At 42.0% G+C, this 131,744-nt stretch overlaps 3 protein-coding genes and 1 pseudogene across 6 annotated transcripts in view; 2 read left to right on the top strand and 2 right to left on the bottom strand.

Moving 5' to 3' along the window:
* Positions 1–4,559, top strand: part of Gmnn (geminin, DNA replication inhibitor) — a 9,934-nt gene extending 5,375 nt beyond the window's left edge. For both annotated transcript variants that reach the window (XM_013035230.1, XM_013035231.1), the window contains exons 3-7: positions 520–597; positions 1,399–1,537; positions 2,103–2,185; positions 2,463–2,573; positions 4,138–4,559. In XM_013035230.1, the coding sequence (XP_012890684.1) occupies positions 520–597; positions 1,399–1,537; positions 2,103–2,185; positions 2,463–2,573; positions 4,138–4,299 (573 nt within the window). In that variant the 3' untranslated portion in view covers positions 4,300–4,559. The remainder of the gene's footprint in view (positions 1–519; positions 598–1,398; positions 1,538–2,102; positions 2,186–2,462; positions 2,574–4,137) is intronic.
* A 1,448-nt stretch (positions 4,560–6,007) lies between these two features.
* Positions 6,008–8,780, bottom strand: LOC106000004 (chromosome unknown open reading frame, human C6orf229). The gene is made up of 3 exons (XM_013035188.1): positions 8,733–8,780; positions 8,342–8,672; positions 6,008–6,435 (listed from the first exon to the last, which is right to left on the bottom strand). The coding sequence occupies exons 1-3, from the start codon at positions 8,778–8,780 to the stop codon at positions 6,008–6,010; spliced, it is 807 nt and encodes a 268-aa protein (XP_012890642.1).
* A 1,667-nt stretch (positions 8,781–10,447) lies between these two features.
* On the bottom strand, positions 10,448–116,061 carry Fam65b (family with sequence similarity 65, member B). 3 transcript variants are annotated; one of them, XM_013035247.1, is made up of 22 exons: positions 115,823–116,059; positions 64,669–64,795; positions 63,302–63,457; positions 62,118–62,196; positions 60,740–60,763; positions 59,067–59,120; positions 55,510–55,659; positions 53,758–53,821; positions 45,594–45,637; positions 43,906–44,031; positions 43,578–43,726; positions 41,933–42,062; positions 37,568–38,236; positions 33,321–33,505; positions 30,348–30,516; positions 27,631–27,766; positions 25,303–25,464; positions 23,587–23,745; positions 19,403–19,605; positions 18,206–18,289; positions 16,389–16,479; positions 10,448–11,134 (listed from the first exon to the last, which is right to left on the bottom strand). In XM_013035247.1, the coding sequence occupies exons 1-22, from the start codon at positions 115,881–115,883 to the stop codon at positions 11,034–11,036; spliced, it is 3,123 nt and encodes a 1,040-aa protein (XP_012890701.1). In that variant the 5' UTR covers positions 115,884–116,059; the 3' UTR covers positions 10,448–11,033. The 3 variants fall into 3 exon arrangements, with proteins under 3 accessions (XP_012890701.1, XP_012890703.1, XP_012890704.1); XM_013035249.1 differs by lacking the exon at positions 115,823–116,059 and adding an exon at positions 93,688–93,946; XM_013035250.1 differs by lacking the exons at positions 10,448–11,134; positions 16,389–16,479; positions 18,206–18,289; ... (4 more) ...; positions 30,348–30,516; positions 33,321–33,505 and adding an exon at positions 34,378–35,148 and having other exon boundaries at positions 115,823–116,061.
* On the top strand, positions 22,299–22,634 carry LOC106000057 (annotated as a pseudogene).
* Positions 116,062–131,744: the final 15,683 nt, after the last annotated feature.

Here is a 131,744-nt window from a genome sequence, read left to right as displayed (position 1 = left end):
AAAAAAAAAAAAAAACAACTTTGTTATAAATAGAGCCCCCTAATTAACCATTTTTATGAGATCATACTATAAATGTTTTGAGGTTTCCTTGTATAAAAATAGGGTGTTTCTAATTTGTGTGGAAAATACATTTTTTAAGTCTCACTGGAATTTTGTCACATATAATTGAGAGTGTTACTAAGGACATAGAAATTGTGTGTTTTAATTAGTTAATGATTAGCTGTCAATGGTTATGGTACACATTGAAATGAGTGATTTATGTCTAGTTTGGATAATAAACATTCTTAAGAATTTCTTCAAATTTTATCATACTCTTAAGGCTATACATTTGTGAGTAGTTGATTAAACTAGTGTGTTCAGATTGGCATTATAAAATTACATTGCAGGCCTATTAGTTTTCTTATTGAATCCCCCCTCCCCCCCCAATTACAGTAGGACTAAGTCTAGCCATATAGAGATTTAGTAACTAAAAAACCATAGAAACTAAGTAACCAGGTAATGAACTATCTTGACTTTTAGAATAGTCCCTTCTCAAGAAGAACTCTGAAGATGATTCAGCCGTCTGCAGCTGGACCTCTTGTTGGAAGAGAAAATGAGGTATGAATTATAGAGCCAGGCTGGATTAACAGGCAATACTACCAACACATTGAAAACATTTCCAAGCCAGGTGCCAGTGTCTCAAACCTGTAATCCTAGCTACTCAGGAGGCTGAGATCTGAGGGTCACAGTTCAAAGCCAGCCTGGGCTTATCTCCAGTAAACCACCAGAAAACTGGAAGTGGCACTGTGGCTCAAGTGGTAGAGTACTCTCCTTGAGCTGAAGAGCTGAGGGATAGCGCCCAGGCACAGAGTTCAAATCCCACTACTGACAAAACAAACAAAATTTCCAAGATTCTTTTAATCTGAAATATCTTAAGTTGTAGAAATGTGGAAATAATGTAACAATATCTTTCCCAAAGAAGAGAGTTTGTGTGTTTTCATTTTTGTGAGTTTTGTTTAATTTCTCAATTTGGGAAGTTCAGGATTGCTAATAATACCTTTTATAGTACTAGGATGATATAATAAGTTATGAGTTACTTTAGAAGAGTAATGTTTGGTCTCTTGAGAATAAATAGATTATTGTTTTACCCCTGTATATAAATGAAGAAATCATGGGTGAGCATATTGGGAATACTGTCTTTCCCTGGTACTGAATTTAAATGTGACATTAAACAGTAAAAAAAAAATTCAGCTGGGCCTTATACCAAATTGATTCCAAAATAGCTGTTCCAAATAACATTCCTAAACCATCACTACCTTTTTTTGGTAGTTTTGTAAAAAGCTATTTTGATATATGACAAAATTACCTAGTTTTTTATTTTGTTCATTAAATCAAAGTAACCAGATGTTCCCATTATAGTTACCTAAAGACTTATCCAAAAAGAAACACTGGAATGACCAGTTAACATCTAAGACTTCCAGCTCCAGAGTCCCAGAATCTAGTGAAAATAAAAACACTGAAGGAGTCACTCAAGAAGCATTTGATCTTATGATTAAAGGTATGAAAAAATTACCAATTTTAAATTGTGCTATAATTAAATGTCACAAATGGTATTTATCAATATTGTATGAATCTTTCCCCAGCCTCTCAATCTCAGAATACTATGAGATACTGGACTTCCATGCTTTTGTTTATTGGTTTGAATTCTGGGCCTTATGCTTGCTAGACAGGCACTATTACTGCTGAGCCTTAACTGTAGCCTTGTTTTCTGTAGTGTTTTTCTTTTTGTCCTTTGTCAGTTATAGGGGTTGAACTCAGGGCCTGGGAGGTGGTCCCTTAGCTTTTTCACTCAAGGCTGGTGCTCTCTACCCCTTGAGCCACAGCTCCACAGCTGGCTTTTTGCTACTTACTTGCAGATAAGGGTCTCAAAGCTAGGATTATAGGCATGAGTCACAGGTATGTTGCCTTTTTTTTTTTTTGGATACAATCTTGCTGTGCCTAGGCTGGGCTTTTGAAATATCATTTCTCCTGCCTCAGCGCCCTGAATGCCCACATTATAGGCATATTTATGATCACTCCAGGGTTATAGCAATTTTTAAAGGTTAATATAACATTTATTTCAGAAAATCCGTCCTCTCAATATTGGAAAGAAGTGGCAGAAAAACGGAGGAAAGCTCTCTATGAAGCACTTAAGGAAAATGAGAAAGTATGTACTATGTATTAATTTTTCTAATATTTAAAGAAATTCTAGTATTCTACTTTTGCTGCATTAATAGCATAGTTAGACCAATAAACTAACTTTTATATTAGACTAAGAAAGTTTTGAGAAGAAAGTCAACTGTTACTAAATTACCATACAAAATCCTATTATGTTAGAGCTAACTTTATGCAACATGTGTTTGTCAATTATGCACTTGGAGGCATATAATTTGATTAAAGCATAGCATATCTATGAAATAGTGAATTTTATTTGTATTACATAGCTTCATAAAGAAATTGAACAAAAGGACAATGAAATTGCCCGCCTGAAAAAGGAGAATAAAGAATTGGCGGAAGTAGCAGAACACGTACAGTATATGGCAGAGGTAATAGAGGTAGGTAATTTCATGTTTACCTAATTCAGATGCATGTGTTTTCCTACAAAACTGAAGCAGTAGTGTGATCTAGTAGGCGTTTGGGCTCTGTAGTCAGATTTTCTAGGTTTGAGTCTTTGCTCTTGAATTGAGTTGGATTCATTTTCCTTAGCCAGAAAATGGTAGTGACAATGCTTACATATGAAAAAGTTAAGGAAGATTATTATATTTCATAGTGTGTGACATTGCTGTCATATATAAAACTGTTCATTAGTACTCTAATTGAATTTGGCAGTTATAACTGACTTTTAAACATTGGAAGTAGCTAAAGTTGGCCTGGGCCCTGAAATCCTACCTACTCAGGAGGATGAGATCTGACAATCACAGTTTGAAGCCAGCCTGGACAGGAAAGACCTCATGAGACTTTTTATTTCCAATTAACCACTCAAAAACTGGAAGTGGCACTGTGCAAAATTGCTCAGAGACAGCACCCAAGTCCTGAGTTCAAGCCCCATATGACCAGGAGGGGGAAAAAAAAAAAACAAAAAACAAACCTTGGAAGTAGCTAATGTGGGGCTGGGAAGGTGGCTCAGTGGTAGAGCGCTTGCCTTGCATGCCTGAGGCCCTGGGTTCCATTCCTCAGCACCACATAAGCAAAAAAGAAAAAAGCTGGAAGTGGCGCTGTGGCTCAAGTGGTAGAGCACTAGCCTTGAGCTGAAGAGCTGAGGGACAGTGCCCAGGCCCAGGGTTCAGGCCCCACGACCGGACCCCAAAAAAAAAAAGGAAGTAGTTAATGTGTTTGTGAAAATTATCCTGATGACTGTGATTTTACCAGGATTGACCTGAAACAGGTTTAAAACGTAACTCATGTTTGGAAAAGAAAACTGATGGGAAGTTTTAAAATAAAAACTTCTGTGTTGAATTGTAGTATATTTTACAGTTGTGACAAAACATTAAATTTTAAAGTGCTGTAGTAGCTCTCCTAAGTGCCTTAAAAATTTTTTTCTGCAGCTGATTAAAATGTAGATAAGAATCCAATGTGTAGCCTACAAAATTAAGAGTAGTAAGGGAAAGTAGTAGATAGGAGAGGGATGAGTGAGAAGAATGTTGACAAGAGTGACCGATCAAGTTATAGTCATAAACTGCTTTGTTAAATGACAATACCTTTGTTCAACTACTTAAAGATAATAAAAGAGGTTGGAGGTGTGGCTCAGTTGGTAGAGTACCCGCCAATGAGCAGAGTCAGGTATCAAGTTTGAGTCCCGGTGTCACATATAAAAAATAATAATTGAAAAAATTGAAAAAAAATTAAGAGCACCAAGTTCTCATTTCAATTTTCTAGAGAAAGATCATTTGGGCTTTGAAATCAGTTCTATGCTTTAAAGAATTGAGAAATTATTAAGCATTGATTTGACTTATGTAATCTAGCATGATGGAGATTTTGATATAACTTACTGCTTAAAAGTGAATTGGGAGGCAAGAGGAAAAACAATCCATTGCAATATTGAGGGTCAACAGTATCAGCATACTGATAATGGGGTTCAGTTTTAAGATTTCACAATGACTTTGGTTTATTCTTTAAAAGAGGCTGAGTAATGAACCTCTGGAGAGCTTTGAATCACCAGATAGTCAGGAGTTTGACTCTGAAGAGGAAACTGTTGAGGATTCTGAAGTGGAAAACTCAGAAGCTGGTACAGGTGCTGAAGAAACTGTATCTTCCTCTACAGATACAAAACCATGTATATGAAATTCATTAATATTTGACTCTTGACATACTACCAAGGTTTACTTCCACTCTCATTCTTTGTAGCAGAGTAAAGAACTACATAATGCAAATGCAACCATCAAATTTCCTCATTTGGATCCTGGGACACTATTTTGTATTAAAATACAACTAGCATGTATTTTTAATCTGTTGTTTTACGTAAATAGCATTTTCATTTTCTCAGTTGTCAGAAATAACTTGTATATTTGATTAAATAAACTTTGTTTTCCTATTGCTTATTATTTGTATGTCTTGGAAGAATGAATATAAAGGGTCTTTATAGAAAATGTGGCTCACGTATGTAATCCTAGCTACTCAGGAGGCTGAGATCTGAGGATCACAGTTAGGCCAGCCTGGGCAGGAAAGTCTGTGAGACTCGTGTTTCCAGCAAACCACCAAAACACTGGAAGTGGCGCAGTGGCTCAAGTGGTAGAGTGTTAGCCTTGAGTTGAAGAGCTTAAGGGACAATGCCCAGGCCCAGAATTCAAGCCCCACAACCTACCAAAAGAAAAAAAATGTATATTTCTGTGCTGATACATTGTTTGCTTTCCCTTTTATTTTTTCTCTTCTGTCTTAGAGGAAACAGGAAAATGAGCTGATCCTTGTACAGATGAGAGTTGGTTGAGGCTTTTTTAACTCCCAAACCTGCTTGTACCTCAAGCTCACTGGAAGCACTATTACTTTTTAGACTTGTGCACAGGATTATAGGCATGAGCCACCTGTGCCCAGCCATCTATTATGTCTCACAATTATAGTCAGTACATCTTCTAGTGAATTTCTATTTCATGAACTTAATTTTTAAAAAAATTTAGCAAGGATTTTATTTTTTATTTATTTTTATTTATTTATTTGAACAGGGTTAAAGTGGAGAGAAATGAAGATAGATTTTTTCTTGCATCCCGTGTAGGAAATGGGAGTTGATTCTGAACTTAGTTTTTAAGAAGCACTTTTAAACTTTCAAAAGTACATTGCTTAAAGAATATGGTATTATGAGATGATATAGGTTTTTCTTATTTTTTATTTATTTTTTCCTGTAGTGCTGTAGTTCAAGTGGTAGAGAGCTCCCCCTGAGCTGAGGAGCCCAGGGACAGTGCCCAGGCCCAGAGTACAAGCCCTACAACTGACAAAAGTTTCATTGTGATCTTCCCATTAGTAATGAAGTGCATGTTCTTAGTCTGCTTCAAATAGCTACTAGAAAATAGTTTTATGATTTTATGGTAAACAGTTGAGATAAACAGTCTGGATTTTATAGAATAACAGGCAAAAATTAGTATTCTAGCTCTACAGTTTTATAACCATGTATATTTCCCATTATATCTACCTGCAGGCTTTCACTTTATATAGATTTGGTTCTTGCTATGTTGCACAGGTTGGCTTTGAACTTGTGATTCTCTTGCCTCAGCCTCTAATGCAGCTAGGATTACAAGCCTGGGCTACTGCACTCTCTGTGCATAAACAAGTTAGAGGGCATGAGAGTATTATACCCATAAACAAGTTCAGAGGGCGTAGATAAGAGGTCATCTTAAACAGCAATGCCTTTTCAGATGTTTTGTTACTGCAGTTCACTAACGACATGAAAATGACAGCTCTTTTAACAAAAAGATGACATGGAAACAATACATTGATTTTATTGTTCGTTTCCAGGGTAATACAATCATAGAGCTGGGTCATGTAAATGGATTTAGAGAAATTAATTCCTGTGAAAACCAATTAGGAAATACAACACTTCTGCAAAATTCTCAGGCCATCCAGACCAATTCTCGGAAGCCAACATTTGTAAATGATATTTTAGTTTAGGGCACTCTCTGAGCTCCTTCATGAGAGTTAAGTTGTTACATGTCATGACAGAGAGGGCATAACAAGTCCAAAATCGAACGTGGAGGTTGCTGTCTAATTCACTGTTGATAGTTGACTCAAAACTGCTTTCAAAAAAGGTAATGAGAATAGGAATAATCTGCAGGTGTTGGGCTCTTTTCTGGCTGACAGGGTCTAAGTAACACCAACTTGCTACACTCTGGAGCAGCAGAATCTGTATTTTTGGTGCAAAGCTTTGGTTTTGCAACAAGGAAATGACTTCTTTCATGTATTCAGTTGCGTATTTCGCAGCAGTTGGTCCTCCTGTAAAACAGGTATTTGCACTGCCAGAATTATTTGCTACATTTAGTAGTTAGTCACATTTTGGAGTCTTCTGTATTTTCATATTATTTTTAATGCTGCTAGGAATTGAACCTATGGCCTTGCTATATCCCTAGATCCTATACTCCTCTTTTTGTTATATAGGTGACAGATTGGATCCTCTGAAATTTCCACATGCTCTGAATACAAGCATAGAGAGTAATATGATAAGTGTGGGAAGGTTACTGCCTAAGTCTCCTTTCCTGGTACTTTTGTGCCGGTACTAGGCCCTGAACTCAGGGCCTGGGTGCTGTCCCTTAAACTTTCTCATTCAAGCTCTGCCACTTGAGCCACAGCTCTACTTCTAACTTTTTGGTGGTTAATTGGAGATAAGAGTTGCATGGACTTTCCTACCCAGGCTAGTTTCAAACCTTGATCCTTTGATTTTTGACTCCTGATTCCTTTAATCAAGCATAGAGAAACATTTCAAGATAAAACCTGGCTATGTTCACTTAGCAGATCTCCTTCATGATCTCTGACTAATACATTGGGGAAAAAAACAAAACAAAAAACCCAACATGGATACCAGAGCATTGGAACAAAGTAAAAGAACTGAGCCCAAAGCCAGGAGCCAGGTTTTCACTTGTTTGTAGCTATTGTTTTCTTTTGTTTTTGATGTTGGTCTTGGGGTATGAACTCTGGTCCTTGGCGCTGTCCCTGAGCTCTTCACCTCAAGGCAAACACTATCATTTGAGCCATAGCGTCACTTCTGGTTTTCTGGTGGTTAATTGGAAATAAGAGTCTCATGGACTTTCCTGCCAGGACTAGCTTTGAACCATGATCCTCAGATCTCAGCCTCCTAAGTAGCTAGGACTACAGGTGTGAGCCACCGGCGCCCAGCTATTTTGTTCTTATAGACATTTCTCACCCATTTCTTCCACAAATCTCAGATTAACATAAAATTACAAGGTTTTTCTTTCTTTAGCTACTGACTCAGCCTGGTTCTAGATTCTACTTTCATCATACACTTGAACCCCATATCCTACTTCAATTTTGGATTACAGCAAGGTACTGGCCAAGAAGGCTCTGGATGAAGAATACTTGAATAGATGTTTTTTATTTAGACTAGGCACCAGTGGCTCATGCTGTAATCCTAGCAATTCAGGAAGCTGAGATCTGCGGATTGTGGTTTGAAACCAGCCCTGGTTGACAAAATTGTGAGACTTTTCTCCAGTTAACCAGAAAGCCAGAAGTGGAGGCATGGTTCAGTGACAGCATGTAACCCTGAATTCAAGGCTCTGAGGTGTGGCAGTTTGAAGCTGGCCTGGCATATGTCTCTAGTTAATCAGGAAAAGAAAAAAAAAATCTGGATTGGAGGGATTATGCAAATGGTAGAACCACTAGCTGTTAGTGAAAAAGCTGAGTGGGAGTGGTGGTTAGGTCCTGTGTTCAAGCTCCAGTGCCCCAGTGCCAGCACACACATATATAAAATATAAGGTACATTTATTATGCACTGGAATCATATCACTATTAGAATAAAGTCAACTCCAATTATAGAGTGATTTTTATGTTAATAAAAGCATTTACTTATTGTTTTGAGGTGGTGTTTCACCATCTTGCCCAGGCTAGCCTTGAACTCCTGAGCTTAAGCAGTCCTCCCACCTTAGCCTCCCAAATAGCTGGAACTGTGTCACTGTTCCTGCCAATAAAAACTTTGATAGGCAAATTCAATAAATATAATAAAAATGAATATTCTGATTAGTATTTGATAGGTATATTTTAAAAACAGTATCTTATAGTTACAAGTACAAGCTAGTAAATCAAAGGAAATGTTACTAGAGTCTTAATCATCAAATTCAGTGTTTCAACATGTGCAGATTATGAAACAGTTATCTTAGCATAATGATACCTGTGAATGCCAATAGTCCAATTTTCTGGGCTGCTTTAGCTCTCTCTTCAATGGGTAGAGCATTGTTCTTCAATATACGGCCAAGTACTGTAATTTTTTCTTTATGAAAAATGCCATCACCTGTAAAAACGTATTCTTCATTCTCCCTCGCAATACATTTCTTAATGTTACTCCAGAATTTTTGAAAGCGCTGACGTACCCCTGCAAAACAATTGTTCATCCGAGCCCAATAGCTCATATTTACTGTGCAGAAAGGCCTGAAGTACTTCAGGGACCCACAGGCATTGACAATCTCACAGCCAAGAACTCTGGAATGGATTGCTTGGCAACACTAGAATGGAATAATACAAGTCCAGAGAAAATAGCATGCGCCTAAATTCCTAAACCTTACCTCAAACTTGTTTTCCCTAATATACACCAGACTCATTCCTGTCTTCATGTTTGCTTATGTAGGGGTTTATTTTGAACTTGCTCCATTCTTTGACTATCCTAACAAGTACTGAGCTGATTTTCACTGTTTTTGTTTTTTTTTTTTCTGTCCCAGGACTTGAACACATAGTTCAAGGAATTGAACTCTCACTTGGCTTTAGTACTTTTATCTCTTGAGCCACACATTCATTCTAGCTGGTGTTTCCTTGTCCTCTTCCTCCTTTTATCAATTTATTATCTTCATTTATAGATGGAAGAATTTCAAGATAAACTGAGGTGAAGGATGTTGTGTAAGTAACCAATTCAGAAAGGACACGCATGAGATACATCAAACTGCATGAGACTAGTAATTAAAAAATAATTTTATTTTAACTTTATGATTGGAAGAATGATGAATACAAATGTCACAAAACTAAAAGCACCCTCAACCAAAAGTAAAATAAGGTACAAAAGATAATGGAATTAATTACTCATGCAATATTCAAAAAAATTAAAAACCCAGGAACAAAGCCATGTAATATCTGTGATTTGACTTTATAAAAAGCACTCCAATCATTTAATGTAAGACTGTTAACAATACTAACTATAGACTGTACAATGCTCCTTTAAAGTGATGAATATATGCATATGTAATATTTATAAATTTACAAATAATGTACATTAGAACTTCACAGTCAAAAGAACTTTTTTTTTTTTTTGCCAGAAGCCTGGCAAACAATTTTCACTTTAAAGTGGTATCGATCCTTTTTTAAAAGTCTTGCTAAAATGAAAATATTGAAAATACATCTAAGTGAGACTTTATATACACACATCCAGCATACATTTGATATTCCACAGTTTACACTTATATATGTTGTTTTTGATACCTTGGCATACCCCATCTTTTAGAGGAAGAAACGAGCTACTGAATGGTCTTGTACTTTTTTGAATGGACCTGCTATCTTGCTACCGAAGCAATAAATGGGTGTTGCTCTTTTAACTCTGGCCAGAGAATCTCAACTGCAGTTGAATGGCTTCTCTAGGGACAGTTTCCATCCCACAAGACACCCTTCTCAATCTCATGGTCATTTGGACAGAAGCAGAAACCCTGTTTCCATGCCTCTTCATCCCTATCCATCCCAGATTTCTACTTCAAGACTATCACAGATGTCTAAATCCATGGCTTTTGGTTTTATTTGTCTTAGCAGCAAAGTACCTTTATGTAAGAGTATCATAAAATGGCTTTTGTGAAATATTTTTTAAAAAATTTAAGCATAAAGCTGGGCACTGGTGGCACACACCTATAATTTTCACTACTCAGGAGGCTGAGATCTGAGGATCACAGTTCAAAGCCAGTTTGGGCAGGAAAGTTTGTGAGACACTTATCTCCAACTACCTACCAGAAAACCAGAAGTGGCTCAGTGGCTCAAAGTGGTAAGAGTGCTAGCTTTGAATAGAAGAGTTTAGGATAGCGCTCAAGCCTCAAGTTCAAGCCCCATGACTGATTTAAAAAAAAAAAAAAGTTTAAGCATAAGTTTTAGTTTTTGGAGCCTTGCATAGTGGCACACATTTCTAGCACTCACAGGACCAAGGCAAGAGGATTGTGCGTTTGAGGCCAGCCTACCTACAGAGACAGTCTCGAAGATGTAGATTCCATCTGGAAAAAAGTTTTTCATTACTATTTTTCCTTTTTTTTAAAACCATAATGGAAAGATTACTAGGGAATTTTTAAGGATGGGAGGCAAAAAGTAGTGGAGCTTACACAAGTAAAAATTAAAAAAAATTACTCTTAACAATGGTTTATCTTGCTGAGATTGGTAGACAAACTTTACTTGAAGAAATTCTTTCTTTGTGCTTTGTATTTAAAGTGAAGTTAAGTAGCTAAAAGGGCACTCAACCCTGGAAACAACAGAGAAGACCTGCAAGGAATATGACATTTATTGAAATCTCACATGATGGTTTTCAAACTTAAGAGTAGTACTTCCCCCAAATGTACAAAGATGGCTATTTTCAAATTCCAATTGTATTCAGACACAAAATAGATTTAAGTACTGTCAGACAATAATGATATAATCTACTTTATTATACATAGCCCTGTGCTAATGGCCAAAGAGAAAAAACAGGTACTGTGGAACCGGACTGAATTCTTTCTATAACACATCACATTTCCAGACCAACTCAGCAGAACATGAGGTTCTAGTTAACAGTCCAGCAAAACCACACCACCTTCAAAACAAAAAGGGCTAGAAATTTGGGCAGTGGTTATAATGGAGTTAACGTGTAATTAAAAGGCTGTGGCAACTTCAGTTCCATGACGACCTCCAACTTTAACACAGTCTCGAGGAAATCTGTCCAGCTGTTCATATGCCAGTCGCCCATCTTCTCCTGGAATACAGCATTAATTAGGAATACTACTTCAAACTTTTAAACATTTTTATTTATCATGCAAAACAAATTTATATCAATGGCATCCATATGAATTGCTACTTCAGTGGTTTTTCTTTTTTTGTCTTTTTTGGTACTGGGGACTGAACTTAGAACCTTGTATTGGCTAGGCAAGCACTTTGCTGCTGAGCTACATCCCAGCCCTTTAGTGGTTTTTCATGGTGCCTAGGAATCAACCCAGGGCTTGGGTAAGCTAGGCTAGCACCTACTACTGAGCTATATTCCAAAACTTGCATTACTATTATAAGCATTTGCTCTGTTTAAGAAAAGCCATCCTGTATTATTATTTCCATTATTAGTTTTGGTGCCAGTACTGGGGCTTGAATTCAGGTCCTGGGTGCTATGCTTTGGCTTTTTGCTCAAGGGTACAGCTTTATCACTTGCCACAGCTCCACTTCTGGCTTTTTTGTGTTTAATTGGAGATATCAGTCTCATGTACTTTTCTGCCTGGGCTGGCTTGAGATGCTCAGATCTCAGCCTCCTGAGTAGCTCAGATTGGCTGGTGACATGAACCACCAGCACCCGGCCATCCTGTATTATGCTAATCATGTTATTGATTCCTAGACAATATTTAGAACACCAAGAACCTCAGAGCTAAGACCAGAGATCAAAAGAATGCCAAGTTATGTAACAAAGTAGAAGTCTTATAGCCATCTGATGCTGGTAATTTATATATCTAGATTATATTTTAAGTGCATTTGGGATTTCAATATGGCTTTTTTTTTTGCCTGTTGTAGGGCTTGAACTCTGGGCCTGGGCACTATCTCTGAGCTCTTCAACTCAAGACTAGCCCTCTACCACTTGAGCCACAGTACCATTTCTGGTTTTCTGGTGGTGAATTGGAGATTAAGAGTCTCATGGACTTTCCTGCCTGGGCTGGCTTTGACCTGTGATCCTCAGATCTCAGCCTCCTGAGTAGCTAGGATTACAGGTGTGAGCCACTGGCGCCCGGCTATATGGCTTATTCTTGACTTCAGTGAGCTGACCTTTGACACAAAGTTTATTACAAGCACTATATATCTATACATTTAAATAATCATTGGTAACTTCAAATGTAGGCCTTCAAGCATAAGTGAAGATGACTCTGCCTTATAAACATACAGTAAAGCAGCTGTCTTTTGTAAGACAACAGCTAATTTGGTTTAATTCACAGCAATCTCATGGCCAGCTAACATGCTATTTTCAAGACTTTTTTGTTGTTCTCATCCTACTTTACAGAGAAAAATGAGGGTTAGAGATATAGCTCAGAGGTAAAGGGTATGCTTAGCATATGTGAAGGACAGAGACATGATAATATGCAAGGTTTCATTTAGTTCCAGAGAGACAAAACTGTTAAAAGTTATGCTTAAGCAGAGGAAAACAACAGAGAAACCAGTGTGTGTGTGTGTGTGTGTGTGATTTAAATTCAGGGTCTTGTGTTCTCACTTGGCTTTTGTCACTCAGGGCTGGTACTCTCCCACCTGAGCCATACCTCCACTTCCTAAAAGGGATTCTTGATATGCAAGTTTTAGGAAAGGGGTGTAATAATTTTTATAATGGGATGTGGGAAAAAAGCCCTTCAAATATCTAAAGTCTGATGTAGATTTAAAAAAAGTCAATGTAAGAGCTTGTTTTTTTGGAGGTAGTTTTCAAGTTCTGGTTATTTTGGAGTAGAACTCTGATTTTTTTTTTTTTTTTTTTGCTGGTCCTGGGGCTTAAACTCTGGACCTGAGTGCTGTCCCTGAGTTTCTTTTGCTCAAGGTGAGTGCTCTACCACTTAAGCCACAGTGCCATTTCCAGCTTTTTTGAGTAGTTTACTGGAGATAAGACTCACATGTGAACCACTGGTGCCTGACTTGGAGTAGAACTCTTGATGCAAATGTTTATGTAAGAGTTCAATATTTAAAGCAAGCTAAAAATAAGACCTTCCCGGCTAATAGCAGGAAATGAAGAGACAAACCCCTCCCCTCCTCCTGTAACTGCCCCTTCCCCAGAAACAAGTGTTATTTGAAGAATTACTGATAAATACCAGGCCAGCTTCTGGTTTAATTAAGAATAGTTTAGAGATATTTGCTTTTGCCCTAGAATCTGACTCTAGTGGTAAAAGGTTTTTTTTTTTCTTTTTTTTTGGGGGGGGGTCCAGTCGTGGGCCTCAACTTTGGGCCTAGGCACTGTCCCTCAGCTCTTCAGCTCAAGGCTAGTGCTCTACCACTTGAGCCACAGCGCCACTTCCGGCTTTTTTCTTTTTGCTTATGTGGTGCTGAGGAATTGAACCCAGGGCTTCTGGCATGCAAGGCAAGCGCTCTACCACTGAGCCACTTTCCCAGCCCCGGTAAAAGGGTTTTTAGTGCCTGGCTGGGTCTGAGTGTCAGCTGGGAAGTTATTCAACCTCCATGCTATTGACTGGAACTTTTGTTTGGGTATTATTGTTTTAGTGTTTTTTTTTATTTTTTATTGTAAAGATACTATATAGAGGGTTACAGTTACATGAGTGAGGTAATGAGTACACTTCCTCTTGAACATTGTTACCCCCTCCATTGTTTTCCCCCTACCATCCCCTCCCTCCCTCCCTTCCCCAGGTTCTTTTTTTTTTTTTGATTGTGATTAAGTGATTACATAATTTCCGAAATTCACAGTATTGTGGAATAATGATGCTCATTTAAAGTCACAAGTTCATTCTAACTTTCCTGGAGCAAATTGTCTATCACAGTCTGTAATATATAACGGTGTTCACATGTTATATACCATATATGTGATCAGCAGCATGGGGATATTTAGTAGTGGTTCGACCAGATGAGTGAGAGTTCTTTGTTTCTTAAGTCCTGTTAGTTTTGTCATATCACCTAACATTTTGGATTTAGCATCCACTTATCAGGGAGACCATGTACTGTTTGTCTCTTCGTTCTTGGCTTACCTCGCTCAACATGATTCCTTCTAGCTCCATCCATAATAATGGCAAATGCCATTATTTTGTCATTTCTAATGGCTGCATAATATTCCATTGTGTTTTAGTGTTTTTGAGATAGGGTTTTTTATATAGCCCAGGCTGTTCTCAAACTCTGAAACACTTTTGGACCCAAGCAATTCCCCTCACCCCCACTACTGGGGACTGAACTCAGGCAGAAATTTTATTATTTAAGCCACACATTTAAGTCCCTTTCTGCATTTTTTCAAGGTAGAGTCTTGCTTTATGCCCAGGCATAAAGCAGTGGCAAGTGTATGCACAGTCAATGTGGCTAGCCCTGAACTGATGGTGTAGAGTACACGGTGCTGGGGTGAGAATGGAGGCAGGAAAGCTGATAATTCCTAGAGATATTGCTGTTTGTGCAGCTCCATGGAATCTTGGGGTGCATTCCATGGGTATACATTTCTTAGCTTAAGAGTGGGCAGAGGGTCAAACCTGTTGGTGCATGCCCATGAGCCCAACTACTTGAGAAATGGAAAGAAGAGCAATTCTAGTTTGAAGCAAAATTAATGAAACCTTACTTCAGAAACAAAATTCCAATACAAAAGGGCTGGGGGATGCCTCAAGAGGTAGAGCTGTGTTTTTTAGTTTTTTGGTTTTGCTTAGCAAAAAAAAGGGAGGGGAAGAGGGAGAAAGGGAGAAGGAGACGGGGAGAGGGGAGGGAGAGGGAGAGAAGGAGGGAGAAGGGGGAGAGAGAAAGAAAAAGAATAAAAAAGAAAGAGAACATCATTAGCTATACTTTACAAATATCTGTTCTGTTTATTTAAAACTTTTCACAACACTAAGGGATAAGTGAGTATAAACTAATAGTGCATTTCGGAGCATTAAATAACTTTTATACCTAAAACTATATAAGTAATAACTGTTTTATCCTTTGAACAAACATATGCTGGCTAAGTTTCCTGAACAATGAATGATGGATTCAATAGCAGAACAAAGTCGTCTTAATCCTGTAACTGTAAGAAAGAAGGCCTAAAAGTGAATGGGATTTTCATGGTGATTATAAAGATATGAGTCTCCTTTACATGATTAAGATACTAGAGTCCAACTAGGGAGTTTTATTTTCAGATTATATTATATTTTATATATATATTCAGAAGATAGTTTTAAGACTGTAAGAGTATTTTGTTATAATACAATTATTTGTAACAACTACGTACACTTCTCTTTCCTAAATTCCTTTATAAGAATAAAAGTATGGCTGGGCATCAGTGGCTCATGCCTGTAATCCTATCTACTTGGGAAGCTGAGTTCTAAGGCTGACAGTTTGAAGCCAGACTGGTCAGAAAAGTCCGTGAGACTTTTCAATGAATCACCAAATGCTGGAAGTGGAGTGTCTCAAGTAGTAAAGCATCAGCCTTGAGCAGAAAAGCTAAGGATCAGAGCCCAATCACTCAGGCCTGTAATTCTAGCTAATGGAGATCTGGAGGATTACCATTAGAGGTCAGCCTCAGGCAAAAAAACAGTGGAAATTCAATCCAATCAATAGCTAGGTCCACTGGCAGGTGTCTGTCATCCTAGCTACTTGGGAAGTGTAAATAGGAGGATCTCAGTCCAGGCCACTTCAGGTGAACTCTGTTCAGAAAAATGAGGAAAGCAAAAAGGGCTGGGGGCATCACTCAGCAGTACAACACCTGCCTAGCAAGCCAAGTTCTAAATTCAAATTCCAGTATCACATATATATACTTACGATGAATGTGTGTATATTTATCTATCCATGTATGTACATATATACATAAACATTTATATGTATGTATAGGAAATGCAAGGCATGAGTCTTTTTAAAAGTAAAGAGGGGAGATTTATCTGAATATTACAAAATAAAATAACCATCTTTGGTTGTTTTCTTTGGTGGCAGGGCTCAGGTAAGCAGTGCAGTCACCCCAGGGACAGGGTGAGGGTTGGTGCTGAGGTGCACAATATCCCCTGGGAAGACATCCCAGTTTCCTTAGTCAATCACTGTCTTCTGATGTGTGCCATTTGGAGTGGCAATCCAACTGGGATATCTAATGCCTCTGCTTTATGCTTGACTTCTATGTTCCTTGTTCCAAGTAGGGCACAGATGAACAAAACTCTATAAGACTGGAGAATAACGCTGGCTCTTAATGTCCAGTGAGGTGCGTGCGTGGGTGCGTGCGTGCGTGTGTGTTTTACAGCCTAGGGTGGAGAAACTGCTAAAACAATGGACATGAAACTTCCTTAACATTTCTTTTGGAAATAAACAATTATGTAAAAACAAACAACACTCACCCAGAGACAAGAGGGTTTCTGAGGCCACATTTCTGATTTCTTCTGTATCAGACTGACACAATGTCACCAGCATTTTAATACATTCAGTAGCCTATTGAGGAGAACACAGTTTAAATAGCACTCTGACATCCAGGACTAGGGTTTTATGACACTTAGAATTTCACCACTGGCAGGAACTTTAAAAAACTTTTACTTAGGGGTTTGTAACCCTAGTCGAGTATCCTAGGATCAGTTACGAAGCATCTTAAAAATATAGATTCTACTTGGTGCTGGTGGCTCACACCTGTAATCCTAGCTATTTAGGAAGCTGAGAAACTAGCCTATGTATGCAATGAAGTCTGTGAGACTCTTATCTTCATTTAACCACCAAAAATCCAGAAGTGAAGCTGTGGTTCAAGTGGTAGAGCATGAACTTGAGCAAAAAAGCTCTGAATTCAAGGCAAGATCCCTGTGTTTTTATTTCTATGAAATCTAACAAAGATATCAGCCCTATTTTGTCACTCTTTTGGCTACCTAGAGGTAATTTTTTGACCAACTAACAAGGAAGGAAAAATTTCCCACGGTTGTTTTTCTTCACAGGTCATTAACTTTTTCTTTTGAGGCATTAATCCCTTTCATGTCCTACCAGGCCTACAGGTCCCTGCCCCTCGTCCACAGTGCCCATCCAAGGTTTTAGCAAGCTCTAAGGTGTGGACTTCTTTTTCTTTTCTCAAAGCCTCCCCATTTAAAAGGGAGGTCAAACATTAAAAAGTAAACTCTTTCATGTTGGGAATTCTCAGCCCTTACTGTTCTTCCACTGACATTTTAGTTTTCTTCCCTGGCTCCCTAACACCTCCCCTGACACAGTTAAGATTGGTTAGCTGCTTCATAGACAATGTTTCATGAAAAGGGTCTGGGAATTTAGTGGCTCATTAAATTTTCATACTTCTTTGCAAATTTCATTTTTCTATGCTATTTGCTATACATGTGTAAATATTGGTGAAATCACCTTATTATCTCTTTTGGGGTTTCCTTCCTTCCTTCCTTCCCTCCCTTCCTTTCTCCCTTTTTCTGTGCCAATACCAGGACTTGAACTCAGGGCCTGGTCTTTGTCCCTTAGCTTTATCTCTTAAGGCAAGTGCTCTATCACTTGAGCCACAGCTCCATCTCTGGCTTTCTGGTGGTTAACTGTACAGAAGAGTCTCATCAACTTTTCTGCCTGAGCTGGCTTTGCCTGGAGATCCTCAGATCTAGCCTCCTGAGTAGCTAGGATTACAGGCATGTGTTTCAAGTACTTGGCTTAAATACTTCTCTAATACTTATGCAAGGGCAGACTGATTCCTGTGGTCTGTTGCAAAACATTACCATTTCCTGTTACTTGTTGTTGCACCAATCTTATGCAGTTACCACTGAGGGACCTCACATCTACATAGATGAAAGGAGGTAAAATATACCACTAGAAGAGGAACTTTCCAATATGGAGGGAAAGCTGCTGTGTCTACTTGACTTAGCCTGGCTCTAATGGAAAAATGGTATGTGTGTGTGTGTGTATTTATGTATGTGTGTATGCATGCACAAGTGCATGGTAGGGGGTGGTTCTGAGTCAGTTCTTTTTTTTTTTTTTGAGTCCGGTTGTGGGGCCTGAACTCTGGGCCTAGGCGCTGTCCCTCAGCTCTTCAGCTCAAGGCTAGTGCTCTACCACTTGAGCCACAGCGCCACTCCCGGCTTTTTTTTTTCCTGCTTATGTGGTGCTGAGGAATCGAACCCAGGGCCTCAGGCATGCAAGGCAAGTGTTCTACCACTGAGTCACCTTCCCAGCCCCTGAGTCAGTTCTTTACCTCAAGGCTTCTCAGGGCCAGGCAAGCTGCCTTCTGGAGTTGGAGGTTAGTTTTTGTTAGTGCTTCACAGTAGTAGAGCAAGGCCTGAAAAAGGAGGAGAGATACACTGAGACACTATGAATTGCTTGACAATGAAAAAGGCAGTAACGGATAGGTGCCAGTGGATCATACCACAGCTACTTGAACATCTGAGGATGTCAGTTCGAAACCAGCCTGGGAAGATAACTCTGAGAGAATAGATTCTATCCCTAACACTACAAAAAGACCAGACCAAACCAAACCAAATCTTCAAAAAACCAACTACATAAAAATAATTTTTCTTAAACTGGGCGTTGGAGGAAAAAGCTACAAGACTCTTATCCCCAATAAGCTAAACAGAAAAAGCTAGACATAGCTGGGTGTTTCAGTGCCTCACGCCTGTAATCCTAGCTACTCAGGAGGCTGAGATCTGAGGATGGTGGTTCAAAGTCAGCCTGCACAGGAAAGGTTGTAAGACTCTTTTCGCCAATAAAACCACCAGAAAGTAGGAAGTGGTGCTGTAGCTTAAGTGGTAGCACACTAGTTTTGAGCTGAAGAGCTGAAGGATAGCGCCCAGGCCCAGAGTTCAAGCCCCACGACCGACCAAAAAAAAAAAAAGGCCAGACATGGTGCTGTGGCTCAAGTGGTAGAATGCTAGCCTTGAGCAAAAGGAGTTCAGGGATGGCACCCAGGCCCTGAGTTCAAGTCCTAGAACTGGAACACACACAAAATAAATATATAATTACAAGGTTGGGAAGGGGGCTCAGGTGGTAGAGTGCTTGCCTTGCATGCATAAAGCCCTGGGTTCGAACCTTAGCACCACATAAGCAGAAAGAGCCGGAAGTGACGCTGTGGCTCAAGTGGTAGGGTGCTAGCCTTGAGCTGAAGAGCTGAGGGACAGCGCCCAGACCCCACAACCGACCAAAATAAATAAATAAATAAAAATATATAATTACATATGCTAGCATATTTAGATGAAATCTCCAGGAACAGACAATTATTAATGATTTTCTCTGGAAGCTGGACTTACAAGGGCACTCTACTATATTTCTGTAGTGTTGTTTTACAGAGTACACATTACTAATAAGACATTTATTTATTTATCAGAGAATGAGTGTCATAGTAAATGATAGAAATGTAAACAAGCTGTGACTGGGTGGCCATGAGTTGGCTTCTTACCTTTTCCCTGAAGTGCTGGTTTTTGGAGGCAGCTGTCAAGTACCGTGTCACAGCCTCGCTGACTTCATTGTTATCTCGGGTTAGCAGCAAGGCCAGAGTCCTGAGCACTTCCTGCTGGGCTGGGAGGTTGCTGGCAACAAGATCGCTAACCATCTGTAGCAGGTTCTCATCCCTTAATGACTGCAGAGTCTGAACCACAGAAACTAGAGGATAAGAAGGAAACAGAGCTCAAGGTCTGCTAGTCCAACAATGTAGCCATTAAAAAAGGTCAATATAGGGGTTGGGAAGGTGGCTCAGTGGTAGAGCGCTTGCCTTGCATGCCTAAGGCCCTGGGTTCAATTCCTCAGCACCACATAAGCAAAAAGAAAAAAGCTGGAAGTGGCGTTGTGGCTCAAGTGGTAGAGCGCTAGCCTTGAGCTGAAGAGCTGAGGGATAGCGCCCAGACCCAGAGTTCAGGCCCCATGACCGGACCCCCCCCCCAAAGGATGTATGTTTTCTCTCATATGTGGCAGATCTAAATTATAAATATATGTATGTAAATATGTACAATACAGGATCATATGTATATATACTATACTAACATATTAACTGAAGTTTGGTATGTGTAGGGGAGTATTCCAAGGATGTAACTTTTTTTTTTTTGTTAGTCCTGGGGTTTGAACTCAGGGGCCTGGGGCACTGTCCCTGAGCTGCTTTTGCTCAAGGCTAGCACCCTACCACTTGAGCCACAGCACCACTTCTGGCTTTTTCTTTGTATATGTTGAGGAATCAAACCCAGGACTTCATGCATACCAGGCAAGCACTCTACTACTAAGCCACATTCCTAGCCCCCAAGCGTAACTCTTTTGAATAACTTACAGGCTAATAAAATGAACCCCAGTAAACTGACATTTGAGGTGTCAGGGGGGCTGAGGTCAATGGGAGGGATAAAGAGAGAAAGGATAGGAAAATACAGGGTGGGAAAATAATGTATATATGTGAAAAGCGGACTAGGAAAATTGAGAGGGTAGGTGGGGTTGGGAGAGATGGGGCAGAATGATGAAAGAGATGACATTGACTAAGATGCATTGTACTTATAAACCAATGTGCTCAATTGAAACCTCTTTGAACAACCATTTAAGGATAAAAAAAATTAAAAAGGCAGTGCTCTGTATTTTTAGCGAAAGCATATATACAGTAAACCCAGTGTCTATGAAAAACTAGTCCATGATAAAGATGGTGAGTAAAGTCCCAATAATTCGAGTAATTATAATGAGGAGGGGGGCAAATCAGGGAGGAAATGCAAAGTTAGATTTCTACCAACTTAAGAGTTCTATTTCAAAGTTCTCTAATGGCTGCTGATAAGAACACAGTTGAATTTAGTAGTCACATATAGAAATATACAGTAAAGAAAATACAGAGAAATATTTCCTACAGTATTCCATATATCAGCTATCTAAAAATTGTAATCCAAGGTAAATCCTTGAACATACTGAGGTGGCCAGGCCCTGACGAAGAAACTCAGTTATGGGAACTCAGACTATGGAAACACTATGACTAACAGTAGAGTCCGAATCTCCTTGGGACAGTTTGGCCAGGTGTCATGAGTCAGGAATGGCATGCTATCTGTAAAGAGACAGTCACAAGAGTCTTCAGTACTTCCTGCCTGTAAGCCTAGCTACTCAGGAGGCTGAGATCTGAGGATCATGGTTCAAAGCTATCCTGGGCAGGAAAGTCTGTGAAACTCTTTATCTCCAATAAACCACTAGAAAAGTGGCCCTGTAGCTCAAGTGGTAGAGCACTAGCCTTAAGCTGAAGAGCTGAGGAACAGCACTCAGGCCCAGAGTTCAAGCCCCATGACTGACAGAAAGAAAGAAAGAAAGGAAGGAAGGAAGAAAGGAAGGAAAGAAGGAAGGAAGGAAGGAAGAAATGACACTATCATATAATGAGACCTTGTGCTCTTAGAATATGGTCTTCCTACCCTGGCTTTCTCTTCCCAGTCTTTGGTACCAAATTCTTTTTTGGTGAGTTATACAAGAGTATTCTCAGCTAGACAGAGGACTTTTACTATTCCACATGATGTCAGTTATTGCCAGGTTAATGTTCTGAAAGAGCAGGGTAGAGACTAGGTCTGCGTCAGACATGCTAATATTGCTCCAGTCTTAGAGAACACACCTCATTCCTCCTGCCCCTTCCATCTGAATGGCCAAGGCCTGTGGATTTGTGGAGCACCAACCCGCGAGCCAGAACCAGCTGCTCCTAGCCTGGCTCCTCCCCCAGAGAGATTCGTACTGTATTCAAATGCTTTATTGACAATATTAGAAGTGCTTAAACCCTACCCTCGATTTGGCCCCTCTCCTTCCCTGGATAGTCTTAAATTTCATTCTCCACCTTCCCTTCCCACTTTTATCCTAGCCTTCTTGTAAAACCCATTTCTGTCTATTGTTGATGAAAAACTCCATCACAAAGAGCCATACAAAGTAGCATTGCCTGTGGGTCTGATCATAAAAATGTCAAATATATTAATGAAAGAAAAAATTTACAGTTAAATCTTAAATCAGTTACAAGCTTCCTGTTAATGTTATACCTCTGTTCATGACCAGAATGCTCAGTAAATTCTTGTTTTATTAACTAATGTTAAAGGTTCAGAAGTTGTTTAAAAGGGAGGAGGGGGGGAGAGAGGGAGAGGAGGGGAGAGAGGGAGAGAGAGGAGGGGAAAGAGGGAGAGGGGAAGAGAGAGGGAAAGGAAGAGAGAGGGGGAGGGGAGAGAGGGAGGGGGACAGAAGGGAGGGAAGGAGAGAGAGAGAGAGAGAGCACTACCATGACTAAAAGCTGTAATTAAAAAGACCAGGGGGTGTGATATTGGGAGTGTTTGGAGGTTAGGAGCTCATGGCTGGAAACTGGCTGCCTGAGTGTCATGTCGTATAAATAAATTTACCATTTGGAGAAATACCACGACGAGGAGTTTGAATACTGGCATGTCATGTAACCCAAGAACATAGCCAAACTTGTTTCAAGAACCCATTTGATGTCTGAATCTGAATGGAGGAATCTTGGTGCTCAACAGATCAGGGATGCATTCATTATATGATGCATGAACCAGAACCTCACATCTTGCTGTTCCAGAGGCCAATACCCAACAAGCCAAAGAAATGAAGCTGGAGAACCATTTTCAACCTCAAGCCTCATACAACTGTCCTTTCTAACATCTTTTTCATAGCATGATTATGTTGCTTTCTTATTTCTCACTTTGATATTTTAAGCATGTTTGATACACTATTTGAATCTGTTGAAAACTTCTTTGCTTTTTTTTTTTTTTGTCAGTCATGGAGCTTGAACTCTGGGCCTGGGCGCTGTCCCTCAGCTCTTCAGCTCAAGGCTAGCGCTCTACCACTTGAGCCACAGCGCCACTTCTGTTTTTTTGGTGGTTAATTGGAGATAGGAGTCTCATGAACTTTCCTTGCCCAGGCTGGCTTTGAACCATGATCCTCAGATCTCAGCCTCCTGAGTAGCTAGGATTACAGGCATGAGCCACCGGCACCCAGCTTGCTTTGCTTCTTGAGTAGATCCACCACCACAGCCCTGCCGAGGAGTGCTTTGTGGGCTTCAAGCTCAGTTGAGTGGCATCTCAGAAATCATGGTGTGCTCTGTATCTGTAGAGCACTTGGCAGAGGGAGGAAGTGTTTTAAGAATCAGACCATGGCTGTACCAGGGGTTGTATAAACCTGCTATTTTATTTTTTCCTACTGTGTACTGTATGTATGGTGACTTGTGGATTTATCTCTCAATGTATTGGAAACTTTCCACTTTACTCAAGAAATCTGTTCTGTTTCAAGATGATTAAAGAGGAAGTTTTTATAATCTAAAAAGAAAAGAAAAGACCAGGGGGACCAGGCCCCAGTGGCTCATTCCTGTAATCTTAGCTACTTAGGAGGCTGAGAACTAGGGCTCCTGGTTCAAAGCCAGCCTGAAAAGGAAAGCCCATGACACTCTTATCTCCAATGAACCACCAAGTGGAGCTATGGCTCAAGTGGAAGAGTGCTAGCTTTGAACAAAACCCAGGCACTGAGTTCTAGACCTGGGTGTACGTGTACACACACACATGAGAAAACTCTAAAACACACACACACACACACACACACACACACACACGAGAAAACTCTAAACTAAGCTGCATCTGCAGTGTGACAAGAGAAGGTACTCACCTTGCCTGGCCAGCTGGCTCAGGTAACTCTCCAGGTCATTCACACCATGGCTTGTAAAGTAACTATAATACTGGAAAACGGTGACCACTTCTGAGGAGAGGCTGGAGGAAAGCAGAGGCTCAGCCCGGTCCAGGATTTGGGACACCAGGGTCCGAAACACTACTCAGAAAAGGAAATACAAAGCAGCTGAAGAAACAGAACCATTCATTCATTCACCTAATCATTCCCACCTGGTGGCATTTATATATAGAACCTCCTCCAGAACTGCCAGTTAGGTCAAGATGTGGAAGATCCCAGCCTGCCATCAGCTTTTCCTGTGTCCCTTTGCAGGTTGGAGCTTGCCAGCCACCCCTCCCATGTGGAATGGATAACTTGATTTCTATCAACATAAATGTGCCTTGAATTCTTTTGCCCTCACACAAATTGAACCACACAAATTCTACAATTAGAATTTGTACCTTTTTGTTTTACTTCACAAAGCATCTATGAGACTCATCTAAATTGCTGCTTGAAGAAGCAATATATTTTTATTTAAGTTTTTCATTGTTATTATAAAGGTGATGTACACAGGGGTTACAGAAGTCAGGTAATGAGTTCATTTCTTTTTGGATATACTTTTTTTTTAAAACTATGCAACATCCTGTAGTAGGATTATATTCATTCATCCATTCTTTTGTTTTGAGCATTTGAATGTTTGACTTTTGGAAATAAAAGTATGCATTGACCAATACATGTCTTTTCTTGTGAACATGAGCATTTTTTCCTCTTCTTACAGTTAAGAGCACAATTGTTTAACCCTAGGGTGGTAGGAGATGGTCAATTTCACTAGCAGCTCTGGTTTTTCCAAAGTGGTTGTACATTTAACAATCCATATCGGTGACATTTTACTGAAAACAAACCCTCTGCTATCATGACATATCATCTTTTTTTGTTGTTGTTTTGTTTTTTGTCAGCCATGAGGCTTAAACTTTGGGTCTGGGTGCTGTCCCTGAGCTCTTCAGCTCAAGGGTAGTGCTCCAGCCCTTTGAGCCACAGCACCCCTTCTGGTTTTCTGGTGGTTAACTGGAGATAAGAGTCTCACAGACTTTCCTGCCTGGGTAGGCTTTGAACCTTGATCCTTAGACCTCAGCTTCTTATGTCAATAGGAGTCTATCATGTGCTCTTATATCTTCTAATCCAACCAACAGCATACCACAGCTATACAGGGTAAAGACGCTTCATCTGTACTAAACAAGTACAGGTCTTTTACCCTGGTCATTACTTCCTGATCGACACAGTTTAAGTACTATTTGCAGCACTTAGGAGCATTGTAGCATCACAGAGATGATTTTAAGCTTATGGAAAGATGTGCATGGGTGGTATGCGAACACACCACATCACCTTGTATATCAGCAACTTGAGCACAGATTTGGTTATCTGTAGGGGACCTTGATTCTTCCCATGGACACCAAAGGGCAAACTGTCCAAGCCTAAATAGCAATGCACACGCATACTGCTTGTGTAAACCATCACAATTAAACATCTGAATTAAAACACATTCACCATCTTTGTCTTAAATCTAATTAGATTGTTTTCCCTGAAGGACATATATTGCTTTTCCAGGGCTGCTCTTGATGGGACCCCACCTCTAGGCTATAGGGCAAGAGTGAGGGGCATGCCACAGTACTCACTCTCCTATAGAAGGACAAATATTCTGCAACCACCACCGTTCCATACCTGGGTCCGCAAGCCCTGGATATTCTTTGTTTACAGTTCTGGCAAAGCTGGCCTCCAACTGCTTCATCACTCGGTCGGCTGAGCTGTGGTAGACTCCAACTGGGCTGCAGCACTTGGTCCAGAAGGACAGCAAAGACAGCTTTTTGTGAAATTCTGGGATGGCTGGAAAAGAGGAGCAGCCCCATCCCACAACCTGAGTTTTCAACAAGCCGGCGATATGTACCACTGGTCAGGACAGGGTAGGAGTGGGGTCCCATCCCCAAGGGGATTTTCATTTTTATTTTTGATTTGATTGTGATTTTCATTTGAAAACAACTATAAAATTCCTCTGGTCCAGAGAACAGAGATAGCTCAAGAAGGAATACTTCCTGACAGGGCAAAGCCAGGCTTCCAGTAACCTCAAATCCACAGCTCTGCCCTGAGAAAGTCATCCAGGTATCTCATCTCCTGTAACTTTTTTTTTTTGGGAGGGGGGCGGTTATGGGGCTTGAACTCTGGGCCTGGGCACTGTCCCTCAGCTCTTCAGCTCAAGGCTAGCACTCTACCACTTGAGCCACAGCGCCACTTCTGGTTTTCTGGTGGTTAACTGGAGATAAGAATCTCATGGACTTTCCTGCCTGGGCTGGCTTTGAACTGAGATCCTCAGATCTCAGCCTCCTGAGTAGCAAGGATTATAGGCATGAGCTACCGGCGCCCGGCTCCTGTAACTTTACAGCAAATACATATATGCAAGACCAGAGACTCAGCCTCAGGACACTTTTCCTGAAAGGGATGGAAGGGAGCAATGAAGGGGGAGGGCCTTTGACAGAGAAGAGACGAGTCACATGCAACCTGGATGTCTGCCTTCTGCATGCCTCTTACAGACCTGTTAAGACCATTCTCATAGGAATGGACACCTGAGGCAGACATGCAGGGAGATTTTTTTTTTTTTTTTTGCTGGTGTGGGGCCTGAACTCTGGGCCTGGGCACTGTCCCTCAGCTCTTCAGCTTAAGGTTAGCTCTAGAACTTGAGCCACAGCGCCACTTCCAGCTTTTTCTGCTTATGTGGTGCTGAAGAATCGAACCCAGGGCCACATGCATGCAAGGCCACCTTGAGCCACCTTCCCAGTCCATGCAGGGAGATCTTCAAGGGAGCTTTGGGCTGCATCCCAGCTTACCTGGAAGCCCCTATTTCTACTTCTATGTGATGCAAGAAAAGATGGAAGCTCTAGTCTTTATGAAAGACATGTAGGCCAATTGAGGGAATGATTTCCAATCAAAGTACTAACATAGCTGGGTGCTGGTGGCTCATACCTGTAATTCTAGCTACTCAGGAGGCTGAGATCTGAGGATCATGGTTTGAAGACAGCCTGGGTAAGAAAGTATGTGATGCTATTTTTTTTTTGCCGGTCATGGGGTCTGAACTCTGGGTCTGGGTGCTGTCCCTCAGCTCTTCAGCTCAAGGCTAGCGCTCTACCACTTGAGCCACAGCACCACTTCCGGCTTTTTCTGTTTATGTGGTGCTGAGGAATCAAACCCAGGGCCTCATGCTTGTAAGGCATGCACTCTACCGCTGAGCCACCTTCCCAGCCCCAGTGATGCTTTTTTATCTCTAATTAACCACCACCAAAAAGCCACAAATGGAGCTGTGATTAAGTGCTAGGGCTCCAACATTAAGTGAGAAAGTGAAGGGACTGTCCCAGGCTTGAGTTTGAGCCCCAGTATTAGTACAAAACCAACCAACTGACCAAAATACATACATATAGATAGATAGATAGATAGATAGATAGATAGCTATAGATATATAGATATACACATACACATGTCTATATGTATATTAAAAAAGCACATATAACTAATATATGCTTTAAACAAATGTAATGAATTAAAAAACACAAAAATAAAGAGCCTGAGGCATCTTCCCCATGTCAAGTTCTGCCTCTAAAGCTCTTACAACCAGGGATCACCCTGAGGGCCTCTGCATCCACACAGCCCCGCATCTTTCATGAGACATCCACCTGCTAAGGGCATTGTCTTAGCCAACTCTCTGTATGAGAACAAACCCCATGACATGCTACCTGAGACATTGCCTGGGGTGGATGCCATTTCTGTTTGAACACTAGTATCTGACTTTTGGAGGTAGAGGTTCTACAGGAAAGGTGCTATGGCTCTGGCTTGACTCAGAGGCTTTAGTGTGGCACAACCAAGTCCACAGTATGGAGATCTTACCCTGTACTATGGCCTAAGAATACCTGTTTATCTTCCTGGCAAAGCAATGAACAGGTGCAGGCTGCTGGGGGGGGGTGTTTCGGGGTTTGGTGTGTGGTGGTAAAGCTAGGGATGGCTCACCTTCTATCACAGAGCTGATGTTCCCTATGTGCTCATCACTGACAGCTGACAGCTTCTCCATCACTTGGATCTGCCTAGAAAGCTTCTCCAAGAGATTCCTGGCTACAAAAGGGGTTTTGCTGGAGAAAACAATTTGCTGATAAGAAAAAGAAAAATAACACCATTGCAATTACATTGCTGTTGATTCAACATTCCCTTCCCAGATTCATCCTTCTTTAAAAATTTTTTTTTATTGTTATTATAAAGGTGATGTACAGAGGGGTTACAGTTTCATAAGTCAGGTAAAGAATATATTTCTTTTTGGATAATGTTATCCCTTCCCTTGCTCTCTCCCAGATTTCCCCTCCCATCCACACTCACCCACAGATTCATCCTTCTTAAGTATCAGTGATGTTTAACAGACTCAATTGATGCTTAATGAGAGGCTCTGGTCCCAGCCTCACCATGGTCTCATTCCCTGCCAGATGTACCATCTGATGAAATTGGATCTGCTTTTGTTGGCTTTAAACTTTTTTTATGCCTATAAATATTCTGGAAGTTTCTTAGTAGAGCAACAAATTACTCTATAAAGTTCCCTTTCCATTTGTGTGTATATGAGAACATGTGTGTATATATGTATGTTATTGAGACAGAGTCTCAATATATAGCCTAAATAGTCTAGAACTGGTTATCCTCCTGTCTCTGCCTCCCAAATGCCCAGATAACAGGGATAAGCCACCATACCTGGCTTTATCTTTCCTTTGATGTACTATAAATCTGATTTTCCTTTTTGAAATTCAAAATTTTTCTGTTTATACACAGAAAATTTGTCTTACACGTGCAGTAGTTTTTGTATAGTGTGGTTTTATTTTCTTGTTTATAAGTTGACAATTAACAACTGATTGTACTGATTGTATAATAGTCATGATTACAGTCAGAGGGCTCACTATGTACCAGACATTGGTCTGAACTCCTGTTAATTCTTACAATGGCCCAATGAAGCAGACCCTATATGATACCTCCCATTAAGTGATGAGGAAACTGAAGCAAGGAGAAGTTAAGTCACTTGCCCTAGATCACATAAGTAGTAAGTACTTTAATTTGTGATCAGATCATAAAGATACCACTATTATTCAATGGTTCTCCTTTTGATGGCTTTTAGAGAACTGTACTGGTCACCTGGTGGACATGGATGTGAGATGTATGGTCTAAAGCATTTTCCAACTTAGAAGGTCTAACAGTTATGTACTAATGTCTTTCCTGGAAGAAATCCAATGGAAAAGTACTTTATTTTACCAATAATTATGACTGATAGAATCCTAACTTTTTTTTCTTGGTCGTGGGGCTTGAACTCTGGATCTGGGCACTCTCAAGGCAAGCACTCTACCACTTAAGCCACAGCCCCACTTCTGGTTTTCTGGTAGTTAATTGGAGATAAGACTGACATATTTTCCTGCCTGTCTGGCTTTGAACCATGATCCTCAGATCTCAGCCTCCTGAGTAGCTAGGATTACAGGTATGAGCCACTGGTGCTAAGCTCTTAATTTTTTTTCTTTCTCCGCAGTTTTCTACCACATGACTAAGTAAATTCACCAAATCAGAAGTGACTGTGAGATTTCTATACCTTTATATCTACGTTTCTTTGGTGTATGTTTCTAGCATTGATCTTCCCCACAAAAGAGTGGAGTTGATAGCCAGGTTCTGGTGGCTCACCCCTATAAACCTAGTTACTCAGGAGGCTGAGATCTGAGGATCATAGTTCAAAACCAGCCTGGGCAGGAAGGTCTGTAAGACTTTTTTTTTTGTCAGTCATGGGGCTTGAACTCTGGGCCTGGGTGCTGTCCCCTAGCTCTTCAGCTCAAGGCGAGCATTCTATTTCTTCTTCTTTTTTTTTTTTTTTTTGTTTATGTGGTGCTGAGGAATCGAACTCAGGGCCTCATGCATGCAAGACAAGCACTCTACCACTGAGCCACCTTTTCCAGCCCCGAGCATTCTACTTCTTGAGCCACAGCCCTACTTGCAGTTTTCTAGTGGTTTATTGGAGATAAGAGTCTCATGGACTTTCCTGCCCAAGCTGGCTTTGAATTATGATCCTCAGATCTCAGCCTCCTGAGAAGCTAGGATTACAGGTGTGAGCCATGGGTGCCCAGCTTGTAAGACTCTTATCTCCAATTAACCACCAGAAAACTGGAAGTGGCACTGTGGTTCAAAGTGGTAGAGCTCTAGCCTTGAGCAAAAAGAGTTCAGGGATAGTGCCAGGCTTTGAGTTCAAGCCCATGATGGGCCCCCTCCCCCCTAAAAAATGAGTTGTTATGCTGGGAGTGGTGGTGTACTTTCAGAATTACTTATTCAAAACCCTGGAAAATGTGGTTAGAAATCTTAGTAGTTTGCTCTTATCTTTGAAGGAGTGGGAAATGAAGTCATAGATAGTCATTAGGCCATATTAACACTTCCCTTCACAACTCCATTTGTAAATAACACCTTTTCCCCATAATGATATTACTCTCCTTTACTACCTAAGGATTGCAAAGTGAGAACTAACCATGTACCTCCACCTGCTGCCTGGAGATACAGGCTTTAAGATGGCTAGAGAAAGATGCGCATGCCCCTTCGAGTTTTTGACTTAGTTCAAATTGAAGTAGAATTGTTTTTACTCCTGAATTTGAAAAGTCAGAATACACCTGCCTTGAATTTAAGCAACCCGGGCTCCCAAACACAAATGTAGTCATTAAACCAACCTGGACAAGCTGGGTGCAGTATTGTAGGTGCCTGACAATGGTGATGTCCAGGCTCTCATTTCCTGTGGTCAGTGGGAGAGGACTTCCTGCCACACTGGTCCCCACTCCTGTGTCTTCAGTCAGCGCTTCACTAAGATGCCCCCTGGCTTCCGGATGAACGGACCTATAACTGTCAAGCAGGAAGTTGAGCAAAGCATGAGTGTTTTCTTCCTGGGTACAGATCGTAGGTCAAGTCAACATGGCTGCTGTCAGGCCCCCAGCAGCACTCACTAAATCAGTCTTTTCACTTGCCTAATTTGAAGAGTACAGATAGCTTTCAAAAACAACTTACTCCAGCCAGGTTGCCCATTTGCCTAGTATTAAAAGTTCATGCAAACAAATTACTTCTCGAGTTCTTTGTTTACTTCTCAAGCACAATGGACCATTTATGAAGTAGGTTTCCCCAAGAAGCCTTTGCAATATGCCCTCATTTTGCACTCGTTGCACTTTCCTGCTCTGTTGACAGGGTGATCTGCCAAATTCTCTGGGATTAAACTCTCCCCTGTATTTGTGGTTTCCCAAGAGTAGTACCATTAAGAAATAATCTGTCAAGGCCTTTCCCTGGCCTCAGATCAATTGTTGCTTGAAATAAAGGAAACAGGAAAGTTGCCAAGAACAGAGATGCTCTGGACAAAAGTGGAAAACAGTGTTTGAATATTTAGAGCACAGCTTAGTCCGATCTCTCAGGACAGGACTCCACTGTCTCTGTACAGTTTAAAGGTAGATTATAATGGGCACTTGTGCAAAATATAGATCATCAGTAACAATCTTTTTTGTTGTTGTTGTTGGTCATGGGGCTTGAACTCTGGGCCTGGGCACTGTCCCTGAGCTCTTCAGCACAAGACTAGCCCTTTGAGCCACAGCCCCACTTCCAGCTTTCTGGTTGTTAATTGGAGATAAGAGTCTCATGGACTTTCCTGCCTGGGCTAGATTTGAACTGAGATCCTAAGATCTCAGCCTCCTAAGTAGCTAGGATTATAGGTATGAGCCATGGGTGGCCGGCTCAATTTAATTCTTAAAGTGCATCTGTATGCTCACAAGGGAAACTAGTAACCTCAATTAAGATGGCATAACCGAGTTGTTAACCAGCATATCCTGTTCATTCAGGTGGAATAGTGATGGGGAAACTTCCAAGTTTCATGCTGCACAATGTGTCCACAATGAAAAGATCAAACTTAGAAACTCCAATGGCTTTGCTCTGCTTCACATCTGTCCCCTGGGGAAAACCCTCAACTTTTGTCCTTGCAGTTAACACATTAAAACACATACACACATACACATACATACATACATACTCACACACACACATACACATACACACACACACACACACACACACACACACACACACACACACTCTTTTCCTGATTTTTTTTTTCTTTTAGTTGGTTGTGGGGCTTGAACTCTGGGCCTGGGTGCTGTCCCTCTGCTCTTCAGCTCAAGGTTAGAGCTCTACCGCTTAGGCCAAAGCGCCACTTCCAGTTTTCTGGTGATTAACTGGAGATAAGAGTCCCATGGACTTTCCTTGCCCTGGCTGGCTTTGAATTGTGATCCTCAGATCTCAGCCTCCCGAGTAGCTAGGATTATAGTCGTGAGCCACCAGTTCCAGCTTCCTGATACTTTTGATTATAAACCAGACTGATTGAATTAGATTTATTTAATATAAATGTTCTGCAAAATGTACAAAAGTCCCATTTTTTTATTGTTAGGATACTGCTTATAGCAAGAAGAAAAACCTTTACATGACTAACCTTGTTATTCAATAGCTTGATTTAACAAGTACATAGAAACATTTTTGTGAAAGAAGTATTTCATGAATTCAATCAAGCTAGAAGTTCAATGTTGAATGTGGAGTTAAATATTACATGTTAATCATTAAATGTTATTAAATATTAAATATTACATGGAGTTAAATATTAAATGTTAAGTTAAATATTACATTTATTTCCTAAAATTTATTTCCTTCTAGTCCCAGCTTGTTCAAGGGATAAATTCTAATCCTTGTGTGTGTGTGTGTGTGTGTGTGTGTGTGTACATGTATGTCTGTGTGTGTCTAACAAGATTTTAGGGTCGAAAAAAAATCATTCCTTTAGGAACAATGTAAAGCACCTCCCACCGAGAGCTCTGTAAAGTTTGGACAATCACAACCGTTTTTTTTTTGCTAGTCATGGTGCCTGAACTCTGGGCCTGGGCACTGTCCCTCAGCTCTTCAGCTCAAGGCTAGTACTCTACCACTTGAGCCACGGCACCACTTGCAGCTTTTTCTGCTTATGTGGTGCTGAGGAATCGAACCCAGGGCTTCATGCATGCAAGGCAAGCACTCTACCACTGACTTGCATAACTATTTCTTTCTTTTTTTTGGGGGGGGGTCCTGTCGTGGGGCCTGAACTCTGGGCCTGGGCGCTGTCCCTCAGCTCTTCAGCTCAAGGCTAGCACTCTACCCACTTGAGCCACAGAACCACTTCCGGCTTTTTTCTTTTTGCTTATGTGGTGCTGGGGAATCGAACCCAGGGCCTCAGGCATGCAAGGCAAGCACTCTACCACTGAGCCACCATCTCAGCCCCTTGCATAACTATTTCTGTCACCATTATTGTGCTAAAAGTAAAGAACAGTAGGAAAGCAGTCTTTCCCAGGGGGAAGTGTGTTCCTTCACAATAAATGCTGACTCTGTGTTTCAATGGGCATTTTTCTTCACCTGACATCAGGAAAATGGACCCCATGGCTTGATTGCACAAGAATAACTGATGGAGAAGGTGATACCCAGCCAGCTAGAGATCTAGTGGAGCTGTCAATCAACTCCGTTTATATTCTAAGGGAAATACACCCCACAGAGTGTAAGCCTGGTTGCATAAGTACATTGATGAGCGTGATCTTATGCAAAGACGCACTGAGCTGAAGGGAAGAAATACAGGCAGATGTTGACTTCAGACTTACCTGTTTTTCTCAGTCTCAGCGTCTGAAAAAACGGAGTCAGCACCTCCTCCAACATGACAAACCTCACCAGCATCCTCTTCCTCCTCGTCAAAATCCGAGGTGTTCAGGAAATCAAAGCTTTCTAAAGCACTTTCAACGGTCAGACTTAAGCTGGAAGACCTGCTGCGGCTTCCTGCAGGCTTGCACTGCGAAGGCAGAAGGCACCAAGGACAGATCGCGTCAACACACCCAGAGGAGGAACAAGACACAAGGTAGTGGGCGAGGTAATACTTTTCTTTTTTCCAAGCCTTTATTATTATTATTTGTTATTCAAAATCTTCAGATTAAAAAAAGAGAAACACAATCACAGATAAATGGCACAATGTCTGGGATCTGTTCCCAAAATAATCCAGGGAGAAGTACACAGGTAGAAGAATAGAAACAAGATTGGCCATGAGTTGACACTAGGGATCATTGGGCATGACAAAGGATCAGGATGGGTATGTTTACTTCTTTTTGATTTTTTTTTTTGTTGTTGGTTGTGGGGCCTGGGCACTGTCCCTACACTCTTCAGCTCAAGGTGAGCGCTCTACCACTTGAGCCACAGCACCACTTCCAGTTTTCTAGTGGTTTATTGGAGATAAGAGTTTTACAGACTTTCCTGCCCGGGCTGGCTTTGAACCATGATTCTTAGATCTCAGCCTCCTGAGTAGCTAGGATTATAGGCATGAGCCACCGGTGCCCAGCCTCTTTAAAAAATTTTTATAACAAAAAATCAAAATAAAGTACGAACCCCCAGAAAGTCTTGGGAAACAAAACTGTTTATCTCCAAATAAAGTATAACCAACAAGCTGGGCACCATTACTGTGTAACTGGAGTTCCAACTACCCAGGAGGCTGAGACCTGAGGATCATAGTTTACAGCCAGCCCCAGCAGGAAAGTCTGTGAGACCCAATAAACTACCAAAGAAACCAGAAGTGCAGCTGTGGTGCAAGTGGTATAGCCTTGAGCAAAAGAAGCTCAGGGACAGAGCCCAGACTCTGAGTTCAAGCCCAGGACTGGCAAAAAAAAAAAGGAAAGAAGGAAAAAAGAAAGAATGAAAGAAAGGAAAGGGAGGAGAAAAAGTAATCTTAAGATACCCCATCAGACAAATTTTGAGTTACTGAGTCACTGTTGACTACTAACTAGTCTCTAATTCCAAGTGACAATGTCTTGACAGTACTGAGATCAGAGCTATCTATCTGTTTAGAGCTACTTCTAAATGACTACCAAACAAGATGCCAAGAAGAGAAAACTGCTCAAGTCCACTTAGGTCACACCCCTTAGGTGAGAGCTTAATGTTACATTTGCAAAATACAAATTTTTCTTTGATCACTGGGGAGCAAATGAACAGTGTAGAAGACCACTTTCTCTGGAGTTTTAAAAGGAATCAGTACTATCACCCAACTGACCAAGTCCTGGAATTATGGGGACCAGGTCCTTCTATGGCTTGGAGAAGTCTATGTTGCAGGATATAAACAGAAACATCCAAACACACAAAGCCATTGCTATGGACACAGAGTTGGAGAGAAGTACTTCCAGGATGCTTGACAGTGGACTGAACAGGACAAGTCCTGCTAGTCAGATGCATTAAATGTCTTCCATCCAGCTAGCTGGTGCTCCTTTGCTGATTTCTTAGCACAGGATAGGAAAGGCCTTGCAGGGATCTGGCTCTGACTCCTAAGATGGCACAGAAGCACATGGGAAATGTCTTTTGGTCTTTTAAATCACAGTGGTTTCATTCACACTCAGTGGTCTCCATCCAAGTAGCCGTATCACTTAGTCTGTGATCCTCAAGATGTTTAGTACCCTAGGAATGTGAAGGAGGAAAAAAAGAGAGAAAGCTTTGTCCCGCTGAGGCTTGAATTCTGGCTGGATATGAAGCTACCTGCCCCAGACCTAAATTCCCAGGGACATTTTTAATCTCTGGGGGAGAGAGGAAACCAGCCTGGCTTCAAACCCCTTAAAGAGTCATCGTTCCTAAGCTGGCTATCTGCACAGTTTGATATTAAACAGGACAGATGAGTTTAAGTATGGGTTATCGCAAAACAAAGGGTGGTTGAAGATTTGGAATTATTTTGGACTAATAGATGGAAATCATACTCTGTGACCACAAGATTTTATAAACGATCAGATGCTCAGTGTTTCTTGGTAGATTGGATTATTTAGCAGCACTGACACCTTGGACTAGAATTGGAGCTCCCATCACACCTGTCTGTCTCTGTCTCTCTGCTTCTTTCTTTTTCCCCCTCCCTCTTGTCCCTCCCCCTGATGCACACAGATGCTAGAGATCAAACCCTTATAATGTGTTATATAACATATATTATACATACCACTGATTTTACGACATCTGCTTTAAGAGGAACCAATATGTGTCTTAGTTCTTTGAAATTAACACATTTTGCTCACAAAGCAAAAAAAGATGATCTTGCTCACAAAAAAGATGATCAGTAGGACATGATATGGCGACCCACCTGTGATCCCAGCTACTCAGGAGGCAGAAATAGGAGGATCATGGTCTTAGACTGGCCCTGGCAAAAGCATGAGACCCTTTCTGAAAAACCAACTAAAAGCAAAAGGACTGGGAGTGTGGCATAATTTTTTGAGTGCTCTGTGTTCAAAACCCAAGTATTATGATAAAAGCAGATTACAGGTTCCCTTTCCTGTTTCTCAGAGACTATACCTACAGTAGAACTAATCTGTTAAAAAGATGTCAAGGAGCCAGGTGCCAGTGGGTCATGGCTGTATACTAGGAGGCTGAGATCTGAGGATCACAGTTCAAAGCCAGCTGGGACAGGAAAGTCCATGAGATTCTTATTTCATGGGTCAACCACTAAAAAGCCAGAAGTAGAGCTGTGGCTGAAGTGGTAGAGTTCTAGCCTTGAGTAGAAAAGCTCAGGGACCAGTGTTCAGGCCCTGAGTGAAGCCCTAGGATTAGGAAAAAAAAAAGTTACTCAAGGAAAGGACCTGGAGAGTCAGAAGCTAACCTGTCATCTACCCTGGTCACAAATTCTCTCCAGAAGTAGGTTAGCTTGACTGAAGAAAGAGAGATGGTTAAAGATGGAGGAAAAGCTTTTAATAAATAGCTCCTGATACCTCTTAAAACTGACCTGCAAAATGATGTAGCCTCCTATGGGCTGGTTCTAAGCTGACCACAGCAACCATTTTATACAATGGGTCCCTATGGAAAAGAATCCAAGTTCTCTTCTCTATGGCCTTATGAATCACAATGGGAAAGAAAAGGATACAAGAAATAGCAGTGTAATTCCAGACAAAATTTCAAGCTCTTTCTGTGTAGTATTAAAAACAAAACAAAGACCAAGTATGGTGGTACATGCCTGAAAGCTCAGATACTTGGGAAGAGGAGATCAGGTGGTTCAAGACAGCTGTCATTCTAGCTACATAGGAGGCCATAGATAAGAGGATCTCAGTCTGAGACAGCCCTGGGCAAAAACAGAAGGCTCTTAACCGAAAAACAATTCAAGCAAAAAGGGCTAGAGGAATAGTTCAGGTGGTAGAGTGTCAGGCCCACACACACACAAAATGTTTAACTTCTATGCCAGGTAGAGACAAATCCATTTTAATGTAGCAGTGATGATCTCATTATTAGGACCTCCTCAGAAGAAATGATTCCTCTCTCTCCCACCTTCCCATTTCTAGCCTGTGGGATCACCATGGATTGAGGAAAATTTCTCTGGTGGAATCTAGAGGATGAGCAATGGTTAATCTAAGATCCTAAGGATGATCTGAGCCAAGTGCAGAAGTTTCTTCCAGCCAGCAGCTGTGAGCAGAAAGGATGGCGGGGGCTCAAACATCCCCAGGACTGGGGCTGGCTGACTTCCTTCTCAGGGAAATGGCTTTCTGCTTCCCTGTAGTCTTAGATGAACCCTATTTAGTAACATCCGTGGTGATCAAGCCCCCAACATTTCACACTTGGGATCAGAACAATTAACTGGGACAAGTCACACATCCATTAGAGCTCCTAATGCCAACTCTTAATCAGTAAAATTGATCTGTTGCCAGAAAAATAAAATTATTTGTATACATACATATATTTATTTAATTGGCATAAAAATCACTGCTATTTAAATGATTATTGATCCTGTGACTGGACAGGTTTTAGAAAACAACAACCAAAACAATCTTCTTACATACACTATCTTACATAAAATGTTGGCTTAGGATTCTGCTCTCCAAATCAAATTCCATTTCTCTGAAAGGGTACTTACTTTTAGAATATCATCCAAGTGCATGACTTCTTGGTTGAGATCTTGAAACTCCTTGTACTGCTCTTTATGGGGTTCCAGTGCCAGGAAAAGCCCGTTAAAGGCATCTTCTAAGCTGCCATCCAGGAAGGATCTACAGCCTTCCGATTCCCCACTGACAGAGCCTTCGAAGGGAAGCTTCTCCGCAGCCACCGGCACCTCAGCTGACGTGAGCCTTTTGACCAGCTGCTTTGTGATGTTCCCTTCAAAAGTGTCCAGTTCCACAGGCTTGAGTTCCGAAGCCTCATCAGACTCCTGCAGGAGGGCCTCAGCCACACCATTCTCCATGAACAGGTGCTCTGCACCAACACCTTCAGCTAAGGCCGGCTTCCTGGATTCTTCTTTATCTCCCGTTGGGTGGCACTTTGGTTCTTGGTCTTCTCCCAAGGAGTTTCTGGAAGATGCTGAGCTGTCATCTTCCAGGCCCTCGTTCTGGGAGGACAGGCTGCTATGGGTAAGCTCTGCAGGGGTGATGGTGATTTCTGGGTTTGCTGAGCACAAGCTGGAGGGAGAGGCAGCTGAGTTGGAGATGAGGTTGCAGTCGCCATTGGGCAAGTCACTGAAGCTGAGAGACAGGGGCATTTTCTCCTCGGAGGCCTTTCCATTTTCAAAGATGTCATCAGGTAGATTTGACTGTGGATTTAAGGCACTTCATTATTACTTACAATACAAAGGATGCATTTGACATGGCTTATTTTCAGGCTAAATGGAAAGTAGTTAAAATGTAAAAACAAAACAAAACAAAAAACCCAGAACATTCATCTTAGCATTTGTTGTTTGTTAAAGTGTGTCTCTGTGTGCGTATGTATTTATGTGTTAAATAAAATTTAAATAACTCATTAAAAACTGTTTTCATTGTTAAACCTAGATGGAAATTCATAGGTTTGATATTTTTCCAAAGAGAAGGTTGGGGATATTACTTGTTTTCTAAGTTTCAGGATCTCACATTATTTAACAGCCATAGTTTTTCCCTTCTTTTTCTTCCTTCCTCCTTTCCTTGCCTTTTCCTTTCCTTTCCTTTTTCTTTTATTTTGACATCTATCTTAGAAAAAGGCACTTTTCAACATTTAGGATATTTTGTTCCCAAGATGTGAGACTTGGTTCTGCTTGAATTCCCCTAAAAATTATCCTTTGAAAATCTCTTCCCACAAATGGTAAGTTCTTGAAAGGGTTTCATCAGTTTAATATTCATGCCACAAATGATTCAAGCCCAGCAATACGTCTGCATAGTTTCTCTAAAAATGCGAGCAAAAAGGCTAATCAATTTGAAACATCCATCTCCCAGGAGGCAAACTCCAGGGCTCTCAGAACTGCCTAGAAGCATAGGCCGTTTCAACGATACTCTATTTTTCAGGAAGCAAAACTCTGAAGAGAGAAAGGTAAGAAATGTCCAGATAACCAGGCTGGGAATGTAGGTTGATTGGTAGAATGCGTGCCTAACATGTGCAAGACTGGGTTTAATGCACAGGAAAAAAAAAAAAGAAAGAAAGAAAAGAAATATCCAGGTAACAAAGATAATTTGTTTATGCCAGGGCTACAATTTCTTTCTTTTTTTTCTTTTTTTGTGCCAGTCATGGGGCTTGAACTCAGGGCTTGGGCACTGTCCCTGAGTCTCTGTTGCTCAATGCTAGCACTCTACCACTTGAGCCACAGCACCACTTCTGGCTTTTTCTGTGTATGTGGTACTAAGGAATGAACCCAGGGCTTCATGCATACTAGGCAAGCCACATTCCCAGCCCAGGGATGCAATTTATAACTCAGATTTCCTTTCACTGTAGACTGTATGCAGTGTCTAAATGCCAAATGTCGCTCTATGGAAATATTTTCTGTTTATTTGAAATTAACCCTTTCAAAATTGCTAATTTTTCTGCATTCCAGTTTTTTTGTTTTTTGTTTTGTTGGCTGTGGGGCTTGGACTCTGGGCCTACGTGCTGTCCCTGAGCTCTTCAGCTCAAGGCAAGTGCTCTACCACTTGAGTCACAGCACCACTTCCGATTTTCTGAGTGGTTTTTTGGAGATAAAGAGTCTCATGGACTTTTACTGCCTGGGCTGGCTTTGTACCTTGATCCTCAGATCTCAGCCTCCTGAGTAGCTAGGATTACAGGTATACCCAGCTCCAGTTTTTTTTGTTTGTTTGTTTTTTGTCTTTTTAAACTGGTAAATAGGACTTGAACTTAGGACTTCTTGCTTGTGTGGCTTGTTTGCTCAGGGTTGGCACTTGGCCACATGAGCCATGTCTCCAGCCTGGCTTTTTGCTGGTTAACTGGAAATATAGTCTCATAGGCTTTTCTGCCTGGGCAGACTTTGAACCTCCATTCTCAGGTCTCACCATCCTAAGTAGCTAGGGTTATGGGTTTAAGACACTGGTATTCAGACCAGATTGTATTGTAGTGTATCATTTATTTTTGCCAGTCTTAGGGCCTGAACTCGGGGCCTAAATGTTGTCCCTGAGCTCCTTTTGGTCAATGCTAGTACCACAGCACCACTTTTTCTGTCATTTGAGGTAAGCCTCTGCTGGCTTCGAACTGCAATCCTCATATCTTAGCCTCCTGAATAGTTAGGATTACAGGCATAAGCCACCAGCACCTAGCTCAGATTACATTTTTGAAGTACAGTCAACCCTTTATATCTAAGGGTTCTATATCTGCAGATTTAACTAACCATGGATAGAAAATATGGAGGAATCAGTCTGTACCTAACATGTACAGACTTCCTTCTTGTCATTATTCCTTAAACAATACAGTGTAACAACTAATAACAGTGTTTATTGTGGGTCAGGTATTTTCAGTAGTTTAGAGATGATTTCAACTATAAGAGGAGGATGTGCTTGAGTTATATATAATTACTGTGACACTTTACATAAGGGACTTAAGCATCTATGAACTCTGGTATCTGAGATGATTCTGGAACCAATTCACTGTAGATAACAGGACTAACTATAAATAGCATCAAACTAATGGTTATTTATTTATTTATCTGTGATGGTATTGGGGCTTGATCTCCGGGCCTAGGCACTGTCCCTGAGCTTTTGTGCTTAAAGCTAGAGTTCTACCACTTGAGCCACATCTCCACTCCTGGCTTTTTGGTGGTTAATTAGAGATAAGAATCTCACGGACTTCTTCACCTGAGCTGGTTTCAAAGTGCAATCCTCAGATCTCAACCTCCTAAGTAGCTAGGATTATAGGTGTAAACTACTGGTGCCCAGCTAAAGATGACTTTTATGTGTTTGTGAAGAGCAGTCAACTCCATATATGTATGTGTAAATGTGTGTAATTCTATTGTAATCTACTGTATTTCTATGAATTAAAGGATTTGGTGAAAGCATAATAGAATTAACAAATGGTGCAATAAACCATGACTGACAACCCTTTTAACCTCTTTAAAAACAGCCCTGACAAAACTGCAGTAAAATCTTTCTGATTGCCATTTTTTGGGAATCTGGGCTCAATGGTAAACCAGTTACCTTCTGAAATAACACCCCCCATGATCTTAATAATTGTTGTTTAAAAAAAATGAGAATCTTGTTACCATGGATACCTTTGCCACAGTGGAAAGAGGAAAAAAAAAATCACAGCACAAAAACAGGGATGATGGGACACGAAGAACAACCAAGTTGCATGCATGGCCAAGTTTCCCCACCCCTAGGACAGGACAGCTTTCACCGTTACAGAGAGACAAAACAAGACATGCTGAAGGATGCATGCACAGCCCTTCCCCCCACCCCCTTCCACCGGAAGTGGAGCACGACACACCCAGGCAGGCCACACTCACATAGAACTCTAGCAGGGCCTTGGGGTTCAGGCTGAGGGAGGGCAGGTCACTGACAGAGCGGCTGCGATGCAGCTTGGCAAAGAAAGTGTCTCTCAAGGCACTCAAGACAGACAGCCGCACGGGCCTGTCTGGTGAAGGAAGTAACCATCTCTTCAGAAGTCAAGGCAAGATGGGGGGGTTAGTGGAAAGTACCAGGTTACCAGGTTTCATTAGCAAGCCTTTCTGATGGACAACAAGGCGGCCATTATTTAGATCCATTGTGTCAAAAGACTCATCTTAGAGAACATTCAGAAAAGTCTACATGCCACGATCCAGCCATAGGTACAGAAGGGGTGAGGGGAAAAGGAAGGACAGAAAGGCTCATGGCCCCAGTGCATGGGGGCCAGCTGCAGCTGGGAAGGTGGTTTCCTTAGATACCACTGGGTCAGGGTGAGTTTACACATGAGATGGTTAGGAATTCTTGAGAATCCCCAACTCCGCTGGTAGGCATTTCAAATACTGGGTGTGAGCCATGGCTCAGACTCAACATGGGTACTGCAGGGATCACACTGAACTTACAAAGAAAGAGTGATCTTTGGAGGTGGGTGTTTCCGGGGTGCCCTGGCTGTACATGGACATCCGCCTTTGGAGAGCAGCTGTCTTGTTCCCAGTACCTGAGGAAGGCGTGGTGTCCTCCACATCAAAGGGACTGCAAAACAATAGGTCCTCAGCTAGGCATGTCTGTTAAAGCCATTTATAAGCATCAGGCTGAAAGCCAAGAAATCATCTCTTTATGTTACAATTAACCCAAACAACCAGAAATGGGGCTGTTTCGTTTGGGCCAAATTATTTTGTCAGAAAATAAATCAAGAAAAAAAGAAAAGATGAACGGAAGACTGCATCTACCTACCTGAGATCATAGACTAATACTAATTTAAACACAATTTATCTATATGTTGTTCTTCCACATGAATATTAGAAACTAAACGTATTTGTGCTTGCTCCAACATCACGAGATGCTGGAAAGGTACATAATAATGTTTTCTTTTGGTTGGTTCTAGGGCTTGAACTTAGGGCCTGACTGCTCAAGGCTAGCACTCTACCACTTTGCACCATAGCTCCTCTTTCAGGTTTTGGGTGATTCATTGGCGATAGTCTCATGGAGTTTCCAGCCCTGGTTTTGAACCGTGATCCTCAGATCTCAACCTTCTCAGTAGCTAGGGTTACAGGGGTAACCAGTGCCTGGCAACTTTTTGAGCTTTTAGGAACTTTACCCTTTGGGAGATTTTGTGTATGTATGTGCGTGCTGGTAACTGGGGCTTGAACTCAGGGCCTTATACTCCAGTTTGGATTTTTTTTTTTTTTCTGCTCAAGGCTGGTGATCTACCATTTGAGCCATGTATCACCAGCTCCAGCTTTTTTTCTTTTCTTTTCTTTTTTCTGGTTTATTGGAGATAAAAGTCTCATGGATTTGTCTGCCCAGGATGGCTTTAAACCATGATTCTCATATCTCTGCTTCCTGAGTATCTAGGATTATTATGAAGCCACCAGTGACCAACTTCTTTTGCCCTTTGTATATCCTCTATTTTAATAAACGGGCATATAGAAACTATATAAAATGTCTGATGTGACATTTTATGTGAAGTATATGAGGTAATTGATAGGCAATGAAGACACCATAATAAGAGGAATCTTCTGAAGTTAGACTATCTCATTATTGGTCAGATTTTTCTTTCAAACTGGTTTACTTGAGAAACTTTTTTTTTTTTTTGCAGTACTGCCATTTGAACTCAGGACTTCATCCTTACTAGGCAGGTATTCTTACTACTTGAACCACACCTTCCACCCTGCTTTGTGCTGGTTATTTTGAAGATGGAATCTAGCAAACATTCTGTCAGGTTGGTCTATGAATTGTGATCCCTCAGCCCTTAATCTCCCGAGTAGTTGGGAGTCCAGATTGAGATACTGGTACCTAGCTTCAGAGACAGTTAAATAGAGAGGATAGGGAGGAATGGAGAATAAACTAATTAAAAATAGGAAATCGAACAGCAGAGTAGTAATCCTAGCCAGGCTTCTCAAACAGCTGCACAGACTCCAGGGCCTGAGTCCACTGAGCTGACTGCTCTCTGCTTATGTTGATGGCTCATTCATACACCAGCTCTGAATAACACTAGCCAATCACATGCATTTCCACATGATGAATTTGAACAGGGAGGCAACTTACTACCAGGTGATTTCCAGATTCAGTTTGATGGTGCCCAGGTCGTTGATGTCCACAGCCACCACCTGAGGGCGGGCTGCAAACAGTTCTTTGGTTTCACAGGTCACACTGCCTACCAGGATGTGAGTGGCTAGTCCTTTGAGCTCTGTGACCTGTGGTGGGAGCAAGAAGAGAAAAAGGGGACTTTGTATCCGTCCCTTCCCCTTACTTCTTTCAGAAGCACATGTGACATCACAGGTGGCTATTTCAAAAGCCCAGCAGTGGCAGAGTTATGGGGGAAAAGGTTCTCATCCTTGTATCATCCAATCACAACCCCCAGACAATACGGTACCTTGATAGAAATGAACCCAACCACCAAGGGCAGGAAGACAGTTTCTTCTCCATCCCAACTCTGTTTGCCATTGACTTCTATTTTGCCTTTCAGTTTCCACCTCTGCCGGCCATACTTCATGAAAATCTGGGGGGAAGACATCAGAGGGCCCTCAGGTTCCACACTGCTCCCTCTCCAACCCCAAGTACCAAGATCAAAGCGGGAAGATGGTAAGTAGATAGTGCTCCTCCTTTCCCATCGCCCTCATCCTCCATTCCCTGCATCTGGGCTCTTAAGAGGAGCTGATGGGTGGGGAAGTGACTTTCAGGATGGGAGTAAGCACAGAGGGTGTGTCAGGGCTCTTCAGCAGAACAAAGGCCCCCACGTGGTGCCCTTCCATACACTGGTGAGCAATGCTTTCTCTAATTGGTTCTATCCTAATAGAACAGCTATGGATTGGGACTTACTCTCCACAGATTCCAACTCCCTTAGTGAGACAAGAAGCCATCACTAAATGTTATTTAGCAGTCAGCAGCAAAACATAAAGATATCTCCCCCTGGGTAAGGGAGATAACTAGATAAGGACTTCAAACCTACAAACACTGGGGACAAGGTAGACAGTCTCCCCTTGTCCAGATGGTCTTAATCATTATGAAAGGGGATGGATGAAATTACAAACGGAAGAAATGAAAGGCTTTTTTTTTTTGTCGGTCATGGGGCTTGAACTCTGGGCCTGGGCGCTGTCCCTCAGCTCTTCAGCTCAAGGCGAGCTCTCTACCACTTGAGCTACAGCGCCACTTCCGGTTTTCTGGTTGTTTATTGGAGATAGGAGTCTCATGGTCTCTCCTGCCCGGGCTGGCTTTAAACCGAGATCCTCAGATCTCAGCCTCCTGAGTAGCTAGGATTACAGGCGTGAGCCACCAGCGCCCGGCTCTTTTTTTTTTTTAATTTTGAATATACTTTTTAAAAAAAATGCAGATCTCTGTTATTAGTCTTTAGGCGTAGGATTTAGGATCAATCATGATCATGGATTTGAACTTTGTTACAAAGGACGGTTTGGGGGGAGGGAGGTCACAGGGCAAAATATGAATCTAGATTGTGAATCAGCCAAAGTGCCAGGGTTAAATTGGTTGTGTAGAAAATTGTGCAATGCTCACATCAAAGACTGTCCTTCTAAGTTGGCAGAAGAACTTAAGAGATGAAAGATCAGAATGTCTACATGTTACTGTGAAATGGCTTAGTAGAATAATAGTTCTATGATATTCATAATCATAAGACAGCAGAGCTGGGCGCTGGTGGCTCATGCCTGTAATCCTAGCTACTCAGGAGGCTGAGATCTAAGGATTGCGGTTCAAAGCCAGCTCAGGCAGGAAAGTCTGTGAGACTCTTATCTCCAATAAAAACCACTAGAAAACTGGAAGTGGTGCTGTGGCTCAAGCAGTAGAGCGCTCGCCTTGAGCTGAAGAGAGCAGGGACAGCACCCAGGCCCAGAGTTCAAGCCCCACAATCGACCAAAAAAAAAAAAAGACAGCAGATACAATATAATATTTACAAAGTGGTGATTGTATTGGAAGAGTATATGGGAAAGTCTTGTATCAATCTCCAAACTTGGCTTAAAATGACTCAGAGAACAAATGCAACTTGGACAAAATAAGCACCACTGCCCTCTAAGTCCTCAAGCCCAACACCAAGACAAACACATGACTTACTTCATATTGATCTCCAGGACAGAGGCGAGCAAAGCCAGCCAGACCTGTAAATAAGCAATTAGGTTAGAAGTACAGAGCACATTACCCCTCTTTAGAAACCTAAATTAGCACATGTAAATAACTGAAGTACTCTGTGGAGAAATTTCAGGTACCATTTTTTTGCAGGGCACCATCTGTGGATAACAGCTTTTGGGGGGCATTCCACCTATCAAGGTTAGACAGCCACACTCCTTGCAGGGTGGCTGTTTCTGGGCAGGGGAGACTGGGAGCTTGAGCTCTGTGTAGTATGGGGGCTTGAGCTCTACGTAATATTGGCAGATTACAGGATCAGAAAGATGCAGTCATTCATTTACTAACATATTTCCAGGAAAATGAAATGGTTTCTGCTTTTGTTTTGGTCCTATAAGGTATAGTTTCTAGGCACGCCGTAGTTAAGAGTCCATGCAATGGCTCCTGTTGCCTCTCCTGGATACACTCAATAGCATTTCTTCAGCAGGATGATGCCTGTATCTGCTAGGCAATGAAACTGCTGGAAATGGATTCTTACTGACACAATAGTAGTAATGAAGTAAATAAAATCAAAGCCAGGAGTCAGGTGCTCATTTCTAGAATCCCTAGCTACTCAGGAGACAGATCTGAGGCTTGTGGTTTAAAACCAGCCGTGGGGCTGGGAAGGTGGCTCAGTGGTAGAGGGCTTGCCTTGCATGCATGAGGCTCTGGGTTCGATTCCTCAGCACCTCATAAGCAAAAAGAAAAAAGCCAGAAGTGGCACTGTGGCTCAAGTGGTAGAGCTAGCCTTGAGCTGAAGAGCTGAGGCACAGCGCCCAGGCCCCCGACTGGACCCCCCCCCCAAAAAAAAACCAGCCGTGTCAGTAAAGTCCATGAGGCTTTTATCTCCATTTAACTAGCAAAAAGTCAAAAGTGGAGTTGTGGCTCAACTGGTGGAGTGCCTGCCTTCAGTGGAAAAAGCCAATGCAGTGCCAGGTCCTGAGTTCAAGCCCCTGTTCTGACACAAATAAACAAAACAACAACAAAAAAAGGGGCTGACTTGGAACTCCCGATCCTCCTGTCTTTGGCCTCCTGAATGCTGAAATTACAGGCATGTACCACAATGCCTGGCTGTTAGCATTTCTCAAATGCTTTCTATATGTCAAGCATGAGTAATGGTATGGGAAGATAGAACCGGGTACATCAGGAATGCAAGCAGTCAGCTCCCAGAAGCTTATCAGAAAGCTAAGGTTCACTTTAACCAGCTGTTTGCTGCTCTAGGGGCTAGTTGCTGTAACAATTATAAAATAGTGAAGCTTTTTACATTTATAGGGAGTGTACAAATTTTAATCAAGGAATTAAAGTTTTTTTTTGTCAGTTGTGGGTCTTGAACTCTGGTCCTGGGCACTGTCCCTGAGCTCTTCAGCTCAAGGCTAGCGCTCGACCCTACTTCCCCTTTTCTGAGTAGTTTGTTGGAGATAAGAACCTCACAGACTTTCCTGCCTAGGCTGGCTTTAAACCACGATGCTCAGATCTCAGTCTCCTGAGTAGCTAGGATTACAGGGGTGAGCCCCTGTACCTGGCTTAAAGTTTTGTTGTTTTTTTTTTTTTTAAATAAGGAAAAAGTGGCACTATGGCTCACACTTATAATTCTAGTTATTTGGAAGGGAGAGATCAGGAGGATCGTGTTTTGAGGGCAACCTGGGCAAAGAAAAGTTTTCAAAACTTTATCTCAACAGAAAAAGCTGGGCATGGTGGCATAAACATGTCATTTGCTAAACTAGGAAATATAAATAGGGGATCGTAATCCAGGCTGGCCCAGACAAAAAGTGAGACCCGATTCAAAACTAATAAATACAAACAAGGGCAAAAATCTTTATCATTTAACTTTCTAATGAAAAGCAATACAACTTTATGACTAAAATTACAATTACACATTCAGTACAGCCCAGCGATGGAGGCTCTCATGCTTGCAATCCAAGCTATTCAGGAGGTTGAGGGATACAGTTTTTAAAGCCAGACTAGGTAGGAAAGACTGTGAGACTCTTATCTCCAATGAAGCACCAAAAAGCTGTGGCTAAGGGAGTAGAACGGGAGTCAAACCTTGAGCACAGAAAGCTTGGGGACAGCAGTCAGACCCTAGTTCAAGTCCCAGGACTGGCACCAGTGTAATAGAATTGTGAGCAAAATAAAGGCAGTATATGACTTCAACTATATATCAGCATATTCATAGGAATAATTATAGAAAACTATTTTTATTATATAAAATATTATAAATATAAAATATATAAAAATAAAATATATAAAAATATTTTTATTATATATAATATTATAGAAAAATAATTATCTCTAGTAGGACAGAATTATAGAGAAAGCTAAGTTTTTATTTTTAGAAAAGATCATTTGAGGGCTGGGAAGGTGGCTCAGTGGTAGAGCGCTTGCCTTGCATGCTCGAGGCCCTGGGTTCGATTCCTCAGCACCTCATAAGCAAAAAGAAAAAGGCCAGCAGTGGTGCTGTGGCTCAAGTGGTAGAGTGCTAGTCTTGAGCTGAAGAGCTGAGGGACAGCGCCCAGGCCCAGAGTTCAGGCCCCACGACCGGACCCAAAAAAAAAAAAAAGAAAAGATCATTTGATTATTTTATGATTAAAAAAGAGAAAAAATATAAGATTCTAACACACTGGCAGGCAGCAGAAGCACACATAAAATGCTGATTGGATGCTTGTAACCATAAACAAAATTTAGCCCTGGCTGGAACAGGCACTTAAGAGTTTAGTGTTGAGTTATATCTCTAAATGTTTTAAAAACAAGGCACTACTTTTAAAATGTGACAGTGGAGATCCAAGAAGACACACAATCCTTCCCTGCTTAACCAATAATGTTACACATGCAGCTTGTAGAGGAAATAATTCCGATTAGCTGGCACAAAAAACAGCTCTTTGAGCCTTATTCTTTCACACGTAGAGACATCTGGAAGATGAACTAAATCATTTGGCTCTCTAGACTTTTCAAGATGCTATTTGTAACTTTCAAGTAATAGTTTTTAAATTAAATAATATTACCCATGTAAAGATAATGAGAGTTTCACATAATTAGTTTTACCATCTATGAATAGTCCTATTAAGTTATGAGATGATTTTTTTTGAAATGTTGGCATTTGAATCCAGGCTCTTGCACAACTAAGCAAGTCCTCTACCACTGTACTATATAACCCAAGTCCTAATAGTGAAACTCTTACATGAACAAATGTGATCCCACCTGCCTTAGTACCACTATGCTAAAACTCCAAGATCCAGTCTTGTAAAAGAACCTGTTGTTACCATCTAGTGTCAGTAGATGGCAGCAAGGCACCAGTTTGCATGCTTTCCACACTGAACCCATTAAAGAACAGCTTTCACTAACAATTAGAACCTAAACAAGCTACTTAACTTACTGATGAGCCAAATTAAACCTATCTTCACTAATAATCCTGAGGAATTTAGTCTTTAAAAAATACTTCTGAAAGAAAGTTTAAGTGGCTGGCTTTTACAAATCCAGAGCTTGACACACTACTTCTAATAAACTCCCAAGTACTTAAAAAAAAAAAAAAAACCCTGCAAATTAGTTTAAGATTACTACCATAGCCTGTTTACTGTACCACTACAACAGAAACCTGGCCTGGTATTGAGTAAAGAGGAAAATCCTTTTCTAAATTACCAGGAATTTTGTTTCTGAAGCAGCAATATCTGAATTCCCATTCAGGGTATGTAATAGATTTATGTTAATAAGGTAACAAAAGCAATCAGGTAACAAAATGGCAATCATCAGAGAAAGTAGTTCTGGCCTGGTGCTTCTAAAAGCTCTGCTGTGACAGTGCTCATGTACTGGCAATACAATTAGCAATGCCAGTGGGCCAGGGGTAGTTATCGCCTGTCCTTGAGGCCTGGCTGGTTTCTTTCAAGCGCTGCTCTGTGGTTGGTTGGCATTTGCACAGTTGGCCCAAGCTGAATGTTTTCTTAGCAATTTAGTTATTACTATTACACTGTCTAAGAAGTATTTGTTATGGCTCCTCAAAAACTATGGCAGGGGTAATTTCCCAGGAATAAACATGGGGAGGTGGCAGGTTGTGGGGTGGGGAACCTTTGTACCAATAGTTCTTTTTCGGATGTTTAAATCTGCTCACATATTACTGCAATAGCTTTTCCAAAGCCTGAACTGCAGGGCTCAGGGTTACACCATGCAGCTACGATTTGGGCTTCCTTTGCCAGAAGCCATTCTACCAGAAGAATGCTTTCTACCATTTTGTTTCCCACTTCTACTGTTAGTTTTCCTCCCAAGAGTCAACACTTCCTACTCTAAGGAAAAAGCAGCCAACAGTCATCCTATTGCAGGCCTTATTGATTTATTGACCAGGCATAGTAATTCAGCTTTCCTTGTGCATTCCAATGGCCTGAGTTGCTTGAAAAGCTGGGAGGGCCTTTTGGATGCACCCCCCTACACATTACTTGGAGTAATAATCAAGAGGAAAAATCAATTTTCTCTAAGAGTCTGTGTTTCTTAACAGTTAGCGTGTGGGCTGAGGCAGAGGGGTCAAGAGTTTGAGGTCTTCTTGGTTCACTGATATGCATCTAGAGTTCTTTTTAGCTGAGCAGCACTGGTGGCTTTTCACAATCTAGCTTCAAAGAACTCTCTACAGCTCTTCTCTCAAGCATTTGAGGCACACTAATTTGTCATTTGGGGACATTATTTCTACTCTTGCCCCCTCCCAACCCCCCCCCCCCCAGCAGTCCTGGCCCTTGAACTCAGGGCCTGGGCATTGTCCCTGAGCTTCTTTTGCTCAAGGCTAGCACTCTACCACTTGAGCCACAGTGCCACTTCTGGCTTTTTCTGTTTATGTGGTACTGAGGAATAATCAAACCCTGGGCTTCATGCATGCTAGGCAGCCACATTCCCAGCCTAATTTCTACTCTTTGATGAATGGTATTCCAGTCCTCCTGGTTCTAAGAATTCCATTGGGACAACCTTCCTCCTCTCCAGCCTCACTCTGGTGAATGGCATTTTCCTTTCTGTCTTGCCTACTTTCTCTCCCTCCATCTCTTCTTTCCAAGATGGAATCTTTCTATGTAATATAATCCAGACTGGCTTCTGACTCTTGACATACCCCTTTCCCCCTCCCCCCCCCCATTCCACATCAGCCTCCAACCTCGTCTCCTTTGCCTACTCAGGATTCTAGTTATTTACTAGTCCATTTGGTTATCCAAGCCATGGAATTAGAAGGCACTCATCCATACATCCACTTTCTCCAGTGGGGAATGAGGCAGGGACTATTGAGAAGGAGGCACCCAGTGCCTGGCCAGGAGCAGTTGCTCAGGAAGTGCTTGCTCCACTCTCTATCCATCTCCCTTCCTTCTACCCCCTCCCACCCAATCACCTTCCTGGCCGGGCTGTCAGTTATGTGTTGGGGGAGGGGCCAAAAGGGAAGTGTGGATGGGTGTGGTGACAGGAAGCTAAAGGATGCCAGGTTCAAGGATGTTATGAAACAGAGTGTTGGGGGTACTTTTTTTGTTTTATCAGAATCGAGAACAGAGGAGAAAGCAGCACAAGAGGGCTATCTTGACAGCACAAGAGCAATCCCTTTTCTGGAAGGAGAGAATTCCAAGGGGGTACTGCCCTTCAAAAGGCTTCACAGATGGAGTGTCTGAGTTCTTAAGCTAGATTAGGAAAGTGGAGCTGACAGAAGTCTACCAATGGAAAAGGAGAAAAATTCATTTCAGGTCTGGGAGACTCCTGGAGTTCAAGTGGAAGTTAAGGAAGAAGGTGAGGCAAGCAAGATGGACAAAAAAAGGGAGAGACAGGTCAGCAGAGACTCTCACAGTCCACCATGGTATCTCATTGGAACCAAACACATTCAGGCGCTGGGTGGTCAGATTACCCTCCCCCACGCCCAGGATGGCAGGGTTCCAGTCTCATTCCCTCACTCACTACCAGGCCTGAGGTTGATTGGGGAAGTGGGCGGTATCTTTACTTTGCCTTTCTTCTGGGTTACCTGTGTGCTAGACTGAAGGACACCTCCCCTAGGAGAGATCATGAGCTCTGGTTAATAGTATCTGCTTGGCTGCTAGAACTTCCTCATACTGTAGGGTGGAGGGTGAGAATGCATTAGGAATCAAGAGTCCTGGAAACGAGTTTCAAGTGTGACGCCACCTTACCGTATTACTTCTGAGAAATCACGTAACCTCTCTGGGTTCCCATTTCCCATCTCTAAAATAGAGAACTTCTGCCTCTCACCAAAAAATCGTGTAATAATGATCATTGGAAATGGGGGGAGGAGGGGCTGGGAATGTGGCTTAGTGGTAGAGTGCTTGCCTAGCATGCATGAAGGCCCGAAAAAGCCAGAAGTGGCTCTGTGGCTCAAGTGGTAGAGTGTTAGCCTTGAGCAAATGCAGCTCAGGGACAGTGCCCAGGCCCTGAGTTTAAGCCCCAGGGCTGGCAAAAAGAAAGACAGAGAGAGAGAGAGAGAGAGAAAGCAAGCAAGCAAGCAAGCAAGCAAGCAGAAAGGAAAGAAAAGAAAGAAGGAAAGAAAAGAAATGGGGGGAGGAGGAGCATGCAACGTACTTCACAATGATGTGTGCCTTTCTCGCTGGCTCTAAGACTGTGCTAGTGTGCATGTGCGGTGCCCAAGGACAATGGCTTTCCAGAACCAAGCTGCCAAAGTATCATACTGAACGTTTAAAACCCCCCAAAAAACTATTCTATGGGCCCATCCTGGCTCTCTAGACTAAGGCTTCCTGGGAAGAAAGCAGCCTGATTGATTTTGAACCACTGAGTCAAGTGGTGGTGGTGGTGGGGACTGAAAAGAGTGCACCTAAAAAACTAGAAAGGTTCACCCTCAGTAGGAAAGTGCTGAGGTTTAACACTGACGAACAAACTCAGATCTCATTCATTACTAGATCCCTTGGCTGCCCAGGGTGAGGTTGATTTTGTTCCAGGTAAACTTAGAGGTTCTCCTGGGTGAGGCACAGTTCTTACAGTCATTTCCCTCCCCAGTTAGATGACTCATCTACAAATGAAGATCTCCTGTTGAGCCCTTAAAAAAAAAAGTTTCCCTTCTTTACTCCCTTAATTGCAGAACAGAGAAAAGAATGCGATTAACTCTCCATTAGCAACTCAGGAATCATGCTGTACGCTGGCTCAGAAAAAGAATGGCCCTCTCAGCTTCCAAGAGCCCAAAGTTGGGAAAGGAATGGACTTGCCAAAGTGGCTGCTTATTTGACAGCCATGCCTAGACACAGAGCTGCAACTGACCACACCAGAGCCAAACTCTGTTGTCTGAAGCCAGACTTCCTTTTTGTCCTGAGATGCTGCTTAAATCAACGATTGGAACTTTCTGGAATAAACACCACAAGGTCAGTCCTCTTTGGGTTTAACACCAAGAATCAACATTGGTAGTCTACTAAACCATGGGGTGGGGGTGTAAATGAATAATTTAAATGACAGTACAAAAAAAGCCAACAGATACGAGCAGATGAGAAGCGTGCTGCACAGCAAGGCTTTCCAGAACAAGTCAACTGGTAGGAAAACTGGGAGACTGGGGCTTATCTGAGATGAAAGGAGACCTAAAAGGTATGCATAACCAGTAATTATAATGCAAGGGATTTGTAGCCTCATTTAGGCAAAGCAACTGCACAGGGCATTTTTGAGGCAACTGGAGAAATTTGATAATAAAATCGGTTACTCACCAAAGGCTTGCTCATTTTGTGATTTGGTGACAGGTCTGAGGTTATATAAGAAGTTGGCCCTATTCCTTAAAGGATGCACACAGAGGTATGCAGGGCAGGCTGATTGACATATTTGGGTGCTTGTTTCATCAAAGCCTTCTTTTCATCAAAGAGAAATCAAAAGTAAACAGATGAAGCAAACACAGCAAGACTTTGCTAATTATTAAGTCTCGGTGATGGATTTATGAGGGCTCACCGTAATGTTCTCTTTACTTTGGTGTATGTTTGAGATTGTGTCATAACATATACTTTTAAGTGAAAAGGCAAGACTCAAGATGAGAGGCATCAATACACGAACAGAAGTAAGGAGGCCTGAGACGGGGGTGGTACTGTCTTGGTAAGGAAAATCAAAATAGCAAGTACTCTCAAACTTGAGAGCTCTTAGCAGAGATAGCGCCTTGCTGTCTCTAATGAAAGATTACCTTTCATCTTGATGGAGAATTCTCCCAGTAGATTCTCGAGCTCCGCTTCAATGGTGCACATATTCTGGGAAGAGCAGAGGCCATGGCATTAGAGCTAGCTTTTCTTCACATAGCAACTCAAAATATACCACCCATCCACAGGAAAGCAACCATTACTTAAGCTATAGGAGACACTTAGGTGTTCCCAATGAGTTGCCCAGCAAAGGCTTTGAGACATTCATTCATTCATCTGGCCATTCGTTTATTATCTATAAATAGTTGTGCAAAGGAGTTTCAGTTCAAGATGTCAGTTTGTGAGTACAATGGGTCTTGCTTACTGTCACCTCTTTCTCCCCCATCCAATCTTTGAGACATTCTTGACATTCTTGTTTGAGGCTATGGGATGAACAAGTTATATGATACTAAAAGCATTCTGACAAACCCCAAATGTAGGATATTCTCTAAGATCTGATCTAGACCCTGCAACAAAGGCAGAACCATGGGAGGAAATTCTAGGGAAAGAGACTAAACAGATATGAGAACCAACATTTGATCATGCCATCATTGGCAAGATAAACAAGTAACCTGAAAATTTAAAAAGCAGTATTTCATCAAATAGGGAAAACTTGAAAATGGGTAAGTCACCTGCTGACTGTTAATTTTCTTAGCTGTACAGGGCTATGTGTGTGTGTGTGAGCTGATGATGCATACCTATGTAGGCTACTCTGAAGAGGTCTATACTATATGTTAAAGAGGCTGCATGAGCCACTGTGGAATGCAGACTTATTTCATAGCATTATATAACACATGCATTTTTTTACTTGTCATAAAAAATAAACAAAGCAAAGATGCATGCTAAAATTCTTATGAGGTAAAATATCATGATGTCTATTATTTATGGTCAAGTGGCAGAAGAAAAAAACTGAGTAGATGAGACAGAGAAAAGTGAATGTGGAGGACATGTTACCAACTGGGTAATCTATATAATCTGTGTATGGTGTTCTGTATAATTACATTTATTTATTATTTGTTTATTGCAAATTTATTATTTATTGTTAAACTCCAAACCTGGCACTTGCTAGGCATACAAAATAATCCTAGGAATTGTCCAACATACCCTCATCAAGCAAGTGACTTCATTCATGACATCTGATCTCTGAATAAAGACTGAAGGATAGTGAGAAGTCGGGCTTTAATAATTTAGTCTCTTCCTCAAAGGCACTGTTAATAGCTGACTCCAGGAGGAGTGAAGATCTTTGTGTCAGATACTTAGGCCTCAGAGACCATCGAAAACCAGAAAAACACACTTCAGTTCCTGGTTCTTTATCTCATCTCCTTTAAGATAAAAAAAAATAGTGCTCTCTCTCTCTCTCTCTCTTACACACACACACACACACACACACGTATAAAACTGTAAGCAGGATGGTTTCTGATATCCAACGCTGACAGCACGAACAGCCATCTTACCCACAGGGTCTGTTCAACCTTCAGGAATAAAACTAGATGAGGCTAGAGATTATTTGAAAGTGCAGTTAAATGACAAATCTTAGGGCACTATGCCTAATTTTATTTAAACAGTTCTACTGATGGTCTTGCTTGCATGATTTATTTCTTTATTTTTAGGCTAACAATAAAGCTTATCTCTCTAGAGAGTGGAATGAGGTTGTGAGTTGCTGTTCTCCTTGTTTTGTTTTCAGCAGTGGCCCATGAATCAAATCAGCCCCAGGGTGGTGGGGGGGGGGTCTCGAATCTAAGCAGGTCAGCAGTTGGTACCTCTGTGTATTCTTTGTAGCTCCGATTGATCTCTGACAAGCTCTCTCGGGCAGCCTTGCTGGCAGGGGAAGTGGCAAAGGCTTGTTTCATTTTGCTGGCACCATCTTGGAGGCGTCGTTGGATACAATAAGCTTCATAGAGTTCATCTACCTGCCAGAATCAAAACAGGAAACACAAAGATTTAAATATCTGTCATGCTTGGAAGAAGTCACACAGATCATTGGTATCTGCTAAAGGCACTTTTTTGTCCTCTGCAAGGAGGATCTTGTAGAAGCATTATTCACTTAAGAGACTAATCATTTCTATTTTCACCACTGTCATCTATTTTCTGTCTCAAAAACGCATTTTATTCTGATCCAGTTTCCAAATTGTACAAAATGAAAATCTCCCCCCCCCCCCGCCCTTTGAGGCTATTGTTGTAGTTGTTTAAAATGACTTGGGTTGATTTGTTCATCTATAGTGGACTGAGGGAGTAAGACAAGAAAGACCAGAATCTTCTATATATGGAACAAACACTGGAAGAGGTTATAGTTTTATACTTAGGTGTAAATTTTATAGTATTTAAGGTTAACATCACTTTATTTTTAAGAGGTATTGTCCCAAGGTGATATTTACACATCTAGATTCAGTGATTTTTAAAAAAGAACTTGGGACTATGCATTAAAAACAAAATCAGGGCCTTTCCACTCAAGCCACACTCTCTTCCCCAGTTGTACTACTCTCAGATAGGGTCTTACATTTTTGCCCTAGCTGGCCTTGGACCATAATCCTCCTCCCACTGAGCTAGGATCATATGCCTGTAAATTCCTCTGTATAAATCATATCGTAATTTTAAAAATAAACTGAAAAAAGAAAAGAAACGTTAACTTGGCTACCTCTCTAAATCTATGTTTCTAAATAATGATATGCTGTTTCAAATGACTATTGGTTGTATTCATTTCATAAATCTGATAATCATGTAACACTTCTTTTTTTGGGGGGAGGGGTCCAGTCGTGGGGCCTGAACTCTGGGCCTGGGTGCTGTCCCTCAGCTCTTCAGCTCAAGGCTAGCGCTCTACCACTTGAGCCACAGCATCACTTCCGTCTTTTTTTTTCTGCTTATGTGGTGCTGAGGAATCAAACCCAGGGCCTCATGCATGCAAGGCAAGCGCTCTACCACTGAGCCACCTTCCCAGCCCTCATGTAACAATTCTAAGGCAATGATTCTCAGTCTAAATTGATCCTTGAACTTCAATGACCTAATAGCATATATTGAGTAAAAGCAAGGCTGTGGGTGTGTATCTTTTAATGCTGAGGACAGCACCACAACAAAGAATTCCTCTAATGTACCAGGAGGGCTGAGATTGGAAAACCTTGTCCTAAATTTATTCCGCCTGATGTTTATCTCTATAGAATTACGTTGTCTTCAGTTATGAATGCACTAAACCAAGAGCCATTAGCTATAGGAATTTCGGTAGATTAAAAAAAGGACCATATGATCCAGCCATTGGCAAAAGCAAATGAAACCTATTACTTTGGAAAGGCAGGTTCCTATCTAGAACTATCTGAATTTTTATTTTCGTATTAACTTTGTTCTTTCAAAAAAGGCTTCCATTTGATCTAGAAGAGGGCAAGATATGTAGGTAGGCAGCCATTGTGTTTGATCCTCTGAAGCTGAAGAGCGGAAGACCCTAGATTTCAGACTAGATTCTCCCTTTGGCACTTCAGGCAAACTTTTAGCCACCCATTAAAAATTATTCCTACTACTAGCTGGAATATAAATGTTACAATTGCTTCCTCCATAAATAGGTCAGTGGTGTTTACAATGTGAAAGGTTGAGACCAAAAATTATTCACTTGGTTCAAGAGAATAATTCTTTGTTGCTATTTAGGTCAGTTTAGCTGAGGGGAATGCCTACATTTTGAAAAGAATAATCTTTATTCTTCCTGGTCAGTAGATCTATCTCTAGGTAAGAGGGAGAGATGAGACTGAAAAGTGGGCAGATCTGTCCATAAGATCTTTTGATGAGTGTTTTCTGTACTTAAAACTAAGTGAGCTTGTTAAAATGCTGAAGTACAGCCCCACACTGAGACGCTGAGTTGTTAAGTCAGGGTTAGGCTAGGAATCTAAGATTTTAGATGAATATTGTAGATTCTTCTGATGAAACTTAACATTTAGTGTTCATACCTTTTCCACAATACCTTCTTACAGGTGTTTTTTGTTTTTGTTTTTTTCCTCCAGTTGTGGGGCTTGAACTTGGGGCCTGGGTGCTGTCCCTGAGTTCTTTTGCTTAAGGATAGTATTCTACCACTTTGAGCCACAGTACCACTTCTGGTTTTCGGTGGTTAATTGGAAATAAGGGCCTCACAGACCCCAGGCTGGCTTTGAACCTTGAGCCTCAAATCTGAGCTTCCTTAGCTAGGATTACAGGTGTGAGTTACCAGTGAATGGCCAGATGTTATTTGTTCAGTGTGGCAGAGATAAATCCAATTTTAGGTTTGCCTCAGTAACAAATATTTTTCAAAGTGAAACTACAAAAGTACTTATATATACATACATATACATATACATACATGCACACATTAGAAATATACATATACATATATATATATATATGTATTAAGCAAGATCTACTAAAACCTTCAATCCTCTTACTTTGAAGACAGGTGCATGGGTATGGATAGAAAGGGTACTGCCAATGGTTTTCCCAAAGGGAAAACTTTGCCTTACTCTGATAATTCCTGATTGTGCCCAGAACAAAGGGTGGATAGTACTATAGATCTCAGACAAGTTGGACCAGCAGTTAAACATTTACAGAATTCAGGAAAGGATATGTGGAATGTCATCTTCCATATAAGAAAGAGTGGAAGGAACCATGAACCCAAGAAAGATATAGGGAAAGCACATGAATAACCAACAATCTTTAAGTAATTAAAAGGTCTTCATCCAGAAGTTTCTGAGCTGGGTGCTGGTGGCTCACACCTGTAATCCTAGCTACTCAGGAGGCTGAGATCTGAGGATCAGGTTCAAAGCCAGCCTGGGCAAGAAATTCCAGGAGACTCTTATCTCCAATAAACGACTAGAAAACCAGAAGTGGCGCTGTGACTCAAGTGGTAGAACGTTCACCTTGAGCTGAAGAGCTGAGGGACAGTGAGTGCCCAGACTCAGAGTTCAAGCCCCAGGACCGGAAAAAAAAAAAAAGAAGTTCCTGAGACATAAGAGAGTAAAGTTAGTGGAGGAAGCAGCTTTGTTGTAGATAGTGTGGTTCCATCTTATCTGTAAATGCACTCCACTGAGAATGCAAGCCCTCTAGGACACATCATGCCCGCTGTAAGGACGCACTTAGGAAATGACTACAGAACTGAAGTAGAGCCCAAACTGAGTTAGCTTATTGGGCTTTATATTCTTATTTTCCCTGCATCTATGCTGCCTATTGAAGGCCATTACTGCTAATCAGCTTAGGAGTCAATTGGATAAGAAAGTCTCCATAGACTGGATGCTATACTCTGTCCAAAGGTATACTGATCCATTACTGAGGGCTACAAAACAGAAGCAAAGACATCAGGAACTTCAGTTACCTTACTAATGTGAAACTCCAGGCGTCTCATGTATCGTTCAATTGTTTTAATTTGCTGGAATTAAAAGAAGATGGTTAAGAAAAGTACAGCCATACACAGTTCAACTGACTGAGATCTGTGATAATATTTTTTTATTATCTCATAGGCAAAAGTACCAGGAGGAACTAAATATTTTCTCCTTTCCTACCATTTTTTGTTGCTATTTCAGAGATGATCCAATATCAATTTGGAAACTATTTTTCAAAATATCCAATATTCTGAGAGATGAATTATAATCCTGTGTTTACCTGTAAGGGAGCCCAATCTAGTGGATTGAATTGGATTTCCAACAGGGAAGTATTATTTCTTCACAATATTACACACACACACACACACACACACACACACACGCACACACACACAAATATCTTTTTATGGCACTATTATCTTTTTATGGTTTGAACTTGGGTTTGAACACCTCAGTTTGCTGTACTAAGCTGGTACTCTATTACTTGTCATGCCTCTAGCCTAGATTTTTGCTTAGTATTTTTGAGGTGGAATCTAGCAGTTATTAATGCTGGGCTGGCTTCAAACTATAATTTCTGCCTCTAAGTCATTAGGATTAGAGGCATGAGACACCAGCACCCAGTTTTATCATAATCTGTGTTTTATTTGCTCTAAATGGGCCTTTTTCACATTTTAGTGTCTCTGAAATGGGGGTGCATTTTGTAATTGCTACTGGCCGAGTGGCAGGTAGTTGCCCATGCATGTTCACAGAGAATCATAGTTGCACATATGCCATCTCTGCTTTATAAATATTGTTATGACATAATTGCCCTTTAAAATATCTTCAAAAAGAGTACACTATGATTCAGCATTGAAATTATTGTGTACACAGCAAGGCGTGGCAAGAGAGCAACCCTAATATACAACCAAAAAGAAAGAAAGAATGTCTCAGTCAGTCTACAAAAGTTTTGTTGGTAAGAATATAAATATTACATGAAAACAAGTTTAGCTGAAAATTTTATGCTTTGAATGGCACTGATATAAATGCGATATTTTCCCATCAAAGTCAACTTAAATATGATTAAAAAATATACAATATTTAAAGATAGATTAAATAAACGGCTTCAAACATTTGGGAAGTTTTCAAATCTGTATAAATACTGAGAAACACTATAATCTAGAAGCATTTTTCTGGACTTGAACTTAAACACTTCATTGAATATATATATATATATATCATTGCACATATTCATCATTATTAGACAAAATTGTGATTTTTTTCCCAAGATTAGAAAATACCTGTTCTCTAAGTAAGTGTGTGTGTGTGTGTGTGTGTGTGTGTGTGCGCGCGCGCGCGCTCCAATACTGGGGCTTAAACTCAGGGCCTTGGGCTCTTGCTTAGTCTTTTCTGTTCTCGGCTGCCACCCTACCACTTGAGCCATAGTTCCACTTCTGGCTTTCTGCTAACTGAAGATTTAAAAAAAAAAAATCTCATGTGCTTTTCTGCCTGGGATGGCTTTGAACCATGATCCTCAGATCTCAGCCTCCTGAGTAGCTAAGATGACAGGCAAGAGCCAGCAGTGTTGCCTTCTCTGAGACTGTACTATCCCAAAGAGGATTTCATTAACATCTACACAAAAATGCAGTTTTATTTTTTAACAACATCCCAACACAGAATGATAACTTACCTTATCTAGGTCATACAACACACCCTAAAATCAAAGAGAAGTACATCAATTAAAACATGTTTTCCTCAAAAATGCGATCAGTATTAATACAGTAGCTGAATCTGCCTTCTACTCTTAAATAATGATTACTCCACAAAGATCAACTAGGTATTTTTGACAGTTCTTCAAAAGAGTAAAAACCCAATACAATAAGACTATTTGTGTGTGTGTGTGCACATGTGTGCACATGCTCGTGAGCAAACACACACACCTCCTAGGTGTCATATAGACACTTCTAGTGCTTTCTGATGCCTGAACATGTTAAGGTAAAATAGAACAAAATCAATAAAATAGGATAGGCATTCAAATACCTCTACAACAAGATGAATCCTCACAAATTCATTAAACTATGGGAAATTCACAATGTATCATATAATCAAACTGGCCAAATTACTCCTTTACCTTTGCATTTTAGCTACCTCTTTGAGTTTCATCTTGCCTGGCATCACTGACCTTTCTTCTTAAAGCATGACAGATTAAGTAAAAGCTTTGAATTCTGAATGTTCAAATACTATGCGAGGGAAAGTCTAATTTACCACATGGTATATTATTTGGGAGAAAGATTTAAGAGTGTTTTTTTTAGAAAGTTTTTTTTGTTTTTTTTTGTTTTTTTTGGTCAGTCCTGGGGCACTGTCAGGCCTAGGCGCTGTCCCTGAACTTTCTTTGCTCAAGGCTAGCACTCTACCACTTGAGCCACAGCTCCAATTTTGGCTGGTCATTGCTGCTGCTGCTGCTGTTGCTGCTGCTCCTCCTGCTCCTCCTCGTCTTCTTCTTCTTCGTAGTTAATTAGAATTAAGAGTCTCAGGGGGGCTGGGAAGGTGGTGGCTCAGTGGTAGAGCGCTTGCCTTGCATGCATGAGGCCCGGGGTTCAATTCCTCAGCACCACATAAGCAGAAGAAAAAAAAAGCTGGAAGTGGCGCTGTGGCTCAAGTGGTAGAGTGTTAGCCTTGAGCTGAAGAGCTGAGGGACAATGTCCAGGCCCAATGTTCAGGCCCCATGACCGGACCAAAAAAAAGAGTCTCATGGGCTTTCCTGCCTTGGCTGGCTTCAAACTGTAACCCTCAGATCTCAGCCTCCTGAGTATCTAGGATTAAGAGGCTGAGCCACTGGTTCTTGGCTTCAGAAAGTATCTTTCTCTGGTTAAAAAGTCTATCTTCATAAACATATTTAGAAAATACTAAAACGTATTAAGAATAAAACATTAATCTTCCTTCTAAAATACACACCAGGATGCAGTTAGTACTTTGCCCCTGGGTTTGCTTTTCACCCCCATCCAATAAAAGGAGAGCCTAAGCCCAAACACCCAGTGTTCAAATCCTAATGGCTGGGTGGAACCTACCAGGCGGGAGTTCCTTTTCATATCCTTTAGCTGAGCTGTCAACTTCTCCAGCTCCATCTGGTGGACCTCCAGGTACTCACTGCCAAGGGAAGCCAAGACATCATCATGAACTCTCATTGTGAAGAGGAGGCCTGGTGCCATTGTTGCCTTTTTCTTTCTGAAGGGAGGTCAAGCATCAGAACCTTGCTCCGTAGTTAGAGAGGAGGAGGTTTTGTGTTTTCCCAGTCTTTCAACATTTTGAAAGCTCTTGCAGTTACATCAGATACGGCCAGCTTGTCAAAAAGGAGACCCTCCCACCAGTAAAGCTGACAATCCAGAAATGAAAATCTATGGGGGGGGTGGGTAGAGGGAGGGAAGAAGCAAGAACTACTTTGGGTCAGCCTGGAGTCCGGACTCAAAAGACTTCTATCTAGTTCAATACAACACTGAATGTAGATGTTGCAATGTCTCACTGAATGCTAGGAAAGTTATTCTGGGGAACTAATCTTGTACACTATATATTATATAGTATATATATTCATACAATAGGCTCAAGGAGTATATTGTTTAAATGAAGTTCAATATTCCACAGTTAACCATAAACACATTAGTGCTGTAAGTTTTCTTCATGGTCGTGATGTTCTTCAATGTATATGATTTGGAATCCCAATATACTTCACATCTTTGGGGAACATTCAAGATTACAATACCTTCTACACCAAGAGTGGGGAATGTCAGGCCCGAGGGCTGTAGAAGGCCCCTGTAATCATTGGGTCTGGTCCAGCCAAAAGCAATTGCAAGCAGGATTCAACATTTATAATGTCTAGTGGCTTTTCTCATTGTAGCATACATGTCAATGGCAGCTGACACCACACACCTAACCAGAGAGAAGCAGTCCCAGCCACCCTGCTAGAGATGAGTTAATTAAATGTTTGACCCAAGAGAGCAGGCTAATCTTTAAATGGATACTTTTGCATGGCCTGGGAATGATGTTATAAATATCTAAATGGCCCTTGGCAGGAAAAAATTTTCCTTCTTCTGTACAACACAAATAGCCTTTCAAAAATGATCTTTAAAAAGAAACAAAACTAGCTTTTCTCTGAACTCCCCACTCCTTCCCCTTGGTCATTTTAGAAAGGAAAAAGGTTTCCTTTCTTCACAAAAAATATAATAATAATGGCATCATTAGGGCCCGATGTTCTTACTCGAGTCCATTTTTCAAGGCTCTGTAGACCTCTTCCACTCTTTTAGGCTGAGGCTCTTTAGGAGGGTTGTTATTTTTGTGTCCTAAATTGTGCATTTTCTTCAGCTTGGCCTGAGGCTTCTTGAGAGCAGTAGCATTTTCAATGAAGGAGTTACACCTGTGGAACAAAGACAGAAAAGAATGTGAGCCTCTGGCATCTAACTAAAAAAAAAAAAGATCTGACCAAAGAAATACCTTTCAAATCATCTTAAGGTCATATGAATGTCCTATAGGTGCAGATCTGAGCCATGAACACTTAGTTTCCTGCATTCGTTTTGGTAACTGCTGAACTCTGAAAGCTTTGCTCAGCTAGAGCAAGGCCTGGCTTCCAGTGGCCCTCTGAGGACACACCGAGCGCTTCACTAAACCCTCAGACAGGCAGAGGGAAAACCACGCCCACTAAACGAAATGCTCCTTGTGCCACAGCAGATACAAACGCCTATTCCATTTGACCAGGAGGTAAGTGACGTCTTTTATGATAACCATAAGCAAGACAAATGACTAATTCCGTAGGGCATTGAAAAAAAATCACATGCTGCTGTATCGACAGCTTTCTTGAAAGTTATAGTGTATGTAATTTTGTGTAGGTATATGATAAAAATTCAACACCTATACTAATCAGAGGAATGCCAGGAAAAGAGACACTGGATTATTTAAACACAAGATCCATCTGATTCTGAGGCGAGGAGGCCACATAGCTCCCTGACCGGCTCTCAGTAGGAAAGTGGAGATGTCAGAAATGGGAGAGGGGCCAGTCATGGCCCTTCACCTCTAGGACTGGATATTAGTTCTGCTCTTCGCCATCCCTGGGTACAGCAAATGGGACTGCTGCACAGCAGGTCCCTCAGAGCAAGATCTATGACGTGTCAGAAAAACTGAAGCTCATTTCTGTTGCATGCTATCTGCTTCCTCTGTGGTTTTCCTTGATTCAGAGGGAGAAGATTCCAGGGGCAATCCCTATCTGAACATCAGCCCTCCTGAGCTCCATTGGTAGTCATAGTCTTTACTGAATTATCTTCATGCCAAACCCAGTCTCTGAAATTGAAAAGTCATAGAAAAATGTGTTTCCAAAGGAGGAATGGGGGTAAAAAGGATCTACACATAGATGGCTAGTATATCCTAAATCCTCCGGCAGGCACCTTCTTTGCAAGAGGAATTTGAAATAATAGAAAAGAGGTGGTAGCACATCATCTGGATCAGACATGAATGAGTATGTATGCGTATGCACAGGTGTGCCTTGGCTACACTACCAAGCCTAGACTGACCCTCTAGAGCAGATCAGGGCCCACCTCCCCAGGCTAGAACCCACGAAAGACACACAGCCCTTACCTGGATCGCCGCTCCTGCAGACCGCTGAAACCTGCGAAGGACTGGCTTCTAATGATCCCATTGGGCCCACCGGGCGAGAAGGACTGGGGTCCTACTAACATGATTTCTGGCAGTCTGGTTGGCAGTCCTATAAGATAGTGGGAGACCATGGCAATTTACAGGCAGGTTCAGACAGAAAACGCACTGAGCATGTCAACATGTCCAAGGTGTGACACAAGGTAGAGTGACTCACAGGGTCCTTGTCATGAGAGTCATGAGATTCTTCTGCGATTTTTGCCTGTAGCATGGTTTTTTTGTTGCATTTTTTTTAAAGCCAAAGGGTTAGAAAAAAATACAGACTTATTTAAAACAAAATGAGAAGGGCACAAAATGATCAATTATTTTAGATTTTCTTGAGGAATTTTTTTTTTTTGCAAAGTTTCACCAAAGATGAGAAAGAACTCTTTCAACTGTTATGCCTAACCAACAACAGTAACAACCAAAGGGTACAAACAAGCCACTGCCAACATGAAATTCAAAAGACAGTCAGACCTACAGGTAGAATTCTACACTTAGAAGAGTCATGAGGTCTCTCTAGGGATGAACTTACTTCAGCTTCTTCTCTCTTTCTGGCCTTAAGTGTATTTTGAAAGATAAGATTGTGCCATTACTGTGGCATTGCAAAGAGGCTAGAACTGGTGCTTACAAAAGAAGTGATCATCTAGGTTAGATAAGAAGGCCAGAGAGGGAAGAAAAGGTAGGAGGAGAATAACAGAGAAGACACACAATCCTTACTTCAGTTGCTGGCTTGGTTTTTGTGAGGACTCAAAATAACAGACCAAGATGCAGTGTCAAAACACCCCTTGGCTGGACAGAAGCCCAAAGTTAGCTCCCCGCCAAAGAATTGCCCTAGCACTGTTGGTAATTCTACTCTGGCTAGATTAGGCCGAAACAAAGCAGCTATCAGAGTTTAGGACTGAAGCCTTCCAAAGTGGGCAGATGCCCAACTGGCATGTTTGAGACTCATCTACAGTTGCCCTTTGAAAACCCAATAGAAAGCCAGGCATGGTAGTGCATGACTGTAATCCCAACACTAGGGTGAATGAAGGTCAGCAGAGAGCAAAAATGCAAAATCTATCTGAGCAATAACTAAAGCAAAAAGGGGGGGGTGGCTTCAAGTGGAAGATCCATGGGTTCAATCCCAAGTACTTGTCAAAAACAAGTGAACAAAAACTTAAAAGCAAACAGCCAGGCCTCAAGTGTCTCTTGCCTCTAATCCTAGCTACTCAGGAGGCTAAGATCTGAGTATCCAGATTCAAAGTCAACCCAGGCAGAAAAGTCCCTGAGACTTCCAACTATCTAGCAAAAAGTCAGAAGTGGTGCTGTGGCTCAAGGGGTAGAGCACTAGTCAAGGGAGAGCTGAAGGCCTTGAGTTCAAGCCCCAGTATTAGCACAAAAGACCAACAAAAACCCCACAGCCCTTCCCCTAACCAACCAACCAAAAACCTAGCCCTAGTAGAAAAAAAAGCTAAAATTCAGTACCATCCACTCCCCGATGCCTCTGCTGAGTTTACGAATCCCTTTTCTCTCCAGGGAAGTGCAGTTCTGGGATTTGTGAGCATCCTGGGCAGGGCACAGGTGCTGAATGGTTTGGGATTTCATTCCCAATTCCTTTAATTCCTCAGCGAGGTTCCCACAAGCGCCCCTAAGTGGTTACTAAGTTGTCTCTATCTCACTAAGGCCATCTTGGGGCTTGAGCTCTGGTGCTATCTCTCAGATCTTCGGCTCAAGGCCAGAGCTCTATCACTTGAGCTACAGTGCTACTTCGGGTTTTCTGGTGGTTTATTAGAAATAAGAGTCTCCCGGACTTTCTTGCCTAGGCTGGCTTTGAACTGTGATGCTCAGATCTCAGCCTCCTGAGTAGCTAGAATTACAGGCGTGAGCCACTGTGCTATTATATCTTTTGCAAGCTTCTAATAAAAAGCAAGAAAGTGCTGTGGGACTTATGTTCTTTCTGTATCCCCAAATTTCTTTTTTTTTTTTTTTTTGTAATGCTGGGTAGGCAAGCCACAGCTTGACACAATGCTAGGCTACATCCTCAGCCTTCTACTCAATAATGATAAACAAGTATATTACGAGTTCCAATTTTGACTAATGTTATTAATATTTATCTCATTTTGTAATTACTGTTCAGTAGGTCTATTGAACCATGGACATTCTTTGATCAAATCAAGACAAGGGTTATGGAAAACATTAAACTGTATCACTCTTAGATTTGCTACAAATAATATTTCTTAAGCCATAAAAGACGTTTTCTCTTACCCATTAGATCAACAGTTTAAACCATGTGTGTCTGGCTCCAATTCCTAAATATTTTGATTTAATTTATATGGGATATGGCCAGCTGTAATAGGGGCTTTACAAAGATCCCTAAAGTGATTTTTATGCTCAGCAAAGTTTAGAAGCTACTGCTTTTGGGGAGGGCGGGGGGGGGGGGAGATGGGAAGGGATGGGAAAGGGAAACAAAGGAGGAGGCAACAATGCTTGATAAGAAATGCACTCATTACCTTGCCCATGTAATTGTAACCCCTCTGTATGGTATTTTCACAATAAAAAAATAAAAAAAAGAAGCTACTGTTTTAGAAGGTTTCTTTTCTTTTTCTTTTTTCTTTTTTTTGCCTGGGCGCTGTCCCTTAGCTCTTCAGCTCAAGGCTAGCGCTCTACCACTTGAGCTACAAGCGCCACTTCCGGCTTTTTCTGCTTATGTGGTGCTGAGGAATGGAACCCAGGGCCTCATGCATGCAAGGCAAGCACTCTACCACTGAGCTGCCTTCCCAGCCTGAAGGTTTCTTTTGACAAATTATTAGGTTAAGGAAAAAAAAATGAGAGCAATAAAAAAAAAGGATGCCAAGTTGGTTGAAAATTTAAAAGTTCTGCTAAAATAAGCTGCTACAATTTACCAAGTCCAACTTTTAAATGTTACGCAGTCTTAATCACACTCTGTGAAGTTATGCTTCTGGTAAAATGAATTAGAAGCCAGAGAATGAAACACGTGGTCCAGATGGTACCAGTCTTCTGTCTTCCTCAACAGGTACAAAAGGCTCCAGAACAATAATGTATGTCCAGGATTTTCAGATTATAAAGGGGGAAAACTCCCAGAACAATTTCCTTACATTTACACGTGGAATACGTGAGCACCGGGAACGTGACCAGCGGGGTGGTTTTAACATTCTGTTTAGTCTCTGTTATGATCATTATCGGGAGAAAAAATTGTGAGAACTGGCTTTAGGCTGCTATCAAGTTCCCTGAAGGCTGACATACACTGCCTAAGAAGTCATCCAACAAGCTGTGTGCACGCAGGCTGCTGCCGGAGAAATAGAGGAAGTGAGGCAGGTAGGGCAGGAAGGGTCAGAGAGAAAGAGTACATAAAGCAAGCACCTGGCTCCCAGGGCCCTGAATTCAAGAGTAAGGGTGAGACTCCCTTGCTTCTGTTCTTCTAGCTTCCCCAAGCTGCAGCTTCTCTGGCAACTCTGTTTTCACTGAACATACACACACACACCCTACACACACAGCTTTACCTCTTAGTGTTCTCCAACTTCAAAATACTCCCTGGCTTCCAGAGAAAGCCCAGCCCACCACCATCTTTTTTTCCCCTAGCTTCAGCAGCAAAACTACCAAGTCCCACCACCAAGGCTACACTACTGAAGATCAGGTTTTCAGAACTACAGGTGTTCGATCAGCCAACAGCTTTAAACTAAAGAAAGGATTCGTGGGATTAGAGTCTCACTGTTTTGGAGGATAATTTGGCAGGATCTGTTTAAAATATAAAAATGTATGTATTCCTTGGTATCTTCTCTAGAGAAATACCCAAGTACACAAAGAGATAGGTTGGGCCGGGGTGTTCACTGCAGACAATGTTTTAACAGTAGAAAATGGGAAATAAATAAACTAGGAGCTGGTGGCTCAGGTCTGTAATCTTAGCTTATCAAGAGGGTGAGATCTGGAGGATCAAGGTTCAAAGCTAGCTGGAACAAAAAAGTCTGTGAGACTCTATCTCCAAAAATAACCAGCAAAAAAGTCAGGCTGGTGGAATGGGTGAAGTTCAAGGCCCTGAGTTTAAACTCCAATAATGCCAAAAAGGAAAGGAAATGGATAAATGTGAGGCATTAGGGCTGGGGGGTAGAGGAGTTATAGTTCAGTGATATAGTACTTACCTCTCAGTCACAGGCCTTAGGTTAAATCCACGGCAACACACACACACACACACACACACACACACACACACACACACACACACACACACACACTTAATGCCTTATAGCGTAACTACAGGGTGGAATAGAATTTAACAGTTAAAAATGATACACTGTCTTAGAAAGATTCCCAGGAAAACTGCAGCACATATGCTATGAAAACGTGAATATTGTAAACAAAACTATATAGAATACATTAATAGAAAAGTTTTGAAATGGTAGAGATGGTCTATGGAGAGGTGCAACATTTTAATAATTTCTACATTATTACAGAGGAAATGCATTCGTATATTTTTCAGATATGTTTTTAGAAATTGCAGACACTTGGAGTTGGATGTAGAGAGGGCTCCATATGCTATAATATAACTGTGTGTAGACATTTGATTTATATAATTGTATATGTGTTTGTTTATAAGTCCTACACAGAAATCCAATTTCCACGCTGGGTGCCAGTGGCTCATACCTGTAATCCTAGGTACTCAGGAGGCTGAGATCTAAGGATCATGGTTCAAAGCAGCCCAAGCATAAAAGTCACCATGAGACTCTTATCTCCAACCAGAAGTGGTGCTGTGGCTCAAAGTGATAAAGCACTAGCCTTGAGAAAAAGGAGCTCAAGGATAGCGTCTAGGCCTTGAGTTCAAGTCCCATGACCGATGACAAAAAATTATTTTTCCCACAACATAATATATATATATATATAGTGTTATAAATATTGATTGCATTCAAGCAGTTCAGACTCTCCTTGACATCCTTACTGTGATTTCTGAGCTTTGTAATGACTTGTTTTTATTGGCAAAACCTTTAAAGGCTATACCAGATATGAACTATTAAGGATCACCCAAGACCCCCATCTAATAAGCAAGGAATTAGGTGTAAAATAACAAAACACCTTGAACTTGGATACTCAGGACTACTGGCGATTTGAAAAAGGTTTTACCTCTAAGGTTTGGATTCCTCCCCTGGTCTACCTGACCTGTCCTGCAGAACTAACATTTGCCTTTGTGCATTAAAGTCCCAGAAAGATGTGAAATCCTCAGACCCAGGAAGCTCCTCACCGTTTCCTGTAGGAGGCGCTGCTGCACACCAGGCAGCCACCCCTGCCCTGCCAGTCCCACAACCAAGGGACACAGGGCTCTTTCAGGAAAGAATCCCAAGCACCTTGGTGAAGAGTTAAACACACTTTACTGTCCTGAGCCGAGCTTCTTGGCCAAGAAGCCTGAAGGCCACAGCTGTTTCTCTTCTTGATTCAATGAGAATTAGCAGGCAGGTTTGGAACAAGAGCACTGAACCTGGAGATGGGAGGAGCAGGAACAGAAGGAAGACTAGAAGGAAAAGGCCCATGAGGAAGAAGAGAAGGGGGGGAGAGGCAGTGTGTGTGTGTGGGGTGTGTGTGTGTGTGTGAGAGGGGGCTGGAGGAGGGGAAGGAGGTGGATGGGGGAGGGCTGAAGGGGCCGAGGTAGAGAAGAAAATCAATGGACTCGCACTTAGAAGGCTGAGATCTGAGGATCTCCCATTTGTAGCCAGCTGGGGCAGAAAAATCTGTGAAGAAAGAGTCTTAGCTCCAATTAACCACATAGAGCTGTTGTTCAGTGGTAGAACACTAGCCTTGAGTGAAAAAGCTAAACAAGAACTTGAGACCCTTGAGTTCAAGCTCTAGTCCGGGCACTAAAGAAAAAAAAAAAAAACTTTGAATTTCTAGAAAAATGTTATCATCCCTTGTGCAAGAGGAAGTGTCATGAAATCAGACCTTGCAAAGTTAAAGTTGAAGAAATCAGGAACCATGGGAGAGGTGACTGTTTCTTCCTTTCCCTGAGCACTACAGCCCAGCCAACAGGCAGGCCCCACTGCGCTTTCTGAGTCATTTCTTCGAGCCCCACTTGGCTTTCTCCTTTCCTCACAATGCCATCCTGTTTCTGCTCCCCCACATCTTGCTCAAGGGCAGGAGTAGAATTCAGTTGTCTGCTAGGAACATGTGGGCCAGATGTAAATAGCCTGCTATGCTAAATGATTATTTGAGATGAATCCTAAAAATAGGTGTGTGCTTATTATATGGTTGCAAGGTGCCTATTCCAGAACACTTGACTAATCTTTTTTTAGAAAAAGGATATACTTGTTATTGCCTATTCTCTTCTCTGTGACTGCTTTAAAATAGATCAATGCAGGGTTAGTAGTTGCTTCTCAGTGGGCAATGTTTTAGAAGTGATAAATACCTGGATGGTATGATGCACTGATTGACTAAGTGATATAAACAGATGATAAAATTTATAGAGCAAAGCAATGTAGCCCCACTCCTCAGTAGAGAGGAGCTGGGACAATCAGGCAGGTGTTCTACTTTGTATCTTAGGCTAGCCCCAAACTCCATCAACTGCAGATTCTGAGTCTGTAGATTAAAGGGAGCAACTGCTTCCCCATTATAATGCAGAGGTGTTGCTAAGTCTCACTGAGAACAAAACACTATCCCCACTTGCAGTCACAAAATTGCTTGGGTCTTTTTGTTGTTGTACTGGGATTTGAATTCAGAACAACAATCTCTTACTTGGCGTGTTTGCTTCAAGTTTGGCATTCTACCACTTGAACCACACCTCCACATCCAGCTTTTTGCTGGCTAGATGAAGAGTCTGAAAGACTTTTCTGCCTGGTCTGACTTTGAAACCAGGATCCTCAGACCTCAGACTTCTGAGATATCTAAGATTATAAGCATGAGCCACCACTGCCTAGCTATAAAGCAAGATTGTAAGTGGTACCCATCCCTTTATGCTCTGAGATGCAGCAGAGCAGTGACTAAGGTCTTCCCTAGGATGGAACAAATCTGAACTCAATTTGGTTTCTTCCCATAACAGCTGTTCAATATGCATGGCTATTGAATGTCTTTGAAACACAGCTTCCTCTTTTGTGTAAAAAGATTAACAATTCGGAAGAGTTTCATGAAAGCCCATGAAACAATATCCACAAACCCTGGTAAATACTGCTTACTAAAAACTAGTTGTTACTAATTATTTAAATAATAGAGTTCTCTCAAAACAGGAGATAAATGAAGTAGGGAGAGTCAGGAAGCTTCCTAAGGAAGAAAAGAAACGTAGCTATACATAGAGGAAGGATAAGTTGAGAAGGTGTGAACTAAAGAAGTTAGAACATCTGTGTGTGAGACAGAATGCTTAAAAAAAAATCAGTCATGGGGCTTGAACTCAGGCCCTGGGCTCTGTCCCTGAGCGTTTTTGCTTGAGGCTATCACTCTACCACTTTGAGCCACAGCACCATTTGCAGTTTTCTGGTGGTTAATTGGAGGTAAGAGTCTCATAGACTTTCCTTCCCCAGGCTGGTTTTGAACCGCAATTTTCAGATCTCAGCTTCTTGAGTAGCTAGGGTTTCAGGCGTGAGTCATCAGTACCTGGCTGTAGACAGCATGCTTTAAATAGTTACACAGACTAACTGGTGTGCACCACTTGAGCCACAGCTCTACTTTGGGATTTTTGTTGTTTCATTGGAACTAAGAATCTCACAGACTTGGCTGCCCTGGCTGGCTTTGAACCAAGATCCTCAGATTTCAGATTCCCGAGTACCTAGATTACAGGTGTGGCACTTTGTACCTGGAGTATTTTGTTAATTTAATCCAGGTGTTTTCATACCATTTGATGATTCTGGCCTGAATCAATTACTGTTACCATGGAGGCAAAATGGAGCTCTTTGAACTCCATTAATTCCTTCTCACATGAGAAAAAACTTTTCTTTGTCTTTTTACTCATTTGTTTGTTGTCAGTATGAATTCATGAAAAAGCCAACTGTTTCCTAAAACATTTTCTGAGCCACCCAGCCAGAGGGATCTCACTTTGTGAACTGACATGTTCTAGGACTCAGCTGAGCTGTAATTCTTTTCCCAAGTGCTCCATCACTTTGAGTGTGTGTACAAGATATCTTTGGGATCTTCTATGGTCCTCAGCATGAGGTCAAGAGAGGGAAAAAAAAGCACTGGTTTTGGTTGAGCATGGTGGTGGTACAGCAGGAATATAGCAGTCTGAGGCAAGCCTGGGCAAATGTGTTAAGACCCTCTCTGAAAACAAAATAAAAGCAAAAGGACTGGGGGCATGACTCAAGTAGTAGAACAATAACCTAGCAAGCATGAGGCCCTGAGTTCAATCCCAGGGCAAAAATAAATAAACATACAAATACATGGAGGGGGGAAGAAGAGAAGGAGTTTAAAAAAATATTGTCTCTGAAACCAGTTGACCCCAGGGGTCACTCAGTTCACCTGCCCTCTTTAAGTTCTTGCTTTTCTGGTCAATAAATGAGAATAGTAATTTCCTAAGTAACCCAGGTTTGTGTCAAGGGGAAAAGGAGTGAATGGCTTAGAGTAGAACAGCAGCCTTTCCTACTAATTAGAATTTGCAATCTGAAGAGAGAGCTGACTTTTAGCAATCAGATGAAATGCACTCGTTACCATCCATATTTTACAGGTGAAGCAGTACGGAGATGAAGTAATTAGACACTGCTGCTCTCCCTTTGTCTGTCTGATATTCCCTTGCAAAGAAATGACAGACAGCAGGGTACGTGGAAGCTATTTTAAGGGTCTGGCTGAGTCATTTGAAGAATATAAAGAAGAAATGTTAATAGCATGTCTATTCATTGGGACGGTCAATTGTTGGAACTTCTGGATAACTGACACGGTTTCAGCCCTGGGGAAAACGAAAAATGCTGTTTCTTCTTCCGTTCTGGTGGATTAAATAAATGCAAGGAGTAGCAGCTGGCCTTACGATAATTAGAAGAGAAATGATTCAGGACATAAAGCTTGCTTAAATCTCTCAAGGGGATGGGTTGATTTTGACTAATGTTGTCATCACTCACTTTAAAATGCAAAGCCCAGAACACTTGTAGACCTTCATTTGTGCACATGACACATCAGAGCAAGTTAGAGAGGGGAAAAAAAAGCATTTTGCACTTAAATGAAGACTGAGCTTGTTTGCAGTCAGGAGCTTCATTTATGGTTTTTACACGGGGACCAAAACCATGGCTATCCAAAGGGGAAACATCCCTTGGGAATGTGGTCTTCAGAGACAGCTTGGCTGATCCTGCTGAGAGAAAAATACACCCACCACAAACCCTCATGTTTGGATGATCAGATTCACAGACAACACTCCAATAGGGAAGAAAATCACTTCCTTCAGGCATATTTTAGTTGGCCTGTTTTCCCCTAGAACTGAGTGGATACTTTCCCTCCCTCCCTCCTCGGTCCCCTCCCATCCACCAATCCTCCCTCCCAACCTCCCATCTTCCCTCCCATCTTCCCTCCCTCCCTCCCATCTTCCCTCCCTCCCATCTTCCCTCCCTCCCTCCCTCCCTCCCTTCCTTCCTTCCTTCCTTCCTTCCTTCCTGCCTTCCTTCCTTCCTTCCTTCCTTCCTTCCTTCCTCTACCTTAAGATGTTTCCTGATATCCAGGCTATTTGGCAGTTGCACAGGAGGGATAGGTAGGAATATCATGATCCAGACTTGCCTAGGCAAAAATATGAGGCCCTATTTGAAAAACAACTAAAGTTGAAAAATAAAAAGCGAAGGGATGGGGGCCTGTTTGTAGTAGAGTGTCACTGAGATTAATTCCCAGTAGCATTCCTGCCCAGCCCCCCCCCCAAAAAAAAGATTTGTAGAGAGATTGCCTACATAATCAAACTAATGGATGGTTTTTTCTTAGATGCAATTGATTTTTCTCTGGATACTGGAGCAAGTGAACTGATGGAGGATTGATTGATTGATTGGCACTTATAGGATGGCAAATATAAAAACACTGGCGCAGTTACAGCAACGTCAGGTAATCATGATCTACATTTGAGCTAGGAGGCTATAGTTCAAACCTTTGCAACAGGAAGGTACAGCCACATGCTTTAAAACTAAAGCTGTTCTTTCAAACACGAGTTACATTCATCACTGTATTCTTGTTGTTATGACAACACTTTTTAAAAAGCAGCACTTCAAATGCTTGGCGTGTAGGCATCTTATTATAGAATTGAAAATAATGGATGAGGGTATGCCTTGCTGTTCCTCAGGCCTGAACAGGGGGCTGGGGCTCATCAGCACATGTGCAGTTTAAGCACCTGGACTCCTTTTTTTGGCTCTGGTCCCTAAAGTTTTCTGACTTCTTCTTTTCTCTACCTGCAAGCAAAGGGAGGGCTTACCCAGGAGAGGGTAGCACCAAGAATTTATGTGGAAAGATGCTTATTATTACTCACACACAGTCTCTATTCTGTGGCTGTATTTATGAACAAGAAATTATTTTTTCCTCCACATTTTCATTATCTTTAAGTGGTTGCATAAAGGAGGTGCCATTTAACAAAGCAATTTATGAATACAATGCATTTGGATCAGTGTCACCCCTTCTACCCACCCCTTTCCTTTTTTTTGTGGTATATACCATGAGTTCTTGACTGCTTTCTCTGCCCTTCCCTGTTTCATTCCTCTATTCCTCTTCCCTGGGCTCCACACCCCTCCTACAAGCACCCATTTCCTGGTATTTATTCTGTTGGGCTATGACTTTGTCCTTCTACAAAAATTACATCATTTGAGCTCTTCATAGAATCGACTAAGTTCAAGTAATTAATTTGTAACCCCTGGCATACCACCCAACATGTTTTCTTATAGGTTTATAGGCACATTCTAGCTACAACAAATGAGGGAAAACATTCAAACTTTGTCTCTCTGAGTCTGACTTACTCTACTTAATATAATTTTTTTTCCAAATCATTATGCTGTATTTTCTTGATTGGTAGTTTTTTGGTGTCTGTAAAGGATCATGTATTCCAGACTGCTTATTATTAGCTATCAGAATGATTCATTTACATAAATGGAACTTTATAGAATGAAAAAGTTCTCGAAATACAGAAATATTATGAAAATTAATTAAGGGATACTGCTGTTGATGTGAACCTGTCACAGGAACTGATGACATACTGTGTTTGCATTACAGTGGATTAAAGAACCCAGATATTTGCTTTAATTTAATATGATTTGAATTACAATTTTAATTTTTTTTTTTGTTGGCTGTGGGACTTGAACTCTGGGCCTGGGCACTGTCCCTGAGCTCTTCAGCCACTTCCGGTTTTCTAGTGATTAATTGGAGGTAAGAATCTCACAGACGTTTCTGCCCAGGCTGGCTTTGAACCATAATCCTCAGATCTCAGCTTCCTGAGTAGCTAGGATTACAGGCGTGAGCCACCAGCGCCCAGCTATTTTAATTTCTTTTTGCAATATACAAATAGGAGAATGTTTCTACTTAGGGAGTGAGCCAGTTGAATGTTGGAATTTTCCTGTCATTGTGTATTAATTAATAGGGAGAAAATTATTTTGTGTTTAATTCTGTCTTGAAGTAAATTTGACTGATTACTTCACTTTAGTCTTTTGAAATTTATGGTGTTCTGTTTGAAATCTTGTGAATTATTGCCAATGAAAGAATGCTGACCAAAATATGGAGGAAGAAAAGTCAGGTGCTGGTAGCTCATGCCTGTAATCCTAGCTACTCAAGAGGCTGAAATCTGAGGATTGTGATCCCAAACCAGCCTAGGCAGAAAATTCTGTGAGACTCTTATCTCCAACTAATAACAACAAAAAGTGGTACTGAAGATGTGATTCAAATATTAGAATATCAGCTTTGAGAAAAGAAGGAGAGAGGGGGGAAGGGGGAAAGGAAGGAAGGAAGGAAGGGAGTAATAAACAGATTAATCACAGAACAACTGTTATTCTAAAACTCTAAGAGTAGAGTGGTACAATGTATGCATATGCTGTCACACACCAGCACTTTTAAAACGGAGTAGCTTCCAGAGGCCTACACACATGTTCTCTGCATGGCAATTTTAGCAAATTAAGCTACTATAATAGGAAGGGATTGTGGTTTCATTACGGATCCTTCCTGCTGCATATCAAGAGGTGGCTACATACATAACATCTGCTGAATGATTCTTGCTTGCCAAAACCAAATAATTTATCATCAGAATGCAAAGCAATTAGGTAGAGCTATGTATAACTGCCTAGATTATCCACAGAGCAGAATTATGTTCCTTTTTATTGTCCATCAAGGGCTTTAAATAATTTCTTACTATCCTGTTTTGTTTAAGGGATAAGAAGATAGAAAACTCTATCAAGGCAAATCTAAGCTCATTCTTAGTTTTAAATGCAATGTCACACAAAGAAAGAACAAACGTTTATGAATCCAGAAATGGATTCATCAGCATATGGCAAATTCCCAACACCAAAGACAAAAGAATACATTTGAGGCTTATTTGTACACATGAGGAACACCATACTTCTTGTATTTTGAGCCTATCATGCTCTCTCCCCTTGCTCTCCATACACTCACATGACTCCCATGATCACACCAAAGCAATCACAGCGGATACCTTATCTTCTGAGTCAGGCCAGAACTGTTTGAAAGACTTCTTTATATATATTTTTGGGTCCGGTTGTAGGGCCTGAACTCTGGGCCTGGGCGCTGTCCCTCAGCTTTCAGCTCAAGGCTAGCGCTCTACCACTTTAGCCACAGCGCCACTTCCAGCTTTTTCTTTTTGCTTATGTGGTGCTGAGGAATGGAACCCAGGTCCTCATGCATGCAAGGCAAGCACTCTACCACTGAGCCACCTTCCCAGCCCAACTTCTTTATATTTTCTAAGACTCAAATCTCATTTTGTAATAGTTGACCTTCCGCCCCTTACCCTGCTTTTTTATCTTGTTTCATTGGGGAGAAAGTAGTTTTCCCTCATTTTCTTGTGTCCTCTACCCATCAGCTTGGGTGAAGTCATAAACAGCAAGATGAGAGGTGTTGATTCTTTGGAAAGCTTGGGAGAAATAAAGCAGGGAACAGATGCTCTCTGGACAAATGCTCTCAGGGCCTCAGAATTCTTACCAATCAAATAATGTAGTAACAGGAACAGGATGAAGAAAGGACAAGAGACACAAGAGACAGACCAACCAGAGGCAACCTAGGGACCCTATTTTGGTCAGGATAATAAAACAACTCTGAAGCTGTCTTTGAGACCCTTGGGATTTCTTTTTTTGTTTTGGGGTGGGGTGGGTGTCTTGAGGATCGGATTTAGGGCCTGGTGTCAGCCTTGAATTTTTGGTTTTGTTTTTTTTTTTTGCTCAAGGCTTGTAGTGTTCTACTACTTGAGTCCAAGCTCCACTTTTCATTTTTGGGTGGTAAAATGGAGATAAGAGTCTCAGGGATTTTCCTGCCTGGGCTGACTTCTAACTGCAGTCCCCAGATCTCAGCCTCCTGAGCAGCTAGAATTACAGGTATGAGCCACTGTTGCCAGACCACATTGGACATCTGGAGACGTATTAGGTATCAGCGAATAGGAAGACAGCGGTACTAAGTTGGCTGGGCAAGAAATGGCATTAGAGTTACATCCATCCTTCTGAGATGCAGACATGTGTATGAATGAGACACTGTGAATGATAGGTTTGCTTTAAGATGCTGCAATCCTCACAGCCAAAGGGATCAATAAAACAAACATGGGGAAATCTTGACAATTTTTGCTGCTAGATGATGGATATTCAGGGATTTGTTGTCCCAGTTGGCCTTTCATGCATATTATTTGAATATTTTATTAATTTACTGTGTCTGCTAGCTGAATGCTGATATAAGTAGGTAACCCAAATAACTGATGGGCAAAGCAGACATGCGTAGCCCAGAAGCAGTGATTCTCCAACTTTATCTCCTTTGTGAATGTGTCATGACACCGTGAATAAAAGAATGGGGGAAGGGTATAGGACAGAGACAATACATGAAGAAACCTGTCTCCCTCAGATTTGGTGCAGATAAGAGGGAGAGGGAGAATTGGTTTGACCTTTTAGCTTGTTGGCTCTTACTGCTCCATGTTCAAAACAAACAAGAAGCCAGGCACTGACAGCTCATGCCTGTAATCCTAGCTACTCAGGAAGCTGTGATTTGAGAATCATGGTTCAAAGCCATCCTGGGTAGGAATGTCTGTGAGACTCTTATCTCCAAAAAACCATAAAACTGGAAGCAGGTCTGTGGCTCAAAGTGGTAGAGTTCTAGACTAGAGCAAAAGAGCTCAGGGACAGTGCCCAGGCCCTGAGTTCAAGTCCCATGATGGACCAAAAAAAAAAAAAAAAGCAAACAAGAAGTCATACTGATGGTCAAATTCATTGGTTCAAATGAGTTCCGGATCCACCTAGCTATCGAGTCTACTCAGGCCAACATCTGTGTAAACAATGAAACCTCAAGGGGGGATTATCTCTCTTGCATGTGGAACAGAGCAACAGGATTGTCCTGTCAAGGAGAATCCTTTTTTTTCTTTGTTCTACCACTTGAGGAATGCCTCCAGCCCTGCTTTTTTAAAATAATTTTTTTATTGTGATTAAGTGATTACATAAATTTCACAAATTTCACAGTATTGTGAGATAGTGATATTTAAAGTCACAAACAGATTCTAACTTTTATGAGGCAAATGGTCATTATCATGGTCTATAAAGTTTGTGAATTCTATGAGCTTTGACAATACAATTTCTTCCACATTGGGTGATATGTACATTTCTTTCCTTTTGTTTAGTGTAAGCTGTTCCCTTTCCCTTTCATTCCCTCCCTCCCATCACTGCCCTTGAGTTACTCAGTTCGTTTTCATCAATGTCCAGTGCAGATGATGGGCCCCTCTGATGTATGTTTTCCCGTTTCCCTCTGATTCTGTGCCCTCCTCCTAGCTTCCCTCAGACATGCGCATATATACACACCATATATGTGGTCAAGAACATGGGCTCACTTAGTAATAATATGACAAAATAAGTGGAGGTCTTTTGTCGTATCTCCTTGCATTTTGGATTTAACATCCACATATCAGGGAGACACTGTACCATTTGTTTCTTTGCTCTTGTCCTGGCCTGCTTTTTGCTAGTTATTTTGGAGATGCCCAGGCTGGCCTTGAACTCTGATTCATCAGATCTTAGCCTCCTGAATAGTTTAGGATTACAGGTGTGAACCTGTGGCTCCCAGTGGAGCCTCCATTTTTGTCTGTGGGTTTCTAGAATTGAACAGGAATATATTGGACATTTGCCATAGACAAGGGGACACAGAGGCTTCAAGGACTTGAAGAAATAAACGCATACTTTGAACAAACTGGAAGCACCAATTGTGGTTTTTTTTCTTCTCCAGAGTGGGACTTGAACTTGGTATCTGACACTTGGCTCACTGGCTGGTGCCCGACCACCTGAGCTGAAGCAGTGAATCAGCTTCCATGTAGGGAAGTTAGATGTTGAAGCTAATTGACTCTGATTTTCCCAACTGTGCAGTTTCCAAAGTATTCAGTACAGGTACTTCTGGGACCGTGGCAGATCAGAATCAAGAGAATAGCTCTCACCTTTTGGAGAGACACAGGTGATTGTATCTCCAATGTCTGACAGTGGGCTCAGAGAAGCACCTTTATTTGTGAAACAGATGACAATATTTCAGGCCTACAGACTGCATTTTCTCAAGCGCATTGCCCTCTCTATGTGGATTAGGTGGGGTGGTTGGTGTCATTCCTTGTTTTACAGTCAGAAAACTGACCTGCACGTAAGAAAGCTGTCAGAGCTGGAAGCAGAATCAATCGTAGCCTCTTCCCTACTCACCTTAGCTGACACAACTACACAAATCCTTTCCTAGTTTTCCTTTCTCATTTCTTGCATTTTATTCTTTTGAAACAGTGTTTCTCTTTGTAGTCCAGGCTGGCCTAGAACTTGCAGTCTTCCTGTCTCAGCCTCTTGAGTGCTGGGTTTACAGGGGTGTCCCACCACAACAGTCTTTTCTCATTTCTTATTGATGCTTTTCAAGAATCTTCTAAGGACAGGGTCATTAGTTTTCAAAATGATGCCTGAGAACTCCACAAAAATGATCAATCTCTATTATTGAGCTGCTCACATGGTTCAAGAAGATTAAATGGTGTCCCACATCGCTTCCCTTCCTTACTTCCTTAGCCCGGCAACTATTCCCCACTACGAGGTGCCTGTTAAGGGCTCTTGTTTATGCAAATTGTTCTTTCTCAGTTTAGTAAGCAGAGACAGTCTTCTATTAGCAATACACATTATATATTATTATTATTTATATGTATTTTATATTATATATGTGTGTAGAGGAAGAAAAAATAGTGGAGCCTATTTTTTTAAGAGGTAAGTCATTAGTATTACAATTGATGAGGAGTTGGGCACTGGTGGCTCATGCCTGTAGTCCTAGCTACTCAGGAGCTACTCAAGAGATCTGAGGACCAAAACCAGTCTAGGCAGGAAAGTCTATGAGACTCTTATCTCCAATTAACCACCAGAAAACCAGCAGTGGCACTGTGGCTCAAAATGGTAGAGCACTAGCCTTGAGCAAAAAGAACTCAAGGACAACACCTAGGCCCCAGGTTCAAGCCCCACAACCAACAAAAGAAATCAAGAAAAATAGTGATGAGGAATCCTAGAGTATTTTACTATGGTAGTACTGGGAATTAAACTCAGGACCTCTTGCTTGCTAGGCAGGTGCTCTGCCATTTGAGCCACACACCCTTAGTCTTTTGGGTACTGGTTGTTTTCAAGGTAGAGGATTGCTTTATGCAAAAGCCAGCTTGGACTGTGATCTTCCTCTTTGTACTTTTCCCTATCTTCAAGACTACAGGCATGTACTGCCATGTCCAGTCATTGGTTGAAATCACATCTTGAGAACATTTTTCCTCCCCCACCAGTGGGCTGGCTTCAACCCCAATCTCTAACCTCCCAAGAAGCCAGGATTACAGGCTGGAGCCACCATATTCAGCCAGCCAGCCAGCAGGCATTTTTATGAGATGATTTTCTATGGTATGATCTGTCATGTTTTCAGTGAACACCCTCCCCAGACAACAGACAATCAGCCACTGTGAGCATTTTCTTTTTTTGAAGGATGCACTAATGTTGCCTGTTTCCTCAAACCTCATCCCAGATTTTGGAGTTGAAAGTACAGCAAACATTGAATGTAGGTGTTGTGTGCAATCAAATGGGATGAGCAGAAATCAGAATGTGCACTAGGCACATGTCTTTGGAAAATGACATGCACTCACATAAGAATGTGATCTGATCCCTGAGAGGGGTATGATTTTTTTCTCTGTACCAAAAATACATCATTTGGCAAGATGGTCTTATTGGTTGTGAGTCAGCAGTGTGAGTGTTCCACACCCAGGAGCAGACGCTCTCCAACTGCTCAGGCTGAGGTATGCCGGGCAAAGAGAGAGGAGGCCACAGTATGGACAGGTGGCTGGACCTCCGCTAGCCACTGTACCGCCTATCTTCCATCACCTTCCAGAGTAGGAGTCCAGATTACACTGTGGGCTGCAATTAATATGCATAGCAGGAGAGGGCACAGATCAGACTTACCAGCTATGTTTTTGTTAGCACTGTCAGAGTCTAGGCAAACTGTTGAAGTGAGCATTTGTCTTAGTAAATAAAGTGCACTAAACTTTATGTGCTTGTCAATTACCTACTTCCTGATGAAGAGACTATTTTAAGCCAGGTGCCAGCGGCTCACGCCTGTACACACACACCAGGCCCTAAATTCAAGCCCCTGTATCCCCCCCCCCCCCCACGGTCCTAAATTCAAGCCCCTGCGCGCGTGCGTGCGCGCACACGCGCGCATGCACGCACACGCACACACACACGCGCGCGCTCTTTCAGGCCATCTCAGCTCTCATTATTTGAAGGCTTTAAGTTTCATAGACCCTTAGAGTCTTATCACAGCCAATAAAGAAGCAGCAAGTAAGAGAAAGGAATTGGTAAGTTTAAGCAGGACCTGTGACCTCAAGCTCCTCCATGATTAGTATGAGTCTCCTCTTTGGAATAAGGATCCCTGATTAGTTTCCTCTTCTCTAAGATGAAGATCTTAACATTTGCATCCTAATTGTTGAGGATTAAAACACATCAAACCCATAAAGCATCATGCCAGGCACATGAGTACATAGTCAGTTAAACTCATACCACCATTATCAAAGTCAAGGATTAAAAACAAATGGGCTTACTTAACAATGAAAGTTCTGTGTTTTGGTTTGTTTTGAGCAATGCTGTGGTTTAAAAACTTGGGTACTAAGGGTTGAACTCAGAGCCTCATACTTGATACAGCAGATGATCTACCACTTGAGGCATTTCCCCAACTGCATTTTAGCATTGGTTATTTTTCAAGATGGAGTCACAACTTATGCTCAGGCAGGCGTGGATGGCAAATCTCTTATTTGGGCTTCCCTGTGTCACTGGAATGGCAGGTGCATGGCATTGCACCAGCCACCATGCTTCATCCATTGCTTGGGATGACAGGTGCACACCACCATATTCAGCCACTGGTTGAGATGGAATTTCATGAAATTATTTTTTTATCTTGAACTGTGATCCCCCAATCTTTATTTCTCAAGCAGCGAGAACTACAGACCTGAGCCATTAGACCCATCTTGAAAATTCTCTGGTTTTTACACTTGGCTATGTTTTGCTCATCAACTTGGTCTTCCTAGAACCTAATCCACCATGTTGAGTTGAATTTAGTGACTTGGAAAAATGCTATGCCACTTGAACCATGCCCCTAGTCCTTTTGCATCTGTTTTACTGTTCAGTCGGGGTCTCCCCCTTTAGCCTGGCTGCCTCAGACCATGATCCTCCTACCTCCTATGATTTTTTTTCCAAAGTAAATTTTACTCTTAGTCTTCTTTTAATATCATGTGTGAGTTTAAAGAGGCTTTCATAGCCATCTATTGCTTGATATGTCATGAGGAAATTTCTATTCTTGTCCAACCATTATCCCATTTTTTTCAGCTATTTGTTTTAGTAAGCCACTGCAAGTTGAGTGACAAAATTGTTCTCTGATATTGTTAACCATCTTCCATGTACTCTGTGTGTGTGTGTGTGTGCGCGCGCGCGTGTGTGTGTGGTGCATGCGTGAGTTCCAGTTCTGGGGCTTGATTCAGGGCCTAGGTGCTATCTCTGGGTTTGTTTTGCTCAAGCCTAGGGCTCTACCGCTTGAGCCACAATTCCACTTCTAGCTTTTTCTGAGTAGTTTATTGGAGATAAGAGTCTCACAGACTTTCCTGTCTGGGCTGGCTTTGAATTATGATCCTCAGATCTGTCTCCTGACTAGCTAGGGTGGTAAGTATGAGCCATCTGTGCCTGGCTTGCTAAAGGACTATTTTGATAAAGGAATAATTACAATTCTCACTGATTCTCCATTCTCATCATTCTCATTGGTGAGTTATCCTTACCAATGAAATTATATTCAGAGTAACATGGAGCCCATGAAGAGAACTTTCCTCATACTGATTTAAAGAAACCAGTTCTTCAGAAAATAAGCAAATGTAAGTCATTGAATCACAGCCATTGTTCTGGAAATTATATTTAAATCTAGTTAGTCCAAATCTGAGAACTTTATGATGCAAATCAAAGAGGGGAATAAAAACCCTCACTTCTGCTTTAACAAACTAATGCAACTTTGCATATCACTGAGACTGGTTACCACTTTCAATCTTTTCTAATAAAGACACAGAAGGGTAAATCGTGCGTGTGTTAACCAGATTTGACACTATTCATTTTTCTTACACTGTAGGTAATTATCCTGTATAATTCTTCCATGCATATATTAAAACTGCATGAATTAACAATGATCTTGTTTTCCTACATCCAGTAATTAAGGTAAAAATTGATTAAAGGATAATTTACATGTGGTCACAGATCAGACAATAATCCCCCTCATAAAAGAAAAGGACTGATTCCTTTTTTTTTTTTCCTTTGTTTTCTTTTTCTCCATCCCCCTTCTGTTCTGTGGGGTGGCTCAGCTCTCTGAAGACATTGTAAAGGACAGTTGATCGCTCGGAAGAAGCTTTGCTACTGATAGGGTAATGTTGACATATCAGTCAGATACAAGACACTACCTACTTAGAGAAAGAAGTGTCCACTGTATTTCCTAATGGGAGGGCATCTGTGCAGGAACTCTGCCTCTGTGGCTGGAATAATGAACGTCTTGGATGGATAATATGGAAAACCTTCTCGGTGATGACAAGAGTCCTGAAGAGCCTCATTATTACTTTGCTAGCAACAAAAGACCTTGGCCCACGTGGACAATCTGAGATTTGTTCAGCCAAAAGACCTGGCAGCCACAACCCAGCTGGGTTTCGTGGGAGAACTGTGGCATCCCACACATGTTACTGGCTGCTAGTTGCTGTGGGAACTGGGGCTCTGAATCTGGAGTTGTTTACTTACATCTAGAACCATCACCACAGCCTGGATTCAATGCCAACTAGCCCAGCTTAACACTAACTTCTACATCCTACTGATTTTGTGAAGCTTCAATGTTCTCATTGGTAAAGTGTTAAAAAAAAAGCGATTATCTCAGGTTATTGTGAGGACTCAATGAATAAATGCACATGCTTGGCACATTAGAAAAGTTATTAAATGATATTATTAATATAGTTTGCTATAGTGAATTATATTTAATCACTACTATTATGGTAATAATTACTATAGTGTTACTGTATTTTACTGTTACCATTGTTTTAATTTAGAATGGGTGTTTCATTATAAGAGGCATTATAGCAATGTGCAATCTGGTCACACATATCTGTAATTCAGGAGTTGTTTTATCTTTACACACTATAATAGCTCAAGAAGGTCTTGCCTCTGTACCTACTTTCATGAATATTAGGTGCTTTATTGTTGTTTGTGTTTATTTTTGAGATAGGGCCTTATGTTGACTATAGTCAGGCCTCAAACTTGTAATCCTCCTATCTTAGCCTCTGTAGTGCTGGGATTACAGGTAGGTACCACCCCTATGGCCTAGGAAAGTCAAATTGTCCTTATGTAGAATTTATGGGCATAGTTCGGTGATGAGATTTATTTTTGCCCAATTAAGAATAGAAAGATGTGAGATTAGCTTCCTAAATGAAAAACTCATCTTTTTTATTGTAAAAATACTGTACAGAGGGGTCATCGTTTTTTTTTAAAGTACTTTTAGCCTGATAATAATATTCACATTTAGGCAAACATCTGGAGTTAATGTCACCCCCCTGGTCTTTCCTTGCTTTGACTATTTTCTTCCATCTTCATGGAAAAAAACCCCAACATTTTGCCACAGAGATCCAAAAAATAAGGAATTACATCTGGAAAATTTCTTAACGTGAAGAAACACACATTGAAGATCTATAAAAGGAAAAATGACCCTAGAATAAAAAGAAAAACAAAACCTACCACGTGTCAGTTTAGTCCTATTTTAGGCCAAAGATCATTATGACAAGATTAAAAGGTCAAACTGTTTTAGGAATGTCATGGGAGTCTGCAAAGGAGCAATTCCTGTTTCTTTTATCATCCTCAGGCCTGGTTCCCATTTGCAAACGTAGTAAGCCAGCCAGGGCATTAGTCAGGTAGAGAGAGAAAAATAATCACCCTTCAGATTCCCAGTGGATTCTGGCTTCAAGTAGGTCCTATTTGAGTGACTGAAGGGGGAAGACAGGTCGAACACGTCAGCCTTCTCTCTCCAGCTTAACCTAGCTTTTGCTGTCAAGGCTGGTTAGAGGGGCATCCTGGGTAGAGAAACTCCCAGGGCAGAATCAGAATACCAGGTCATTGACCCAACCTTTTCTACACACTTATAGCAACACATAGTGGCATTTCATATAATGCCCAGCACTGGGAAGGGTGAGGCAGGAGGATCCTGAGTTCAAATTCAGCCTTGGGGCAGGCCCCCGTGGCTCACGCCTATAATCCTAGCTACTCAGGAGGCTGAGATCTGAGGATCGAGGTTCAAAGCCAGCCCGGGCAAGAAACTCTGTGAGACTCTTATCTCCAATAAACCACTAGAAAACCAGAAGTGGCGCTGTGGCTCAAGCGGTAGAGCGCTTGCCTTGAGCTGAAGAGCACAGGGACAGCGCCCAGACCCAGAGTTCAAGGCCCATGACCGACACCCCCCCCCAAAAAAAATTCAGCCTTGGCTGAGACACATAAAACATATTCCCTATTAATCAAAAAGGTTAGAATATTGAAGGAAGTAGCCCCATTTTGCTATGGGAAGGCAATTCAGCATTGTCTTGTAGAAATATCATTTGGGATAGGAGACAATGTTGAGGCCATATTATACACTGTAATTAAGGGCTAAGCTGTAGGAAATGCACATTTATCCACATTTACTGATACGTATATATACTCTGTTTAAACTCCTTGGAGTAATTTCTACCCTGGTGAAAAGGGCAACTATTCTCAGCCTCCTTCCTCGTGCCTTAATTACTTAATAACATTTGTTAAACTTCCTAAAAATCCCAGGCATCCACTTCTGTTCTGCCACATGCCTCCATTCTTCTCTGGACAGCAGAGTACAAGCATATCCACCTGCGGCGCCCAGGACAGCTGCACCAGCTCTGCTTGATTGACATTCACATCTCACCCACCCCTTCCTGTACGACACTCTCCGCAAGTCAAGTTTCCACTTCCCAGAATTCCTTACAGCTAGGAACCCATCTAGGAAGCAGGAGACTCAATCAGATGCATCTGCATCAAGCGATATCTGAAGGATGATGTGAGAGGCAGCATGTATTTGTTTCCCATGGCTCTTGTGACAAATCACCACAGATTTAGTGCACAGAACAGCACACACTGTCTTAATGTTTTGGATATCAGAAGTCTGAAATGGGTTTCACTGGACTAAAATTGAGATGTTGGCAGGATCACATTTCTTTCTGGAGGATATGTGGAAAATCTCGTCTTTCCCAGCTTATAGAAGCTTCCTGCATTCCTCCCCTGGTGGTCCCTATCTCCATATTTAAAACTAACAATCTTTTATCTCTCTGACTTTGGATCACAGTCATGTGACTTCTCTGCTTTGAAGGACTGATGTAATTAGAATGGGCTCAGCTGGGTAATTTAGGCTCCTGCCAAGTCCTTGGCACAACCACATCTGCAAAGTCCCTTTTATCATGTAGGACAATGTACATACACCCCAGGGATATGACATCTTGGTTGGGGTAGCAGGGCATTATTTGGCCTGCCATAATATACTTTTTTTTGGGGTCCGGTCGTGGGGCCTGAACTCTGGGCCTGGGCGCTGTCCCTCAGCTCTTGAGCTCAAGGCTAGTGCTCTACCACTTGAACCACAGCGCCACTTCTGGCTTTTTTCTTTTTGCTTATGTGGTGTTGAGGAATCGAACCCCGGGCCTCAGGCATGCAAGGCAAGCACTCTACCACTGAGCCACCTTCCCAGCCCCCATAATATACTTCTTATCATTGCTTTCTGCCACCATGTGGATGATCTGCTTTCTTTGTAGTAGGTTCTGTTCTGTTTCCTGACCATGGTTATGGTACCCTCATTTTCAGCTTGTCAAATCAGCAGGAACTGCTTGACTCTAGATCAGGCTGTGAGTTCATCAGTAGCCTAGTTTTACATTGGATCTTTCAAAGTTCAACCTAGCCTGTGTTTCCTTGGCCTGCTTGACTCAGTAGTTCTGTAGGACATTTTACCTTTCTGCTAAGTAGCTTTCATTCTTTGCAGCTGAACCCTGATTAATGCTGGATTCCCCATATATGCCCACTATTCCAGCTTCCTCTGTCCCTTTTCGAAGCCCCACTTTATTTCTGAGAATGAAGCATCACTGAGACAACACTAAATTAGATTAATTTGGGAGGATATGGATATTTCGAAGTGACTATTAACAATAGCCGTATAATCTGAAAATAAGGAATGGCTTTGCTATCCAAAGGCGGCCAGCTGGAGTTCTCTGGCATGTTCATGTAGGGTAGGTTCACCTTGAACCTCCGATCAGCATCTATGTGGGAACACGTTAATTGGAAGGTAGATTGTTGAGGCCAAGGTCTAGTCATTCCAGAATTTCATGTGTAACGAAAAGTGGGGAAAGCAAATGTCATTCTAGGATTAGCCTCTGGGGAGTTGCTCTAGCTCCAAGAAACTGTCATTTTGAATGTGTTCTTTCCAACGGAGAGGAGGAAAGAAAGCCTGTGCTATTTGTATTGATCTGCCTTACCTTGTATTTCGAAGGTACTCTTCCCCTTTCCTGTCCTTGCCTCCCTTCCAATAGCTCTCCCAGAACACAAGGGCAGACACAGACAAGCTCGAAGAGAATAGAGTCATTGTTTCTGCAGTTCTTTCTGGAAAAATTGGTTGAAGGAAGCTTCTAGAGATGAGAACCAGTAGCCTTAAACCCCAAAGGTAAAGCACAAAAAAACAAGAAAGAGTAAAAAGGTATTTTTCCCCCCTGTACTTAAGGTTTAAGATATTTTTGTGGGTTTTTTTTTGGCATGGCTATTGGCCAAGCTTGTTTTAATATCATCACCGTTATTAATAATAGCTTATTTCACAACTGTTCCCAGGTGACCTTCCTGGCTAGGTATGCCTTGCCACTGTCCTGACCTTTCCTGTTTTCAGTCTTGCTCTGAAATCTAAATTCCCAGGTACTTAAGTAGTTCTACTTCTGGCTGGGCAGCAAGCTAGCCCCAAGGCACAGAAATAAACAAAACAGAGCCTCCCGTGCCCTCAGGTGGCTCCAAGTCTCCCAGGTCTACTCATCTGTTAAGCCCATCTCCTTTCTCATTCTGTCTGTCATCTTATATTTGGCATTTGAACGAAAGTGTCTCAAATCTAATCAGAGTCTAGGGGCACTATTGGGAGGTAGAGCAAACAGGAAGGCCTTAGGTTAATTGGGGACGTGCTGTCTGTTTGAAGGGACTATGAGATTCTAATCTCGCCCTCTTCCGGGTTCAGCAAGTAATCACTTGCCCTGCAATAGCTCCTGTAGTGATCTGACATGGCCCTCAGCATGCTTTTACAATGCCATTGAATGATCAGCCTGCACAAAGATCAGCTAAATAAACCTCTCTTTTACTTCATAAATACCCTGCATCAGGTGTTTTGTTATAGTGACAAAGAGCTGGCTAATACAGGGGGCAAACCAGAACATCTGTCCAGCACAAGTGATTCTTCCTTCTTTCCTACCAGACTGCACTCCCTAGCAGGTAGAATAAATAGCTTATGTTTTCATATTGAATGAGAAGCCTAACTGAGCAGATCCTAAAATAGTTGTTCAGTAAACATGTAGTTTTAAACTGGACAGGAAAAATAGTATTCCCTTAAATTACATGACCCTGAAGGATTAGGCTGAAAACCTACCTCAGAATTAAAAGTGATTAAGAGAGGTGAAGACCCCTCCCTCTGTGGTTTGTCTAGGGGCCTCATTTTCATTTTATGGAGGACAACATAGAAATATTGTACCTCATTTGCTTTTACTGTTGGAAAAAAAACCTAATTTCCTTTTTAATTAGTGTAATGAACGCGTGAAAGCACTCATCTCTCCCCACCCCCTCAGCATGCCTCCTGTCAGGTAAAAAACAATGCACAATAAAGTAAATTGGAGCACCTTCTTTTCTTCATGATGTTCTAGCCATCCAGACAGATCCATGTGTGAGATGATCTTTTTCTAGATAGTCTGCCACTCTTACAAAAACATCCATTATTTCCAGGGAGCATTTCCAACCCAAGTGAGATGAGCTTATTGTGACTGAAGGAGAAAGGACCATTAACCCAAAGAGATGGGCCAGGAGAGAGAAGAGGACAGGACATGTGGCTATTTGAACGTCAATCCATTCAAGATGCACAAATGTATTAAGTAATTCTGCGCAGCCGAAGCCACAGGAAGGCTTCGGTGTGCCTAGCAGTGAGCTTTTCCGTTTTCTAGAGAAGCATGTTATTTCAGGAAATTGTCTACTAGAGAGCGTATGGTTATGAAAGAAGGGAGGAATGAAGCCCAAGGAAGGATTGATTCCTTTGGGATGAAATGCCACAGGCTCACCATCTTTTATCTTTTTAGAATTATTTTAATAATCACCTTATGGGGGGTAGCATGACCACTGTCTTATGACACCATTCCCCACTTAGGCATGTCTTTGGAGGAACCAGTTGTGTTCCCCTGGGACATCCCTCCCTCCCCCATATACACCCCAATTCCCTTGCTCCATTGTCTGATTTCAGCTGGTATTCTTTTCTGGTTGAATGGCCACAAACACAAGCTGTCTATCTCTCCCAGCTCAAGGAGCTTTTGCTTGGCAGATGAAACTAACCCTGGTAAAGGAGCTGGTCACAAGCACCAGGCCCTGTTTGCGGCTATCAGGGCACAGGAAGGCCAAATGGAAAGTCCAATCTGCCACTGCCCAGAGGAGCACCCATTGTATAAAGAAAACAACTTTCGCTGCCACTTCCTCCCAAGAAAAGCAAGAAAGTGGTTTTAGACTTCTGACATCTTTTCAGAATAAAAACAGGGCAGCTTTTTATTTTATTTTTTTTTAAAAAAATCCCAATTCATTGAATGCAATGGCTGATGAAAGACAATTGGTTGCAAACTCTTCAACTCAAGGAGACTATTGTTTGCAGGATCTGATCTGACCCTTTAATATGTGGAAGCTAGACTGTCAACCTTCCACAGCTGCCCTGTATATGTTTTGGTCTCAGGACAGGAAGCTGAATTAAGAACCAGGGAGTCAGTTTAAAATGTAACAGCGAAGTGCCTTGTTATTACCTGTGGGCTGGTTGTTTTTTGTTTAAATCATGGCAGAGATGGTTCCATTTTGGTGACCTCAGATTTAGGTCAACATGCATAATCATTGGCAGGGTACTTCACTATTGACACATGGGAGTTTAGCTCTCCAGATCTAGTCATAGATCCTCCTCCTCCTCCATTCCCCTCCTCCCTCCACCTTTGGCTCCTCTACAACTTGTCCTTGCAATGGGACAGGTCCCTTCTCTGCTGGAATCTTATTTTGCGATCAACACAAGGGAGGGAGCCATTTCTGGGAGTTAGTGTTTGGGTAATGAGAATTCTATACAAGTCTCTTGTGTATGCGTTCCGTTTTCCTTCTCTCTAGCTTGGTATTTCTTTTATTTCTGCTGAGGATAAAATATTCAAAGCAAAAATCCCACATCAGAGCATCAGAGGAAGAAAGAAGCAACAGAAATTGGGGGAGGGGGGTGTCTATTGGAAAAGCAATAAAGGCAGCATGTGGAGTTTTTTTGTTATTTTTTTAAAGTAAGCCCCTCCACGGTTAGTTTTTAGATGTTTTGGATATAGTCAATCTTTGGACAGGCAAAAGGCATTACCCCTTCGGGGACAGTGAGAGAGAAAACTAACATTTTTGTCAGTATCTCTGAAGGGGCTGCTGATTGGGGGGGGGAGGTAATAGTGCTGGGTTGGAGGGCAGATAATGGGGGGAGCTGGAGGCCTGTTCCTCAAGCTACTGCTACCTTACAGACACACCCCTGCAATTGCTTCCTGTGAAGGAGGAGAGCTACTAGCTGCTTCCTAATTAACCACTAGAGATTGGATGTGATGATCTTGGTTTGGGGGAAGAGTTCATGGCTGACATCTCCTGCTGGTGACAGAAGATAAAACAGTTGCATGGAGCTAGTCAGTGTGAGTGGGCAGACTCAAAAGGCTGGAAGGAAAAAGCTGGAGGACCAAGAGGAGGAGAAGTAAACCACTAGGAATTCTAGGCTCAGAGAGGAAAGGAGGGAACATTCTCAGAGCCAAACAAACCTGAGAAAAGACCAAAAAGTGTGTGTGGGAGGGGGAGGGGGGGAGAAATGATTGTGTGTCAGGTAACAACGAAGCAGCTGCTCACACAGGAGAAACAGCTCAAGTGGAAAGTAGGGGGAGGGGGGAGAGGAAAGAGCCCCCAAGGTGTTTTCTAAGACAATCACAGCTGTTGCCCTAGCTACAATGCTCAGCCATTTCTCCTCAGTTACTCATGCCACACATTGGTATTTCCAAGAGGCTGGCAAACCTATCGCCCCCCCCCACCCCCAATTCCACTCTAATGTAACCAGCCCACTTGCTCCTGAGGGAGCTGTCACTGCACAAGCTTTCTGCCACCTCCATACCTGGGTGACTTGTACTAAGTGAATTTCAAAAGGCACCTACCTAACACTCTTCCAAAGTAAGGGGGTTTTGTACATCACCTTGACAATAAAATTAAGAAGTAAGGGGTCTCCATTGGCTGATCCCATCAGATGGGAGCTGCGAGGGGGCGGCACAGCTGCAGACGTTTGCCTTCTGGAGCCTTCCCCCCGCCCCCCCCCAATCCAGATACCTGCGAGGATGCTGGGTCCTCAGGTGCATTCCCCTCTGCCCCCCCCACCTTTCCAAACCCAGGCTGGCAGCAAAGCAAAAACACCTTTCTCTTCCTTGGTTTTCTTCCCAATTTGCACCCCCAACCCCAACCCCACTCAGCCAATTTGGAATTCAGATGCGGGGAGGAAGGGCGGGGGTTCATACCCAAACTCAATTGGTCAGACCCTGGAGACCGTGAACCTACCCTGCGTGGGGGTTCTCCATTGCTGCTGGGTGCCGGAAGTCATTCAGTATCTGGTATGTGTGTGTGTGGGGGGCGACCGACCACCCAAGACCCTCATCCGCGGGCTCCCAGACGCAGTCCTCCCCATCTCCCCACCCCACCCGGATCCCCTAGCCCCGCGCTTCTCGGATTCCCCAACCCCATCGGATTCAGCCGCGGACGTCTCGAACCTTTCACTCTCCAAGGCACCCTTCAAAAACGCAAAACCTGTGCGTGCTCCTGTCCCTCATCCCCCCCCCCCCCGCAGCCCCCCGTGGCATCAGATGCCGACCCGGCCGGGGTGGACGCCCTAGTCCCAACTGCTCCTTAAGAGGCAACGCTCCTTCAAGTGGAGGACACCCTCCCCCTGCTCCCCCCACGGACTGGAGGTTGCAAGTCCTGTCAGAAGCAAACGAAAAGGACAATCACAACAAACCAACCCCAAGCCAGATGCACCTACCTAAAGACGAGCGCTTCTGGTCATGACCCGGGACGCCAGGACTCATGGGCCGGGAAGGTCTCTCTCCACCCGCGTGAAGCCCCCTGGCTGCCCCGCGCCTCTCTGGCTTTGCGGACAGCCCGAGCTCGCCTCACGTGGGTGATCGGGGAGGGGGGGGACAAGGCCACGGGTGACAGTCCGCGTCCCCGCGCGACGGTCGATCGCAGCCGCTGTAGGGGTGAAGCTGGGGGGCCGGGCGGGCGCGAGGGTGGCGGAGCGCCCAGCGGAGAAGCGAGCGCCGCGCCGCGGGGCCGGAGGGGCGGGGAGCGCGGAGGAGGGGGAGGCGCGCGGGGGCTCGGCGTCACGGTGCGGGGAGGGGAGGGGCGGCGGAGGAGCGGAGGCGGGGGGAACGGGGAGGCAGCTGCTTGACAGTTACTTCGGCGCAACTCCAGGAGGCAGGGCTTCGGTGCCTGTCCCCGGCTGATCGAGCGCGCGCCGGGCTCCAAGTGCCCTTTAGGGAGATCCGCGCGAACCTACCGCACAGTTTTTGCATCGGAGAAGAAAGCGCGGGGGGGGGGGGGCGGGGAACAGTGGCGCCGAGCCGTGGACCTTTCAGCTCCCCTTCGGGGGCCGGCGATGGAAGCCGGGCCGGGGAAACACCGAGGGGGGACTGGAGGGCGGGGCCGGGAGGCAAGTGGGTTGCTCCCGCTAGAGCTGTGCCCGGAAAGCCCCGCTGGGGAGGGTGCTTTGTGAGGGCAAGCTGCTAGGGTTTGTTTGGAGGGAGATTTTAGTACGATGGCGATAAATTAAGTTTCTTTTCCTTCCTTCCTTCCTTCCTTCCTTCCTTCCTTCCTTCCTTCCTTCCTTCCTTCCTTCCCTCCCTCCCTTCTTGCTTTCTCTTTGTTTGGAAACTGGATAGAGATCTTATTATGATGGAGAGAAATAAACTTTCTTTTTCCTTCTTTTCCTTCCTTGCTTCCTCTCCTCCCAACCCCCCAGTTTTAATTTGTTTTGGTGAATTTGAATCATACATAAAACTTGCAAAGTAATGGGGCTGCTTAACAGTTAAAAAAAAGTAGCATGAGACATAGAGAGACAAGGCCTGGACTCTGTCTCCATCCTTAAATAGGGAATCCTGCCATCTGTAATCCTCATCTATAAGGTCACCCTTCACAGTAAACTGTGTATTAGAATATGTTAAATACAACTGCACCATCAAATACATCTACCCCTCTCCAACTTGAGATTTTGTCACTTGTTATGGCATTAGAGGAGCTTAGATGTTGGCTAAAGAAGGGACATCTTGAGGGCTGGGAAGGTGGCTCAGTGGTAGAGCGCTTGCCTTGCATGCTCGAGGCCCTGGGTTCGATTCCTCAGCACCACATAAGCAAAAAGAAAAAAGCCGGAAGTGGCGCTGTGGCTCAAGTGGTAGAGCACTAGCCTTGAGCTGAATAGCTGAGGGGCAGTGCTCAAGCCCAGAGTTCAGGCCCCATGACCGGACCCCCCCCCCCAAAAAGAAGGGACATCTTGAAAGACAGTGTCATCTTAAGAAACACCCCTGCCCAAGTGTGGTAAAGGGATGGCTTCCTCAGGCCTGGACTTCAAAGAGCGAAAACAGCCAAATCAAGTAAGTCATAACCCACCTAAGAATAAGACAAAAGGAGGGGCACTATTTGATGCCTACAAAGAGCCCTTGAGATCAAGCACCAGCCACTCTATCACTGCCTTACACCACGAAGGGTGGTCTGCGCAGTATATGCAGTCCATATCCTTCATTACAATTGCATTTCCCCAGAGGCCCATCATCTCCTTCTGCCCTTCTTTTAACTCACAAAATAGCGTGCAGTCTTTCCATGCAGGCATTCCTTCCAAGGCAAAAATGTGTTGCCCACATGACATGAACATCCAATTTGCCTGGCACGGTATTCTTCAAGTATTTTAATATTCTGAGTCTCTGGCAAGTTTGGTTGACTTGAGGCAATCCTCACGATACTGCGCATGCTGCTTATTGACAATGTGGTTGTATTCTGGTCTCCACAGCAGATATTTTTATTGTGTCATTTATTCTTGATTAGAATCCAGTAGTAATAATTGGTATTATTATTACCATTTCATGGATGGGGAATCCCCAAGTTAAGAGATTTAATGTCACTTGCCAAAGATGACCCAGTTTAAATAAACAACACACACACACACACAGATGGAAATGCTAGGTTTGGACACTTGCAAAACATGAGCTGTGATGACTCTACTATTGTGTCACTCATTCTTCAGAGTGCACAGCTAAGCCATGCTTGGACGGCTGACCCACAGAAACCATAAGATAATAAATGGGTGTTGTTTGAGGTGACTGTTTGTGACAGTTCTGTTATGCAGCAGTAGATAACAATGCATTCACATTATAGAAAGAATAATCTTTCAAACCACTCTCCTGCTCAAAATTCAGCATCAGTTCCCCATTTGGAGTACAGAATAAAGCCTGAAGTTGATACCAATGCTTTCCAGCCCTTCCAGCCTCCTTGCTGCTCCCCTCTACCTCTGCTCAGGCTGTAAAGGCTCCCTTCCAATTCCTACCCTCTTCTCAGCAAGGTCAGCCTTAATCAGGATCATCTTTAATGACATCCTTCTCTTCAGTTGTCCTTTTCAATACCTTGTGTCTTTTAAAGTACTGGTTGTAAATTGTAATGACTTTATTTGCCTTTTGTTTCCTGCCTGTCACTAGGCAGTGAGCTCATAAGGACAATGACCTTATGGACTGTGCTTATAGACTGCGTTCTGAGCGCACAGCAGGAGTGTCATGACTGGGTATGGAATGAAAGATGGGAAGTCCTGCCACCCCGAAGCACCCCTTTATTCTCATGGACTTCCCTTGTCAGTCTGGCTTATCTCTACCAACACAGCCTTTGCGTGTTTCTATCCAGCCAAATCTGTTCATCCAGATCGAGTTTAAACACTCCAATCGGCATCCATTTTCCCAGGCCTTTGCCCCCTTTCCTTGCTTCTCCACTTCAGAACTTTCATACTGGCCCCTAGCACCTCTTACCTTGTGTTACAGCTATTATAATTGATAGTGCCATGCTCTAGAGCAATAATCGGGGAAGAGGTACAGATGTGCAGGAGACGTTTGAGAATAAATGAGTATAAAGCTTTCTATTTCCCCACCTTCCAAACCTTTTTTGCCTTCCTCACTTTGGGTGTACTCTTGGTAATGATGTACAGATTTTATGAGAGGGAAAGGAAAGGGATAGAGAAAGAATCAGTAGATATCTTACTATTGGGTCACTGGTGCTTACTGACATCCCCTCCCTTCAAACCTACACAATCTCTTTTCCCATTGTTGTCCCCACTTAAAAGATAAGATGACAGATACTCTAGTAAGCTGAACAAATAACTTGCTCATCAAAAGTGAAGCTACAGTTCAAAGTTAGGTGTGGTCCCAAATATGTGATCCTTTTACTGTAATACAGTTCAGCTCCCTTCTGGGCTGAGGGCATCTTACTGAAGCTTGGATATGAATGTAAGGTGTGCACATGTAATGCTTATGTCCAGAGCCAGAGGCCAGAAGACAGAGCCGAGGTGGCTCCCCAGTCAGTGGTCTGTTGCTTTTCCTTAATGTTGCTACACTCAGCATCACTGTACAAGAAGGAGGGGGGTTCCCTGACTAGCATTTTCTTTAAGCTGCTTCCTCAGCCAGGGGGCACAGTAGGCAGAGTATGGAAGGATGATGGCCAGCCAATACAGGCTCAGTTTCTCCACTGGATCAGAAGTTCCTGGCAATGGGGATTACCCAGTGTAGTAGTTGGTAGTCCCCAAAGTGCTTAGTGTAGAGCATTTAGAGAGCACAGGTAGATGAGTGAGGGATCAGGAAGCCCGGGTCCAAACAACCAGATGACAATCCTTATTAACAGTGCCTTATCTAAAACCCAAAGAAGTTAAGAAGTGATTTTTCACAAGGCCACATCACTGAATCAAGAGTTCAAATCAGAACCCAGTTCTGGTGCTTGGTCCAAAAGTCTTCACCGCTTGCCATTCACTGCTCCAGCTGTGGCCACCAAGAATCAAGTTTTCATCTTCAGGTAGTTCATTCCCTCCATCCCTCCCTCCTACTCTTCCTCTCCCCCTTCCCCCTCCCTCCCTCCCTCCCTTCCTCCCTTTCTCTTTCCCTCTCTCTACTTCCTAGGCTTCTACTATTTAAGCAGAATCCTTGTATCCTCAAAACTTCACTGAAGCTGGGTGCCAGTGGCTCATATTTGTAATCCTAGCTACTCAGGGAGCTGAGATCTGAGGATCAAGGTTTGTAGCCAGTTTGGGCCGAAAAATCCATAAGTTTCTTGTCTTCAATTCACCACCAAAAAGCCAGAAGTGGAGCAGTGGCTCAAGGAGTAGAGTGCTAGCCTTGAGAAAAAAAAATAGGCTCAGGGACAGTATCTAGGCCCCGAGTTCAAGCCACAGGACTGGCACAAGCAACAACAAAAACAAATGAACATACCCGCGTCCCCCCCCCCCCCCGCCATAACTTCAGTGAGCAGAGTATTTAGATACTTCACTATGTCCTGGTAACCTTGCCCAGGGAACTGATGAGACAGAGCTTGTCAGGTTGGGAAATATTATGAGAATCCCCTTTCCTTTAATAGAAAGGAATGGTTCTTCCCAAAGAAGAGACAGTTTAGCATTAAGTTGAACCCCTCCTTCCCCATATATATTAATCTTACATACAAATAATAGCTATTATTTGAACCAATAATTGGGTCCAATTTAGTATCAGGCAATCTTAGATGTTCAGGATCAGTCTGCACATCTAACGATGCAGGGACAGAAGCGAGCCCAGTAACTATGCAACCTGCCTGTGGCGTCTGGCGATGATTATAGTTGTGAGGTGTGTTATGAAAGAGGAAGAACTCTGGGTGCTATGGGAACAGTGCCGTGATTATTTTTGGTAGCATGAAACAGGGTGTTTGAACTTCCGCAGCTCTACTAGCAAGGGTCTCTTTCTAGAACTCAACTGTAATCCTGTTCTCCTTTGTTGAGCATTTTTAAGCCACTGTTTGGTTGGAGGACAGAATTGGCCGAGCTAGCCTGTTCTTTCTGACATCACTCAATTCTAATAAACACACAATTCATCAGAAGAAAGAAAGGAGCATCCAACATGCAGCCAATATGGCTTCCTGGTTCAGAACTTACAGAACTCAAGACATGCCTAAAGAACTAATGCCACTATAAAGTGAAGTTGATGTTTTAAGAGTCTCAGAGATCTGGCTGCATCTACCAACTCTTATCTATGTTTCTGTATAAATATATATATTTTTGTTTTGTTTTGTTTTTTTGTTCTTTGCCGGTCATGGGGCCTGAACTCTGGGTCTGGGCGCTGTCCCTCAGCTCTTCAGCTCAAGGCTAGTGCTCTACCACTGGAGCCACAGCGCCACTTCCAGCTTTTCTGTTTATGTGGTGCTGAGGAATCGAACCCAGGGCCTCATGCTTGCAAGGCATGCACTCTACCACTGAGCTACCTTCCCAGCCCATGTTTCTGTATATTTCTTATGTTGATGAGGTTATTTAATTCTGGCTTCTACTAGAGGCCTAGTTGGCTGAAGAAAGGTAACCAGATATAGCTGACATAGAGTCTCTCTTCATAACCATAATGCATAACATCCAACTGTTTACCTCTATGACCTTTCTTTAGTGGTACTTGGTCAACCACATGCATGGCCAAGTGACAGCTTGGCATGCTGCCATTTCTAAGATTCTTGAACTCGTTCCTTATACAATGTATAAGGAACCTGACTCACCTTTATTCACCTCTTCATCTGAAGTTCTGATCAATCTTTTTCCTGCTGTCTTAATTTCCAGTTTTCTAACTTACACTCTCTCTCATACAATCACTCTCCCACTTTCCATTTTAACTGGCTCATAATGGTTCTGGCATAGTCATCCCAGAATGCATGTGGGGAATCTTGGTCTGATTGAAGCCCTGAGAGGTGTTTAGCCTTCCCATTTCTGGTGTGTAGTTCCAGAAGCCTTTCTAATTGTGTCCCCTACCACTCTGCCAACCCACACATGCAGAGGATCACCCTGGACTTAAAGAGTTGAGATGTTTAGATTCTGTTTTAATGTTACTAATGGAGGAAATGGCTGGGGTGGGTGGGAGGGGGAATTTCTACTTCTATGTCCTTGTCTGTCACATGGAAGATCTGGACAATCTGGCACTAGCTTCCCTTTGGCTGAAACAGTTGACAATTTCCTGCTCCTATCCCCCTCCCCTCCCAGGTCATTTCTGCTTGCTTGGAAATTCTCTGCTGAGCACATGGCTTTGGACCTCTGACTCTTGTCTCTGAAGATCCTGGCTGGCTTAGGAAGCCCTGTGCACTACCTCCTTCATGTTCTAACATGGGCCGTCTTATAGGTCCTTTGTCCTCTGAATATATACCTAAACACATCTCTATCCCCATAGCAGATATTCAGTGTACTTCTCTTCACTGGTTTTTAACTCCTCTTTATCAGGAGCTATGCTGCCTGCCATATGCAGTACAGTAGCCTCTCTATTCACCAATATAGAGGAGAGTCAATTACTATTGGCTACATGAGGAATTAAGGCATACCTTGTCCCCAGTGGCTGCTGGCCTGCTTTCCTATGGGAAAGAGTATAACACGCCTGCATTTAGGGCATCCTGAGCTGCACCTACAGAAGCATGCTTGAACCTGACAGCAGAGACTCGCTCACCCCTTTCTGAACTGGAGATAGGAAGGTCTGGTTATCCTCTGTATGCGTCTGGTACCTATGATAAGGTCCTCAAGGGAGGAGCCATCACGGGCTATTTCCTTGCCGTTGTCACATGTATCTGCTTGCACAATGGGAAAGTCGCTTGGCCAAGGCTGTTAGTATTTTTTTTTTTTGTATGTCCCGGAGGTGCTGAAATCAGTCTGACATGTTTGGGCAAATAATCCTCTTTCTAAACTCCATTTCTCCCTCTAGATTCTTCACCAAGTGACAGGAAAGCTGCAGAGGTAGAGATAATAAGCAAAATGGCCAATGCTGGTAAGAAATGAAATTAGTTCTACCTATAGCAGTTTCCTCCTCAGAAACTTGAGATTGAATTTCTTATACATTTTCATATAAAGACCTATTTATGCAATAGCATCATGGTTCCAAGACCATTTCATATTTAAGAAAAATATTGAGGTAGTTGGAGACTCCCTGAGGATGCCTAAAACCTCAGGGATCCTCAGATCACATTTTAAGAACAAGTGATACAAATCAAAAGAACCTTTTAGCAAAATTTAATTTTAAAAATCATTATAGTTTTGAATACCTGAGGTTGAAGAAAGCAACCCACATTGAATCAATACATGTAGTTCATAAAGATATCAAAATGAAGGTAAAAAAACACAAACTGAAGGTAGAAAGTCAGTGGAAATGATAGGTGTCTATGTGTAAGCACAGCATTTTTTAGCATTGGTGTGTAGGTTTTCTTTTTTCTTTTTCTTTCTTTCTTCTTTTTTTTTGCCAGTCCCGGGGCTTGAACTCAGCGCCTAAGCACTGTCTCTGAGCTTCTTTTGCTCAAGGATAGCACTCTACATGTAGGTTTTCTTAAGGTTCTAAACTGACTTTTTTTGGGGGGGGGTCCGGTCGTGGGGCCTGAACTCTGGGCCTGGGCGCTGTCCCTCAGCTCTTCAGCTTAAGGCTAGCGCTCTACCACTTGAGCTACAGCGCCACTTCTGGCTTTTTTCTTTTTGCTTATGTGGTGCTGAGGAATCGAATCCAGGGCCTCATGCATGCAAGGCAAGCGCTCTACCACTGAGCCACCTTCCCAGCCCCTAAACTGACTTTTAAGTTTACAGTAAATCCCTTTTTTTTTTTAATCATCAGGGAACATAATAAAAGAAGACATTTGTCTGTAAGGTTTTTCCAAAATTATTTATTTTGTGTTTCTAACTCAAGATGGTCCCTGGCTTACAGGTTAATCATATATCATCCATCTTCCTCTCTTCTCTCTTCCCCAGGGCTCAAGTTAGGGACTGCATCAATGGCTGCCTTTGCTGTGACATCAGTTGGGATCCCTAACAGGAGATGTGTGTATGTGTGTGTGTGTGTGTGTATGTATATATATATATTTTTTTTTATCAGTCATGGGGCTTGATTGGTTTTGTATTGACCTGTGCGTATTTGCATCTGAGATTGGTTAAAAGTATGGTGGGACACTGGTGACTCAAACTTGTAATCCTAGCTAACTACTCTGGAGGATGAGATCTGAGGATTGCAGTTCAAAACCAGCCCGGGAAGGAAAGTCTGTGAGACTCTTATTTCCAAACCACAAAAAACCCCGAAGTGATGCTGTGGCTCAAAGTGGTAGAGCACTAGCCTTGAGTGAAAGAGCTCAGGGCCAGCGCCCAGTCCCTGACTTCCAGCCTTACCACTGACCAAAAAATGTACACTTGTGATTTTACAAACAAAAAGAAATAATGCTTTGAAATGTGCTCTTACATAATTATTTATATTTTAATAACATTACATATTCAAGTGACTTCTTTCCTTTTAAATTCATTTTTATTACTTTTGTTTTCATTTTAGGCCAAGGATGTTGCTCTAGGTAGCCCCATTCCTTTCTCTCTGCCCACAGCCTTGCAGAGATCTTTCCAGAGGTCAGCTTCTTTCTAATTCAGAAAGTTGAGACCATCCATTAACTTCAGGGGGTGATTTTAGGAGGGCTTACAGGTCCTGAAGTCCTGTTACTTAGAACTTGGTCCCTGGAGGCTGATCTGCACAGTGTTTACGGATGTTATTTTGGAGTGCACTTTACTTGTGGTACTGAGATCTCAGGGAGATTAAATGAGCCGTTGCCACTAATCAAGCAGAGCTAGGAAGAGCTAGGAGGAGACTCAGCAGCTTAACACAGAAGGGAGCCCCATTCAGGAGCCCTACTTCTCTCCCCTGTCTGTGCGGCTCACTCTTCCGCCAGTGGGTCTCTATTCCTGCTATGTGGTGGCTCTAAATGCAGCCATAGGGGTGTGTGTGTGTGTGTGTGTGTGTGTGTGTGTGTGTGTGTAACAACCCCCAAACCAAACACCAAATTCCTCTTGGAGGCTAGCTCCAGGGCCTAATGCCTCTTTCTTTATAAAGTCACATTCAAAGCTTGTTACCCTCCCCTCTACACCAATTAACACACATTTTATGCAAAATGAGGATAGTAGGTATAGGATCCATTTCACACACACACACACACACACACACACACACACACACACGTAAGTTCAGTTTTCAAAGGTGATTGCTAATTGTAACCCCTGCAGCCCAGCTTGTTTGACCTACAAAGGCTTCTTTGGTAGTAGCAAGATCTAGGCCCTAGCGTCCTGTTTCCCCTCTTCCTTTTTCTGCTCACCACCAGTTCACATCCCTGGCAGCTTGGAATCAGCACTGTGACGACAGGACAGAGCGCTGTCATCCTCCATAATTAGCCAGCCGAGCAAGGCTGAGGTGACTTGTAAGAGCACTACATTGACAGAGCGCTTGCTCTGGGAATAAATTATTCACAGCCCCTGAAGTGTAATGGGCTATCACTTTCAAAATAGGTCATTCACACTAAGGCGGTTGGAGGTGAAAATTTCTCAGCAATGGTAACAAATCCAAGTACTTTGGTTTAAGCAAATCTCTGAAGACAGTGGTTTCTCTAAGCCATCCTGTATTAAGTATCTTGTACTGAATCCCAGCTATGTTTTCATTAGTGGCGGGAGGGAGAGGCTGAAGCAGCTGTCTGCTGGCATTAGTAAATGTTGGAGGATGGAAGGTTTTATTTCAGCCACTTCTCTTACTGACCCTTCCCTGAAGAGTCTCAAGGGGCTACTTGAGAAAGATAAATGTGAACACCTGCTCTGGTTTCCCCTGCCCACAGAGGATGCTAAGTAAGAGAAAGAATCAGCCCCAGACAGGTTCTAAACAGTCAACACAAACAAGACTCTCTGAGAAGTGCCACGCAGCCTTGAGTGCTGGTCATAAAGGAATTCAAGTTCAAGTTCAACAGCTGGAGTCTGTGTGTCCTTGCATTTCAAATCCTAATTCACAGACATTGGAACTGCTTGACCACCCAATACACTTGTGCCCTTGTTGACAGTAGATATATTATTCAAGTCAAGCACTGGTTGGAATACTAATAATGGACTGGCTATTTCGGTGTTTGTGAGAGTTTCTGGTATGTAACAGGTTCTTAAAATTTTTTTTTTCTTTGAGGATAGGGATTGTTTTGGTCTGAGTATGTAGCTCAGTGGTAGAATGCTTGCTTAGCCTACACAGGCCCTGGGTTCAATTCTCAGTACTGAGAAAGAAAGAAAGGAAGGAAGAAAGAAAGGAAGAAAGAGGGAGGGAAGGAAGGGAAAGAAGGGGTTCAATTCCCAGTACTGTGAGAGAAAGAAAGAAAGAGAGAGAGAAAGAAAGAAAGAAAGGAGGCAAGGAAGGAAGGGAAGGGAAGAGGTGAAGAGAAGAGAGAAGAAAAAAGAAAAGATTGTGCTTCAACATGGAGTAATTCTGCAAAGGAATATCTTACAGGGGAAAGAACAAATTTTCCTAGGATTAGAATAAAGGAAAGTGATTGAAAACAGCTTGTGCTATTGGAGTTAAAGTATAAGCAAATGTTCTGCCTGTGAGTTATTACTGTTAAATGGATGTATGCCTAAGGGAGGCTGTTAAATCCCCTGGGGAGGAGCACAAAGGGAGGGAGTTGAGCAATAGGATTGGAGCCTTGGTGCCTGCTCCGAGGAGGAATAGCCCCTTTTTACATCTCCTCCAGCAGAGATTCTATGAACATACAACCCGGAAGCCAAAGGGCAAGAAGTGCAATAATGCATTTGAACTTGGTGATCATGGAAAGAAATGCAAGAGAGCCTGTGGGGAGAGATTTGTTTCCATGATTAGCTCATTTATTACACCACTCCCAAGTCCAACTCCTTGGTCAGGGTCAACTCCCAGAACCATTTCTATCTTTTGTGGAAACTTGGTTCCTTCCTATTACATAGCTCAAGGAAAAGTAATTGCTCCACAGATGTTTCAGAATTCCTTAGTATTTTCCTGTGTTTTGTTACATCCATTCCATATCAATTTTTTTAAATATGGGTATGTATATATATAATGATCCTGATAAAATATACAGAATATAAAATGTAACATCTAATGTCTTACCAAGCTTTAAGTGTACAGTTCATTATTCTACAAGCTATCTTCAGAATTACTATTTTGTAGTGTTGGGGAAGGAATCCAGGGCCTCATACATGCTGGGCAAGTGGTTTATTAAGTTATATGTCCAGCCATCAGAACTCTCATTTTGCTAAACTGAAACTCTATGTCCATTAGACAATGTTTCCCTATTGTCTCCCCCTCACTTCCCCTAGCAACCACCATTTTCTGTTTGTTTTGGAGACTGACTTATTTTACTCAACATGACACCTGGCACTGGTGACTCACACCTGAAATCCTAGCTACTCAGGAGGCTGGGATCCCAGAATCAAGGTTTGAAGCCAGCCCAGACAGACAAATACATGACACTCTTATCTCCCATTAGCTACCCAAAAGCCCCAAGTTGGGGTATAGTTCAAGTGGTAGAGCACCAACCTTGAGCACAAAAGCCAAGTGAGAGCATAGGGCCCTGAGTCCCAGCCACAGTATTGTCGTGCACATACAAAACCAGAAAGACTAAGCCATATTGTAGCACATGTCAGAGTTTTCTTAAGCCTGAATAATGCTCCACTGTATACATATGCTAGATTTTCTGCATCTATTCTTCCTTAGTAGTTACTTAGCTTCTGCTACCTTTTGACTATGATAAATAATGGTATGAGAAAATAATGTCCAATTATCTCTTCAAGGCTGATTTGTTTCTTTGGGCATATACTCAGAAGTGGAGTTACTGGATCATACTTTTCTGATTTTTTTTAAAGAACTGCCATACTGTTTTCCACAGGGTTGGTAACAACTTCCATACCCACCAAATTCCCTTCCCAGAAACACTGCACAAGCACTCCTAACTCCTCTTAATAGCAAGCTTTTCTTCTTCCTAGAGCAAATTGGAACTGCTCAGAGATGTCGAATAGAACTAGACATTCCTGCTTCTTCTAATGCTTAGCAACCAGGAGCCCCATGGCCCCCACTAAATGTGCATGGGTGTATGTGGTAGTGCTTTTAGCTCTCTCCTGTCGTGTCTGTTTTGGAAAAAAGAAGCTTCCTTGTTCTCAAATTAACATGCAAGCTGAGCAGACACACACTGGTCTGCCTTATAGGCATTGGGTTCTGGGCAAGAGCCAGCAGTGTTCTGTGTTGATCAAAACTCAGCTAATCCCATGTAATCTTCTAATGTCAAGAATGTATTTCCAATTTGTGGTTTCTCTGGGAGACACTCCCTGAGGCCTAGCATATCACTCCTTGGTGAACTGGGGGATTTATGTGTGTGAGAAAGCCTTGGAGACAGTCTTGAATCATGCTTATCCATCAGTTGTTCCCCAAGGAGGTTCAAGAGCCTCAGATCTCAGAGACATGTGAATCCAAAGAGTCAAATGGAAAAGAGACTTTTGTAATGATGCAGAGGTATGATTGAGAAGGACCCTGGCCTACATGTTATCTTCTTTCACCCAGCTTATTGTTAGGCTAGGAATATAGGTTCTTTGTCCTACTGTATTTTTTTTCCATCTGCAGAATACTGTCTTTGCTCTGCTCCACTACCCATGGTATTCTGTCTTAGAGCCCTAATCAACCCCTGCTCAGAGCAACAGCCACCGCAGAGATCACTGACTCACCGTGGGCAGTTTTAGAATTGCTGGAGGATTTTGATGCTATAAACTGTTGTCTTTCTGGGCATTTCAGCAATGTTAGGAGGACTCGGGAGATGCTTTCTATTCTGTACACATCACTCCATGCTGCCAATGACAAGAGGTGCTGTTCTTTTCACATACAGAGGGTAAGACTTAGGTATACCATCTACTGTCTCTCCAGGTATAAGGAAGACCTGAATTGATCCCTTCCTGCTCTCCCTAGCTGCAGCTGCTACTATATCCAAACTAATGGACCCGTTGTGACCCTGGTCATAATTTTTATGAGTAATGCTCAATATTTTTTTTTATATTTGCTTTGTTCACAGAGGGTTGTTCCATCAAGCTAATGTTTGTCCTTTCATATATTTGTATGCAACAAATGTATTAATATACAGATACATATAAGCAGATTACCATGAGTTCCTATGATGGTTTTGCCATTTGCAAGTACTTAGAAGCAATGAAAAAAAAACCAAAACAAACAAACAAACAAACAAACCCAAAGTGCCACCAGAGGGGATATTCAGGAGGCTTCATTTAAAATCTTAACTGCTGCTAGGTGCTGGTGGCTCATGCCTGTAATCCTAGCTACTCAGGAGGCTGAGATCTGAAGTTTGCAGGTGAACACCAATCCAGGCAGGAAAGTCTATGAGATTCTTATCTCCAATTAATCACAGAAAAAAATGGAAGTGGAGCTGTGGCTCAAACAGTGTTCAGGTCCAGAGTTCAAGCCCTAGGACCAGCCCTTGCCCCCAAGTTAACTGTTGTCCTAAAATGTTGCAACATATATATATATATATATATATTATATACATATATATGTGCCTAGGTATAGACACACATACAGGTGTGTATGCATGACACATATACACACATGTGTGTATGTATGTACACATGTGCATATATGTGTGTTCATGTCATACATATCATGTGCATGTAGCCAATGGATTGTAATTTTCAATGAGAAAATTTTAAGCAAGGTCTGGAGGCATGGCTCAAGTGGTACAGCACCTGCCTAACAAGAAAAGCCCTAAATTCAAACTCCAGTTCTGCCAAAAACCATGTTTTCATGAACCTAGAAAGTTCAGCCTTTCTCAGATTAGCTTCTAAAAAGAATTCTGTGAAGGAAGGATGGGGGAGGAGTAACTGCTGTGATGTTTACTTCATTAAATATTTACCCAGGAAATAGGTCCTAAATGCTGTTAATGATGTTATTAAAGATAATTCTTCACCACTGGCATTACTGGAACACACAAGGGGCCTTTCTACACAATAAAATGACCCTTAGTGTGTATTGTTCTTTGATACCCAGTGCTTTTTCAAAGCAAGTGCTTTTTCTATTCCTTTGAATAGAAATCAGGCACTGGTGGCTCCTGCCTGTAATCCTAGCTCCTCAGGAGGCTGGGATCGTGGTTCAAAGCCAGCTGGGGCAGGAAAGTCCATGAGACTCTTATCTCTAATAAACCACCAGAAAACTAGAAGTGGCGCTGTGGCTTAAGTGGTAGAGCACAAGCTGAAGAACTGAGGGACAGCACCCAAGCCTAGAGTTCAAGCCCCACAATTGAGAGAGGGGGAAAAAAAGGCAATAGAAAACAGGGGAAAATCGTGAATTTATTCTGTGCCAGCTAATAGGGTTATTCTGAGCCCTGCTTTGGACACATTGTGTATATTATAGCAGGCAGGCCTGCTATTTATGAGCTCTGTCCCAGGTACCTCTTTACCCCAGGGAAACACCTGCACTGAGCAGTCCCAATAGCTCTCATCAGCCTATGTCTTTGATCCAGCCAGCTACTTGTAATGTGACAAAAGCCAATAGTAGAAGAGGGGAACTTTATAGACTTGGGAGGCCAGGACAGCTGAGAAAATAATAGATAAATACTAACAGACTTCTCAGGAGTAAGCCCCTAGTGATGATCTCATACAATTATCTGCTTTAACCTCAGCAAGCTTTCTTGATGTTGTTGTTCTTGTTTTACTTTTTGTTATTTTGTTTTGTACTCATACTGAGGCTTGAACTCATAGCCTGGGAGTTGTCCCTTAGCTCTTTTGTTCAAGGCTGGTGCTCTATCACTTAGGCCACAGCTCCACTTCTGGAATTTTGTTGGTTCATTGGAGATAAGAGTCTCATGGACTTTTATTTGCCTGGGCTGGCTTCAAACTGCAATCCTCAGACCGTAGCCTCTTGAACAGCTAAGGATTATAGATGTGAGCCACTGGTACCCAGCTCAGCAAGTTTCTTTTTCTTTTCTTTTTTTGGTCCGGTCATGGGGCCTGAACTCTGGGCCTGGGCGCTGTCCCTCAGCTCTTCAGCTCAAGGCTAGCGCTCTACCTCTTGAGCCACAGAGCCACTTCTAGCTTTTTTCTTTTTGCTTATGTGGTGCTGAGGAATGGAACCCAGGACCTCAGGCATGCAAGGCAAGCGCTCTACCACTGAGCCACCTTCCCAGCCCCTTTTTCTTTTTTTTGAAGGGGCAAAAATCACCACCACCACCATCCTCATCCTTATCACTATAGCATCATCACTACCATCAATCATTGCAACCACTACCATCCCCGTAACCACCACCACTGATACTACCACCACTGCCATCATCACCATCACAATAGCCCTGCCAAGCCACATCATTACTATAAGTGGTAGAGAGGATTAGAGCTTCTGGAGGAGTTAGGTAAAGCCAAACACCTAGTAAGTTGAACTAAACCTTTGGGTTCAAATATTTTCTTCACTCTACCAAATACTGGTATCTTCCCTTGGTTTAGAAGTATGCAGAGACTCTAGACATTTTGTACACAGAGGACTTAGTATAGCAATATGGCTGAGAAGGTTGCTTGGTGCTTCTCTGGAAGCTTTTTTTTGTTGTTGTTGGTTTATTGGAGATAAGAGTCTCATGAACTTTGGTACCTGGGCTGGCTTTGAACTGTGATCCTCAGATCTCAGCCTCTGGAGTAGCTAGGAGTACAGGTGTGATCCACTGGCACCTGGCTTGGAAGCTGTTTTTGAAGTGAGTGCGTGACGCAAGCTCAGATTGAAGAGTGCAGATCCCTCAAAATAGCGATGCTTTCTTTACATTGTGCTTTATATTAAGATTTAAAATTTCAATTAAAAAATCTCTTGGGCCAATGCTTGATAAGAAATGTACTCATTATCTTGCCCCATATAATTATAACCCCTCTGTACAATATGTTCACACAAAAAAAAATCTCTTGGGCATGCCCCCTCACTTTGGTAAGACTGGAATTTGAGCTCAGGGCCTTGCATTTGCTAGGCATGCACTCTACCACTGAGCCATGCTCCCAGTCCTTGAAAACAAATCACATCTCTCTAATAATGATGTTGGCTCAGTATGTGAAGTAACATATTGAAAAGAGAGGGTGAAGAGTAACACTCACAAATTATTTCAATGTTTTGACTACCATAATTATGCTTTCATCCTTTTTTTTAAAGTTGTGACACAGTGGCTAAGTATACCATTGATTGACTGATTGATTGTGTTAGTTCTGAGGCTTGAACTCAGGGTCTGGGCATTGTCCCTGAACTTTTCCACTGGTGCTCTAGCTCTTGAGCCACAGTTCTACTTCACTTTTTTGCAGGTTATTTGAAGAAAGGAGTCTCATAGACTTTCCTGCTTCAAACTGTGATGCTCAGATCTCTCAGCCTCTTGAGTAGTTAGGATTACAGGCATGAGCCACTGGCACCTGACTATGCATATACTTCTGGTTTTCAAGTCTAGTCCTCTAGAAGATACACTCAAGTGTGTTTTCCACTATTCCTAAAAAGTTAAGACTTCTCTGGGTGCTCACAGATATATTATTCCAACGAACATTTAAAATCTTTTCTTTGCAACAGTGGGCTCCTTTCTGGCACTGGTTTGATCTAAGTAGGTTACTCTGAGGTCACTGGAGACTATAAATCAGAGGGGTGGACTGGTGGCTAAGACAGCTTGCATAGCTTTCCTGCAATGTGCTATTTTAGTTGGTGCCCCTGAAATGACACCATCTCGTTGGCACCAGCCAAAGAAAGCTTCCTAGACATCTATGGGAAGAGAATGTTGTGTAGTAATCCAAGGCAGAGGTCACACAGGCATGAATTACTGTGGGGAGGTCTGTGTCTGCTCCAGACCCGGTGACAAACGACAGGATAACTTCTAACCAAAGTGTTCGTCCAGGAATCCGGGGATAGAAACTGATCCAAGCAATTTTGGCAAAGGGTGAAAGCAAAGAGTACTCAATTCTTTTCAACACACCAAACTAGGACAGCCTCTTCCTGCCCCCTTTTTTTTTCCAATTCCATTATGAATCCACTTGAAAACCCCCAATATCTCTTGAGAAAGACTCACATAAGTTAAATAACAATGGCCGAATTTGTTTACATGCCATAAAAACATGGCATGTTTTATAGCATCAAAGAAAATGCTGCAACACTTTCTAGCGAGAGTCCATACACTTTTACCTTTCTATTTCGCTTGGTTTTTCCTTTAAGGGTACAACTTAACTGCTGTAAGATTTCAGGATTTACTGGTTTTTTTTTTATATAACCTTGATTTAATCTCTTTCCCTCCTTCCTTCCCTCCCTCTCTTCCATCCTACTTTCTCTTTTCCTTTTATTTCTCCTTCTCTTCCTCCTCTTCCTTTTGTCTCCCCTTCTCCTTTCTCTTTCTCCTCCTTCCTCTTTCATGTTCTCCCTTTCTTCTTCTCTCCCTTTCCTTTCTTTCAATTTTGGAAAGGGCAAATGCACTTCAGAATATAATATCAAGATATATCAGGTTACCATTAAAAAACTTACCTTGGTTTTTATAAACAATCTACATAAAAGACAAAAAGTAGGCACATATCTTAATTATGATTCTTTTCCTGACAAATGCTTTTCTAGCTTCCTAGTTGAAGTTCCCTTTGAAAGAGAGAGCATGCTGACTCAGGGGGTTTGGACAAAGCTGAGAGGTTTGGTTTAAAAGTGATGACATTTTCCCCATCTGCTGATTTCTTAAAGAGCTACTGACAGCCAGTGTTGGAGTGGATTTCCTCTGGTCCGTTCATCTCCATCTGGGAGAGCCTACTTTCTTTGTAGATGCTGAAACAACTTTCTCAGACATGGTCAGCTGGACAGGTGTGTTCTGCTATGTCATGCTGTCCTGGCTCAGGGAACATTGAAAATTGTGACAGAAGTCTTGCAGTTTCATACGGTCTTTAAGTGAGATCTTAAAGACACATGACCCTCCAGGGAATGTAAGAACTGGGAAGCATTTTGCATATGTACTGTGAACTCATGGTATTTTATTATTCTAATCTGTTCACTTGGAGATGGACTATTGAACAATGTTGAAAATGGAAGGAATGAGGGCTGTATTTGGCTAGTTTCTAAGGAAAGAAACAATTGACTATCACCTGGAGAACTGAGTCTTGCTCCTCTATAGGACTTCTGTTCTTGAAAGCTGGCTAAAGGCCTCAGCTGCTCAGGGCCCCTCTTTTTTGCTTCTTTCAATCATCATCATCATCATCATCATCATTGTTTTTATAGCTATCATTACCATGATTACACATTCAGCTGTTTCACTAACATTTACCAGAGAGTGGCTATCAAGACTGTACAACAGATGAAAGCCCTTTAATTTGATAAGCTTAAAACAACAATGGGAAAATAGCTTCTAATTCTAAATACTGGGTTTACAATACCTTGGTAATGAAATAAATCATTTTCCCAGGAAAAGGCACATCTACCTGGTAGAAACTACTTTGTAAATGACATAATGATGTTGTTAGGTTCAGTAAGCACACTCAAGTCTGTGTGTGTGACAGAGAGGAGGGAGCAACAGAGACTGAGACTTCAGTCTTTCCTCTCTTTCTCACCTCCCTCTCATCTTTGCTCTGTCCACCCCTTCCCTTTGCACCCTGCTGAAGAACAAGGGCAGAGTCACACACCAATGCTTTGTAGTTCTGTGAACCTTAACATTTTCTTTAACCACAAAGAGCAACAGTTGAACAAACAGGATCTCAGATGTAAAAATCTGAGATGTAAAAAAGATCTCATGATGTAAAAATACATCATGAGCATGACTCATTTCTTTTTCTTCTAAGATCTTTATATGGTTTGCATATCTAAGTGGATATATATGGATATATATTCATATCCAATTATCTAATTATCTAAGATTACCATATGTATATGTATGAATATATATGTATTTTTTTTGTTGGTTGAACTCTGGTCCTGTGCGCTGTCCCTTAGCTCTTCAGCTCAAAGCTAGTGCTCTACCACTTGACCAACAGTACCACTTCTGGTTTTCTGGTGGTTTATTGAAGATAAGAGTCTCATAGACTTTCCTGCCTGGGCTGACTTTGAATCACAATCATATCTCAGCCTCCTGAGTAGTTAGGATTACAAGCATGAGCCACTAGTGCCCAGTGTATATATGTAATTTTGTTGCATATTTCTCTAGGGGACAAAATTTCCTTTAGAAAACCTGTCCATTGCAAGGAAATATTGTTCATGTAACCACCAAGTTCTAGGTTTCTTATATGAGAGGAAATTCATTGTGCCTGAAGCTCTCTGCTGTCTTGCTATATGAAGGGATCTGAAAGCTTGGTTGACCCAGGACAGGTGTGAATACAAGATACATCTGATACCTCGAGGAGAAGATCAAGGACAATTCTGAGGTCTAAAAGAAGGAAAATGAAGTCTCAGAGAATGTATAGTCAACCTTCTTGTTGTAGATGAGGAATGAGATTCAAAGAAGGTAAGTGACTTGCCCAAATTCCCATAGCTGTACTGGGCTAAGGCTACCTTCCAGGCTCATAACAATTTGTCCAGTGACGTTTCTAGCATATTCAACCCTAGCAGTGTTATATACAAACTGGTGTTTTGTGAATAAATTTGCTTGGAACTACTAGATAAACCACACATGTGGGAAATTGGGTGAATTTCCTTTAAACAGCTCTGTCCTAGGGCCAGGTATGGTGGTACAAGCTGAAATCCCAGTACTTTCCTGCAGAGGCAGGAAAATCCTTTGACCTCAGCCTGGGCTACATAGCAAGACCTATCTAAAAAAACAAATAAACAAAAATTATCACTATTCTATAGACTAATTGGTAAATTCAGCAAGAATTGGTATTTATTGCGTATAATAGTACCTATGTTTAAGCACTTTCCTATAATAGTATTTAATATGCACAAAGCCCGGTGAGATTTGTGCTCCATTTTACAAGTGAGTAAACTGAAGCCCTGAGGGATTACATCACATGTTTTAGGCACAGTGAATTAATTGGGAAAGCCCAGGCAGCACGACTCCAGAGCTGATGCTCTTGACTATGGCCTTACACAGAGCTTGTTAAAATGAGGCACCAGCTGGTCAAGCTTTTACTAATTAGCAAACATAAGCCATGACTCCAAAAACCAAATAAAGGTAAAGTGGAGGTGAGGGATGTAGCTCAGTCAACCCTATACAAGTTCCCAGGTTTTGTCCCTAGCACGAATGCACACACACACACACACACACACACACACACACACACACACACACACACAAACAAACAAAATTCCATAATGGCTGGCATGGTAGTTCGTGCTTGTAATTACATCTTCTTGGGAGAGAGAGGTAGGGACTACTTGTTTGATGTGGCCAAAGCAAAAGCAGGAGATCTTATTTAAATTAAACTGAAAGCAACAGAACTAGAGGTATGACTAAGTGATATAGTGCTGACTTATCAATGACAAGGTCCTGAGTTCAGGATGAAGTACTGCAATGAACAAACTATTTTAAAAAATACTCAGTGTTGGCTGTTGACTTTCAAAGGATTCTTTCTCTTTCTCTTTCTCTCTCTGTTCCCTCCTCTCTTGTCTTTAGGGTTTAATTAAAATATGATGATTAATTTAGAAAGTGTAAGTATATCCCACTGACAAGCAATGAAAGCATTATGAATTCACTATGAATAGAATCTGTTCAACCCCATAGACAAATGGTCCCATTTTACCATTGAGGAAACCAAGTTCTCTGTGTCATAGTAGGCTGACTTAGAATTTCAATCTGAATCTTGTCTGCATCCCAGTATGATTCTACACGATGGTTTGTGAGGCTAAACGATCAAGCATGTGCAGGAGACATCCCGCAGGTTCAGCAAGCCCTGCTTGTTGAGGTTTTAACCTTCCATTCAGGTTAGGAAGGACCAGACATGATCCAGAGTGCTGGGCATTAGTCTGTAGGTGGCGCACTTTAGCACCATACCTAGATAAAAATAAAAATCTCTTTGTGGAAAGAAAAATATGGGCTGGGCATTTAGGGGCTGTCAATTTGGAGGAAGAGCAGATGAATCATTACTATTGTCCACTTTAAACTTACCTTCCTAGTTCTGAACATTTGTTAAATGGTAAAGGAAGTTAGTGCTTAGTAGGTATAAGCACCAGAAAGTATCTTCACAGGGAAGGAAAAACCAAAATCACATTTCAAAATAGCAGTGACTCTCAATTCCTGTCACTGGGTAAAGCAATAGACTGAGAATGTAGTCTCTAACAACAAAGTTCAAACAGATCCTCTTCAAACTGATGTCAACTGTGATAAATCCCCAAACTATGGTTTTGGTGTCTACAACAAAGTACTGGAAATATAGACATTGGTAGTTAGTATAACCCTAGATGATTAGATTTCAAGGGATTCATAAAGCACAATACTATTTTTAATAAACTAGTATTCTTGGGAGATCTCTTTCACACATATACACTTCCACCCCCTCTCCCACTCCTTAAACAATTACTTAATTGACTTTTAAATAAATTACTAGACATAATTTCTAGCAATAACCAAATTTGTGAGGTCCCTGAGTTCAGATTTCTATTTATCTTGTCAGTTCTAAAGTTTAGAAAAGCTCTTGCTTATGGCCCATCTCATTCATGGGCAGCATGGAACAAGGCATTAATAGAGATCTAGATCAGGTATTTAAGAGGGTCATTTTCTACTGCATAGTCAATTAAGGGAGGACTATGGGATGAGAATAGAAAAACTAAGCAATGCCAGTAAGCTACCAGAGCTTCAGTATCTCTGTCTGAGGGACGAGGACAGGGAGAGTGGATTAGACAATTGGAATGCCAAGTAAGTATGGAGAGAAAGAGGAGAGAGAGGAAAAAGAGGAGAAAGAGGAGAGAGAGAGAGAGAGAGAGCGAGATAGAGAGAGAGAGCGCATAGATCAAAGCATATCTTAACTCTATGGTACCATAATCACTCATGGTCCATTGGTTCAACTCCAACCTGCCTTGCTGTGTGCAAAACACTGTAGCAGTCTTCCCTTCAGGTGTCAGAAAACAGCACAGAAGAGGGACAAAGGATTTTCAATAGTGTCAAACCAAAACCAACCAGAATGCTTCCAGAGAGAAAGCTGTGTTTACCTTCACCAAAAATATCATCCTCTTCATCCATCAGAAACTCCTCAGCTTCAAGAAACTGCATGTTGAGGACGACTGTGGGCTAAAGGCAGTGCCCAACTCTGGAAGTCCCAACAGCCACACTGCCTCTGGGGCAGTTTCCTTTCCCCGTGGGTTGCCCAAGCCCTTGGGGAGGGCAGCTTCCGTATCTGCCCTGAAGAAAGCAGCTTCATTCATATGAATAAGCTTCTGATGCCATTTGAAGAGTGAATTGCAGGTGAGGTAATTTTCACCACCAGAGAAGAAAGAACGTTTGGGAGGGGGACTGCAGATCTGGTTGGATCTGAGTATAGATAACACTCAAGAGTCTCAGTGCAATGGATTCTAGTTCAAAGTGCCAACGTTCATATTTTCTTAAAGAGGAAGGTGGGCTCTTTCTTGCTTATGAATTTGAACACAATGGGTAGTGTTGAAAGAAAGGGGTTCACATTTCTCATATCTTGCTTGTGCTTCAATGACAATTTATCTGAAAGTAAAGCAAGCCGCTGTGTTCAACCAAAGCATGCATTTGGAGGACTGGAGCTTTTATTTCACTCAGTAAGAGTCATGGTTTTCTTTTTTCTTGTTCAGAGCTCTTGCATTTGAAGATTGGAAACTTTACAACAATGCCTAAATCAAATTGAACACTAACCTGGACTCTCATTGGTCCCATTAACTCTGTAGTCAGGGAACAAATAAGTAGTTTCAAGTCAAACAACAGCCATTTCATAATATTACTCAGTCTGATACTTCAGGCTTTATCACTAAAGGAGTGAGAAAAGAAAATGTAACTCAAAAAGGGAAGAGGTACCTATGGGCTTTCAGATGAGCAGTAGGGGTTTGCATCACCATATCCAACTACCCAAAATATGTTGAATTCTATGTACTGTGCAAATATAAATCTGAGTAAGATCTTGACTTCATCTGGGGGTTTCCTGGAGCTCTTAGTGGACTAGAACCCAGAAAAATTCAAAAGGAGATGATGGTGAGGAGTTGGTGTTGATCCAGGATGTTTATCCTAAAGTTTAATTTGCTACATAGGTTGGGAAATCTTTCAGAGGTTCTCTCAAGTTGAGAGCCTGTCCTTTTCTTTTATATCTGTTCCCTTAGTTTCTCCCACAGGAAAATGTGGATAATCAGGCTAAAGAGTTCCAGTAGTGAGGAAAAAATTACCCGAGAGGACAAGAATCAGTGACTAAAGGCTGAGCACCCACAGAGGGTCAGTCCTGAACTTCTGGCTTTGGATATACAGGCTTTAGACTGTATATCCAGGGTCTTGATGGATTATCAATGGCCAAAGACTGCCACTAAAGCACTAGAAATTTCCAATGGAAACCTCAGTGGGGTTAGAAGAGAGCCACCATACTCACTACAAAATTCCAGTAACCATACTACCTTTCTCTCAGTCTCCTCCTCTCCAATTTAACCATCTTATAAACATATAGCTAACAGTTTGGGAACTGATCAGAAATGCTGCCAAGAACTATTTGAGGGGAGGAACTATAGAACACACAATCCTTGCTCACCCACCTCAGAGAGATGAGGTATCGATGCTTGAAGGGATATTAATGAACTATAGATGAATGTGTCAGTACCGATGAACTTCAAAAATATTAAATTGAATAAAAATCTAGTAATCATATAAACAGCCTGATGATTTTTATATAATGTTCCCAAATGGATATATATATATATATGTATCAACTCACATATATACAGTGTAGTACAGTTCTAAATACTTAACAATCAATTAATTCCCTCACTAGCCCTATGATATAGGCGTAATTATTATCTGCATTTTAATTTAAGGCCTAAGAGGTGAAATGACCCATAGAAGATCACATATCTGCTAAGTAATGGAGGGGCTGAGATTTGACCCAGGTCTCAAGTGTCCACACTTAACCACCATGTCATACCTTCTTTCATATATGTAAAGAATAAGGAGCAGGGAGCAATTTGCAGCCACCCAACTGCACTTTGAGGCTCCTTCTGCTCAGAAGGCTTTCCTCTCATTTGTTCTACCAAGTTATACCCTGGTTTTTGGCACAAGGGAGAGATCAGAGTATTTTTACTGTAACTCCTGTTTCTCAGGTGCCTTCCACTCAATATAGTTCTTATGACAAAGTGCTGTGTTTGCAAGGCATTTTCTGGTCGCTCTCAAGTCCATACTAGAAAAGGAAAACCAAAGCCAGGAAAGCAGTGCTTAATTCAGGGATTGTAGGTTGCACACAACAGTTTCATTTTTCCTTCAAAACAAGAAACAAGAACAATAAAAAAAGAGCCAGGCACCTGTGGCTCACGTCTGTACTCCTAGCTGCTCCGGAGGCTGAGTTCTTAGGATCATGGTTCAAAGCTAACCCGGGTAGGAAAGTCTATGAGACTCTTACCTCCAATTAACCTACCAGAAAACCAGAAGTGGTGCTGTGGCTCCAACAGGTAGAGGAAAAAGCTCAGTATAGAACCTGGGCCCTGAATTTAAGCCCCATGAGCACCACCGCCACAAAAGTATCTACTATATTCAGATGTGTGTGTGTTGGGTTGAACATAGAAAAATCAACAAAGACTATTGTTTTGCAGCATTTTAAAATAATAATTTACATTATAATAATTTACATTATATGATCACTGCTTTTATTTATTCATCTATAACATCTCTGCATGATCTGCTAGTTTTTTTTTAAATCAAAAAGAAAATACCATCCGTGCAGTGCTCAGAAGAGGAAGCCACTCTGGCGGGAGATGTCATTCTCCAGCATGAGCTTTCATTCCCACCAAAGAGCTTCACAGTCTTCTCTCTGCTGACCTGAAGGATTTGCCACTCCCCCTACAAAGTGGTTTTAAATACTTAACTTTCAGCTGTCCCAACTTCCGAATGAGGGAAGAGGTCCAGAGAAAGGAAGGAGAATAAAGTAAGAGAGAGGAATTGAAACTTCAAGGAGTGACTGGAATCAAGAATGCAAAAAAAAAAAAAAAAAGTGAAAGGACCACAGAACCAGAAATAACTTCATCTCTGGGTAACGTTTCCAAGGGAAGATATATGTACATGAAATGTATCTGACTGCAGCCAAATGTCCAAAGAGCTGACCTAATGTCACTTGATTGTTTAGCAGTGCTTCTGTGGTGAAGAGGAGGGAGCATGGAATGACGAGCCTTCCCTGGGCATCTTTAGGCTTCAGCAGCTAAGTGCATCTGCTAGGAAATCTGTAGGACAAGCTGACTAAAGTCCTGGATGACTTCCTTCTCTAGAACTAAACACAACCAGGGCAATTTGTCCCCAGAATGGATCCATTTCTTCCACTCAGGAAGGACAGAAAAGAGCCCAGCAAAAACACGTCTCTGTGGCCAAGACTTGTAATGGGTATGGCTGGCGAAACAAGAGCCATGGGTGGAGGGTATGGTCGCTGGGAGCAGTTATTTTGTAATGAATGACTTTAAAAATGAAAAGGCACTGGTTCTGGGATTTGCTATGACTGACTTTCCATCTTCACCTTGCTATAAAATCCAGCTCTGAATCTATAAAAGGTACCAATAAGTCGTGGCTGAGCCAAAGAAAAACTCAACCCTGTCCCACATGGTCCCAAACGAAGCCATAATCTTTATCAGTCCTCAGTGCTAACTATGCAAACACAATTTCAGCAGTGCCTACCCTGTGCACTCTGTCTCTACCAAGAAATATATTTTCATGTCTGCCAGGGGTGTAAGGGAGAGTTGAGAGAGAATTTGGGTCTGTGCCCTCAGACTTTAAAGGACATCTTAGTTCACAGAAAGGATAGATAGAAGGTATAAATCCTTCCATTTTGAAGAGAAAATGATTAATCTTACCCAATATAAATCTTACAGTAAGAGATTGCCCTGTAGTGTATAAACCATTGAGTGTCAAACCAAGGGAAATTATGAAATACTGTTATTGAAAAAAAAGAATGATATTAAATGACTGGCACTCAATCCTTTGACAAGCCACAGGCTTTCAATTTTCTTTTCCAAGGAATTGAAGGAAAACTTCAGTGAGTTGCTTCTGATAAATCAGTACAATTATTTGTTTCTGTGATAATTCATTATGGCACTTTTTTGCTATGGGGTGTGTGTGTGTGTGTGTGTGTGTGTGTGTGTGTGTGTCAGTTCTAAGGATTGAACTGTGGGCTTGGGTGCTGTCCTGAGATGTTCTTTTGGTTGTTGTTTTTGCTTGAGGTTAGAGCTCTACCTCTTGACCACAGCTCCACTTCCAGCTTTGTGATGATTAACTGGAGATGAGCCTTATGGACTTTCCTGCCCAGGCTGGCTTCAAACCATGATCCTCAGATTTCAGCCTTCTGAGATCTGTAATCCCTAGGATTACAGGCATGAGCCACCAGTGTCTGAACATTGTGGCACTTTCATGATATAGAAAAGGCCAGAAGAATCAGTTGTAATATTGAAGAAAATGGTGTAATAAGGACCTTTGGAAATTCTGTTCTATAAAGTAAATTAGAAAGACTGGAAAAGGCCTGGAGTGATAACTATTCAGGAGGCAGCAGGCCTGAGAGCCTGCTGGGCAAAAGTGTAAGTCTCTAAGTGGAAAAATAAATTAAGTAAATAAATAAATAAGCAAACAAATAAAAATGAAACGAAAAATAAAAGCAAAGAATGGAGACATAGCTCTCAGTACTACTGGCGCAAAACAAAATGGAAAACAAGAAGAAGATATCTTAACAATTAGAATAAAATTCAGTGGAGGAAATAACATGGAAATACAGATAACCAGCAAAAACCAAGTTGAGAGGGAGTGGTAGAAAAACAAAGTTGAGAGGGAGTGGGTGGTGAGGACCAAATGGTAGAGCTCTAGCCAAGCAAGTAGGAAGCCCTGCGTTTAATATGTGTGTGTGTATACATATACATATATATATGTATACATGTATAATAAAATCTATAATTTATAATGTTATAAATTTATACTTACACATTTTAATCTATAGATTATAAAATCTTTGTAATGTTTAAAACATTTGATAAAACATTTTAGATATATAAGAAAATAGTTTTAGGTATATAAGAAGATAGTTTTTCAAATTAAGCTTTGGGTGGACCACTAGCACAGATCTTACATTGGGAAAAATAGCAACATGGTTGACTGTGAAGGGTAGGACCTGCAAATGTAAGGGCTCGAACAGAACCTAATGACATTCGGGGTCATGGGGATTAATAGGCCTGGGAGTTCTATCCCTTTACCCCCAGGCTATATATTCCTAATTCACAAATCTCCCAAATCCCCAAATCCTCCAAGTCCAGAACTGTTTGAATTCTGACAGGACACCACAGATAAAAAATTCTACACCCGATCTCCTGAGATCCATTACAGTCCCAAATCCCACATGTTTCTGGTCCAAGCATTCTAGATATTGGATGCTCAGCCTATTCGTGATCATCTTGTGCCCTCAGAAGTGTGTGATAATTGTCTTGGCCTCAGAAGTCATTCTCCACAGAGAAGTCATGAAACAAGGATTTGGAATTGTTCTAATTTTGGCCACCCAATGTTGAAAGCTCTTTCCCTTATGGTTCTTTCTAACATATGTATTCCAGTAGCCTCTACTGTCCATAGGGCAGGAAAATAATCTGGAGGACAGGATCGTTCAGAGATTGTAGGAAAGAAAAAAGCAAGAGAAAGCAGGGCACAATACTTGTCATTTGGAAGGAAAATACTTCCAGATTGCATCTGTTTTTGCAAAAGTTCCATGGGAGAATATCCAGAGACACTCCTTTGAAATTTCTACCCTCCTGGAAATTCAATCTTAGGGTGGCCCTAAGCTGCCGGGCAGAGGTAGGCCTTGGGTAAGACCCACCCACCCTCTCACTCTGACTCTTAAGAGTCTTGGCTCTAAACCTGCTTTGTCAGGCAAATAGGAAGTTTTAAGTGTTTGGGGGTCAATTTCAATAAAGGAAATGGAGATTCATCCACCTGAAAATCACTATTCCTCTTGGGTATGTTGATGCAATAAAGAATGCAAAGGTACAAACAAGACTCAATAATAATAATAATAATAATAAAGACACATGGTTATGCCTTGGAACAATATCCATGCTTCCCTAGCTCTGGCTTCTCAGATTTCTAAAGAACTTGAGCTGCAATGGTTGCTTCCCTCTCCAAAGCAGAATTCCTAAACACCACCAAAATGGTGGAGAAAGAGGCTCAACTCTTCTCTAGACTTTCTACACTTTAGTAGCCTTGAGCTTCAGCAAAGAGGTTAGCTGCCTTTCTTCTCCTCCTTCTCCTTCTTCCTCTCCTTCCTCCTCTTACTTCCTTTCTCCTTCTTCCTTCTTCTTCCTCCTCCCTCTCTCCTCTTCCCCCTCCCTTCCTCCCCCCCCCTCCTCTTCCTCCTCTATTTTTGGGCCAGTCCTGTGATTTGAACACAGAGCCTAGTCATTGTCCCTTAGCTTTTTTCCATCAAGGCTAGTACTCTACCATTTGAGCTACATCCCCACTTCTGGCTTTTTGGTGATTAATTGGAGATAAGTGTCTCACAGACTTTCCTGCCCAAGCTAGCTTTCAATCGTGATCCTCAGATCTCAGCCTCCTCAGTAACTAGGATTACAGGTGTGAGCCACCAGCACCAGCCTCCACTTTCTTTTAACTAAAAGAAAAAGCTAGCCAACAGAGGATGAGAAGAAGAGAATAAAAGGAAGGAGAGGAGGAAAGGAAGGGAGGAGGAAGGAAGGAAAAGGAAATAGGGAGGAAACAAAGGGAAAGAAAAGACAAAAATAATTGGCAAGCATTGCCTGGCTTCTAAATGCAGTGTTGGACTGCAGAAAACTTTCAAGCCGGAAGGTGACAAGTTCAGCTTCCTTTTTTCCCCTCTGTCTGCATTGGATAGTTACACACGAGAGCCTGTAGTTATCAATTATTAGGCCTATTTCAAAAAGAAAATTCCCCTTCTGAGTGTGTACAAATTTGTCCACAGAGAAATATTGTTATGAACTGGTCTTTTCCTTGGAGTCTCCAGGACATGTCCCTTTCTCTCCCCCTGTACCTATTCTCTGCTTTGTCTTCAGCTGAGAGGTGTAAAAACCATCTAAAATGTGTTTCATTTCTACACATCATGTCAGCCTCTCCTACTCAGCTCTTCAAAACAAGACTTCTTTTTTCTTTTCCTAGAACCAAATCTGGTGTGGTAAGAGTAAGAAGTGCCACCCATCCCCTATTAGACCACAAACAGCTGAATGCATTGAACCAAGGCTTGTAAACAAGGGTGTAGACTCAAGAACGTGCTGGGGCTGAAGCAAGAGAGAGAAAGCAGCAAGAAAAAACTAGAGCAGCTCAAAATGGGAGGGGAGCAGAAAGCACCCCACTCTCCAAGAAACAAAACAAAATGAAAACAAAAAACAACAAGCAAAAGCCTCATGAAAGAATCTGTGAGGCTGAAGGTTTTCAAACTCATTTTTACTGCAGATTTTAGACTTGTCCTATCACCCTAGGTACCCAAATCCATATTCTTCCAAGTCCAGCAGGAGGTATAGGGCAGGAGGGAGAGGCTTCCAGGATATCTTACAGGCCAGTGGGCATCAGTAGCTCACACCTGGAGTCCTGCCTACTCAGGAGGCTAAGAGCTGAAGATCACAGTTTGAAGCCAACCACAGGCAAAAAAAATCTGTGAGACTTTTATCCCCAGTTAACCAGCAAAAAGCTGGAAGTAGAGTTGTGGCTCAAGTGGCAGAGAGTCAGTCTTGAGTCAAAATGCCAATGGATAGTGCCCAGGCCCTGAGTTCAAGCCTCAGTACTTGGCCAGCACACACCATGTGTACACAATCCTTGCTCCCCTCCCTGTGCCCCCCGCCCCACTAACATAAATACTGATGGCTTACTACAATCCTAGCTACTCAGGAGGTTAAGATCTGAGGATCTCAGTTTGAAACCAGCTCCAGACAGAAAAGTCTGCAAGACTCTCTCTCCAATTAATCAACAGAATACCAGGCTAGAGGTGTGGCTTAGGTGGTAGAGCAACAGCCCTAAGCAATAAAGCCATGTTAGAGTCTAGCAATTCTATATACTGCTATCCAGGGTCTGGTCTCCGGTGGAGTCCTTTCCTTCCCCTCAGGGTGTTTTGTGAGGCCCCATGTCCATCACCTGCATGAGTCTCCATGACAGTAGAAGATGGACAAGACAGGCAATTGGTATTTTCCAAGTTCATACTGGAAGAAGGGTATCAACTTGTCTTTCTTTAATCTTGTTGCATTTTCTCCAAGTTCCCTTGCTGAGACAGCCCCACAGAAAGCCAGCCCAGACTACTTTAGAAAAAAAAAGTTGCACTGTGTGTTTTTTGCATTAAAACATTATGCAAAATAGCATGCTATGATTAATTGTAGATATTATCTGACGTTAATTATCCTAGTAAGTTCTTGCTTGGACCTGATAATTAATAAGGGGAGGAAGTGCTGGCAATGACCATCTTACACGTGAAATGCTTCCTCTCTTACAATCCCTTTAGTGTGTGTGTGTGTGTGTGTGTGTGTGTGTGTGTATGAAAGAGAGAGAGAGAGAGAGAGAGAGAGATTAATTATACTGTGTTTTCATTTCTTTCTTAGATATGACCCAATGACAAAAACTCAGTACTACCAGCTTCCTGCAGCACCATGTGGTTTATGTGGTTCAGCAATTTTCTTTGTTGTTTGTTTGTTCTGGGGGGTGGAGATTGAACTCAAGGCCTGGGCACTGTCCCTGAGCCATAGTGCCACTTCCAGTTTTCTGGTGGTAAATTGGAGATAAGAGTCTCATGGACTTTCCTGCCTGGCTTTGAACCATGATCCTCAGAGCTCAGCCCCCTGTGAGCCATTGGCTCCCAGCATCTTTTTTTTTTTAATAGACTAGTATAAATGTCCTTAGTACTAGTATGAACCAGAGCTTTGATGTCAAATGTTCCTAGTGTAACACCTAATGGCATATTGTGTGTTGAATGGTATCTAATAAAAACTTTATGCAAAATTAACAGGCTAGGATTGATTGTAGATATTACCTGATAATAATAATGTCAGCAACTTCTTTTTTTGGACTAGGTATGTTAATGAGGGGAGAAAGAGCTGACAATGTATTAGCAAATTATTTCTCTTTTCTGCCTCCCTCCATCCCTCCCTCCCTCCTCTCCTCTTCTACAATCTTTCACTCTTGGCAAAATATAGGTCTTACATTTAACTCCTGCACTACTGGGATCTCATGATATTTTATTTAGCTATGCATGTATGTATGTATGTACTTTTTTTTTTTTGGCCAATCCTGGGGCTTGAACTCAGGGCCTGGGCAATTGAGCCTCTTTGTGGGTTATTGGAACAGATCATCATGCAAAGGACTAGGCTAAAATTGCAAAATCCTATGACAAGAGATTTCTTACAGGGATGACTAAACTACTTCACTGAAATGAGAAGAAAATACATTCATGAAAAGCCCCAAAGGGCAACCATCCAATAGGCGGGACACATGTGGTTGGGCGTGTAGTGGTTTGCGGCAGTTGAGTTCTCAAACCTTGCTTTTCCTGCTGACCTCAGCAGTCAGAGTCCAGGCACGAGACTTGAAGCTCTAGGATTTAAGTCTTAGGATCCATTTTTAAGCCAGCCTGCCTAGCTAGACTGGGAGATCCTCCAAAGCAAAGATTATGCAGTATCTTTGGTTGAGGCCTGATGCAACTCAAAGCTCCATTGACACTATTCAAAGAAATGAGTAACTAATTCTCAGTCATTCCCTAGGCATGCAGAGCCAGACTTTAGGAAGTGGATTGGAGGAATGATCCCTGAAAGAAAAGGGGGGGGGGTGATCACAGGAGGATGATTGGGAACATTCTTTGCTTTATTGTAAACTTAGTCCCACTCCTGGATATAGAATGGAAAAAGCCAACCTCCGGACTTTCCAGGGCAGTTGCCGATGTCTGTAAGGATGTGTGTTCTCCTCTAAGCACAGTCATCCATCTGGGATGTCCATGGGGGATTGGTTTCAGGATCTCCATGGATACCAGAATCCAGGTCTCATCTATAACATGGCATGTGAGTTGCATTTAATCTATGTAACTGAAATCATCTCCAGAATGCTTAGAATGCCTAACATAATGTAAATGCTATGTGAATAATTGTTTACTATATTGTTTAGGGAATCAGGACAAGAAAAATATAATTGTACATGTTCAAGACAGATGCAATTTGTTTTTAAAATATTTTCCACCCGCAGCTGATTAAATCTAAAAATAAGAAACCATGAATAAAGAGGGTCCATTATACTCAGTCCCCAAAGCACTGGAGAAAGAGACAGATAGACATGTTCTCATGTAACTCAATCACCTAGTTCATGAGTGTTGTAGTTGGATGTTTACATGGAGTTGTCTGCCAACTAATGGAATTAGAGTCTTCCAATTTTATGACAAAGATAAGAGGTCTATACAAGGATCTCTTTGAAGTCAGTTTAATAAAGACTTTTGAACATGTTTATGGCAATAATAAATGCTTTCCTGCTACTCTCAAGTTTTATCACTATTGTTCATATTCCTAGTTCCTCTCCTGTGTTTAAGTTTTGAAAGAAAACTGTAAGCCAAGAGTGGTAACCTATGCCTGTAATATGAGCACTTAGGAAGCTGAGGCAGGAAGACCTCTAGGTTGAGGGCAGCCTAAGCAGTATAGAAAGACTGGGTCTCACGTTCAAAAAGAAGAAAATGATAAGAAACACTTACTAAATGCATTACTAACAGATATGGGGCGGGGGACCATGGTGGGGAAATTGTAATGGCTTGATGAGAAAAAAAAAAAAAACAAGTTCAGACCTTGCTTCTGGTGTTTCTTGGTAGAGATTTTCTGGTCTCTAACCCCCAGAGTAATCAGCTTGAGTAGTAATATTTAGTTCCCTTTTCTGTATATACACTGGGATAAGATGGCACATGGGAACGGAACTTGTGGTAAAGCCTACCTTGCCACAAAAGGACCCCGCCCTTGCTTACCTTCCGCTGGCTTGAGTCGTAAATATGTGGCAAATATGTGGCGTATGGTAAACATGTCCTCTGCACTGGGCCCTGCCACACCCCATCTCCAGCAGAATAAACCGGAACCTAAAAATCTACATCTCTTTTGAAATGTGATGAAGCAATGTAGAATTCACCAACGGAGTGGCTACATTTTTCTATACCACATTGCATGTTTTTGCACAATATGTAAGAACACAATGTAAGAAAGCCGCAGGAGGAAATAAGATGACTGGAGGAGCGGGGTATGGGTGGCTGTGCAGGCTGCAGTGTGAAGGACAGAACCAAATGCTGCCTGGGAACACCCTATGGTTTCTCTTATCCCACTCTCAACTCCACACTGCTTTCACATCTTTCCTGATCATTTCCTATCATTCATCCACCCATCCACCCATCCATCCATCCATCCATTCAGTATTTATTGGCCCTCCTAGCATGCTGGCTGCTGAAGATATAGACTGTTGTGGTAGGATGGTAAGGACTAAATAAAGTAGCTCGTGGGTAGAATGAAGATTTGCAGTGTTTATCGCTTTTCCTGGTTTAAAATCCCCGTGGCTAATTTCAAGCTATGAAATAACAGTACAAAACAATATTGTTTCTGCCATATAGATATAATAGATAATAAATCACCTCCAAGGCACAGATAATAGTAAGCTGCAGTAAGAACGGATGAGTTTTGAGAATTTACTAGCATAACATTTCTGTGTGTGTGTGTGTGTGTGCGCGCGCGCACGTGCCAGTACTGGGGTTGAACTCAGGGCCAGGGTGCTAGCCATTAGTGTTTTACTCAAGGCAGATCCTCTGCCACATGAGCAACAGCTCTACTTCCAGCTTTCTGCTGGTTAATGGAAGATATGGGTCTCATGGGCTTCCCTGCCTGAGTTGGCTTTGAACCTCCATCCTCAGATCTCAGCCTCTTGAGTAGCTAGGATTACAGGCATGAGCCATGAGTGCCCAACTTATAACATTGCTTTAAATACTAATGCATAATATTAGTTAGATTAACAACAGTTTCTAGTTCTCAAAAATCTTTATGGCAGTTTTATCCCTAGAATGTCATTGATATTTTTTAGACACTCTGTGGAGAACTTAGGGAATGATTCTTATCATGCTGCATGTTGACTTGGGCAAACAGTAAGAGGATATTCAGGGTTCTGACCACTCATTCTGATTGGTAGAACAGTTAATGATTTAATCTACCTGGCAGGTATATATACGCTTAGAGAAAAGCATGCTGGCCAAAATGCAATGAATCGTTGTCTTTCAGTGATAAGTTTGGGGAGGAGAGTTTGCTTTTCTATGTTTGCTTCAGTTGTTTGCCTTCTTGATATTTTCAGCCTTTTCTGCCAAAACATTAATCAACTGATTGAAAAAAAATGCTTACTGGGCTAGTCATCTTTCCATTACTATGACAAATACCTGAGATAACTTATCTAGAGAGAAAAGGTTTATTTTGGCTTACAGTTTTAGAGGTAAACCACACTGCTCACTTCATGGATGAGAAGCAAAAGAGAGAAAGAGGAAGGGACTATGATCCTCAAGGACCTAAAGGGATGCAGTTCAATGGTAAAGTACTGTCTACCATGCCAGAGGCCATAGGTTTGATCCCTAACTGTGCATACATACAATTAAGAAAAACATTGAAAGACTTCCCACTAGGCTCCATCTCTTAAAGGTTCTGCCACCTGCTAGCATCCTGATGCTATGTACCAGGTCTTTGGAGGTATTTAAGATCTACACTATATAGCACCTACCATTTTTTTTTAAAGCTAAGTAAGGTTAAAGAAGGCACTTAGCTGGGCACTGGTGGCTCATGCCTGTAATCCTTGCTACTCAGGAGGCTGAGATTTGAGGATCCTGGTTCAAAGTCAGCCCAGGCAGGAAAGTCCCTGACATTCTTTTTTTTGGGGGGGGGTGTCCAGTCATGGGGCCTGAACTCTGGGCTGGGCGCTGTCTCTCGGCTCTTCAGCTCAAGGCTAGCGCTCTACCACTTGAGCCACAGTGCCACTTCCAGCTTTTTTCTTTTTGCTTATGTGGTGCTGAGGAATCAAACCCAGGGCCTCATGCATGCAAGGCAAGTGCTCTACCACTGAGCCACCTTCCCAACCCCCAGGCCTGACATTCTTATCTCCAATTAACCACCAGAAAGTGGTGCTGTGGCTCAATGTGGTAGAACACTAGCCTTGAGCTGAAGAGCTTAGAGACAAACCCTAGACCTAGAGTTCAAGCCCCATGACTGACAAAAAAACAAAATAAAAAAAAGAAGGCACTTAAAAACCCAATGGGAATCTCCAGATAACCACTATTAATATTTGGAATGCAGCCGCCTAGATCTGCTGAGCCAGGTGAATCTCCTTTGTAGCTTCTCACCAGCCAGCTTCATGTTGCCATTTTCTAGATCTCAGTTTTTTTTTTGGGGGGGGGGGATGAAGGCAGGGGGAAGTCCCTCAGCACACACTATGAAATGTTTTTTCAACACAGTGAGCCTGCACTATTGCTTCTGTTTTTTAAAACCTCTCCCTGATGAGCTTTTTCAAACTTAAACCATTCTCTGTATCTTATCTCATATTGCAGAGAAAATAACCATCAGGTGGGACTCACTGTCTTCTCTTACCTTTTAATCTGCACTCATCCTTTCTTCCCCTGTTGCTGTTTCTTAAAAAAAAAATCAAGTCCCCCCCCCCTTTCTGGCACTCAAAAGAATTACATCCTTTTAAATTTTTTAGGAAGCATGGCGGTGGTAGAGTGCGTGCTGGTAAGTTCAAGACTCTTGGTTCCATCTCCAGAACTTAAAAAAAAATCACACAAAACTGAACTCTGAGACAATGAAAAATTCTGATTTTACATGCATGATTGTGTGTATCTGCACATAAAATAAGTAGTTTTATGGAAGTGCAGCTGTGACTCAAGTAGCAGAGTGTCAGCCTTGAGCAAAAGTGAAGGGACAGTGGCAGTTCAAGGTCCAGTACTGGCACACACACACACGCACACACACGCATACACACACGCACACACACACGCACACGTACACACAATTATTTTGCATATGCTATTTAATAAATTTCTTTTGCATGTGTAAAAGATCATAAATTTTTGCATGGCTACAAATATTCTTCAACAATAGATATTACAGGCTCATGCCTGTAAGCCTAGCTACTCAGGAGGCTGAGATCTGAGGATCACAGTTCAAAGTTCCTGGACAGGAAAGCCCATGAGACTCTTATCTCCAAAAATCCACCAGAAAATTGGAAATGACAGTGTTCCTCAAAAACACTCAGGAATAGTGCTTGGACCTTGAGTTCAAGTCCCATAGGTAACCTCCCTCCCAACTCGTTTTTCTTATTTTAGAACAATTAGAGTCAATAGTTAAAAGGAAAAAAGCTTGCTGGGCACAGTGGCTCATGTGTAATCTTAGCTACTGGGGAAGTAGAGATAATGAGTTGCAGTTAATTCAAAGACAGCCCAGGCAAAAAAAGATTCATAGCATTCTATCCTGACCCTGACTAATGGCTGGTTATAGTGGTGTATGCCTGTCATTTCAGTGTCACAGGGAAGCATTAATAAGAAGGTCACAGTCCAGACTGGCTGAGGCATAAAGCAAGACTAGCTCAAGAAAATAACCAACACTAAAAGGACTAGTAGGACATCTCAAGTGGTAGCATGTGTCTGAGTTCAACTCTAATACCACCAAAGAAAGCATATGTAGTAATTAAAAAACTTAAGTAATCTATAATCTTACCTCTGAGATGTAACCAATATAATTTTTATATAAAACTTTTAAATTTATTTTAATTTTATTTTTGTCGGTGATGGGACTTGAATTCTGGGCCTGGGCGCTGTTTCTCAGCTCTCCAGCTCAATCAAGGCTAGCACTCTACCACTTGAGCCACAGACCACTTCCATTTTTCTGGGTGGTTTATTAGAGATAAGAGTCTCACAGACTTTTGTGCTCGGGCTGGCTTTGAACCTCAATCCTCAGATCTCAGCCTCCTGAGCCTCAGCCTTGTGAGCCAACAGCACCCGGCAATACAACTATTTTTTATTTTCACAATTTTTTTTAATCGGTAGTGGGGCTTGAACTCACAGCCTGGGCTCTGTCCCTGTGCTCTTTTGGTCAGGGCTAGTGCTCTATCACCTTGAGCCACAGCTCCACTTCCTTTTTTTTTTTTTGTCAGTCATAGGGCTTGAACTCTAGGCCTGGGCACTGTCCCTGAGCTCTTCAGCTCAAGGATAGTGCTCTACCACTTGAGCCACAGCGCTACTTCTGGCTTTTTCTGCATATGTGGTGCTAAGGAATCGAACCCAGGGCCTCATGCATGCAAAGCAAGTGCTCTACCACTGAGCCACCTTCCCAGCCCCTCCACTTCCTTTTATATACATCTATTTTATAAAAATAAATGTACTCAGGTATTCTCTGTCACTTGTGGTAGACAAATATAATATGATCTCATACAATCCTCATGATACATGGAGTGGCTGCTATTATAATAACAATCTGAATTTTCTAGCTGAGGAAAGCAAGACCCAAAGAGGCTCAGAAACCTGTCCAAAGCCTCTGGTGTACGGGTGGGATGCAGACCTAGGCATTGTGATGCACAGGCTGGATTCCTCACTCAGTTTACACAGAATATCTTCCACATCAACCAATGCTACTCTGCCGTGCTTGCACAAGTCTATGCGGCCTCAGGGTCAGATAGCTACCATTTTGTTTTCTTGTATGTTTTTAAAAATACTTTCATTTCATACCAAGAAGCTGGAACTTGTGGTCTCAAGGAAGGGGTCAAGGAGAGGAAGGTAGACGAGTGGAGAGAGGAACAGTGGATAAATGCAGTCATAATATTCATTGTATATATGTGAAAATGGAACTAGGAAATTCAAGGGGATGGGTGGGGTTGGGACAGATGGTGGAGAATGAACCAAGGGTGACATTGATCAAGATTCATTGT

This window comes from Dipodomys ordii, unplaced genomic scaffold (assembly GCF_000151885.1).
Source record: "Dipodomys ordii isolate 6190 unplaced genomic scaffold, Dord_2.0 Scaffold206, whole genome shotgun sequence".
Taxonomy (NCBI): domain Eukaryota; kingdom Metazoa; phylum Chordata; class Mammalia; order Rodentia; family Heteromyidae; genus Dipodomys; species Dipodomys ordii.
The sequence above is the reverse complement of the archived record's forward strand: the minus strand, read 5'-3'. Positions and strand labels throughout refer to the sequence as shown.

Coding starts and splice junctions, on each gene's coding strand:
- LOC106000004 (XM_013035188.1), bottom strand. CDS start 8,780: ATGAAGACAGGAATGAGTCTGGTGTATATTAGGGAAAACAAGTTTGAG. Junction 8,673..8,732: donor TTAGGGAAAACAAGTTTGAG/GTAAGGTTTAGG, acceptor ATTCCATTCTAG/TGTTGCCAAGCAATCCATTC. Junction 6,436..8,341: donor TGGACTATTGGCATTCACAG/GTATCATTATGC, acceptor CCTGTTTTACAG/GAGGACCAACTGCTGCGAAA.
- Fam65b (XM_013035247.1), bottom strand. CDS start 115,883: ATGCAGTTTCTTGAAGCTGAGGAGTTTCTGATGGATGAAGAGGATGAT. Junction 45,638..53,757: donor ATTCTCCATCAAGATGAAAG/GTAATCTTTCAT, acceptor GCTTATTTACAG/GTCTGGCTGGCTTTGCTCGC. Junction 33,506..37,567: donor ACTTGGATGATATTCTAAAA/GTAAGTACCCTT, acceptor CTGCCTTCGCAG/TGCAAGCCTGCAGGAAGCCG.